Source organism: Schistocerca americana, chromosome 4, assembly GCF_021461395.2.
Source record: "Schistocerca americana isolate TAMUIC-IGC-003095 chromosome 4, iqSchAmer2.1, whole genome shotgun sequence".
In the NCBI taxonomy this organism is placed as follows: domain Eukaryota; kingdom Metazoa; phylum Arthropoda; class Insecta; order Orthoptera; family Acrididae; genus Schistocerca; species Schistocerca americana.
In genome coordinates this window covers 426,059,579-426,203,757 of record NC_060122.1, presented here as the reverse complement: position 1 = coordinate 426,203,757, position 144,179 = coordinate 426,059,579, and the positions used below count along the sequence as shown (strand labels likewise).

The 144,179-nt window shown below is 42.1% G+C and overlaps 1 long non-coding RNA gene across 1 annotated transcript; it reads right to left on the bottom strand.

Annotated features, from left to right (window-relative positions):
• Positions 1-24,809: 24,809 nt before the first annotated feature.
• LOC124613978 lies at positions 24,810-135,492 on the bottom strand. The gene is made up of 3 exons (XR_006979669.1): positions 135,439-135,492; positions 27,192-27,425; positions 24,810-25,502 (listed from the first exon to the last, which is right to left on the bottom strand). It is a non-coding gene; the product is annotated as an uncharacterized LOC124613978 (long non-coding RNA).
• Positions 135,493-144,179: the final 8,687 nt, after the last annotated feature.

Below are 144,179 nucleotides of genomic sequence, written 5' to 3'. Positions count from 1 at the left end.
TTTCTAACGGTCTCACTATACTTTGTGATGATGCACTTCTGATCATTACTCGACCTTATGTGCTCTACATAATCCTGTCTTCATCGCAACCTCCCTCTACATAGCACTCTTTTTGTTTCCTATGTGACTATTTTCTCTTGTTGTTTTTATAAAAGCGTCTACAGGAATATTAAATGTGAAAGTAGTCAGAACAGGAATTAGGTAGTGAATAACTCATTTGAACAGCAATAAGATTTGCTTCTTGGAATGGTGTGTTCCAATGGTTAACTACACTTCTTTTTTACACTGCATAATCCTTCCTCCCACACCCCTAGTAACCCATGTAGCCATGTATATTCCGGTCTTACACCCCCTTCCTACCCTCCCCTCCCCCTCAAACTCCATCTTTCCTAATACTCCTTTCACTGTGGACAGCTTTCTAGATTCATATTCCATTATGTTGCTTCTATCTTAAATAAATCACTTGCACTGGTTAACGAGGTAGAGGCCTGGATAGGTCTTTGGGTACAGATTCACCTAAGCCATTAAACATAAAAATTGCCAATTTGATTTATATACCCATTTTATGTTGTTTAAGTAACAAGTACAGAAAGAAAATAAATTAACCCATTAGCGCCATGCGTTGCATATGGCAACGTTTGTAAGACTTTCTTAAAATCGTTGATTCTACGAGATAAACGAAGCAAGAGTGTTGGCAGCACTGGATTCCATTCCGCGAGATTGTAAAGATCACTACAATGCAACAGTTTTAACAATACATTTAAATTCTGCGGCGTAAGCAGTGTTGGAAATCGTTGTTTCCTGAATGATGAAGAAAAATGGAGTATAAGTTCGAGTAAGTATGTTTTACACAGTAACTTACCATATATAATTTGGTTTTGTAGTATGGTTGTGCTTTAAATACTCAAATATATATTCTTTGGAGGTTACTGCTTGCTGTGAAATGAATTACGTTCATTTAGACCGTTTGAACGTCGGTGTTGCCATATGGCAACGCTAGGCGCTTGTACTCAGTAAAAGGACGAATTTTCTCTTTTTTGTTTTAGAAGAGGTTTCTCGCTTGCTGAGGCGCTGGAGATTCTTTATAATGACGAATATTGAAGGTGATGTGTTTGTTGAGCCCCCAGATCCAAATAGAGAAGAATGATGGATTATTGTATGTGCGGTGGCTGGACAACTCAGTTGTCACAGTGATCTCTTCTTCATGTGGTGCACAAGAAGTTGGCCAAGTCAAGAGATTCTCACAAATAAAAAAGCGAAATATAATGATTCCCAGACCAAAACTGGTAGCCAAATATAATACATATATGGGAGGTACTGATCAGATGGATCAGAATCTAGCATGCTATCACATTGCAATAAGAAGCAAGAAATGGTACTGGTATCTATTTACTTGGATGTTAGATGTCGCCATACAAAAAAGTTGGATTTTGTATAATATAGTAAGAAACCAAACTATTTCTCAGCTTGATTTCAAGAGAGAAGTAGCAACAGTGTACTTGCAAAGACAGCAAGCTTTACCAAAAGGCACTGGGAGACCATCTGCATCAAGGGCATGTTCTGACAGCTGCGTGTCAGATTCAGTTAGGTTTGATAAGACTGACCACCTCGTCCAGCAGACAAAAGGAAAGAAGAAGAAAAGGTGTGCACACAAGGAATGTAAATCTATTGTGAGAACAATGCATTCAAAGTGTAATGTGGGATTGTGTATTGACTGTTTTATTCCATTTCATGTAAAATAATGCTGAGTTCAAGGCTTGATTTTTGATTATTAATTGTACTGTGTTATAAAGTATCAATTGTATGATGAAGACTGAATAATAAATTTGAACAAAACTTGTATATGTAATAAGAAATTTCAATAACCTACTTATTTTAGTTGAAGTTGTAATCCACATAAATTTAGGTAGTGAAAGTGCCTAGCATTGCCATATGGCAACATCAAATATCTCGCTAATAGCGGTAATGACTTTCGTTGAAACAACTCTGTTGTGTAATTTATGCCTTTTACAGACATAATAACGCAAATATTTTTAAAAAATCATTAAATAATAAATTCCAGCGCTAATGGGTTAATATAATTATATGGAAACTTTCTACATATATTGCTTACATGGTCCAACATAGGAGATCAATAACTTTGATTTTGTCTGATACTGAGAAACCATTATTTACAAGAATTAGATTAATCGTTTCGATGTATCTATTTTTATATTGTGCATATAAGGTTGCTTCATGTAGTACTGATATATTCTCTTTCCCCTTTCTCCCTCTGCCCCTGATTCCCCACCCATTTGTACCCTTTCCCCCGTTCCTCTCGCCTCCCTCTATCCCTTCAGCTGCCCTCATTTCCATTCCCCCCACCCCCTTCCCTAGAATGAAGTTCTAATTTTTGCATGTGACAGTTTTGGAATGACTTTGGAAGATGACAAGTTGCATGATCCCTTTGATCGTTAACAATGGCCATCAGTATCTTACCAGTGAGAGGTTTGTGTTCATTGTGAATAGACTCTACAGGCAATCTTAGTATGTATTTAATTCATGGTCTGCTCTATTCAGTTTTTGACAGTTGTTTTAAGATTATTAGTAGTCGTACCACTAGCGATACATTACTCATCAGTATGAATGGAATTTAAAGCATGACGTTATACATTTTATTGCCGTAGTGCAATGCATGATGGAATATGATGTTCTATTATGTGCTATATTTGGCTCACTGAGTGATTATATATTGCAATATGTTTTATTGACACTAAAAATGTATTGGAGGTATGTTGTGCCCTTGCTTAAGTGGTCTTAGACATTTTAGTGTATGTGTTTAAATAACTTGGATTGTGTACCAATCTGTAAGGTACATTCATTTGCTGTTATACTGACTGATCACTAGTGATACTACAAGCTGTGACACATATGCATTTGCAAAATCCGTTCGGTACACACTACCTTTTGTATTGTGACTTGGGAATTTGTAGTTTTTATGTACAAAATTTTGACTTGTGTACCATTATGTATGGTACAGTAATTTTATTGTTATATTGACCAGCCACTGATGGCAATAGGAGGTGTGACATGCATGCATTCTTGAGATCTCCTTTATACATGCATCTTACATATTTGACTGTGTTTTAACATGAAGCTTGTTTGAGGTCATATGTAACCACTGTGTTGCAGTTTTGTAAAATAAAATAACCGAACTCCAGTGGCGCACTCCCTTCAGTGCCTCCCTACTTCAGTTTACTTTACGATGTTCAATGATCATGTAACACTGTTTTGCTGCATGCATCACTGGATGGTCATATGCAAGTACTATTTTGAATTCAGCCACTTATACAAGCAATGTGGTCAGTGTGCACATATTACAGTGTTATGGTAGGATCTAAAGTGATATGTGATCATCATGTCAAATTTATTTGTACTTTGGTAGACCTAATGTGTTGTAAATGTTATTTGTAACATGGTGCACTCTGTTCTACAGGATGGTTTGATAGTGCACAGTGACCGAAGCTAGTCACCATTTACATAAAAACGAAATTATGTTCAACTTTGACAGTTTTGTAATTTTTTTGAAACAGAAATACATTTTGCAGCAATGTCACAGGTTGGGGATGAAACTAGCTAGAATCACCCACAGTCACGCAGCTTGAAGAAATACATTGAATTAAACACTGAAATGACAGTACTGTGAAGTGTGATTTCAAAAATGATTTTTATAAATTAATGAACGACCAGTTTTCAGGAAACCAATGGAAAATGAAGGGACTATGGTGAAAGTCATTTAGTTAACCATTTGGATAGGCGTTATGGCGCAAAAGATTACATTTTCAGACCAAATTTCAACTGGGCCACTATCATCAATCAATCTGTAAACATAAAAATGATCAGAAACAAATAAATAAAATGTAAACAATGCGTATAGAAACAGAAAAAACTGTAAAAATTTATTGTTAACAAATTGTATGATAAAATTACTAATTAATCATAAGTTAATTTGCTATAAATTTGTTATTATTTTCTGACCATTTCTATTCAGAGAGAAAATTATTGTTTATAACAAACCTGATTCCCTACAGTGTCCAACACTAGAATGATGTCACCCTCACACGAACGTCATTGATATAAAACTAGGAGATGAGAGGAAGGGGGAGTTCGAATCCGATTGGTCCAGATGGTGGCCATTTTCCCACAGAGACACCATGTGGCTGGTTCCCAGAAGTCCTTATCAATGGATCGCACAGGCTCAAGGCAGTTTGTCAGGTAAGTTAGTGGTGACTTAGAATGTACCACATTCATATGCCTTCCCAGAATTCGTTATCAGGATCATGTGATACCTTTCAAGGTCATTTGCATCCAGGCTTATGACCAGACCTGTGGGGAATGGCAGTTACCCTGAATGTAAGTCATGCAACGGCCTCAGCTTTAACATGATACATACTCCCAATGCCAAGTGTAATGTGAGACCACAAGTCTTTGCCAAGTCCATGGACAGGTCTTGGGGGAAGTTGAAGGTGACAGCATCGTTTGTTTCTGAATTCGTGCAACTGTGTAACATGTCACTGTCAGTCCTTATCAGGTCTTTGGATACGATGGGGTTTCCCCTGGATAACCCTAAATATAACTCGTCGAATAGTGGAACCTGACACCTGAAATGATGTCGTCAGTGACCTTGAATTTGTGCTGGTACTTGAGCTGCTACCCCACTCTTCCTATAAGTCACGTTAGCTGTCCCATTATCTTAAGCCAATTACGTCCTTAAATCTAGAACTGGTGCTGAAAAACAACTTATGAACACATTTTACAGCATCGTGTGCTGCACACAGTAGATGTACAGTTCATAGACGATAATCGTTCGTATCAGCATGACAACGCACTGTGTCATAATGCAGCATCTCTGAGACAGCTGTTCGTTGGCAAAAACATTCCTAAAGTGGAGCCACCTGGTCAGAACACCGACCCCAAACCAATGTAACGCGTTTTGGATGAGAGAGCGTCGACGTCGGTCCAGAGCCCTGTGTCCATCATCACTAAGTTCTGTAGCTGTAGATCTTGAGGACGAACAAACTGCTATTCATCTCCAGACATTCAGACACCTCACTGAAATTAACCACAGTAGAATTCAAGCTGTCATGAAGGTGAAGGGTGGACACACCCCATATTAACGTCCATTAATGGAAGTATGGATAATTTTGATCAGATTGTATTCAGGCATGACTCACGATGCGCACTGACTTCTTTATTTCCGCCAGTCACTCTCCACAACCATCTAAAATTCGCAGAACCTCAGTACGTATTAGCACTTACGAAAATATTGCGGAGAAGTGGCTTATCCACTGCGTAGGGGAATGTTATCAGAACGAATCTCTCACTCTGCAGCGGAGTGCGCTTTGCTCTGAAACTTCTGAATAAGATGTAAGGTGAAAGAGACAGACTGTTGGAAGTACAACTTGTGAGATTTACATGGATAACTGGCACTTGTTCCTTGCTTGAGGTTCTTGTGGTAAGACACATTGTTAAAAATGAAAGCTACTTGAAAGGTTTTCTGTAAGACTTATTATAAAACATCTGCAGCAGTCTTTATCGGCTGTCAAGACCAGTACAGTAATGATAGTGGTGACTCAGCGAAGAGGGGAGCTAAATAATGTGGTGGTGGTGGTCTTGGAGGCGCCTTTGGGGAAGATGGAGAAGTTTTGGAAAGAGGGACGCAGCAAATGAAGAAGAATATTTCTATAGGAAGCGAAAAAAAACCAACATTCAAAACTAAAGTTAGATCTTGATGATAACATTCCATGATGAACAAACAAAACGCCACCAGGGAGCAATTAGACATAAAAAGAGGAGATTTGAGGACGGCAGTTAGCTATCTTCATGCAAATGCCTGCCTACCTGGAATGGATGTTTTAAATTTTTTGCTCACTTGCGAGCCTCACGTAAAACTACAGATTTTTATGTACTTACCAGTTTTACTCTGTTGTACAATTGTGCCAAAGCCCAATATGGTGTGCAATTACCATTTTCGACTTACAATGGTGTACACTTGATTGCTGACTGATGGTAATAACTAATTAAATTTTGAATGGTGTATGAAACAAGTGTTGGTTGGATCATTGTCAGTGAAAGACAAGGATTCTGGTTCAAGTCCCTGTCGCACAACAGCTTTTTCTGCCACGATGTTTCAAAACACCTGTTCGTGTTATTACCTCTGTTCTTTTCCATCTCATACAAGTAGAACCTTCAAGGAAACAGGGCACAAGAGTTACCTTTTAAGTTCTGACAAACAACCACCATATGGTGCTACTGCGATGTGACATTAATACGTTTAAAATTTACCAGCTAAGAAACTGTGCTTGTTTACAGTGAGCATTTAAAGAAACAGTGTCCTGGAAAATAAAATGAAATCTTCATGCAAGCACTTTCGTTGGACGATTGTTCAAGTTTCTCACCAGGCCTAACACATCAACGATACTTTAGTAGTATACATATGAGACTATCAGACCAAATGCGGCATTGTTTTCTGTAAGTAAACAAAGCAGCGGTTTTCGCTAGCCTAATTTAATGGTTCGTTTGGATTACTTAAGTCATAGTTAATGGGCAGTTACTATCATGAAAGTACCATAATCTATATGCAAGAAAACTATTTTTACTCAGGTTTTCATTTAGCTTAAAGTGATACTGTCATTTCTAATTGTGCTAGTTTACAGCTCAAAGAAATTATGTTTTCTCACTCCCACTGCCTCCACTCCCACTGTGCTGCTATTGGCCTTACGACCAACCACAGCCACTCTCCTCCTTAAAGTCTTTCCAGCATCCCAAGACTATTATTTTTAATCTGGACCTCACTGGAGTAGCAGCACAGCAACATAAGTGAAACAGACGATGTTGCAACTCTCCAACATAGTACAGCACCCAGCGGTATTGGCTACTGTTTCCCAAATGTTGGGTACTCAATGCTACTTTCTGCAACATACAATGCTATTTACGATTTTGTGGCAAATTTTTAAGAACACTCATATTTTATTGCTATTTTACTGATTTCCCAACTTTTTAAGAAAATGCAGATAAATCTAGATTTCGTTGCTATTTTCCCACACTTTTTAAGAAGATACACTTCAATATCGGTCGCATGACTAATTTTACCGATTTTTAAGACGAGGCATACGATTTTAGTTTCGTTGCTGTACGTGGTTTTAAATGTTTACATAATTTTTTCCTAGTATTCAACAAATACTTACTTTTTTTCAGAAAGACGGATGTAAAAATATCGTTCAAACAATCATCAGACCATGGAAATTAACAAATTACGTGGACATTCAGCGTTAAACAATTTCTATTTAATAACAAAATACACACCAAGCATACGAGTCACTAAAGACAAAGTTATCACACTGAGTGCACCTGCTTGGACGTAAACTACGTCATGTGTGTCTCCTCTAAACTGATGCAGATTAGGCAATGCAGTTTCCTGCACTAACCTCTCTGTGACCACCTACCGCATCTAAGCGTCACTCCCAGTTCGCAATTTAGTACTGCCGCGAGATAACCGCCGGCATAGTATACAAATAATTACACTGTCATCCGCCCCTGGTAGCTGAGTGGCCAGCGCGACGGAATGTCATACCTGACGGCCCGGGTTCGCTTCCCGGCTGAGTCGGAGATTTTCTCCGCTCAGGAACTGGGTGTTGTGTTGTCCTTATCATCATCATTTCATCCCCATCGCCACGCAAGTCGCCGAAGTGGTGTCCACTCGAAAGACTTGCACCAGGCGAACGGTCTACCTGACGAGAGGCCCTAGCCACACGGCATTTCCATTACGATGTCTACATGTAAACAAACACTGAGGAGCCAAGGGGAAGGCCTTGCGTGTAATGAGACGATGGCACTTGCAGCAGCCTCACCATTCCCCAACCCCTGCATGCATCAGGCGTAGAGACACAGGCGCTTTGTGCGACCAGCGGGGACTGGCCGCACCGCCCCCAGAAGCTGGCTGAGCTGCCCCCGGCCCCATTTCCACGAGACAGCACGCACCTATGTCCAGATCTGTGGTCGGGACTCCATCAGCGACGTCCGTCCATACGTATCTCAATTAAAGATTAAGTAATGCACCTCCTTTCCACTAGCCCTAGTTACTCGGGCAGACATACGCGGATCTACATCTCTGCTAGTCGTTTGTAGATCCCCCATGCAATTGCCAGCCCATCATGTGCCTGAGCGCCTGTGGGTTGCTGCAGCACGCCATGGTCAGTCAGCCAACGACAGCCGCACTATTTGATTATGCACAAACACTCTAATAATTGTTAATGTAAAATACCTCGTAGTTACCTACCTCATCGCAGTGACACATTTTTCCTCTGTAACAAGACACGTACCATAGGCTTTGTTAAGTCATCTGTAATGGTTACGTCATTGTAGTAGTGCACAGCTTACACCTTATCACTGCACTGGTACATCATATAAGTCGAATACAAGATAGTTTACGTGACATAAAGCTTGTATGCGTTTCCAGAGGTTTGTGGTTCAAATGGCTCTGTGCACTATGGGACTTAACATCTGTGGTCATCAGTCCCCTAGAACTTAGAACTACTTAAACCTAACTAACCTAAGGACATCACACACATCCATGCCCGAGGCAGGATTCGAACCTGCGGCCGTAGCAGTCGCGCGGTTCCGTACTGAGCGCCTGAACCGCTAGACCACCGAGGCCGGCCAGAGGTTTGTGACTCCATATGTTTTAGGAATTGCGGTTTGATAATTCCAATATTTATTTCCCTCATTCCTGCATAATGTGTTTCAATTACGCTCAAATTACTGCGTATAGCTCTCCGTTCGCCTCAGTTCCACTGTCGAAGCGATCAAATATACACTGCTTCACTTCGAGGAGTCATCACACATATTTACTCTCCTTTGTAGTTAGAACCATTCAAGATTTGCGCATGGAAAGAATGTCTGTCTGCCGATCAAGTGTTTTGAGATGCAGGGCAAAGCTATAACTTCATTCACAGAACTGTGTTTATAGATTTCCGGAAAGCGTTTATGCCCAAAAGCAGGCAACTAACGAAGGTAAGAGTGTGCAGAATAGGTCTCCAGAATGCGAGTTGCTCGAAGACTTCTTTAGTAACGGCACGCAGTACGTTGTTCTCAATGGCGAATGTTCATCAGAGGGACGGATAACGTCGGTAGTGCCCCAGGGAAGTGTGACCATAGGCGGATAAAAGAAGAAATTGAAATGGCTCTGAGCACTATGGGACTTAACTGCTGAGGTCATCAGTCCCCTAGAACTTAGAACTACTTAAACCTAACTAACCTAAGGACGTCACACACATCCATGCCCGAGGCAGGATTCGAACCTGCGACCGTAGCGGTTCAAAAAAATGGCTCTGAGCACTATGGGACTCAACTGCTGAGGTCATTAGTCCCCTAGAACTTAGAACTAGTTAAACCTAACTAACCTAAAGACATCACAAACATCCATGCCCGAGGCAGGATTCGAACCTGCGACCGTAGCGGTCTTGCGGTTCCAGACTGCAGCGCCTTTAACCGCACGGCCACTTTGGCCGGCGACCGTAGCGGTCGCGCGGTTCCAGACTGTAGCGCCTAGAACCGCTCGGCCACCCCGGCCGGCGATAAAAGAAGACTTAGGCAAAAATTTTAATTGGTAGCTACGTCTAAATGTAGAAAATATGTAAGATATGCGAAAGAGTAGGACAAACAAATCTGTAATACTCGGATACGGTATTATTAGTGTCCTCCTTGAGACAGCCACCTCATTTAAATATTTGGGCGTAATGTTGCAAAGCGATGTGGAGTGTGAAAGGGTAGGCGAGTGGACGACTTCAGTTTCTTCGATGAATCTTGGGAGAGTGTGGTTGATCTATAAAGGAAATGGGACGCCGCTCAGACCCATGAGTACTGCTTGAGTGTATGAGGCCTGTACCAAGTCGTATTAAATGAAAACATCGAAGCAGTTTAGAGGTTAGCTGCTAGATTTGTTACTGGTATATTCGAACAAAATTCAAGTATTTTTAGCATATTACAGCCGCGTCAGAAACTTTGATAGACTAATATATTGAAAAATCCGCCTCAGCTGCAAAAATTTACTGGTCTTTACCCAGGTTTCGTCTAGAATAATCTAGTCTTCTTCAGAAGCATAAAATTACTATAACATGCCAGAGTAAGGCACAGTCAACATTAAAAATTAAAACCTGTAGTACCGTGGTACCCTGTCCAATTAAAACTACTTAACTGAAGGTCAGCCCCGGCATCACTTCACCACGCGGTCGGTTGGCACCGGCAACTACGTTGGCAGCATTCTTTATTCCACCCCCCACCACGCAATTTTCCATAGTGGACTTTATAACCACATAGATAATATGCATATGGGTTGATTATTCATTCAGAAGCAAACCCAGCACTTACATGCTTACCCGACTATCGAACATCGAAAGCCAATCAACCAACAAGTACAACCCAGACCAAATCAATGTTTTTGATATTTCCAACAACAGTAGTCATCTTTGCACCTCTTACACTTCGATTCTAACCGTAGTGCCACAATCTCTAGGTGACAAACCGACAGGATTTGCGACATCTTGCATCCTACTCTGCCACATCTTAAAAATCCATGCAAATGAATTTGAGCCTGACCTATTCATGAATACGAGCCCAATATATGAATTCTCCTTCAGCTCGCTCCAGATGCTTACTGCTACTCACTTTACTGCAGTGAATGCTCCCGATGGCAGTGTACGGCATTTCTAGTCCTATTAATGTGCAATAGTTTTAGTTACGTTCAGGTCAAGTACCAGACCCACCACAGGTCTTCCCGATTTCTTTATAGACAACTCATCACCATTGAACATCCTGCATCTACAACAAATATGCCCCGAGCCGGTGCACTGTGTACGAGGAGAGTACATCGCACAGGTACAATCGATTACCCTTCCATCGCAAACTCAATAGCTGGACGTGTAAAAACAGATTGTCTATATACCTGCGTACGTATCCTAATCGGTCCTTACACTTACAGAAGCAATACTTCGCCTCTCCCAGAGATTTTTTCTTTTCGTAACATATTCTAGTGCAGTATGCCAACCTATATCATACTAGCTGCATCCAGATGATACATTTACTCCATGTTGTGTAACATTAACAGATGTTGACGCACATGGTTGGTAGACAGTGAGCCGCGCGGGATTCGCCGAGCGGCACTGCAGTCATGGGCTGTGCGGCTGGTCCCGGTGGAGGTTCGAGTCCTCCCTCGGGCATGGGTGTGTGTGTGTTTGTCCGTAGGATAATTTAGGTTAAGTAGTGTGTAAGCTTAGTGACTGATGAAATTAGCAGTTAAGTCTCGTAAGATTTCACACACATTTGAACATTTTATTTTATTTATTTATTTTTTTTTTGTGGTAGACAGTGACTACGAAGTAGTGCACTGTAAAATCGATGTTACTGTTCACCAGTACGCATTATTTAACCATAAACGGGTCTATGCATGTCAATGTCGGATAGCAGCTGACAAGTGGAAATTGATGGTGGGGCTCGTTCAGATAGAGTGGGAAAAGCTGTGCGGCAGACTGGCATATATCGATACGCAGTTGAGGGCTAAGCACGACACATTCTGTAACGGCATTCCCTTCTTCGACAGCAGCAGCATCACTACACATTGTGCTTGGTACTGCTAAGTTAATGTTACTAGCTCAAGAGTGATCGCAGAGCGTACTTCTAAAGCGACAACGTGTCATAAACATACTTGGTCTGCAGGAAGCGGTATGTGCTGCAGTGGAGCGAGAGTAGATTTGTGGTATTCTCTTGTTTAAGGGGCTCCGGAAAGGCTCAAAATCATGAAAAGTTCAATTTTTACTTTTTTGCGTTTTCTGAATCTCCAGACTATTACCTTTTAATAAATATATAATTTATTCAATTCCGAAGACTACAACTATTTTTAAATTTTTTTTGAAATGTGTTCTACATGGGCGTGACCCACTGTGGCGCTGTTAAACTGCTGTCAGATGGTGTTATTATTAACGTCCGTGTTCATCAGGTACATTTTAGTGATGTGAGATAAAGAATGTGTTGTGGCTAACCTGTGATGGTTCAATATACATCGCTGGTGTGATTGTCGATTGTTTCATGTTTATTTACTCTGTCGTTGTCTCGAAAATATTCGTAATTAATTCTGTTTCTTGAGTCTCTGTTTTGTTGAAGTATAATAATGAGGAAAAGTAAAGTTATTAGAAATCCTCTGAAGGCTTTTAATAAAAGGAGAAATGTTGTTATTACTGTAAACAATAAAGACGATAACCAAGTGAGTGAACCTAACCTCTCAAGTACACCTGCCCATAGCAGTCAAAGTGGGAAAGAAAATACTTCACAGAAGAAGCTTGGTTCAATGGGTGAAAACTATGAATGTTTTATGGGCGAATCGGATGTGAATGAAATATTTGATATGTCGGTTCTCAAAGGAATTTTTTCAAACTGTGTAAGATGTATTCATTGTAGTGAAGTTGGTCTGGATCTCTCCATAATAAAGCACGTAGGACTTGCTAGTGAAATACAACTGAAATGTGATAAGTGTTCATACATGACCACCTTTTGGAACAGTGTCGCAGTAACTGCAACTGAAGAAAATAGTAGCAAAATCTACGAACACAACAACGAGCGATGCTTGCTTTAGACAAGGAACGCCTTCGGGCTGCAGACAGGGCTGTAAAGAGTCTAGAAATACAAGCAGAAGTAAACAGGAGGTTGAACAAGAGGAAGCTGGAGGAGGAGTTTGCAGAGGATGAAGATAATCCATCCTATGGACCTGGAATGCACTAAAAAGTTAATCCAACCTTTGTCGCTCTATTCCCAAAACTTTTATTTTCTCATACTAATTACGTGTTTTCTAAGGATCTTCCAAACATATTTGTTTCAAACTTTCAGTAAATGTTACACAGTACCTTCTGCATAATTTAACACAGCCTTTTTCCAAAAAACTGTATATTTTTGAATATATAAATAAAAAATTGCAGAAAAATGTTGTGAATTTTCATTACAATTGAAAAAATAACTGAACTAAAATTTTGTAAAATCCCTGTGTTAAGTTGTAGCCCATATTCCAATAAATAATCTGTAAAAAGTTCAACTTCCTACCTCAAATACTTTGTGAGGAAAGATGTAATTTATAAGCGTTATTTTAACATTGCAAGTATAGGGCGTTCCGGAGCCCCTTAAGATAGTGAGAGCATTGAGATGAAGATATGCTTTTTTTGATTTCTGTCACTGAACGGTATACTTGCTCCAACAGGTTTTGTATGCAATAAATGTGGAATTCAAAGCATACAAAAAACAATTATTTGCAAAATACTGACGCATATGTTCCAGACGTCTGTCAAGCTCTACTATGTGATCAAAAGTATCCGGACACTTGGCTGAAAATGACTAACGATTTCGTGGCACCCTCCATCGGTAATGCTGGAATTCAATATGGTGTTGGCCCACCCTTAGCCTTGATGACAGCTTCCACTCTCTCAGGCATAGTTCAGTCAGGTACTGGAAGGTTTCTTGGGGAATAGCCAGCCACCCATTCTTCACGGACTGGCGCACTGAGGAGAGGTATCGATATAGGTCGGTGAGGCCTGGCACATAGTCGGCGCTCCAAAAAATCCCAAAGATGTCCTATAGGATTCAGGTCAGGACTCTGTGCAGGCCAGTCCATTACAGGGATGTTATTGTCATCTAACCACTCCGCCACAGACCGTGCATTATAAACAGATGCTCGATCGTGTTGAAAGATGCAGTCGCCATCCCCGAATTGCTCTTCAACAGTGGGAAGCAAGAAGGTGCTTAAAACATCAATGTAGACCTGTGCTGTGATAGTGCCACGCAAAACAACAAGAAGTTCAAGCCCCTTCCATGAAAAACACGAGCACATCATAATACCACCGCCTCTGAATATTACTGTTGCCACTGTACACACTGGCAGATGGCGTTAACCGGGCGTTCACCATACCCACACCCTGCCACTGGATCGCCACATTGTGTACCGTGATTCGTCACTCCACACAACGTTTTTCCACTGTTCAATCGTCCAATGTTTACGATCCTTACACCAAGCGAGGCGTCATTTAGCATTTACCGGCGTGATGTGTGGCTTATGAGCAGCCGCTCGACCATGAATTACAAGTTTTCTCACCTCCCGCCTAACTGTAATAGTACTTGTGAATCCTGATGCAGTTTGGCATTCCTGTGCGATGGTCTGGATAGATGTCTGCCTATTACATATTATGACCCTCTTCAACTGTCGGCGGTCTCTGTCAGTCAACAGACCAGGTCGGCTTTTGTGCTGTACGTGTCCCTTCACGTTTCCACTTCACCATCACATCGGAAACAGTGGACCTAAGGATGTTTAGGAGTGTGTAAATCTCGCGTACAGACTTATGACACAAGTGACACCCAATCACTCGATCAAGTTGGAAGTCCGTGAGTTCCGCGGAGCGCCCCATTCTGCTCTCTCACGATGTCCAGTGACTACTGAGGTCGCTGATATGGAGTATCTGGCATTTCCATTGAAACTACAGTCTTCCGTACCATATACGCGCGTGTAGACACCCTCCTAATTTCGAAATGCAATTTGCTTACGAGGAAAAAACTCATTCATCCAGTGGAGCAATAGAGTCAGATGTGTGTACAGTTTCCAAATTTCTTTCAGGAAGAATTTAAGGACAATGATGCTGTCTTGGGTACTCCTTGCCATCATTAAGAAATGTTCCATTAAAACTACAGTCTTCCGGACAATATACGACCCACATTGATTTTTGAAGTGTGCTTCCGTCTTGCTAGCATCTAGACAGAAACAAACTCGAACAGTCTACTTCAGTAGTTATTCATCAGAGCTTAAAAAACCTGGTTCTTTTTAGGAGAAGAAGATGTACACATTTATGACAGACGTTAGGTCTGAAAAAAAGTTGTGTTTAATCCGAATCCATATGCTCGTAGCGCTGCATCCATACCAATTTCGCCTAATATGCCTCCTGACTAGGAAATTGTACAACGCCTCTAGAATGCATTGACTACCCAAATTAAATTACAATTTATGATATCGTCCTAACGTCCTCCATATAGTGTATGCATTAAGAAACTAAGTGCCTTCTACCGCCAATTCCGATTACGTCGGCTGCGTAGTGCTCTTTACTGAAGTAATATGACACATGGCTGTAGGCAGCAGTCAGAGTTTCTTTTCCTACCTGTAATACACTCCAATATAGAATCTAGTTGCAACTAACTCAGTGGGGTGTAGACGTCGCAAAGCAAGTGTAACCGGATCATGTGGAGCTGTGTAGCACATGTCTTAACAATAGTAACATGCTGGGGAATCAGCATGGGATGTATACTATACTTAAACAGGCACTGAAAGACGATTCGGAACTGTGTACATGGATCTGATTCCATTGCTCCATCGTATGAATGGGTCTTTTGATCAAAGGCAAATTACATTTCGAAATCAGGAAGTAGTCTATATGCACATATGCAGGGTGGTCCATTGATCGTGACCGGGCGAAATATCTCACGAAATAAGCATCAAACGAAAAAACTACAAGGAACGAAACTTGTCTAGCTTGAAGGGGGAAACCAGATGGCGCTATGATTGGCCCGCTAGATGGCGCTGCCATAGGTCAAACGGATATCAACTGCGTTTTTTTTTAAATAGGAACCCTCTTTTTTATCACATATTCGTGTAGTACGTAAAGAAATATGAATGTTTTAGTTGGACCACTTTTTTCGCTTTGTGATAGATGGCGCTGTAATAGCCACAAACGTATAAGTACGTGGTATCACGTAACATTCCGCCAGTGCGGACGGTATAATCTATCTGAAACCGTTCGGTATCTCCAGGCCTCTGCCAAGTATACAACCTTCTTTCACGATTCTTGAACAAAGTGTTAGCTATGATTAAGTTAAGCTCTGTGCAAAATTCTTCTAGGCGGCTTCCTCTTTCATTCCTTACCCTCATTCCATATTCACCTACTGCGTTTCCTTCTCTTCCTTTTCCTACTATCGAATTCCAGTACCGCATGAAAATTAAATTTTCGTCTCCCTTAACTATCTGAATAATTTCTTTTATCCCATCATACGTTTCATCAATCTCTTCGTTATCTGCGGAGCTAGTTGGCATATAAACTTGTACTACTGTGGTAGGCGTGAGCTTCTTGTTGTGGCGTAGCAATACAGTCACGCCACGGAAGTAGCCGAAAGGCACGCGTTTAGTTCACGCAGGCAAGAGATAGGTCTGTAACAGGATACGTAATGAATGCTATAAAGAAAAGTACGTGGCTTCTGGAATACTTAACTTTAATCCATCCTTGGTACATCGCTATTGACGATATAAGTGAGACTCCATAGATACATCCAATGTTACTAATGGCGCCTTGCTAGGTCGTAGCCATGGACTTAGCTGAAGGCTATTCTAACTATCTGCTCGGCAAAGGAGCGAGGCTTCGTCAGTGTAGTCGCTAGCTACGTCGTCCGTACAACTGGGGCGAGTGCTAGTCCGTATCTCGAGACCTGCCTTGTGGTGGCACTCGGTCTGCGATCACACAGTGGCGACACGCGGGTCCGACATGTACTAATGGACCGCGGCCGATTTAAAGGCTACCACCTAGCAAGTGTGGTGTCTGGCGGTGACACCACACTTCTTATCTGCCTTGGCTACAATAATGCGTTTACTATGCTGTTTGTAGTCGCTTACCCGCATTTCTACTTGTTTATTCATTAGGAAACCTACTCCTGCATTACCCCTGTTTGCAAGGGGAACGTTCACAATTAGCGCACATTAACATCACGTACAATCAGTGATGCGAAGAACCTTGCATTCTATTTGGTGATGTATGTGGCCCTATGAGTCTGTCAGCGATAATTCGTGCCCATAAATTGACACTGAAGGGTTCCTGAAGCCTTACCCCTATGACTGGTCGAGGATTTACATCTGCCCTCACGAGCATATTGTGGTAATCTGCTATGCAATCACCTGTAAATCCTGTCCTATCTGCAAATATTGTACACTTCTCGTCACAAGAAAAGTGTCTCATTTCTCAACAAGTGGGATAGGTGGGTGTAAAGCCCGAAATTACCAGTGTTTCTAATGGTGTGGTCAGTGAGGGGTAGGCTTTACAGCACTTTCAAATTGCAGTCATTGACTGAGTTGTTACCCATATCTCACCCAAATTCCAGCTCATTCTGGTAATTAATTACAGAGAAATTTGCAATTAGATAAGAAGTGCAAGGCTGTACCTCACTTTTACTACAGCGGAGTCATTGAATGGAAGAGAAATCCCATTCTTCCTTGAAGTCCTATGCTCTTGTTCTTATTCTTCTGACAGTTCTTTGGCATAGTAACTCTACCTGAGCTGATGTTATAATGTCGGAAATCTGAACCTGGCTCTGAAGAATAGTCAACTGGCTGTTTGACCTGTTTTCTTCCTTTTTGGGTACTCATGTAATGGGATCTAGCTTATATCGTTTTCTTTCTATAGTACGCACGCTCTTCTTTGCCACGTCTTTCCTCCTCGGCAGCAAGCTATCCTTCTAGCATGCATTCTTCTTGCATTCGCTTATTGGGTATCGACCTTAGAAGCACAGATTTCAGTGCTTTGCTACGACATTTTTCTTAAACCTATATTTTAGACAGTGGAATTATATCTTCAGGTGAGACAGTATCACGCAGTGTGGGTTGAATGTCATCTTCTGTGGCGGTTATCATTGAAGAATTATGATCAGATTATTGAAGCTGCGGGGATTTACCCCAAAACACCTGCGTGGATTTGCCTCATTTCCCCGTTTTCTGATAAACACGCCACTTTTTTATTTTGGTAATCGACGGGAACAATTGTGTTCTCGTGAAACTGAAGCTTAAATACGGTAGTATGAACGAGTAATTCGTTGATTCTTCTTCTCAAACCATACATTATAAAGCGTCCAAGTAAAGCATCAGAAAGTTACATGTAAGTAGTAAAAGATAGACTTACCTCATTTTCCCATCTCTGGAGCGACCTGCCGGGACGAACTTTCATGGAACAATGTGTTACAATAAGAGAAACCTGCCACCCGGTGGTCAACTCCTGAATCGATGGCGGTCAGTTCAGTCATGTGTTGTTTTACCTCCACCAACCCTATTGGTTTTCGAAACATTTAATTATCACAGCTTTTCTCCTAGACTTGACCAATATTATCTCCTGTAGCAATATGTGACACTTTTTTTTAAAAACACCCTGTATGGTATCTAATAACAGGTGGAGCATCTAGGAACAAGAAGAATGTGTTAGGAAGATGTAGAACATGAGACTATCAGTTGGGAAAACGAGCGTACTGTGGTCTGGTACCCGGATGAAATAATAATTTTAATTTAGATTTAGATTAATTTGAAACTTATAATCAGTTTCTATTGCTAGAACTTATTTCGTTATGTGACCAATATAATTTTTCCTTTCCTGATTTTCGTTTATATAACCGTATTTTTGTTGTAAAGTTTGTTGTGTCTAACTAGCAAACCAGAGATATGACAACAAATAAGAAGAATAATGTAACAAAAATATACGCATTCATGAGTGTGTGAAAAGATGCGTTTCTTTTTAATTTGTTTACAGCATGAGAAGTGAACAACGGAATCGTCCATGCTGGTCTTTACTTGGAGAATAGCTTCTGTCCGATTGCCAGTTTCAAGAAACGATCAAAAAACTTTTTTTGTTAATGTTACGTCTTGAAATCAACTGTTATGCCTGTACAGAATAGATACTGCAGCTTATCTGATACAAGCGCAGACGGAGATTTACCCAGATGCGGTCATGCACAGTAGTGACAGCTGGCTACGTTAAAAAAAGGGAAGTTGGCACGTCACGGTTTCTTTCGCCCCGGCTGTATCACTGACTCGACGCCGTCAAGAGGCAAAACGTTAACGTAAGAGGAGGGGGGGACTGCAGACGGCAGTGGTTAGCGTTACGTAAGCGGGAGGAGGCGCATGGCGGAGCTGCATTGAGCAGGGTCGGCGGCCGGCAGTGGGGCGCTCCAGTCACGCGGGGCCGCGCCGGTCACGACCACCGGCGCATTATCTCGGCCCGCTCCATTCACTGCGGCGCCGCAGTTAGCGCTGTAGATCCCGCTAACCGATTCCCCGCTGTCTCTCCACGTGCGTCCATAGTGCTGCGTTTTAAAAGACTGAAACCACCGCCTGATCAAAAGTATTAGGACACCTCTATACAATGCAGAATTCACCACTAGATAGCTCGGGAGTCCAGAGTATAAAGAGGCGAGGAGTACTGTGTTGTCAGTAGAGAGGCAGTAACAGCAGGATGGATCCGTCGTGAGAACTCAGTCACTGCAAACATGCAATGGTCACTGGATGTCAGTTGAGTAACATATTCAGCAGGAACTCTTCGATTCTTGTAAAGCTACCCAAGTCGACTGTTGGTCATGTAACTGTGAAACAGAAACGCGAAGAAATAATCGTAGCTAAACCAGGACTACGCAGACCTCATGTACTGACAACAGTGACAGTCGAGCATCGCAAAGAGTGGTTGTAAAAAATCACATTAAATCAGCTGAAGGCATCAATCGTGAGTTGCAAGTTGTTACCAGCAATCCGCCTAGTACAGTAGCTGTGGGTGGAGAGTTAAAGTGAATGAGGTGCAATGGTCGGGCAGTTCTCCATGAGCCCCATTTCTGTTCTCAGTACTAAGCGACGCCTCAGGAGGTGTAAGCAGCCTCACCACTGGACACTGCTCGACTGGAAAAAAAACATTTGCGATGGTGAATCACACTACTTCCTGCAGAAACCCGATGGAAGGTTTGAGTTTCGTCGAATATCTCGACAACGATATCTGCGATTACGTGTATTAGCAACAGTGAAGTGGGGAGGCAGCTGTTTTACAGTATGCAGGTGTTTTCCGGGGTAGGGTTGTGGTCCCCTTACCGTGCTTACGAAAATGCTAAATGCTGAAGAATATGAGCACATTTTACAGCGCTGTGTACTGCGTGCGGCAGAGGAACAGTTTGGAGTCGGTGACAGTATCAGCAAGATAATGTACTCCGTCATAAAGCAGCATGTGTGAGCCAATGGTTTGTGGACAGTAATATTCCTGCAGTGGATTTGTCTGCCGAGAGACCCGACATGAACCCAATGGAACGCCTCTGAGATGACTTAGATCGCCGACTTTGCTCCAGACCCCAGCAACCAACATCACTACCTTCTCTGATTTCGGCTCTTGATGAAGAATGGGCTACCATTCCTGCACCGACATTCAGACGCCTCACTGAAAATGTCCCAAACAGAACTCAAGTCGTCATAAACCTGAAGGGTGGAGACACATCATATTAATGTCAAAAATGTTCAAATGTATATGAAATCTTATAGGACTTAACTGCTAAGGTCATCAGTCCCTAAGCTTACACACTACTTAACCAAAATTACCCTAAGGACAAATACACACACCCATGCCCGAGGGAAGACTCGAACCTCCGCCGGGATCAGCCGCACAGTCCATGACTGCAGCGCCCTAGACCGCTCGGCTAATCCCGCGCGGCATATTAATGTACACCAACAGATGACCGAATACCTTGGAGCAGGAAGTGCTTGCCGTACACTGTATCACGATCCTCCTATCTCATACATCGCGACGATACTTCGTGCGTCCATCACATGAACGTCCTCAGGACTTGAAAAGCGTGATTTTCTATTACGTATTCATAGTTGCCGAACAGTAGGACGCATAGAGCAGGACCGTTAGAACCAGAGTGCTGACAGAGCGCGGCACTGTTTGTTACTGTGTCTCGTGCAATAGATACCGTGTTGCAGCATTCAACTGGCGCAGTCGAACTTCCCGCCCACCGATCCGAAGTCAAGCGTGGTTCTGCTGTTTCTGTGCCACAAAAATCAACAGCGAGGCGTGCCTTGCTCTGACAGAACTGTACAAAACAAATGAGGTGTTGTGAAACCCAAACAACAGAGACCATAAAGAAAGAAAAACATGTGAGGAGGCATGAAAGCACATAAGCAGCGAAATGACTAGGCCAGTTCAGGAGCTGAAAAACAAAATGATATCTTTATTGACTTTCTACGGAAGAGAGAAGTGCCGAATGAAGAAATATCATCCAACAGGATCCTGTGTGAACGTCCAGAAGACATGGTCAAATGCCAGGGTCGCACATATACGCATCATTGGCGGGTATATAAATGATTACACTCGCAATTCTCTGTGAAATGTAAAACGTCCACCAGATTGCATTTGTGTTGCTTGTCTTCACTGTTGCTAACAGGCCCTTGTAAGAGTATATAAGGGCCGTGAACAGCGTTCGCTTCTGAGAGATCGCTATGAAGAACACGGATATTCCATGCACTCGTCTGAGACAGCATTATCAGCATTTAACACAGTGCGAAAGTGGCGTCATTGTGGGCCTCCATTTGGCCCGCTCGTCAAATTGCGCAGTATGCAGATATCTCGATATCACGGTGGCCCGACATTGTATTGCGGGTGAACGTGATGGCAGCCAGACTCGGCGTCGGTGTTCCGATCGGTCACCTCTGACCTACTGGAAGGTAACTGTCCTATTTGCAATTTAGATCTTCGAGAAGTTTTGAACGTAAATGTAAAGGAAGATGTGAATCTGACGAATGTACTCAACCTCCATAGTATCGATATGCCCATTTATTCTTTATAAGTCCCTTCTTGAGACGTTGGTCAGAGAGGTTACTTCTTTTAAAGAGAGTAGCAGGCACTGTGTGCTCGTATGGAAATGTACTTAGTGCGAAAAGGATGGAAGCTGGCCTGCCGTGCAGTGGAGGCAACAGTATTTAGAAAGATTTTGCAATAATACATTTTCATGAAAAAAAAACCCTCAGTAAGTGGAATTGTACTAAACGAGAAATTATGTAAGCCAACGTATACGGTAACCTAGTTTTTTTTAATATTTGTTATTATGCAGTTTCTTATTGTTAGAACATTGCGTATTATTGAAGTTTACTGTAGAAATGTCATAATTCAATATACAGTTTTGTCTTATAATTCAAACAAGGGTCAAGGAAAGTAATTGTACACAAGAAAATTATTAAGAAATTGAAACCTGGTTTCGCAGGACAGACCGAATCAGGTTGTGGAAAGGGGACAAGATCAGTTACTGATAGTTATACAAGAAAACACACAACTTTGTTCCTCAAACCAATGCACAGTTTTCTCTTTAAAACAACAAAGATCAGTTCACGGCTGAGGGCCCAAATAACTTCTCCAGAATAAGTTTAAAACATTGCTTTTAAAACACCAGGATTTAGAGTAATGGCTGAAGGCCATTTACAATATCTTCTCGGCTAAAGACCGAAATAATATTTCAGATCAGCTAACGAAATTCTTTAAAGCCAAGCATTTACAAATTCCGGCTGAAGGCCATATTGAGGAAAATTTCAAGTTAATTCTTCACCTAAAAGCCCAATTAAAAAAAAATCACTTTACATAATACAAGAGAGACTTTAAAGATAAGCCTTTAAACAGTACAACAGAAAAACATCTTAAGAAAACTTGAAGTATCTTGTCGGCTAAAGGCCCAAACAATTACTCAAAAATAATTACAGACAACCTTAAGATAAACATTTACAGAATACGGTTGAAGGCCGTTTCAAGAATTCAAGATAATTAAAGATAAACCTTATGGACAAGGATTTACATATTAAAGCCACAGATTCTGAAACAAATGCGGCTGAAGGCCTAAATGCAGAGCAACAAGAATTTTAAATGAAACACGGTTGATGGCCTAATCTTAAAGTTGAAGTTCGGCTGAAGGCCATATATTAAACATAAAACAGACAATATTAATACACAGCTGAAGGCCTGGTTCTCAGAAGTGTTTTAAGGGTCGGCCTGGGGAGGAAACTCTAACCACAGTTTAGGTGAGACAGGCAGCCAAGCATAACACTAAATAATCGGTTTGCACCACGACCAACGGATGGCTGACGAACCAACCAACCGCCTAATCAGTTCCATTCCACCCGACCAACAGCACGACAACCAAAAGTACCAGCGAAGACGAGGATCGCAGCAGGATTAAGTCTCAATAATTGACGTATAAACACAGTCAAGGCACAATAGACACTCAAAGAGAAAATTGTAGAACAACACCAATCTGTCGAACTACACGCCGTGCCGGACAGCATCAACACGGCGAGGAAAACACACTGCCACAAAACTACGCTAACGACCAGGGCAGGTAACTGGAACGTTAACGGCCGCAAGGCAGAAGATACCGCTGGGGCACTTCACTAATAAATTATAATCAGGGTGCAACAACCAGCAATCAATGAAGAGATGTCACAACGGTTGACCTTTCATGACAGGTTCACTGATTACTCAACTCCAGTATGCAGGTGCGCTGGGCGAAGAACTTAGCAGTTCTTGCAGCTATTGCCATACAACTCCGGCCGTGCATGCACGCCGCCAGCTGTCCCGGCCTGATTACGTGCTGCAGAGACTTCTTGTTGTGTAGTTGATTGCGTTTACTTAAACTTACGGCTTGACTTTTTTCAGGTCCATAAACATTTTATTTTTATGTGTTATTACTGTTATGTTGTAATTTGATGCACTAACGCGTTCCATGACCTTAGAGATTTGCTCCTTAATGACGCCCTACGGAACTTGACGTATAAATAAAATAAAAATAAAATTCATAAAACTTAAGAACCATAACATACCAAGGAACATACAGAAAAGGTAAGACATAAATATACCACCAGCGGCAAACCTCATGTTCTTTGACATCACATCTATGTACACAAATGTGCCAATAGAAGAAAGGTTTTTGTGTTTTCAGAAACAACTACAGAAACAAGGAAACCCAACAGACGTGCATATAGAAGGAACTGAAGCCATTCTCAAACTTGTAACAGATCAGAACTGGTTCACTGTCAGCTGTGAGTTCTCAAGGTCCCTGCTAGGCTTGAAACATGGGTTACCTATGGAAGTGAGTCCGAAAATGCCCTGAATTAAGTAAAAAATACCCTCTCACATACACTGTTTGGACCCGATAAAAGAAACTGATAAAGCAATATGAATGCAAAAATGTTACAGAATCTTACCTAGGTAGAGAATACTTACTTTGCCCAACAATTTTGTAATGGTCATAGCTAAACAGATTGAATTTATGTTAATGTAATCACAATCAACACTTCACTAAGCACGAAAATGTGTAATGCAGCATGGCTTATAGACCTGTTCAGTGTTGTGTGCATGTGGATCCATCCTATTATGATAGAATACGAATATAAGACACTGAATAAACACATTGTCTGTAGAATAAATACGTATGGCCTGCTGCATAAACATTGACACTTACCTTTCATGCTGAAAAATCATGCACGGAATGTGAAGAATAAATCCACAGTAATTACTGGTAGTTTTGATGTAAATCATAATAAAAAAATCCCTTAAGGCAAGTATTGCATTTCACATCAATTGATCGTATGCTGACTGCTGACTGCAAAATGGTTGGTTCAAATGGCTCTGAGCACTATGGGACTTAACATCTGAGGTCATCAGTCCACTAGAACTTAGAAATACTTAAACCTAACTAACCTAAGGACATCACACACATCCATGCCCGAGGCAGGATTCGAACCTGCGACCGTAGCGGTCGCGTGCTGACTGCAAGATAGCACAAACTCATCTGGACAGGAAACTGGTTGACAAGGAGAAATTGATTTGGAAGAACGCTTGATCATTTTATTCATACAACGACTTCAAAAAGGTAATTAAATTGCAACAGCACATGTATTAATAATGCTCAGAAAACACATAACACAGAGTTTCATAACATCAGAAAGTCAAACAAAACAAAATCAGTACAAATAACGAATCAGTGATAGGAAAAGTGATGAAATTAACATTTCTACTGTTTGTCTGAATTAATAGCAAACAGATTCTCTACCAATCCCCAAAACATACTCTCCTCATGAAGATACAAAGACTGGATTTCCATATGTGAAACATGCATCCACATCATGAAAGTGTCAGTAATTTCGCTATGTAGATTGAGAAAATTACCATGTGTAATCCATACCTCACTGAAAATTATTAAAAATATCATATTGCAAATGGACTCTTTCCGCACACAATCAAAATACATCTTAAAAAGCCTTCTATGAAAATAGTTTTCTCTCCTCATCACTGGATCTCTTCGCATTGGTGTCATTCAGCACATCACATACCAGAACATCAGACTACATCACAGGCAACACTGCAGGAAGTGCACTTCAAAAATCTGCATATTACATACTCTGCAAACTGATATCAGTTTTCTGCATATGTTACTTCCAGTGTGTTAAATCATGTAAATTTTCAGTTAATGATTCGCAACAACAACAGATTACATGTGTACATATACATCCCACTGCACTCGCATCAGGATCGGAACAGTTTTTGCTGAAAGTGAAATTTTGTGAATATAGAACACTGAATAACATCGTAGTATCTGTCATGCCAAATATTCCTCCACCTCATCTGAAAAAAGAGAACAACATCGTTACATGTACAACTTCTCTAACCATCACTGCTTTTGCATTGCTTATACATTAGAAAGGGTCATTTCACATTTTTAAACACATTTAAATTCATACAAATTCAAACCAAGGAAACAAGAGGATTACATAAATACATGAATATAATGGCACATCTTAGTCATTCCAGTGGCATGTGCACAGACTCATTATCTATAATCAGCTTAACTTAATACAACATAATACCAGACAAAATGTGCTATCTGCATAATCTAATATAGTAATAAATTGTACTAGTATATCTCAGAATCCGTGACTAAAATAACACAATCATAAAGTGTCCATACGCATTGCCTCAGTAGATATAGTTATCATAATATATGGAGACATTCATTCTATCACTGTGAAACAAAACATCCATACAAAAACACTGATGTTGTTTCAACACATAATACTTATATCAAATCACACACTATTGCAAGGAAAAGAAAATTACTCAAAATACACTAAATCTTTCTGATCAGTCACTTCACTACACATGTTACTTTCAACACTGAAGATTACCAAAGATTCTCAATGTCGAAAATGTGATTTGAAGTGTTTCACCTTTTATTTTACACTTTTACCAGTTCCTATCTCATTTTCAAAACAATTAGCGTTACTTCACAATAATTCAGGAGGAGAAGTTTCTTCATATACATCTGCCCTGTTCCATTTCTTCAGTCAGTATTTGTCTCCCAGTTAATTGTCATATAAATATCCCTGTGGTTGCTACCCTTCAGTTTTCATCAGCACCTTTGTACACCAATATATTACATATATGTTGTGGTCTCTCATATTCTCTAAAATAAATTCTAATTAGAATCCTTTCAAATGTACAGTCATGTTCACAATTAATTAATGGAACAGGCACCATATCATCCACATCGTACAGTCAGATCATGCAGACTAAAGGACACCCAGCTGTGAGATCAAAATTCATTTGTTGACATGAAATGAATGAAACAGAACTTCATCCAGATGACTATTTTGAATAGTGGAAATACGAAATCAAATACTGAAAGTTGCCAATATGACAGCTTATTTTCAAGTTGTGTTTATAAAAAGATGACCTGCCAATGGATCCTTCCATCAGTAGTGTATCGCCAAAATATTTCTGAAACACATCTAAAACAACATATCCAGTGGAATTATATATCCAATACAGTACAAAGTACTGCAATGTGAACGATATTATTTGTTTAGTAAACAAAACCGGCACTGGATAAAACAAGTACACGGAGATATAAACACAGTTCACCCAAAACACACAATTGAGTCTGAAGTAGACAAAATTTCCTGGACATCACTGTATACAAAACCAACAAGTTTAAGAAGCAATAGATCCCTCCATGTCACAGATCAATTGAAATCAATGTTGCAATACAGGTTAGAGACGTTTTAACTAGTTTTGGTTTTCTTAACAAGTTTAGCATACTTATCAACAAAGAGATAGTTGCTGCAACTGAGAATTTAGTTGTCACACATAACAATCACTCTGATAGTTATTCAGGAAATATTACAATTCACTCCAAGAATTTTTATCATGAGTTTCAAAAATAGTACTTAGTCAGAAGATGTAGATGTAAAAACTTCTAAAATAAGTTTCCTTTCCTCATATCGAGAACGCTCTAAGAATATACCTGTCACTTACGATAACAGACAGCAGCGGAGAAAGGTCTTCTTCTCGTTGCATTACAGCCCAGCGTGTATCTTAGCCTGTTCAACAATTTTCCTCCATTCTGGCCTCTGCGAACCGATTTTCCGCTTCACTTAGACTCTAAGAGGTTTTGTATCTTCTTCCACATTGTCTACCCATCTTACTCTCTGTTTTCTTTCAGTTGTTCTAGATTCAGAAACCATTTTAGTCGTTATTCCAGTACCCATCCTAAAGACATGTTCAAGTATCAGAAGTGATTATTTTAAGGTAACTAAGTTATGAAGACGGTGTAAGTAGCTTCGTTAGTTTTCAGTGTAGACGCAAACCAATAAACCCAATAAGATTATTTGTAATTTCATTGTCAACGCTGATTCTTTCAGAATGAGGTGTAAATAAAATTTCTTTGCTTGTTCAGTACTTTTGTTATCTTTTATCTGCCTAACAAACATGTTATCTTATACCTACAGTATGTTATTTTTGCAAACTAAATAAGACTTTGGCACAGATATGAAGCTCAACTTTTTGTTCTTTGTTAATAAAAATATACTTGTGCATAACGATTTGATGAATGATGTTCAATACATTTATTATTTCAATTCTTTTCATTTATTATCTCATTAATTCATTAAATCATAAATTACATAGTAAAATTTTATGTAGTTAAATAATAAACCTTAAGTACGCTGTTAGAGGCTTAATCCGAAAATTGCTCTAAAATGATTTATTCGCAGCTTAGTTATCCCGACATTTTCGCGGGTTCAGCCCAGCTGTCTGTAGATTGCAAATACGGCGCTGATGGAGAGTGTCTTGTAAATGAAAATAGAACAAGCTTAAAAGAAAGTGCATAATTATGTCAAGAAGGGCTAGGGAGGTATATATATATATATATATATATATATATATATATATATATATATATATATATGTGTGTGTGTGTGTGTGTGTGTGTGTGTGTGTGTGTGTGTGTGTGTGTGTGTTTGAGTGTGTAATAGATCATGAAACGAGACGCTGAATGCTCTTTGCTTTGGTTAGAAGTAAAACACTCGAAAAACATAGACAGACTGTAGCGAGAAAAAAATTCCTGAATAAAAGAAACGGCTTAACATATAATATAAATTTAACTGGCTGAAAGCCTTTTTGAAAATATTTGTTTGGTATGCAGCCTGGTATGTAAATTAAGCATGGACGACAAGGCGAGAATAGGAGCTTTTGAAATGTGGTGCTACAGAAGAACTTAAGTTTGAATTGTTATGTTGTATAACTAATGGAGAGGTACTGAATCGTGTTGGGCGAACAGAGAATTACAGTAGTACTTCCCTAAAACAATCAGTAGGTTGACAGGACACGTCTTGAAGCATCAAGAAATCGTTAATTCGTTAAGCAATTGTAATATGTGTAGTTCTAATTTTCAGAGGGAGACCAAGCGTTAAATACTAAAGCCAGGATCAAATACTTGTAGAATGCGATAGTTACGATCACAACAACAATTGCTTCAGATTTGAACTTTGGGTATATTTTCTGTCTAATGTTCTCACATCGTAACAACGCAGTGTGCTCTGTAGGAATGAACAGATCGATGAACATCGCAAGAAATTATTCTCGCGGACCACGAAAGATCGTCATGGGTCATTCTACATCTGCTTCCAGGTAAGTACATCACTGCGCGCTGGCGTGGATTCATTTCGGCAGGAAGGCGCCGTAACACGTTCCGGCATCTCCTAGGGAAATTTTCTTGAACCCACTGCCACAAGTCGCCAGCGGAAATTTAAAAAGTACACATTTGTTAAATCACAAAGTAACTATAATTTGCCACTGCTCCAGCACCAGTAAAAGCGACGATGTTTGACACATTGCGACGTTCGCGTTCAATTGTGTTGCCTATTTGCAGTAATAAATATGACCTCAGATGAATTCAGTTGTAAGACTGTATGAGACAGCAAGAACTAGTAAAGATCCAGAACTAGTTTTATACTATAAAAGTTATTGTAACATACTGAGAAAAGTTGTGAGGAAATCAAGAAATATGTATGTTAGAGAAGAAATTAACAACTCTGGCCATAAAACAAAATCAGTATGGAATGTTATTAGAAGGAAGACAGGAAAAGTAACCACTGGGGTAGGTAGTATTACTGTTAATGAGAACGAGACCATCCTAACCAACAGTACACAAGTAGCTAATGTATTTAACAACCATTTCGTAAGTGTAGGAGAAAAAAATTTGTGAGAACAGTTCAAAAGAAAAAGCTAGGCAGTACATGGAAGAGCCTATTTTGAAAAAAATTAGTCAGATTAAGTTTCACCTAACAACCTCTTGTGAAATAAGTAAAATTATTAAGTCTCTGAAAAGTAAATGTTCTGTTGGAGTAGATGACATCTCTAATAACATATTAAAACAATGTGGAGAAATTACAGCTAATGTTCTGAGTCACATATGTAATGCATCACTAACTCAAGGTATTTTCCCAGACAGGTTAAAATATGCCATTGTCAGGCCTCCCTACAAAAAGGGGGACACCACAGATGTCAATAATTATCGGTCAGTATCCTTGATTACAGCATTCTCAAAAATCTTTGAGAAAGTAATGTACTCAAGAGTGGTTAGCCATCTCAACAGTAATGGGATACTTAGTAAATCACAGTTCGGATTTCAAAAATGCTGTTCCACTGATACAGTTTCACTGTCCACATAATAGAGTCTTTAAATAGTAAGATGTCACCAATAGGAATTTTCTGTGACTTCTCCAAAGCATTTGATTGTGTGAACCACGACATTATGTTACAGAAATTACAATTCTATGGTATAAATGGTATAGCTTATGAGTGGTTTAAGTAATACCTACAGAACAGGAAGCAAAACAATTCCTTATATAGGTCAAGTGATTTAAATAAGTTTGCCACTTCATCTAACCGGGGTGAAATTACATCAGCTGTTCCACATGGTTCAATCATGGGCCCCCTTCTGTTCTTGATGATGTGAATGACCTCCCTTCCTATCTGAAACAGGAAGCTGAACTGACATTGTTTGCTGATGACACAAGCATCATTATTAATCCAGTAAAAGAAAGTCAAATTGAAAATGATACAAATAAGATATTTGGAAAAGTCATTAATTGGTTTTCTGCAAATGGGCTTGCTCTAAACTTTGAAAAAACACAGTACATCCAATTTTCTACTGCAAGAAGTGCAGTTCCTTCAATAAATATAACACATCAACAGAAGTCAGTAGACAGGGTAGAGCATACTAAGTTTTTGGGTGTACATATAGATGAGAATCTTAATTGGAAAATTCATATTTTGGATCTCCTAATGCGACTAGGTTCAGCAACTTTTGCAATCAGAATAATTGCCAGTTTTGAGGATATAGAAATTAGGAAGCTAACATACTTTGCATACTTTCACTCTCTGATGTCATACGGAATAATATTTTGGGGTAACTCAACATTTAGACAAAATGTATTCACTGCTCAAAAGAAAGTGGCTAGAATAATGTGTGGGGTTCATAGTCGCACATCTTGTAGGCATCTTTTTAAAAGATTGGGAATTCTTACAACAACCTCACGCTACATCTACTCGCTAATGAAATTGGTTCTCAACAACATGGACCAGTTTAAAAACAACAGTGACATTTATGATTACAATACCAGAAAAAGAAAGACTTACACTATCCTTTGCTCAACCTATCTTTGGCACAGAAAGGGGCAAAATATGCTGCTATAAAAATTTTCGACAAAATACCAGATGAAATAACGTGTCTGACAGACAGCAGTAATAGCTTCAAAAATAAATTGAAATCATATCTCCTTCACAACTCCTTCTATTCCATAGATGAATTCTTGAATAGGAATAAATAAATCTATAAATATAGTAGATGCATTTTATGTCATTTGAGGGAATGGAGTAAATAATATAAATATTAATCTTTAACTCTGTATTGTAATATATATATATATATATATATATATATATATATATATATATATTAAAAAATTTGTTTCATATGTGCACTTCTTGTGCACTTGAGACGTTCCTCATCATAACGGCTTCCGTTCCGTGCTATTTATCAGTGGAACACGCAACCAACCAACTAACTAACTATACAACTCAACGAGTAGAAGGCATTTGACATTTAAAGCATTTGCTACCTGTCTAGCTCTGTGTCCCATGTCACACCTAGTTTCTTTTTTCCTAACTTTTCCGGAAGTCGGAATTGTACCTGAGTCCGATGTGCTACGAATATCTTCATCGTCATTCATTGCTAAATGCTTTGTTAATTAATATTGGACTATTGGCGTCCACTAAAATTTTTCCAGGGGGGGAGAGGCCGAGACCTTAAAACTCCCATTTTAGATATAAATTACTTGATCAGTTGACAGGTGACACAAAAAATTTATTACATTCCAGAGAATTGGTGGTTATCCACACGATATGTATATTTGTTATAACTCGATTATTAAAAGGTAAGCGCTACCTTGAAAGCAGACCTTTCTATGTTATTAAATTAATTATGGATGAGACTCATTTTTGAAGTTGACGATCTATTGGTACTGAATGCAAAAGTAGGGTATAATCAGAAGTGGGAATACTGTTGGTTATAAACAAAAATTACCAGTCGTAAAGAGCTTTTGACAACTCTTTCTCGGAAGTGAAAATACAAAAATAAATTTTAATCAATAGCGTAGTGTAACGGCACCGCACGTGGCATTCTGTGAAACCAAACAATGCTCCAGGAGGCGCTGCGTTTAACTATTGTTAATTACGTTAAGGAGACAGTGACAGGGCATCTGATTCGACAATAGTTAGGAAGCGCCTCGTAACTAACTAGACAACAATACTTCGAAGATAAAGAGAGTCGGCACGGCAAAGAAAGGCTGCTTTTAGCGACTTCTTTCGATCCGTGGAACAGCTGTGATCATTCGTGCTGTTATAGACTTGTTTGAAAATTCTGTGATGAATAAAAACTTTGTACTCTAGATTCTGGGGGGGGGGGGGCGGGGGGGGGGGGCAGGTGGAGGGGGTCAGAGACCCTTTTGCACACCCACTCACCCTCCACTCGGCGGACGCCTATGATTGTCGTAACTTCGAGTGAACATCTACATCTCCATCAATACTGACATTACAGTACAGAGGCTTTTAGCAATTACCATGGCCAGTAGGAAGTAGTGAATCCGCTGCTATCACCATGAGAACGTCGTCCTATGGCATAACGTTTTCTTAGTTGGTCGAATCATCCAGAGGCTCCATTGGATTACTATTGGAGAACTAATATTGGTAGTAGTAACGTCCCTGCTCTTCCTCGACGAAGTTTAGTGTCTCTAGAGATGTCTGAAGTTGTCAAAAGAGTGACAGATTTGTTGTCCATTTATTCTATAAGAGCTCCAATTTTGCACTGGAACTGAAATTCCCCTCCTTTCAGCGCATATATCTACTTCATCACTGATGGCAGTTTCTCCAGTTTGTCTCGTAGTGCTTATAGAATAGATACATCGCTGTTTAACAGTATTTGCATTAGATTCACAGTGGTGAAGAAGTTGTCAAATGCTGCCACAAAGTGTACAACAATACGAGAAACTTCGCTCATCACACAATAAAAAAATAAGTTGATGGAAGTCGCAGTAGCATATACCGTACTTTACGGAATATAAGACGCTACGGACTTTAAGACGCACCTTAATTTTTAAGGTTGCCAAGACAGACTAAAAAAAATTCTTAGTTTATAAAATCGAACTTACCTTCTAAATCCCTGAAAATCGACATCTGAGCTTTCTTCTTCTTCTTCTTCCCCTTCGTCGTCATCGTTGCTCTCTTTTTATATAAGTTGGTCTTCACTACCATCGAGAGAGTAACTTATACGGCACTTCTTGAAAGATTTAGCGGTAATGCTTCTCTCATTCTAGTCCATGATTGTTTTATCCACAGACACACTTGTCGCTTTAAAACTCCCTTCGGCGTTCATTCATGTTGGGTTTCATCCATTATACATTTGTTCTATTCCCCTCTCTTACATACTTTAAATGGTTTATCTATCTAGACATCAAGAGGTAGAAATTTTGAAGTAAGTCCTGCCGGAATAATAGAAAGCTGTGAATTTCCATGTCTCAGTTTCTTTTTTACAGAATTTTTGGAATGCCTGCTAAACTGATCTAGCACAAGAAGAGAACTCTTCTTTAGCAGAGCACCTTTCCTTTTCTCGCACTGTCTGTTAATCCATAATTTCATAACGGGCTCGTCCATTCAACCCTTGTAATGTCCGTGAATAACACCTGGCGGTATTTCAGAAGGTTTTGGCATTGTTTTTCGATTGAAAATGATCGTTGGATTAAGTTAAGAAGCGTGAGCACAAAACAAAAGCACAACAGTGTAGTGCATTTTTTCATGTCCACTTGTTTTTAAGGTTACAGTTTTAGCGCCTTTCATAGTAACAGTTCTGTTACTCGGAACGTCAAATGTCAGAGGAGCTCCGTTCACATCCTCTATTTGGGTTAGTTACACACTGGTTTTCTTCCAACTTTGAATAATATAGCGATGGAATGAACACTCTTGTGGCATTTTCGGAGATAGGCCTAATTTGGCTTTGGTTCGCATGACACTTCACAAACCTGCAGCACCAAACAACTCCACGCTTAAGCCTGTAGAGACGAGGACACATCCTGCGCCACTAAAGGTGCAATAAGATAGTACAACTTGGTGTTCCAAGCTATCTAGTAGCTGCGTTTATACTCACAATGGCTGGAGCTGGCGCAGCAGTATTTTAGAGAACAGCTAATGAACTGTGAGTGGCAGCTGCTGCTTGTACAGTATTTATTTCAATAATATCTCGGCGACGAAGAAATTTACGTTGGCATAATAGAAGATGGTGGAGTAGACCTTGGATTTTAAGACGTGACGACGGCGGTCGGGAATTGCACAGTCTATTACGCGATGAACTGAGGATGGAGGACAGGGAATCGTACAGCAATTTTCTGAGAATGGGAGGGATGGAATTCCTGACATTGCTTCGTTTAGTAGATCCAATAATAACGAAGCAAGACACAGTTATGTGAGAATGTATTTCAGCTTCAAATAGGTGAGTAAGTACCATGATATAAGACCAGTATTCTTAGACTGCTGCACATACAGTGCATGCTTGTAAGCTGTAACTAATTATATAATTTTCTTAATGTTAGTTCTAACACTGAAGTTTCTAGCTACTGGAGAAAGCTACAGAAGCCCAATGTTTTCATTCAGAATACCTGGAGGCACGATATCCTCAGTTATTTCTTACACGCGTTTACCAGTGCTTGAAAGATTCATATATGAAGGCAGGTTGATTTTGTTAAATTTCACGAGAACACGAGTAAAATAAGTTAATGTAATAACACATTCAAATAAACTAAAAAGTACAGTATGGGAACCATTTTTGTTCGGATGTGTTCATCTCAGCAAGAAACATATTTCGGGGTGGGGGTGTATTCTAGTGCCTCTGCCACAACTTTTTGGTTGACTGATTGACTGAGGGGATTTTATGGGACTAAATAGTGAGGTTAACAGTCCCGCGTTTCCAAAGTTACTTGTGGAAGAGAGGTGATTTCGTAGAATTGGAGGATCGATTCAGAGGGGTCAATCCATGAAACGAGAAAATTAACACAAATAGTAGAAGGTATAAAAGGGTACATCAAATGTAGAAACTGGGAAAACAGAACGATAAAAGAGTGGTGTTTGTGCGGGGGAGTAGTCAATGGCTCACAGACCGAAAAACATGAAGAGAGGCCACAAACACAATCGCTCTACCCCTGCTCCAGGAGTACAGCAAAACTTTATAGCTGAATATAAAAACCACTGTTACGTAGGAGTCGTCTGCTAATATTAAAGACAAAGAATCTGTAAGGCAGTACTTAATGCGAACGCCCAAAAGAAGGGGACATTCCACCAATACATGAGATCCTGTCAGTCTGGCTTCAAAGCCACATTGTGGGGGTGGATCGTTACGTCACAGAAAAGAATGGTTGGGCTTGGTATGACCAATGCGTGGACTCATTTCGATAGGAGCAGAAGGAAGAGTGTCAAACTGCAATAGTGTCTTTGATTGTACAGAGTTTATTACTGAGAGTAATAGAGAAACAGATGTCATTCCACTTTTGAGCAAAGGGAGAATTGATGTAATTCCACATATCTGCACCTGGAATCATGAAAGGGAAAGGCGGATAAGAATTGGCGTCGCTAGAAAAACGGTCAGCTAGTTCATTCCCTAGGATGCCCACATGACATGGGATCAACAGAAAGACAACTGAGAAGGCGACACGGCCAAGGGCAGAAAGAAGGTCATGGATAGCCGATACCAAAGGGTGACTACAGTAGCATCGGTCTACAGGGTGATGTTTTTCCCTGTGTGCAAACACTAGGGATTTATCGGTGAGGATACGGAACAAGAAAGGTCTAATGAACTTATGTCCGGAAATACATGGTTTCAGTGCTAGAGACTATTTATTCAATCATACATTGTTACAGAGACTGCGGTCTAATATACGCTGTATCATGCAGCCACAGTTCAGGGTGTGTTGTAAACGGTTTCCATGTGCCTCAACGCTTGCGTGTACGCGCCGTATCATGTTCTGTCTCTCACGTTCACATCGACCAGTGTGCATGCAAACAGAGTCAAAGGCAGTATGAATACGCTGCTCCAGTGTCTCCACATCTGGAGTGGACTCTACATGCACGATACTTTTGAGATGGCCCCACAACCAAAAATTGCACCGGTTTAGATCCAGTGAAGAGCAGGCCATGCAGTTGGACCCCTTCTTCCGATCCATCGACCAGGGAAGACATGACAGAATCATCCGAATGTTAATGGCGAAGTAGGCTGGAGCACTATCATGTAGCAGCCACATAACCCTCGAATCATCAATAACCCTTCTTCCAGCAGGGAAGGCAAAGTCACCCACAAGGAACGCCGATAGTTCCAGCCTGTTAGGCGGGGTGGAAAGAAGACTGGTCCCAAAATATATTAGTCAATTATCCTGGCCCACGCATTCCAGCTGCTCCGATGCTGATGATTCGCTGTCACTATTTCATAGGCTTTCTGCATACTGTCCCACAGATGGTTGTTATGAAAATTAAAGATACATTCCGCATAAAGGTGGCCTCATCTGTGTGTAGGATGGATGAACAAATCCCCAAATCGGGGTTGCCTAGTGAAGAAACCAGTGGCAAAATTGCTCCCAATGTGGAAATCCGTCGCTAGTAAGCCCTGCACACGCTTTAAGTGATAACGGAAGTAACAATTGTCACGGACAATGTTGCACACGGTCGTCTGGCTTACTCTATACTGGCGGGACAACTGCCTGGTGCTGACACGGCGGTCGCCTTCCACAGTGTTTATCACATTTCCGCCAAGTCTGGTGTGCGAACATTTCTGGTACGTCCTTCAAGACTTCCTGCTTGCTCAAACGACCATGTCTAAGAAAAAGGGTGAGGCAGTGTTGCAAACCTTGAATGCTGTGCTTGTTGTCATCGGGGATAGGTTTCTTGATACAACCTTGCTGCCCACTGCCCATTGTCATTAGCCTTTCTGTAAGAAAACACGGTGTCTGTAAGCTCTCGATTCGAATATAGAACCTTTGTTTACAACGCTGCATCACAATCACTAAAAGATGAGTCAGCAAGAGCAGTGAATTGGGCACAACATAGTCAATTACTATTGCAAGAGAGGGCTCTTGAGGAACAGTACCACCCTCTAAGAGGAAACCATGCATACTGCAGCTATGGCTGCATAGTACAGTGCATATTAGACTGCAGTCTCTGTAACAAAGTGTGATTGAATAAATGGTCTTTAGCATGGAAATCATGCATTTCCGGACATAAGGTCAATAGACCTTTTTTGTTTCGTATCCTTTCGTCAATCAATCCCTAGAGTTTGTTCATGACGGAAAAAACACCCCGTATAGCCTGCAGGCTGCTTATTGAGTCGGTACATATTAAAACACTGTAGAGGGAGGAGTAAACAATGAAGGGCCCTGTTAATGGCTAGGAGCTCTTCTGTGAATGCACTACATGAACCCCATAGTAAATGGTATTCCATGCCAGTAGGAGATGTGAAAGCGTATCCTGTCTCTTATATCGGAACTCTGCAAGGATGGAACATACAAGGTGCTGGAGTCCAAAGTGGCGACAGAGACCTTAGAATCCTGAATAGGTTGGTACTAATCTGCTGTCTAGGCACCATCCAATGGAACAGGGAAATGCGGGAGGAATTACACGGGATACATTCCAGTGAGTGGAGGTGGATATCCCGACAGAGGCAAGTGAGGCGTGTTCCAACTGGCAATTCCACCCAGGGGTGTGTATCAGGAAGGAGACATTCCTCATTTGCAAAGAAGATAGGGTACATGGGATGGTCAGAGAATCAGCGAATGGCGATTGCGTAAGAACCAAGAGTCGGCCCCATCGGATTTGTAGAGGGGGAAATCCCCACGCCTGCGAGGAGACTGTCAACGAGCACCAATAGCTAGATGCACGCCACAATGATGAACAGCGCTGAGTAATTTCAGAGTAGAAGGAGCTGCTGAGCCATAAACCTGACTACCATAATCTAGTCTGGACAAAACAAGAGCACATACAGATGGAGAAGGGTAGCATGGTCTGCACCCCAATATGTGCGGGCCAGGAGGCAGAGAGCATTAAGCTTTGGCATGCATGGGGTCTCAAGGTGGTGTATAAGCAGTAGCCACGTCAGCTTTTTATCAAAACGCCCAATAAACGGGACTGCTACATTATCTAGGCGCTGGTCGTCTAAAGCTGTGGATCGGTGTGTACTGTGGGTCGATGGCAAAAATGCACAACCGGCGTTGTGGAGGGAGAAAATTGGAAACCACAGGAGAGGACCCTCACAGAGGCCCACCCGATGGTGCCTTGGAGCTGGCATTCAGCAAATGCTGCTGGGTGGGACCTACACCAAATGCAAAGATCGTCGACATACAATGATTGGGTAGCAAGAGGCCCAGCAGAGGTTACAAGACTTGATGGTTATGAGGAAGAGTTTGACACTCAACACAGAACCCTGTCGACACTGTTCTGAGTCCGAGGGGTGCTGAGTGAAGTGTCATCTGGAACCTGAATGAGCCAATGGAATAAAAACTCGTGAATAAAAATCTGAAGGGGGCCACGAAAGCCCCAGTCATGGAGGGTAAGTAAAATGTGGTGGCTCCAAGCCACGTCATATGCCTTATGCACGACAAAGAAGGCAGCAACAAGATGCCAGCGGTTAGTAAAAGCCTGTCGGATTCCAATCTGAGTAAATGATCGTTGAAAATCGTTCTTCTTAGAAGCCACGCTGATATGGGGACTAAAGACCCCGAGATTCGAGTACTCAGAACAATAGAAAGCTAACCTTCCTTTAGAGCAGCTTACAAGTACGTCGGTCAGGCTAATCTGGCAGTAGATGTCGAGAGATATTGGGTTCTTGCTGGACTTAAGGACAGAGATAGCTAAGCTGTCTCGCCATTGCGAGGAAAGGCACCCATGAGCTGAGGAGATGTTGCCTCTGGGTAACTTCCAGTTGTTGGATCATCTAGTTGTGGATGGAATCTGGACCTGGGGCCATATCTTGTGAAAAGGTAAGATCCCAAGAGTTCCCATTCACGGTTCAACTTGGTGGAGGTTGAAAAAAAAGGGGGGGGGGGGGAGGGACTGTTCAAGTCAGCGTTTCTGCTGGATAAAGGTAGCTGGAAAGGAAGAGGATGTCGATGCTGTCGCAAAGTGTGTCACGAGGTGTTCTGCAAGGACCGATGGATCGGTACACAGGGCACCCTGGAGGATAAGCTGATTATTGTCGGCAGCCCAGAAGGAGCTTGGATGAAACCGCAGATGAAGAAGCCGATGTTCCCAGGAAATAAACATGGCACTCCGAATGTTCCTAATTACTCTGCTTAATCAGATAGCGAGCCGAAGCACTGATACGCTTAAAAGCGATAAGGTTGGTCTGTGAAGGGTGGCGTTTAAATCGCTGCAGTGTCCATCGATGGTCCTGATTAGCGACTGCTACGTGCTTGGTCCAGTATTGTACCAGTCGAAGATGATGGAGACCGGTGGATGGGGGGATAATAGTGCCAGCAGCACGGAGAATAGTGGCAGAGCAGGGGAGGAGATCGTGAGACTGATAGCAGTAAAGTGAACAGAAGAGCTGTCATTGAGGAGTTAAAGTCTGTAATGAGTTGGTCAATTAGAAGACTCCTGTCTGTCGAAGTGGCACTACCCCACAGGAAGTGGTGTGCATTGAAATCCCCAAGGAGGGGTGGGAGTTGCTGTATTAAGGTGGACGGTTCAACATGAAGTGGCCTACCTGGAAGGAGGTAGAAATTGCAAACGATGATTGCTGGGATCGTTATCACTCAACTACTATAGCTTCCAGGCTGGTACATAGGGGGAGCCAGTCACTAATGACATCAGTGCGAACCAAAGTGCAGACCCTCCAGATGCTATCCTGGAGCCGGCACACTTCCGACAGAACGTCTAATAACCATTAAACGTTGGAGAGTGGTCATCGCAGAAGTACGTTACTTGAAGAGCGAGACAGAATGTAGAATAAGGAAACAACGTGTTTTATTTCCAGTAGGTGATGATAATATCAGCTGCAATTCCACTGGATTAGTGTGTTGCGAGAGTCCGGATTAGACATAAAGAAACCAAGAAGAGTTCACATCACTGGGTCAGTGGACATCACAGACAAGAACAAGGTGACATCCATAAATAAGAAGTCAGACTCAGGTTGCAAGGTATGATATGGCACCTCCAGGGGATGTCAGGGTGGGGGGCCTTGTCCTGGGACTCACGTTTCTTCTTCTTCTCCTCTTTCAGAGGATGAGAAGGGCAGGACACAGAGGGAGAGTAGGCTTTCCAAGATTGGGACCAAAACAGAGGGAGCATCCTTTGGGAGCACAGACGATATGTGTCATGGCCGAGTTGTGATAGCAGGTTTACAGCCTGAGAGACACTAGTGGGAAGGGGTTCAGGGGGACTTGGGAGCTCCATCACCAGTGGGTGCCGAAGAAGGGGCACTTCTCGACTGGGGAGGGATAGCAGTACCCAGAGGGGAAAGGCGTGGGAATTGCAGGGGAGGAGGAGGAAAGACAGGGATGGGGCTGGGGTAAGGAAGAGTGAGGAAGGGAAAAGGATAGTGAGGAGGGGGAAAGTATGTAACAGAGGCAAAATTCGAAGAAAGTGACATCACATGGAGTCCATCGTTTTTAGTGGGCCTCAGCATAAGTGGTCCAGGGACTTCTGCTCTTTGATCTTCTTTTATCTCCTGTGAGCTGGGTTATCTGGCGAGCATGGAGTGTGGCGCGCATTGCACTTTACACACACACAGGTGGCGGAACACAGGGCTGCCCACGAGTGGGTGTCTCATGATGAAGGGGGTCCTCTGCACAGTGGGAAGACGCCACATCGCTCCAGAGTTCCTCATCAGTTTGTAGGATGAGGTCCAATGAATAATCACTCGCTAGACCATAGTCGGTGACGAGTGAGGGGTAGTAGACACCAGAACGTCGCCAAGACGATCACAAGCACAAACAGCTGCAGATTGGGTGCCAGAAGAAGACCAATAGGGAGCTCGGTCGCATCTAAATGAGAGACTCCACTTGGCCAAACCTATCCTCTATGTTCTCGACAAAAAACAACGGCTTTGTGGAAGTGAATGCGTTCCTGACCGTCCTAGTACAGACCAGGTAGCGGGGAAAGTATTTCATTCCAAGATGGCGAGCCTGACCCTCTTCCCAAGGGGTAGCCAGAGAAGGAAAGGCTGCAAGGTTATACGGAGCTGCATTCAATGAACATTTACCACTTAGAGAGACAGCCTTTTGAGAAGAGTCAGATTTTTGCATCTTGATACGCTTTATGTGCCAAGCATCCGACCTGATACCATCCACTCCGATCAAGAGTTCTCTGCTTGGGACCCAATGAGCCACAGCAATGGCTGTCTGGCACAGTGGTTGTTGCTAAGAGTTCTGATGCTACAGAAAGACAAGCTACCACTCATTGGCATACATGGGGAAGGAACAGCTGAGGTATCACAGTGTGATCCTTGTGTTGTCAAGGGGCTCAGCCAGATGCGTACTTAACAACCCCACCACACGGACTGGTTACACATGCTGGTAACCTAGCAGGGTGGAGGGGGGCTACAGTAGGGAAGGAAGAGCGGAAGGAAAGGGGAAGAGGAATCCAGGCTGTAAACGCTATGGAGGGAGTTCTTCCACAGATGGCTCACACTAAAAGCAGAAAATTGAGAAGTGGGGGTCAAACCCCAAATGGAGAGCAAAACACCAAACAGGAGAACCCTCTGCCAGGCACTTAATGTGATTTGCAGACTATCCATGTAGATGTAGACGTGTAGATGAACGATAACAGCCAGGAGGAACAAATCTGCAGGCAGAGAACTGGGTGAATAGTCAGGTCGATATAAATCAGAAGACCAAGAGAAGGGAAGCAGGGGGCACTGGGGAAGGAATAGAGAGGGAGGAGCACAGTGAATGAAATGCAGCCAGGGAAGGGAGAATGGGCTGCAATAGCTTGGAGCCCCATGTGCACCACATCTTTTGTTGCGTTTTATTTGTTACATTTTGTTAATTGGCAAAGCCAAGGAATTTCCTGTATTTTGCTAAATTCATTAGAAATAGCAAAAAATTCTTTAAAGTGGCATTCTTAGCAATTTTCGAAACATATTTTCAAGGAAGGATGTATCTCTGATCCACTCTTCAGCTATGGCTGTGTCCAGGCATTATCACATATTTTTATAGTTTGGTAATTATATTCGACATGTAGCCCTACATTGTAAAAGTTTGTGTTAAGAATTAAACCTTACAATTTATAGGCCAAAACTGTTTCAAACAAAATCAGTGCACTTCATAATTCATCATTTTCAGTTAGAGTAAAATGTATCTCATACATAGTGATTTTGGACTTTAAGATAAACTTACTTTTCAGTTCGCCTCTATGAATGTCACATTGACATATTCACATTAGATTGTCTTTCAGATACCATCAACAGAAAAAGAATGGTAACATATCTCAAAACAGTTTCAAGATATGTAGAATTTTCCAAACTGTCTTGGCGCTTTAGACAGGAAGCATACGGAATTATGAGCACCAAGATGTAAGGGATCATTCTACCACAGTTACAAAGGAGGTAATAGCATTGTGTTACTGGCACTTGTTGATGTACAGTATAAATTTACATGTGTGGATGTAGGTTATAATGTGAAGATTAGTGATGGAGGAATGTTCCAGAACATTCCGCCCTGCGAAATTCTTACTGGTGCTTAAAATTTAATGAACATTCCTACATCAGAGATATTATCAGGAGCTCAAACTGCAGTGTCTTCTATAGTTGTAGCTGATGATGCTTTTCCCTTAGCAGAGCATATAATGAAGCCATATAAGGGAAATCTAATGCAGCAACGAAAATATTTAATCACTGTTTGAGCAGGGCAAGAAGAATTTGCGAAAACGCTTTTGGAATACTAAGCAATACATTCAGAATTCTCCTTGAGAAAAGGAGCTATCTGATGAAACTGTGGAGAAAATTTCTACTTGTGTGCTACATAATTTTATTTCTGGGCCCATGTGGGAAGAGTTATGTCGAACAACTGTAAAGGAAAGGGACACAGATTACTGTGTTATCATTCCAGGAGAATGGCTGCAAAGTTATCTCTGAGACACCGGAAGATTAGGTAAACACAAATCAGTTAAAGAAGTTAGGAAAGTGATGGACACTCTTCAGTAACATTTTAACACCACTCTGTATGTACAGTGGTAGTGGGAATCTGCAAAAAAAATCAGCACTGATACAGAGCCAAATCTTGAAAATAAGTAACGTAAATTATGACTAAAAAGTTAATACAGTACGCAGGAGAGTGTACGGTATTCATAAATTAATTTAGTTGATGTTGTTGTTGTTGTGGTCTTCAGTCCTGAGACTGGTTTGATGCAGCTCTCCATGCTACTCTATCCTGCGCAAGCTTCTTCATCTCCCAGTACCTACCGCAACCTACATCCTTCTGAATCTGCTTAGTGTATTGATCTCTTGGTCTCCCTCTACGATTTTTACCCTCCACACTGCCCTCCAATGCTAAATTTGTGGTCCCTTGATGCCTCAAAACATGTCCTACCAACCGATCCCTTCTTCTAGTCAAGTTGTGCCACAAACTTCTCTTCTCCCCAATCCTATTCAATACCTCCTCATTAGTTACGTGATGTACCCACCTTATCTTCAGCATTCTTCTGTAGCACCACATTTCGAAAGCTTCTATTCTCTTCTTGTCCAAACTGGTTATCATCTATGTTTCACTTCCATACATGGCTACACTCCATACAAATACTTTCAGAAACGACTTCCTGACACTTAAATCTATACTCGATGTTAACAAATTTCTCTTTTTCAGAAACGATTTCCTTGCCATTGCCAGTCTACATATTATATCCTCTCTACTTCGACCATCATCAGTTATTTTACTCCCTAAATAGCAAAACTCCTTTACTAGTTTAAGTGTCTCATTTCCTAATCTAATCCCCTCAGCATCACCCGATTTAATTTGACTACATTCCATTATCCTCGTTTTGCTTTTGTTGATGTTCATCTTATATCCTCCTTTCAAGACACTGTCCATTCCGTTCAACTGCTCTTTCAAGTCATTTGCTGTCTCTGACAGAATTACAATGTCATCGGCGAACCTCAAAGTTTTTACTTCTTCTCCATGAATTTTAATACCTACTCCGAATTTTTCTTTTGTTTCCTTTATTGCTTGCTCAGTATACAGATTGAATAACATCGGGGAGAGGCTACAACCCTGTCTCACTCCTTTCCCAACCACTGCTTCCCTTTCATGCCCCTCGACTCTTATAACTGCCATCTGGTTTCTGTACAAATTGTAAATAGCCTTTCGCTCCTTGTATTTTACCCCTGCCACCTTCAGAATTTGAAAGAGAGTATTCCAGTTAACGTTGTCAAAAGCTTTCTCTAAGTCTACAAATGCTAGAAACGTAGGTTTGCCTTTTCTTAATCTTTCTTCTAAGATAAGTCGTAAGGTTAGTATTGCCTCACGTGTTCCAACATTTCTATGGAATCCAAACTGATCTTCCCCGAGGTCCGCTTCTACCAGTTTTTCCATTCGTCTGTAAAGAATTCGCGTTAGTATTTTGCAGCTGTGACTTATTAAACTGATAGTTCGGTAATTTTCACATCTGCCAACACCTGCTTTCTTTGGGATTGGAATTATTATATTCTTCTTGAAGTCTGTGGGTATTTCGCCTGTCTCATACATCTTGCTCACCAGATGGTAGAGTTTTGTCATGACTGGCTCTCCCAAGGCCATCAGTAGTTCTAATGGAATGTTGTCTACTCCCGGGGCCTTGTTTCGACTCAGGTCTTTCAGTGCTCTGTCAAACTCTTCACGCAGTATCTTATCTCCCATTTCATCTTCATCTACATATTAGCAATAAATTTTGTAATTTGAATTTGCTATAATTACAATCCACATTCAAGATAAAGCACTACATTCAACTTGCATTTTATAGATATCAAGCAATTAAATTTTAATGGAAATAAACAAATAAACAGACTTGTTACTCAAAATAAAGAAGTAAACAGTCCTTTTACTCAAAATAAAGAAATAAACAGTTTTGTTACTCAAAATAAAGAAATAAACAGTCTTGCTACTCAAAATAAACAACTAAACTGGCTTGTTACTCAAAATAAACACCTAAACAGTCTTGTTACTCTAAATAAGCAAATAGACAGTCTTGTCACTCACTATTGCCCAGGTCTTCCTCTTATTCAGTACAAAGTATGTTAAACAGCTCTCTCTTAGCTTTCATCACCAGAGCTTGACTTTTTATTTGCTGTAGAGAAGCAGTTACATTTGAACCAAATATTTAAGTATCAGTTTGAGCAGTTTTAGGTTTATTTATGCTGGTCAGTATATTGTCAGCTCTTTTCAAAATAGCATTTTTTTCTTCATTGTAAGCTCTCTTCCTTTTTGTCCCCTTGGCCATACCACTTCCACATGGATCGCTGTTTGTTGATGACAATGATACTGTTTGAAATGGCTGGCCGTCTTCTGCAACTTCATAATGCCTATAATTAAGAACTCCTCACTAACATCAACGAGAGACTCTGGGATCTCACTGACAAGACAGTCATCCTAAAAATTAATGATAACAATTGTGCACAACCTGCAGTATGTACCTTATACTTTCTGTGATTGGATATTTGTGGCCAATACAGGACACTGTACGAGATCATGAGTCACGAAATCAGCCTCACATCGTATTTAATTTTAAGTTACAAAGGGGAAAAAAAGGGTTCGATCCACAATCTTCGAATTATAAACTTAACGCAATAGACAACCGAGCTAATGGTCAGCATATCTGCCTAGTAAGCAAAAAGACCCGGCTTCGAGTTCCGGCCGCAGCACAACTTTTTATTCACTTCTTCAGCTTCCAACGTTATCGTAGATAAATTAGAGACTTAAATGTCTCAAGTGACAGTATGAGAGGGGATATAAATTGGAGTATTTTTTTTATGTTTATATAAATTTATTCACCAACGGGTATCACAAAACTTTTGGATTGTATTTAAATTAGATGTATACATGGCAAAACCCCCCGTGAACCATGGACCTTGCCGTTGGTGGGGAGGCTTGCGTGCCTCAGCGATACAGATGGCCGTACCGTAGGTACAACCACAACGGAGGGGTATCTGTTGAGAGGCCAGACAAACATGTGGTTCCTGAAGAGGGGCAGCAGCCTTTTCAGTAGTTGCAGGGGCAACAGTCTGGATGATTGACTGATCTGGCCTTGTAACATTAACCAAAACGGCCTTGCTGTGCTGGTACTGCGAACGGCTGAAAGCAAGGGGAAACTACAGCCGTAATTTTTCCCGAGGACATGCAGCTTTACTGTATGGTTAAATGATGATGGCGTCCTCTTGGATAAAATATTCCGGAGGTAAAATAGTCCCCCATTCGGATCTCCGGGCGGGGACTACTCAAGAGGGCGTCGTTATCAGTAGAAAGAAAACTGGCATTCTACGGATCGGAGCGTGGAATGTCAGATCCCTTAATCGGGCAGGTAGGTTAGAAAATTTAAAAAGGGAAATGGATAGATTACAGTTAGATATAGTGGGAATTAGTGAAGTTCGGTGGCAGGAGGAACAAGACTTTTGGTCAGGTGATTACAGGGTTATAAATACAAAATCAAATAGGGGTAATGCAGGAGTAGGTTTAATAATGAATAAAAAAATAGGAGTGCGGGTTAGCTACTACAAACAGTGAACGCATTATTGTGGCCAAGATAGACACAAAGCCCATGCCTACTACAGTAGTACAAGTTTATATGCCAACTAGCTCTGCAGATGATGAAGAAATTGATGAAATGTATGACGAGATAAAAGAAATTATTCAGGTAGTGAAGGGAGACGAAAATTTAATAGTCATGGGTGACTGGAATTCGTCAGTAGGAAAAGGGAGAGAAGGAAACATAGTAGGTGAATATGGATTGGGGGGAAGAAATGAAAGAGGAAGCCGCCTTGTAGAATTTTGCACAGAGCATAACTTAATCATAGCTAACACTTGGTTCAAGAATCATGAAAGAAGGTTGTATACCTGGAAGAATCCTGGAGATACTAAAAGGTATCAGATAGATTACATAATGGTAAGACAGAGATTTAGGAACCAGGTTTTAAATTGTAAGACATTTCCAGGGGCAGATGTGGATTCTGACCACAATCTATTGGTTATGAACTGCAGATTGAAACTGAAGAAACTGCAAGAAGGTGGGAATTTAAGGAGATGGGACCTGGATAAACTGAAAGAACCAGAGGTTGTACAGAGTTTCAGGGAAAGCATAAGGGAACAATTGACAGGAATGGGGCAAAGAAGAACAGTAGAAGAAGAATGGGTAGCTCTGAGGGATGAAGTAGTGAAGGCAGCAGAGGATCAAGTAGGTAAAAAGACGAGGGCTAATAGAAATCCTTGGGTAACAGAAGAAATATTGAATTTAATTGATGAAAGGAGAAAATATAAAAATGCAGTAAATGAAGCAGGCAAAAGGGAATACAAACGTCTCAAAAATGAGATCGACAGGAAGTGCAAAATGGCTAAGCAGCGATGGCTAGAGGACAAATGTAACGATGTAGAGGCTTATCTCACTAGGGGTAAGATAGATACTGCCTACAGGAAAATTAAAGAGACCTTTGGAGAGAAGAGAACCACTTGTATGAATATCAAGAGCTCAGATGGCAACCCAGTTCTAAGCAAAGAAGGGAAGGCAGAAAGGTGGAAGGAGTATATAGAGGGTTTACACACGGGCGATGTACTTGAGGACATTATGGAAATGGAAGAGGATGTAGATGAAGATGAAACGGGAGATAAGATACTACGTGAAGAGTTTGACAGAGCACTGAAAGACCTGAGTCGAAACAAGGCCCCGGGAGTAGACAACATTCCATTAGAACTACTGATGGTCTTGGGAGAGCCAGTCATGACAAAACTCTACCATCTGGTGAGCAAGATGTATGAGACAGGCGAAATACCCACAGACTTCAAGAAGAATATAATATTTCCAATCCCAAAGAAATCAGGTGTTGACAGATGTGAAAATTACCGAACTATCAGTTTAATAAGTCACAGCTGCAAAATACTAACGCGAATTCTTTACAGACGAATGGAAAAACTGGTAGAAGCGGACCTCGGGGAAGATCAGTTTGGATTCCGTAGAAATGTTGGAACACGTGAGGCAATACTAACCTTACGACTTATCTTAGAAGAAAGATTAAGAAAAGGCAAACCTACGTTTCTAGCATTTGTAGACTTAGAGAAAGCTTTTGACAACGTTAACTGGAATACTCTCTTTCAAATTCTGAAGGTGGCAGGGGTAAAATACAAGGAGCGAAAGGCTATTTACAATTTGTACAGAAACCAGATGGCAGTTATAAGAGTCGAGGGGCATGAAAGGGAAGCAGTGGTTGGGAAAGGAGTGAGACAGGGTTGTAGCCTCTCCCCGATGTTATTCAATCTGTATATTGAGCAAGCAGTAAAGGAAACAAAAGAAAAATTCGGAGTAGGTATTAAAATCCATGGAGAAGAAGTAAAAACTTTGAGGTTCGCCGATGACATTGTAATTCTGTCAGAGACAGCAAATGACTTGAAAGAGCAGTTGAACGGAATGGACAGTGTCTTGAAAGGGGGATATAAGATGAACATCAACAAAAGCAAAACGAGGATAATGGAATGTAGTCAAATTAAATCGGGTGATGCTGAGGGGATTAGATTAGGAAATGAGACACTTAAACTAGTAAAGGAGTTTTGCTATTTAGGGAGTAAAATAACTGATGATGGTCGAAGTAGAGAGGATATAAAATGTAGACTGGCAATGGCAAGGAAATCGTTTCTGAAGAAGAGAAATTTGTTAACATCGAGTATAGATTTAAGTGTCAGGAAGTCGTTTCTGAAAGTATTTGTATGGAGTGTAGCCATGTATGGAAGTGAAACATGGACGATAACCAGTTTGGACAGGAAGAGAATAGAAGCTTTCGAAATGTGGTGCTACAGAAGAATGCTGAAGATAAGGTGGGTACATCACGTAACTAATGAGGAGGTATTGAATAGGATTGGGGAGAAGAGAAGTTTGTGGCACAACTTGACTAGAAGAAGGGATCGGTTGGTAGGACATGTTTTGAGGCATCAAGGGATCACAAATTTAGCACTGGAGGGCAGAGTGGAGGGTAAAAATCGTAGAGGAAGACCAAGAGATCAATACACTAAGCAGTTTCAGAAGGATGTAGGTTGCAGTAGGTACTGGGAGATGAAGAAGCTTGCACAGGATAGAGTAGCATGGAGAGCTGCATCAAACCAGTCTCAGGACTGAAGACCACAACAAACAACAAACAAACAACATGGCAAAAACATTGTATATTTGTTAGTATAATGTATCTTGCGAAGCTCACCAAGACAACGAGTTATCAGCTTAGTTTTGTCACTTACTTTACTAACTGCAGAGGAAACTGAACGGAAAAGTATTACTTACTGTGACGTTAGTGTTTTTAGTGTAGTCCATGCTTTTTTGTGTGGACTCTGCGCTGCAAATTTCTTTCCTTGGCTGAACGTGGTCTCGCAAGACCATAAGTTTCTTAAAATACCACAACGTGGGCTCATACACGTCAGCATATCCCATACCCCTTTTTGTCGGAGTTTTTATTTTACTAAGTTCCAACACCAAAGTCTTGCGTATACTTCTCATCTTAGCTATAATTTCATCATGAGATGAAAATGAATCAACTATTTTGTCGAGTGAGTATTTCCTGGCGTGTTTGTCTGAAATGCGGGTAATTTTGTGTCATGAAAACATGTTTCCTTTCTGTAAGCCTCAATAAGAATTGATATAGCTTTCTTAAACCACTCCATTATCACACAGTGCACTACTCATAACAAAAGGTAAAAAAGAAACAGACGTGTGCACTCAAATGGCAGCCATATGGCGCGGAATATAGTTTCGTTCGATTGCGTGCCATTTACCAGCAAAGCGATGGCATGCAAGGTAACTGTTCACACGAAGCAATTTACTCGCTAGGCCAGTCATGACACAAGAAATATCTCCATCTGCACAGAGCTTTAAGGTCAATTAAGTTCCACTGAAGCGCTAGATCAGGAGCACCTATTTGAATCAATTTTCTATTAATTCCATTGCCATTTTGACGGTGTTCTTGAATCGATCTTGAATCAGTCCAAACAGTGCTCGTCACGTCTTTCATACGAGGCCCAGCATCGACGGGAAGCGTCTATTACTTGCCCATTACAAACAAAATGATTTTAAAATCGAAATTTTGCGTGCCGATTCGACAGAGTGGCCCCAAATTAGTCATGTGCGATATTCACTATATCGATATATACTCGTATTAACAGGGACAACAAAACACGAAGAATAACCAGTACCCCAGTAGCAACAGAGCAGAACCTCTGGACGGTGGCATCAACACGGGCCAAGGAGGTGCTGTCGCCGCTGGGTACTGGGTATTTTTCGTGTTTTGCTGTCCCTGTTGATACATATCGACAAAGCGAATATCGCACTAGACTGATACGTGGCCGGTCTATCGAATGGGCACACGTAAAATTCCGATTTAAAAATAATCTTGTTTGTAACGGGAAACGAACCGATGCTATCCGTCGACGCTGGGCGTCGCGTGAGACACCTAATCAACAGGATTTCTTCGGGCTGGCTCCTGACACACGTTGCGAAAACTAAGCTACAAATATCCGCTGAAGTATGAGAGAAATGCGCCTGACGACCCAGGAGAGAAACACCCGGTATTTACAAAGCGGGTCATGTGTGAAGAATTAGACAATTCGATTGCTAAATAAAAACTGTTTGGGCACACTGATGGCGGTTATCTTTTTGACATAAAGTACCTGAATTTCGTAAAATCTGAGACTCATTCTCATCAGAACACCGGGTAGGAAAGTGTGACATTTACTAAGGCATTTACGACTACCTTAATTGGCACCAGCGTATGCAGTAGAGGAAGTGAGGCTATTTGCAGAGAGTGTCATTGCATTTGGGTTTGTGACAGTAGGAGGAAATTCTATAGAAACGCACGAAGATAAGAACTGCGGTTGAGCGACACTTAGTGAAGGGTCTATGCGCCCAGAGCTAGTAGTGAAATGACCACATAAACCTAGTTGTAGAGATGTCAGTTGTCAGACCGGAATCCATAAGAAGAGTCCAAACAGAATGTAATTCATCCACGAGGGGCGGTACTAGTCTGAGAAATTCTTGGTTTGCTCGTACATTTTCCGTCTAGGATTAATAGCTGAGTTGGGGAAAGTACAAACAAGAGCAGCGCGATTCGTCTCACATTTGTTTAGTCTGGGGGAGAATGAAACGGAGATGCACATCCAGCTCCAATTGCAGAGGTTTGAAGAGAACGGGGCTAAGCCATGAAGACGTATACTATTGAAATTCCGAGAACACGCCATAAAGGGTGAAGCATGTGTTCTTTCTACCACAAACACCTCGTCGAATTACGATGGCAAAAAAATCATAGAAAGTAAAAAACTCACAAACCCTTACAGAGATTCGTTGTACACTGCGCACCCTTCGCTAGTAGAAATGGTTAGGGGGAGAATGTGTAACGTGGGGCATATCATTTTTATTTTTTTGTAAGATATCGATGTGCATGTCAGAGAGAGCAAGTTATGTTACTGTTAATCTTTGGCCTTGTTGTGGCACATCTTGGCCTTTGCGCAATCTGATACATTATTAGTTGAAGTGTCGTAGATGATACACCTATTCAGTAGTGCTATGTTGACTTGAGATTGTATCTGTTAGATGAAAAAAGATTTGTTGTAAAGGAAAGCGAGAATGAATATGATGTCGGTTCTGAAAAGCAAAAACAATATATATTTTTAAAATATTTTTTAAGAGATAAAGTTTGAGGAAGGACTGCAGCACTGCGCAACTGGTTTGTCAGAAGGATTACTGTAGCTGGTTAACTTTTTTCACTTGCTTAAGCCTCAGAGCTGAGGTAAAGGTTACCCCGCTGCCCTAAGCCATTCATTAACATATCAACTCATTAAGCTGTTTGGTTTGTTTAGAAATTCTCTGTTAAAACTGTACCCTATTTTATCATGGTTCACTTTATTAAGCGTAATATTGTTCAGACCAATCTTATGTGTGAAGATCACGCCAAGTTTTACTCTGTCTTTTTGAATTCTTTCTAAAATTCTTGCGTTGGAATATCATTTTATACGAATAGTTACTGTCCGCATCCCGTTGTTTAAAAAACGTTCACCGTTACGCATTACCTCGTTGCACCATGTGGTATGCCACAGTTTGAATATTGTTTGGAAATTTTATTTAAAAATAAAAATCTAGCTTAGCCGCTGCCTGCTTACTGTCAGCTGTTGTGCTTTCGAGAGATCTGCAACAATGTTGTCAAGGCGCTAGGTAAGTGATTATGGCTACATAATTGTTCTACTTCAGTTGTGCATCTAATGTAAAGACAAGTTGTATTCAGACCAGTTACAGTTCATTTCAAAAGAGGTTCTGTTTAGTCAAAGGTTAGCATTCGAGTTTAAGTTGGATAACTATTTGTGGGCACATAGTTTTGGTAATACGTAGACTTTTCATGTAGAGGGAGATAAATTTGGGCTAAATGTCATACAGAAACACATAGTGGGGAACATACACATGTCGACCTTTTCTGCCACGATTGGTTCTTTTGGTAATACGTAGTAAGATGGTGTCGGATTTTTCGAAAGAAAAAGTACAGTTGCGCTAATTTTACTGATATGTTGTACTTCTTGTTTAGGCAATTCATTAAAAATTTCATGTTTAACTTGCAAAATTTTGTGTTGTGTGACGATTATCGATTACTTTATTACGTAAACAGTTGGCATAGTAGTACAGGTTCTGTGAGGGTTTCATTCACTGCCAAGTATTTGCGCGCATGATAGTACAGCTTTGTTTGTTTGTTTTTTCGTTACTGCAATTTTATTTTTTCAGGAGATAGTGTTTCATCATGTCTGGCACAACCAAAAACAATATGAAAGTCTGTCGTAGCACAAGATAACAGAGTGTGTTACAAAATAACGAGTCGCTATAGAATGAAATAATCCACCTTGAGCAATTAGCAGCTATCAATCTTTTACATGAGACTGCAGGATATTGCGCTGATCCCTAATTATTAACCAGTTTAGTTGACAATAAGGAAACCGAACAAACGATGGGTAATGAACACGCAAATTCTGAAGTTGAGTCGGTCGGCGATAAGTTGGCACAGTCTAGTGAAAGCGTACAAAAGTTGCCACAGTCGTGGGAAATATTACAACAGCTGGTAACAGAGACACCAGAATCATGTTCTGCGGCAATGTCTTTTAAACGAACACAACTCACATCACCTTCACTGACCCCAGTTATATAGATCCGCACTCCGCGAATCTGACAAATTTTCTAGAATAAATTAGTCAGTTTCTTAAAGAAACAAAAGATGAAACGAGTGAGAAAATCGACAAGTCACAGGAAGTGAATAGAAAATCACAGGAAGAGAATAGAAAATCACGGAAAGAAATGAAACTAAACAACAGACTAAGCAAATGTGAGACGAATCGCGCTGCTCTTGCTTGTATTTTCCCCAACTCAGCTATTAATCCTAGGCGGAAAATGTACGAGCAAGCCAAGAATTTCAATACAAAATTTCTCAGTTGATATTAAGGAAGGTATTAAAAATGACATTCTGCCAACAATTATCAGTTTTGCAACTAGATTATTTAACCTTGAAACTGAACACGAAAATATAAAAACGAACCAGCGTAATGACAAGGACGAATTGTTAGCTAATATCAACATTATAGATACGAGTGCGATAGTTTCACTGATGAAAGAACAGAACGAACAGCTTAACAAAGCGGTGAAAGAAATTAGCGAATAAATGGAAACTTTGACATTAAATTCTGAAGAACAAAAAGAACAATTCAGCACAATTTAATAAAAAAAATCATTACCTGGCAATGACAATTGCAAATTTGTCAACCAGTATAGACAGAGATTCAAATGACACGATAACAGAATAATTTTCTGACACAACAGAATATTAGTAACTAATAAATTTTATAGACAAAATTAATGAGGAAAATAAGCGTTATAGGAACACTACGACTGAAAAAGTCGAGGATATTGAAAGAAAGCTTAACCACGAAGACGAATTTGACCGTTTACGTTCGTATTCAGAAAATTTTGGTGACCATACAAGTTTATGGCATTCCACGGGAACAGTACCACACACCCAGATACGACAATGAGTCGCTGACGTGGTGCAACAGAGGACAATCTGGTTCACACGAACACTTTTTGACACTACGTAGTTTTCAGGAATTACAGTAACGAAATTCGTCCCAAGTTTGGATTGATCAGCTCCTATATTCAGTACCACCAAACTGACCTCTTGAAAAATTATAATTTCTGTGCGTTTATTTAGAAAATGAACCTGCAGCAAGAATGCGCTCAATACTGCCAAAGCGTAAATGATTTCTACTAAGCATTTTTCTTAGCCTATTGGTTGGGGGCTAGACAATATCGGGTGAAACATAGCATTACAATGTTACGAAACTTTGAACAATCTGACCTCTCTAGTCCAGCAAAATACTTTGTAGACATAGTACGCAGAAATCTGTACTTATCAAACCTGTACAGCCCGTTAGCGCTAATTCTCATTTGTGTAACAAAGTTACGAGGGTCGATCAATAAGTAAAGCCCCGCATTTTTTTCTCAGAACATTTTTATTGTTAAGAGTCAGAGTTGGGTGACAATATACGTCATCATGTCTTATCCATGTCCTATTCTTCTACGTAGTCTCCATCACGTTCTATGGCCGTACGCCATCGTTGTGGAAGAGCGTGTATTCTCTGCTGGTAAAAGCTCTTGTGCCGTAGGTGTATACTTGTTTTCACTGCATGACTGGCACTCTCGTCATCTTCAAAGTGTGTTCCCTGTAGAGAATCTTTAAACGGCCAAAAGAGCTGGAAGTCCGAGCGTGACAGGTCTGGACTGTAAGGTGGATGAGGCAATGATTTCCAGCCCAATTTGGCAAATTGTTCCTGGGTTCTCAGACTTGCGTGTGGGCGTGCATTATCGTGTTGGAGCAAGATTTCTGGTGGATTCTTGTACGATCGAACACATCGGAAACGGTTCTTGAGTTTATTCAGAGTTCTCAAGTATGCCTCTGAATTGATGGTTGACCCTCTTGCCATCACATCCTAACTAAGGTACGAGCATATGGGATTGGTTCCCAAGTATGTGAGTGGCTATAAGACTTCTTAAGTAATAGAACCCAGTACAGTACGTTGTCCTCGATGGTGAGTGTTCATCGGAGGTGAGGGTAACATCTGGAGTGCTCCAGGGAAGTGTGGTAGGTTCGCTGTTGTTTTCTCTCTACATAAATGATCTTTTGGATAGGTTGAATAGCAATGTGCGACTGTTTGCTGATGATGCTGTGGTGTACGGGAAGGTGTCGTCGTTGAGTGACTGTAGGAGAACACAAGATGACTCGGACAGGATTTGTGATTGGTGTAAAGAATGGTAGCTAACTCTAAATATAGATAAATGGAAATTAATGCAGATGAATAGGAAAAATAATCCTGTAATGTTTGAATACTCCATTAGTAGTGTAGCGCTTGACACAGTCACGTCGATTAAATATTTGGGCGTAACATTGCAGAGCGAGATGAAGTGGGACAAGCATGTAAAGGCAGTTGTGGGGAAAGCGGATAGTCGTCTTCGGTTCACTGGCAGAATTTTGGGAAGATGTGGTTCATCTGTAAAGGAGACCGCTTATAAAACACTAATACGACCTATTCTTGAGTACTGCTCGAGCGTTTGGGATCGCTATCAGGTCGGATTGAGGGAGGACACAGAAGCTGCTAGGTTTGTTACTGGTAGGTTTGATCATCACGCGAGTGTTACGGAAATGCTTCAGGAACTCGGGTGGGAGTCCTTTCGTGAATCGCTACTGAGGAAATTTAGAGAACCAGCATTTGAGGCTGACTGCAGTACAATTTTACTGCCGCCAACTTATATTTCGCGGAAAGACCACAAAGATAAGATAAGAGAGATTAGGGCTCGTACAGAGGCATATAGGCAGTCATTTGTCCCTCTTTTGTTTGGGAGTGGAACAGGGAGAGAAGATGCTAGTTGTGGTACAAGGTACCCTCCGCCACGCACCGTATGGTGGATTGTGGAGTATGTACGTAGACGTAGATGTAGATGTAGAAAATGACACCATCACAATCCCAGAAGACTGTCACCATGACTTTTCCGGCAGAAGGGAGTTGTCTTGAGCTTCTTATTTTGTGGTGAATGAGGATGATGCCACTCCATGGACTGGCATTTTGTTTCCGGCGCAAAGTGGTGCACCCAGCTTTCGTCCCCCCGTAACGATCCCTGACAGAAAGGCCTCTCCGTCGGTCTCAAAACGCTCCAACAATTCAGATGAAATGGTCCCCTGCTAGCATTCGGGGAATGTATCGTGAGCGCCTCTTTGAATATCCGACAACTGTAGAGCCAACTGTCGTGTTGTGATGCGCCGGTCGGCACGAATAATGGCATCCGCACGATTCAGCGTGTCTGCAGCAGTGGCTGTGACAGGACGTCCCGAGCGTGGCTGATCATGGTGCTCTGTTTCTGAATTTCTTGAGGCTGTAGCTTTCTTTAATCATCGCCCAACTATACTCCCATCAACTGCAGCATCGCCATACACTGCACACAAACGTTTATGGATGTTCACTACGGTTTCTTTTTCTGCACACAAGAATTCAATAACAGCACGTTGCTTGTAACGTGGGTCACATGTAGACATCATTTTGACGCTGTACTACGATTCTGCTGTCTGCCAAAACGGTTCGAAACTTCACCGGCGCACAGAACAAACATCAAATGTGAAGCACCAACAAGGGCGTTTGCCTATGTATATTAACGGCTTTTTTAAAAAATGTGGGGCATTATTTATTGAACGACCCCTGTAACTACACATTTGAGACACGTAAATTTGGACGGCAGATGTAAAGATGATTTAGAAGTATTTCAAACATTACTTCAGGAACTGAAATGGACTGTGACAACAGCTTAACGAGAAAACTCGGTAACAATCGCAACAGAAACTATGATACAGAAGATGCTTTTGCACTGAGTGAAAACAAAAACTGTGGGAACTCGCATAACAAACACAACTACAGAAACAATTACAGACGGCTAAAACAACATTGTCTGTATGACATACAATTTCCGCAGTTGAATAATGATTATTGTGATAGAAGTTATTTCCGGAGCTCTGACCATAAACATAATAACAGACATCACAGTAATTACGGTTATGAGAACAGGTGTAACCATAATTATTATAACAATCAAAATAATCGCAGACAATATTCTAACTCAGATGGTCATCATGAAAATTCTCATGGGCGCAGTTGAGGTAGATTAAATCCGCAAAATACATGGCACAACAATAATTAAGCAAACAGCAACAAACACAGTCACAGTAATCATCATCATAACTTACAGTGGCAACATTCTGGAAGGGAAAGCCCAGGGCTACAGATAAAAATAATTGAAGTGAGATCATCATATCCACGAGATATACAGCGACAAGGAAACAATAATACATAGGATAATTCTATTTACTGAAGTTGTACCCAGATGATAGAATTACATGTCACCTAGTTTGAAAATATTTCTTGCGTTGCAGCGCACAGCAACAGTTAGCAATAAACAACGCCACTGCACCGCGTACCAGAGAGACTCCAGTCGCGTGGCAGACAACTTTTGACAAAAGTCGGATGAGTCTTGTCGCGCAACAAATCGAGCGATTTGCTGTCACAATGAGTACTCAACAACGTCATCTAAAATCCAAATAAGAACAAATAATTTATAATATAATGATTATTGACAGTATCTTTTAACCAGTTCTGAGGGGATAAACAGGTTATCAGCAATTTGTTCACTTGAGAAATATTTTTTGGCTTCATACACCGATGATAATACAGAAATGTATAACAATTTCTACCACTTTTGATGAGATATACAGGGTATTAGAATGGTAATCGTGTTATCTGGAAAGAAGAGTAATAGGTATATTCGCGTAAGAAGTTTTTCAGGCTATATTGTGAGGTAGTGAAGTTGTGTTTATTGAAGTGAAATATTTACAGTTATATCTATGCGATGTTGTTTGTGTGCAAATAAGAGGACGAAAAAAGAGCAGGGAATTGTTATTTGAAGTGTATATTGATGCGAAAACAGCGAATGTGATTAGTGTTGTAATAGGCTAATGAGCTTTACCTTTGTTAGGTACACAGAATGATACTTATGAGATTTATGATGAATACTGTAATAGAATGAGCCAATGATTCTGATGATTAATGTAGAGAAGAGTAAGTGAGTAATGGTTAGGGCATAGGGACCCTATTTCTGGTTATAGTCAATTTTTGTGTTATGTGGATGCGTTTCATATTTTGAAACGTAAAAGGTACGTTTTTGAAAAGACGTGGCTAGATGGCAATAGCGAACGAAGGTAACTTGAGACAACATAGTTATTTCTTTGATGTGGAGTTTATGATTATGTGATGCAAATTATTCAACCTTTCACTAAAAATAAGTGTAATATTTTTCATCGGAACAATATAACGTGAAACAGTTAAGCAAATCGTACAGTAATTCGAGAAGTGTACGTTTTTGTGTCCATTTGTCCACAGAAAATGTTTTGCAAAGATTTGGTTCGGCACTGATTGCTACTCTGTACTGTGACACAATGTTTTAGCGTATGGTACCTCTCCGAACTTTTTGTGCCTTGTCCTTGTGGTAGTGTCTATTTTCTTGTTTATACAGATGAATGACATTTTTTTTCTGGTTTGTGTACAGTTACATGCAACCAATATTTAACTTCTACTGAGTTCTGTAGATCTAATCTACATTTGCATTGTCTAACAGATAAAGTTTACATATGTGTGAAACGATATTGTGCATTGGTCTACGTGTTTGGGCAATTTTGGAAGTGAAGATGAAATTCATGATTCGCAGGGTAGGACTTGGATAGACAATATACTTAGAAGGAGAAAAAAGGCGATGAGCTGCAAAAAGAATGTGGGATGCTAATAATAATTTTTTTTAGCTTTCTTCTTTTTTCCATGGCATAGGATAAGATTCTTTTATACATATTTTTCTACTAACATGTGTGACATTGCATATTAACTGTCTTCTTGTATTTATACATGATATACTTTTGTGTATTCTATTGATGACCATGCATACATATTTATTTGAATAGATTTAGAATTTTTTTAGGTCATTCTGCACACATACAATAATTGTTTCTTATCATGCCTATTACTGTACACTGTTTCATATTATTAATTCGTTTGACGTTTCTATAATTCAGTATTATAAAAACATGTTGCCAATTTTTATTGCTTTTTTTCATAGACATAGAAATCTGTTGTTACCATTACACTACATGTCAGCCCATACGTACAGCTAATAAAATATTATTACTCCCGTCTTAATGTAGGTAATTGTATGTTGTAAATCTACATCTACATCTACATCTATACTCCGCGAGCCACCTTACGGTGTGTGGCGGAGGGTACTTATTGTACCACTATCTGATCCCCCCTTCCCTGTTCCATTCACGAATTGTGCGTGGGAAGAACGACTGCTTGTAAGTCTCCGTATTTGCTCTAATTTCTCGGATCTTTTCGTTGTGATCATTACGCGAGATATATGTGGGCGGTAGTAATATGTTGCCCATCTCTTCCCGGAATGTGCTCTCTCGTAATTTCGATAATAAACCTCTCCGTATTGCGTAACGCCTTTCTTGAAGTGTCCGCCACTGGAGCTTGTTCAGCATCTCCGTAACGCTCTCGCGCTGACTAAATGTCCCCATGACGAATCGCGCTGCTTTTCGCTGGATCATGTCTATCTCTTCTATTAATCCAACCTGGTAAAGGGTCCCATACTGATGAGCAATACTCAAGAATCGGACGAACAAGCGTTTTGTAAGCTACTTCTTTCGTCGATGAGTCACATTTTCTTAGAATTCTTCCTATGAATCTCAACCTGGCGCCTGCTTTTCCCACTATTTGTTTTATGTGATCATTCCACTTCAGATCGCTCCGGATAGTAACTCCTAAGTATTTTACGGTCGTTACCGCTTCCAATGATTTACCACCTATGGCATAATCGTACTGGAATGGATTTCTGCCCCTATGTATGCGCATTATATTACATTTATCTACGTTTAGGGAGAGCTGCCAGCTGTCGCACCATGCATTAATCCTCTGCAGGTCCTCCTGGAGTACGTACGAGTCTTCTGATGTTGCTACTTTCTTGTAGACAACCGTGTCATCTGCAAATAGCCTCACGGAGCTACCGATGTTGTCAACTAAGTCATTTATGTATATTGTAAACAATAAAGGTCCTATCACGCTTCCCTGCGGTACTCCCGAAATTACCTCTACATCTGCAGATTTTGAACCGTTAAGAATGACATGTTGTGTTCTTTCTTCTAGGAAATCCTGAATCCAATCACAAACCTGGTCCGATATTCCGTAAGCTCGTATTTTTTTCGCTAAACGTATGTGCGGAACCGTATCAAATGCCTTCCTGAAGTCCAGGAATACGGCATCAATCTGCTCGCCAGTGTCTACGGCACTGTGAATTTCTTGGGCAAATAGGGCGAGCTGAGTTTCACATGATCTCTGTTTGCGGAATCCATGTTGGTTATGATGAAGGAGATTTGTATTATCTAAGAACGTCATAATACGAGAACACAAAACATGTTCCATTATTCTACAACAGATTGACGTAAGCGAAATAGGCCTATAATTATTCGCATCTGATTTATGACCCTTCTTGAAAATGGGAACGACCTGCGCTTTCTTCCAGTCGCTAGGTACTTTACGTTCTTCCAGCGATCTACGATAAATTGCTGATAGAAAGGGGGCAAGTTCTTTAGCATAATCACTGTAGAATCTTAAGGGTATCTCGTCTGGTCCGGATGCTTTTCCGCTACTAAGTGATAGCAGTTGTTTTTCAATTCCGATATCGTTTATTTCAATATTTTCCATTTTGGCGTCCGTGCGACGGCTGAAGTCAGGGACCGTGTTACGATTTTCCGCAGTGAAACAGTTTCGGAACACTGAATTCAGTATTTCTGCCTTTCTTCGGTCGTCCTCTGTTTCGGTGCCATCGTGGTCAACGAGTGACTGAATAGGGGATTTAGATCCGCTTACCGATTTTACATATGACCAAAACTTTTTAAGGTTCTTGTTTAGATTGTTTGCCAATGTTTTACGTTCGAATTCGTTGAATGCTTCTCTCATTGCTCTCTTTACGCTCTTTTTCGCTTCGTTCAGCTTTTCCTTATCAGCTATGATTCGACTACTCTTAAACCTATGATGAAGCTTTCTTTGTTTCCGTAGTACCTTTCGTACATGATTGTTATATCACGGTGGATCTTTCCCCTCGCTTTGGACCTTAGTCGGTACGAACTTATCTAAGGCGTACTGGACGATGTTTCTGAATTTTTTCCATTTTTGTTCCACATCCTCTTCCTCAGAAATGAACGTTTGATGGTGGTCACTCAGATATTCTGCGATTTGTGCCCTATCACTCTTGTTAAGCAAATATATTTTCCTTCCTTTCTTGGCATTTCTTATTACACTTGTAGTCATTGATGCAACCACTGACTTATGATCACTGATACCCTCTTCTACATTCACGGAGTCGAAAAGTTCCGGTCTATTTGTTGCTATGAGGTCTAAAACGTTAGCTTCACGAGTTGGTTCTCTAACTATCTGCTCGAAGTAATTCTCGGACAAGGCAGTCAGGATAATGTCACAAGAGTCTCTGTCCCTGGCTCCAGTTCTGATTGTGTGACTATCCCATTCTATACCTGGTAGATTGAAGTCTCCCCCTATTACAATAGTATGATCACGAAACTTCTTCACGACGTTCTGCAGGTTCTCTCTGAGGCGCTCAACTACTATGGTTGCTGATGCAGGTGGTCTATAGAAGCATCCGACTATCATAGCTGACCCACCTTTGATACTTAACTTAACCCAGATTATTTCACATTCGCATTCGCTAATAACTTCACTGGGTATTATTGAATTCTTTACTGCTATAAATACTCCTCCACCATTGGCGTTTATCCTATCCTTGCGGTATATATTCCATTCTGTGTCTAGGATTCCGTTACTGTTCACTTCCGGTTTTAACCAACTTTCCGTTCCTAATACTATATGCGCACTATTTCCTTCAATAAGAGATACTAATTCAGGAACCTTGCCCTGGATACTCCTGCAGTTTACCAATATTACGTTAACTTTTCCTGTTTTTGGTCTCTGAGGACGGACGTTCTTTATCAACGATGATAATGTCCTCTCTGGCAAGCCGTCAGGTATTTTATCGTTTCGCCCAAGGGGGGGTCCCTCTAACCTAAAAAACCCCCGTGTGCACGCCACACGTACTCTGCTACCCTAGTAGCTGCTTCCGGTGTGTAGTGCACGCCTGACCTGTCTAGGGGGGCCCTACAGTTCTCCACCCAATAACGGAGGTCGATGAATTTGTAGCAAATGTAACAAATTGTAACTGATTGACTATTCAACACAAATGACTGAGACTTGCGAAGTCAGAAGAGATATATCTACTTAGTATGTACTGAAATATTCTCTGCCAAATGTTAGCACTTCTCACCGATACAAGCTGCAGCTGGTTTTTGTAAGGAACTCTTCGATACTACAAGATGGCTCTGGAGTTCTCAATGAATCTGCAGTCTGCCTCAAGGAGATACTACGGGTTGGTGCATGTGTAGGGTTGTCATCTGAGAACTACGCTTAGTCTCACTGAGTTTGCTTCCACATAATTTCCAAAACAGTGACATAATTACAACGAGCTAGAGAAAGTTGAATCGTTTGTGACAAGGACACTCTTCTCCCCACTTCTGTTGTGCAAGTCAATACTGCCATATGTGACTGTCCTACAGAAATGTAGGCCCTGTGTGATGTAGAAACTCTCTAATCTATTTCCTGTGCGCTACAAAAACAGGGTAGATCGCCAATACTACTTACTGCAATATAAAATGTGACATATAAACTTTCAAAAGAGCCCTGTGCAGAACGTTCCCAAAGATGTCATGAAACATGGTAAACTGGTTGACGTGAATTCTATTGCTTACTTCATTCACATGTTCTTGAACTATGTAAATATTTTTTACTTATAGTTCTTTAACTCATTTTCTTGTAAACCTATTTTTCTCTTTGAATTTGTAACATGTTTTGTGTATTCCTTCCCATGACGTTTAGAATTCTGTCGTCGTAACATTCCTGTCTGAAATTATCCTTATACAAAATTCTACTCGGAGAAGGTGGAGGATGTGTAAGGTGGGCATGTCATTTTGATTTTTTGGAAGTTATCGATGTACACATCGGAGAGAGAGCAAGCTACGTTACTGTTAAACAATCTTTCGCCTTGTTGCGGCACAGTCTTTGCCTCTCTGCAGTCTGATACATTATTAGTTGAAGTGTGGTAGGTGATGGACGTATTCTGTAGTATTGTGTTGTCTTGTGATAGTATCTGCTAGATAAAGAAAGGTTTATTGTAAAGGAAAGCAAGGATGAATACGATGTAGATATTGAAAGGTAAAAATAATATAAATTTTGAATACTGTTTTTTTTTAAGAGAAGAAGTTTGAGATAAGACTGCAACATTGCCCAACTAGATTTTTGGAAGGATTATTGTTGGCTGGTTAACTTCGCTCATTTGCTCAGGGCTGAGAGAAAGACCACCCCGCTTCCCTGAGTCAAGCATTAACATATCAACTGATTAAGCTGTTAGGTTTTTATAGAAATTCTCTGTTAACGCTGTACTTTCTTTAAATCATTGTCACTTTGTTAAGCATAGTATTGTTCAGACCAATGTTATGTGTGAAGAACACGCGAAGTTTTACTGTGTCTTTTTGATTTCATTCGAAAATCGTTGTCTTGGAATATCATTTCATCCCACTGTTTAAAGAAGGTTTACCGTTACGCATTACCACATTGCACCATGTTGTCCGAATACTGTTTGGAAATTTTATTTAAAAACAGACACCTAGCTTAGCCGCTGCTTGCTGTTTGCTGTTGTGCTTTCGAGACATCTGCGACTACGTTGTCAAGACACGTGGTAGGTGGAAATTTTCATGAGGGCCAGATAATTGTTTTACTTCAGTTGCGCATTTACTTTAAAGAGTTGTATTCAGACCAATTACAGTTCAATTCAAATTAGGTTCTGTCTAGTCAAAGATTAGCATACGAGTTTAAGTTGGATAACAGTTTGCGGTTATATAGTTTCGGTAACACGTAGACTTTTTACAGAGAGGGAGGTAAATTTGAGCTACATTTTATACAGAAATTACTTACAAATGATAGTGGCATCCAAAGTACATGAAGATTGCAGAGAATTCCATTCGCGTTTATGTGCTGCAATGCGTTGCAAAGCCAGTGATGATAAAACAAGTGGAATCAGCAAATGTATCTGCATACGCAAACATCGCTGCGTTTGCAAGCTCGACTCATCTTTCACCTTCCGCTGTCTGAGCGTCGTCTGCTGTCTTTGCTTATTGTTCTTAGTACTTTTTACGTGTCCGTTTGTTATGTATCAATGTAAATTTTAAATGCCATGTACTTACGTAATTTTTTTACTTTTAAAGCATTTTTATGTCACTATTATTATTTGTTTCCCTCTGTCCGCCTTGGCGGCTTTCTACAGGCTCCTGCAGTAACCTTCCCTTCACTTGTTTGAGCACTGCCCCTCCACATGTCTCAGAAGTCTATCTGTAAACTCTCACGAAGATAGACATATTCGAATAAGTTCATATTACAATGGCCTATGTTACTTTCTTAAATAGTGGACGAGTTCCAACACAATTTACTTTGCTACGTCTTTTTTGTAATGTTTGTAGACGAGCTACTATACAACATCACTTACATTACTTCGCTTATTTTGACGTTGTTTGCTGTTACATTCTTTTTCATATAATTATCGTACTGTGCTTTGTTTTTCAATTTTGTGCAGACAGAAACTGGAAAACGATATTGGTGCATGAATTCGGTCGTGGTAATCAAAAACAAAAATAAAAGTGCAGCTAGTGGTTGTTGTTATTTGATCTCAAATAATGTCGAATGGTTTCTGTCAGGTGTTGGGCACAGATCTATTAACAGCGAGAAACAGTGGAGGGGTGACAACTATATCACTGATGTGCAAACTGTGGCGTCCATTCTTACCGTAGGCAGTAAGACAAAGATTTTCTGCTTACGCCAGACGTTATGTTATGTAGTGTGTTCTTATGTTTTCTCGATTTTGTACGAGTATTAGTTCAGTCACTTATTTTTGATTGTTTTTAGCTCCTAAATTGACAAACATATCTGCATTTTTTTTTACTTTTATTCGTTATGGACACATAAATTAAACTACATTACCCGCGATGCAAATGGGGCGTATCTCAACATTCATAAGTCTGCCGTTTACTCATTAAACCTCTACTCAACATGTGACAGATACCATTCGGTATTACCTCTATAGTCACGTCTCTCCTGCCTCAAGTGTTAGATACATTGAACTTTTTTTCACTTTCTATTGTATTATGTCGTTATTATGTTCCTGTTTTTATGTCTTACGACTCTTTTTTATATTCACATTCGTCTGGTGATGGTCTATGGACTGAAAGCGCTTACAAAGGTAAATAAACGCGATTGAAGCTTTCTTTTTACAATCAGTAAAATCAGCAACGCCCCCAGAAATTATCTCTAAAATTATTATTTATTAGAAACTGGATTTATCTCTGGCAACGACACCTCAGTGTAAGAAAATGTCATTATCCACCCTGTTTTGGATTCTGTGTCAAACTATAGACCTTTGCGCAGCACATGAGGGGAGGGGGGGGGGGAGGGAGGGGAGGGGAAGGAAGCAAAGGGCATACTATCTTCCATGCAACCATATCCAGTAGAGAACTCTTCGCTTGTTAGACAGCTCCCCTTTCAAAAAATCACTTCTGTTAGCTACTCAGAGCAGAACGAGGACATGTGGCCCAATTCACCCATTTCCTGACAAGACGTCATGAATGGCATGGAGCAAGACAGTAAGGTGAACACGGTATTTGTTGACTTCTAGAAGGTGCTTGGCTCCGTACACCATCGTTTAGTAACGAAAGTATGATCGTTTGGAGCATCACTAAGGTACTGGAAATGTGCAGTCAACCTGCAAAGTGTCTGCTTACACTAAAAAAAGGCTTGTACGTGCCTTGTAATTGCATTGCTCAATCTGTGGGTCCTATACCGAATAGAACTAAAAAGAGATATTGAAGAAACGTAAATAACCGTAGCGTGAGTAGTTTCGGGTTTGTTTAAACTGATGTCAGAGCATTATGGAGACATTGAAAATCCTAACTTTCAGACCCATTACACCAAATACTGCTAGAAAATCGGCTAATAAAGTTCCAAACAGCCCCCTTGATATCGCTGCTGTACGGTTCGTGAATATAAGATTACACCAATTACAGCGCACACAGAGAGAAACAGTTGTAATTTTCGTGTTACACCCGTATGTGAAAAGGGGATAAGCCTTAAGAAGGGTGCAACGGGTGCGCCTCATTACATGCAGATCGTGTTTCAGGAGAGGAACGTTGGAAAGTTTGTAGCCTACGTCAGTTTCTGCCTCCCACGTCACGTGGAGGCGGCGCTACCATATACGGTGCCCCGCAGGGTAAAGTGAACCGCGTATCCCCGCCTGCAGGAAATTCGAGAGCTCACTGCGACGCAGAAACTGCGGCCAAATTGAGGGAGCAAAACGTCTCAGCTGGCTGGCAGCCCACATCTGGCTCCGCAACTCATTGCGAACGCAACGCGGTCGGCGCGGCGAGGCGTGGCGCGTCGCAGATCGGTAGCCGGCGGTTGGTTGGCAGCGGTGCAGGCTCCGCCCCCTGCCGCGGCAGCGCGCGTGCGCGGCCCCGCCCCGTGCCTCGACCCGGCCCCTTGGCAGCCGGTAGAGCACGCCGCGCCGCGCTTCGCCGTGCGCCCCGACGCCCGCGCGCCGCGCACGCCCACGCCCACGCCCACGCCGCTGTTGCGTAACCCGCGCCGCGGAGCCCCGCCGACCTGCTAACCAATAGCGACCGCCACGCCCGCCACCTCGCTCCCGGTTGGCCGCGGCCCAGTGACAGCTGTCACTAACAGCTGTTTGCAACGGGCACGGCGCTGCGCAGCGCAAACAGGTACGCAACTGTATCGCTCCCTACTCGCGTGTGTAGACTGACGTCTTTCAAGATCGTTTTTGAAGTGTGAACAGGTAACTGTCTGACAACTGACAGTCGTATTCATTCGAGTGAACATGTCGTCCTACTTACCTTCCAACAAAAAAAGTTTCGGATAGTGAAATAGTGGGATTACATATTTAAGTCATAGTGGCTTAGATCACGTGTCGACGTTAACGCATCTCTGGCCAGAGATTTAGGAGCTTTCCTCTGAGTGTACCGGAAGTGTTTCCAATAATTCCTATTTAGAAGAAGGATCCTCGTCTGGCAAGTTACAAACAACAAGAAATAAACAGCGACCCAACAGTATAAACTAGGAATAAAAGTGATTGTTCCAACATGTGCTCGTCTTCCCCCTCCAAAAAAAGTATGAAAAGAAAGGCCGCAACACATCTGACGCAGGACAAGAATGAATATGCACTGCTGAAAATGATTGTTGAGTCGTTGTAGTGGTTAAACTATTTCATATTACTATTTGACTGCAGTAAACGTCATTATTATTTAGGCATGTACACCCTCCTCTCATTGAGTAACAAACTAAAAATGAATAAATTTTCCTACTTCGTCACGTTGAACAAATTTTTCATGATCATTAACTTGCGCAATAAATTCGTTTTATAATTAGTAGCTAAGTTGCTAAATTCGTTCTGCAAAGTCTGTTTTAGGAATCGATAAGCAGAGGGTTCTGCGAATTATCACTCGTTATCTTCTTTTTTAAAATTTACATTACAGAACTCTCAAATTTATTTGGAGAAACTAGTTGTTGAGGCTGGCCGCCTCTCTATCGATACGGTTTCGTCCCATGTTCGGAAAACTCGACCGAAAACAACGAATGTGATTTTTGCTTCCTATACAAACGACAACATGCAGGAACTTTAAAACAAGATACTCAGACCACCTCAGAGCCCTAAAAAGTGACAGCAACCACTGCACACTTGCGGACCACCTAACAGCCCGTACCGACCACGCAGCAACAACAGCAACATATTTACTGAAATCCAACCACAGCCTGCGCCACAAACTGACAATAAAAGAGAACTTCCAAATAAAGAAGGAAACAGCAGAAGGCAAACAAATTTTAAATGAAAACCCTATACTCTGTAAAGGCACATTATTTAACACATTAAAGAAACTTTACGGAAAAGGTAACAAAAACAGCTAAAGGAGCTTACAGACACACACACACACACACACACACACACACACACACACACACGCACACGCACACACAGAGAGAAAGAGAAAAGAAAAAATTCCAATTCGTCGCCAAACTCTCTTGGGAGCAAATGAACGCCGGCGAGGTTAGAAAACACAACATAGCGCTCACCTCGTTTTGTGAAGTGAACAAGACGTTTGTAGAAACGAAATTGCAAAAAGTATATCAATATGTGTGTGCAGTGCCCTCAGAATGAAAAAGGAGGAGGATCAATCACAAAAAACTTAAGTAATAACAAATATATACGAAAAACATTTTGCCACACCAAAACCAGGTTTTTAGAAATCAAGAGATGTGTTAACTCGCGGATGAAATTCATATTTATGTAGTCTTGTTTGCAGATGCCAAGCTGTCAGTGAGTGCAGACACTATAGACACGGTCTTGCAAAACATGTAATGTAAAATCACGGTAAGAAGAAAAACGAACAAAAACTTTCTTTAGGCCTCACTCCGTTAAATCAGTTACAACCTAAAGTATGCTCACTTTTTTTAGTTATGAGTAAACAAAACCCACTGATGATAGCACAGAGGTGCCAAGACGTGTTTGGGTAACAATAAAAAACTGTTTTCGTATAAAAGGCGGAATCTATAGCCAATAATTTAACTGGAGACACGGAAAATAATTCAAGAGCTGCAGATCCAAAAGATGAATATTTGGTTTAAGAATCATGGAAGAAGCAAAAGTCGTGGAGACATTTAAAAATTTAAAATATTTATCTAATGTGATGACAGAGGATTCGAAACTAGATTTTAAACTGCGTAACATGCAAATGCATATGAATTGCTGATTGAAATTGAAGAGACCGTAGAAAGGTAGAAAATTAAGGAGACGGGGCCCATATAAGTTCAAGGAAACCAAGATTTTTTGAGAGTTTCGCAGGAAGTATTAGGTAACGATTGACTCACACAGCGCATAGAATACAACAGAAGATGAACAGCTAGCACTGCGAGTTGAAATAGCGCGGGCATTTGAGAAAAAAATTAGGCAAAACCTTCGCAGTATGTAACCTTGAATTAAACTGTTGAGAGGAGAAAACGCAAAAAATGAGTTAAATGAAGAAGGTGAAAGTAAGTACAGACGTCTAAAAAATAAAATTGGTAGAAACTAGAAAATGGTAAAGCAAGAATGTCTGGGGAAGAAATGCCAAGCTATGGAAGTTCACATGGCAAAGACAGATATCGTATGTAGAAAAATTAAAGAGAAATAGCTGTATGAACATCAAAAGCTCAGGCGACAAGACAGTACCAGTTATAGACGTAATGTGATGCAGACATTTTCAACTGCTTTTCTGTCCCACCCTCTCACTGACCTGCCGCTCTCTGTCTGGTCCACACCCTCCACTTCTCGTCCCCCCTGACTCGTCGCTCAATCACCAGTCCGCGCCCAGGGACACGTGTTGGTAGCGCTGCAAATGATTCCTCCTCTCAGTCCGCAGGAATAAATCGATTTTCATGTAGCTCCAGAGAAAAAAAGTCTAATTGGATGAGGTTCAAGGATCCTGCGAGCCAAAATAAAGGCCCTTCCTCCCTGATCCACCGTTTGCTCAAAGGGGTATTAATGCTTGCTGCAGATACCGGTCCTGGAAAGTGTGCCAGGTCGCACTATGCACAGATACTTCCTCGGATACGTAATGTTACCTCCTCCACTAACGTCAGCGAGTGCTCCTGCAAGAACAATGTGTATATTGGACACCTGAGTAGAGGAAGGTACAAATATTTGTAATTTTTCCTTTATGAATGGTCAGTTTCCTGAGCGATTAAAGTACTCTGTAGCAAAGAGGCTTTATAAAAAGGGAGAAAGGGATAATGTAGACAATTTTAAACCTATTTCATTGCCATCAGTGTTTGTTAAAGTTATCGAAAAGGCTGTGTATGTAAGGATAACTGATCATTTTATATCACGCGATTTGCTGTCAAATGTACAGTTTGGCTTCAAAAGGCGTTTAACAATTGAAAATGCTATATTCTCTTTTGACTGTGAGGTACTGGATGGGTTAAACAAAAGGTTTCGAACGCTAGGCATATTTTTTGATTTAACTAAAGCGTTTGTTTGTGTTGATCACAAAATATTGGTCCAGAAGTTGGACCATTACGGAATACGGGGAGTAGCTCACAATTGGTTCACCTCTTACTTTAGCAACAGACAGCAAAAGGCCATTATTCACAGTGTTGAGAATGGCTGTGATGTGGGGTCTGAGTGAGGTACAGTCAAGTGGGGGATGTCTCAGTGTTGGGGCCACTCCTATTCCTTATTTATAAAAATGATATGCGCTCTAGTATTACGGGTAACTCTAAAACATTTCTGTTTGCTGATGACACTAGCTTGGTAGTAAAGAATGTTGTGCACAACATTGGCTCGGTTTCAAATAGTGCAGTTCATGACATAAGTTCATGGCTTGTACAAACTGACGTTAAATCACAGTAAGAGTTTTTACAGTATCTAACACACAGTTCAACAAAACCTGACGTTTTAATTTCACAGAATGGGCGTGTGATTAGTGAAACTGAACAGTTCAAATTTCTAGGTGTTCAGATAGACAGTAAACTGTCATGGAAAGCCCACGTTCAGGATGTTGCTCAACGATTTAATGCCGCCATTTTTACTATTCGAACGGTATCTGAAGTAAGAGATAGATCGACACGAAAATTAGTCTACTTTGCTTATTTTCATTGGCTTATGTCGTATGGTATTATATTACGGGGTAACTCATCCCATTCTAATAGGATATTTTTGCTTCAGAAAAGGGCAGTTCCGCAATAAGTGGTATAAGTTCACGAACCTCTTTTCGACCCCTGCTCTCGAGTCTGGGTATTCTGACATTGGCCTCCCAATTATATATATAGCCTTACTGTTATTTCTTGTTAACAATATTAGCTTATTCCCAAGATTAAGCACCTTTCACTCAGTTAATACTCGGCAGAAATCAAACCTACATTTGGGTTGGACTTCCTTAACTCCTGTGCAGAAAAGTGTGCAGCATACTGCTGCATCCATGTCAATAAGCTACCACTTGAATTCAAAAATCTTAGCAGTAATCCATGTGCTTTTAAATCGAAACGGAAGAGTTTCCTCATGGATCACTCCTTCTATTCTGTCGAGGAGTTCCTTGAAAAATTAAACTCATTCTTGTTGTATTGTTGATTGCGCTCACTTAAGCTTATAGCTCGACTTTTTTTTGGGTTGATAAACATTTTATTTTTATCTGTTATACTTTTATGTTGTAATTTCATATACTGACACGTTCCATGACCTTGGAGATTTGTTCCTCAATTTGGCCCTACGGAACTTGACGCGTAAATAAAATAAAAAAAATAGAGCTCAAGCTAGTAGTAGCCCATGACATCGGCCCACATTGTTATTGAAAACTGTCTCATAATTTTGCACAGCAATTGTACATCGATCTACAATGCGGGGACAGAGCGGTTTGTAGCACAATGTTGTTCTCCTTACGCAAGCAAACCGGCCACTTGGCCTGTGACCTTTATGTAAACAAACTAGTCACTTGTGATCTTACGTTATACTTGTGTAAGTCTAATTTAAAACCCAGTTATCTTCATGTTGTTAATTTATGGCCCAAAAAATGGTCATCATACTCCTTCCCCCTACCGCATTCCTCTACACCAACTGGGTGAAGTAGGCCTATAAGTGGTTGGGTGTTATCCTGTTGGTTGAATTATCTTAAGTGCTATAATTTATAACCAAAAAATGACGTCTTAGCTGCCCATAACTTTTGATATTACGGAGGATCGGTGAAACACAAGTGATATAGCAGGCATCTACCACAAAACACACCAGCACTGTGCAACTGTACAACTATTTTATTTTACCTGATCTGATTAGGGACATCAGGACTTTTCTTACACTGAACCAGATTTTCACGTATACAGTACTTTTTTACATCATAGTCACCTAGAAAATAACGATTTTAATGCGACAAACATTATTAAAATGTCCATGGTGAAAATGTGAATAAATATGACTATGAACTAAGAAAGCTAATACTGGCAGTACTTCTACTACCTGCTGCCACTAATAATAATAATAATAATAACTACAATAATAGGCCCTAACCATATGGTGGTGGCAGATATATAAAGATTTTATAGCTGTGTAATATAGATGTTTTCTGCTATAGCGAGTTCTAGAGAAAGGAAATTTAAGGAGATTGCATCATCTAAGAATACCGGGAAATGAAAAAGATCTGGTTGGAAAGAAGGATGTACAGACAACGAGTGAGTACAAGGACAATGGTAATCATTGTTGTTGCTTTAGTGCAAGTTTAATCAAAAGAAAGGCGACTGAATGACGCAGTGGGATAGAAAGTGCTCTGATGGGAACCGTTGTTTCAGCCATCTTGTTCAGACACGAGTGTTAATATCGAGGAGACATATGAGCGACAGTGTAAGTAGATACGACAGCAGAGAAGACGGGGGTATGGAGATCTCTGAATTTGCCTGGACAGAGCCAGTATAGCTGTGCATATGACGGTGAAATATGATCAGAGTCGAACATCAGAGATATAACGAACACAGGCATTCGTAACAGTTCCAGGTGCCGTGAGCTTTCCAGAGAAAGATCTCGCAGGATAACATCGCTGTAATCAATAATTGGAAGTATAAGTCTTTGTACAAGCTTGATTTGCAGGTCAAGAGGTAAGAGTTTTTTATATTTTTGTATGGCATGGGGAGATGCTGATGCTTTTCTGCACATTGCAGTTATGTGTTCAGACCAATTTTGATTTTCATCTGTTATTACTCATAGACTCTTTGCTGAGGAAGAGAAGTTAGTATTTGTCCCATTTAGGGTAAAAGATGGTAGGGATTTCGAGCTAATGAACCTAGAATATCAACCAGTACCGCTTGGCTTTTGGATGGGTTGAACATTAACCCTGCATCCTGCATCAGGACAAAAGTGGTGACACATCTTTGATATACAATGAAAAGAGTATAGGGCCTAACGCCAAACCCTGGGGGACACCTGATACAACCGGCCTCCATCATCAATTTGTGGTGCTGGAAGTTCTGTACTGCTGGAGAGAGGTCATTGCACTGTACTTTGCGAAAAATTTGGACTAAAAAGGTTGGCAAATAAAATATCGAAGCTTACAAAGACTTTGCTGAAGTTTAAGAAGCAGATGATAGTCGACTATTGTGCATCCATGGCAAGCTTCAGGACATTTGTTACCTTTATTAAGGCAGATATTGCAATGCGATTCTTGTGGAAACCTGATTGGTAACCGTCTGGTTTGAGGTTAGGTAGTTTGTTAGGTGATTATTGACTATATATTCTAAGGCCTTTGGCAGTGCAGGAAGAATGCAAACCGTTGGCTTAACTACTTCCTTTTTCCAGGCATCTGGGAAAACAGTTTTGGATAAGGAGTGGTAGGGGGCAGTAGTAGCTCAATAATAAGTTTCATTACTTTGGCTGTGATGCCATCATGTCCAGTAGATGCCGATTTGATATGCATGATGGTATTTTTGACGGTATTGCAAGTGGCATGCTTTAGATACAATTTTTCATGTTTACAGCTGTTTACTCCCATAAGTGATCCATGATTCACTATTTCGTTTGCGGTTCCATTGTGGTTCCAAGCTATGAGAAGCGCCGGTCCAACTCTTCGGCTGGGACAATAATCAGCTGCAGCTTTCACTTCGTCTATACCAAGACTATGCAGCTGGACAGACCTGAGTTTGGCGTTTCTCGCAGCTTGACTAATCCTGTCCGCTTCTGCTTGTAAGCAATGTGATTTTCAGGCGTAGAGCGCAGCTTTTAAGCCCGATGTGCAGCATCTATGAGATTCGTGAGCTGTTTTAGTTCGTTGGTTAGGCAAAGTGCGGGTCTCCTTACTTTTCTGGTTTTTAGGTCAGCATAACTTTGTAAAAAGACGTAAAGAACTCGTTTTCTCATTACAGGTTTGTTAAAATACGATGCAGTGCAGTAATTGACATATTATAACTTTTTAAAAACATAAGGAACTCCTTCTCGTATTTTAGTTGTGTTAAACTACATTGCACTGCACTTTATAACTTTTTAAATAACTGAAGCCACTTCTTTTCACATTAGATGTGTGTTAAAATACGTCACGCTGCACTCACAGATGAGTTAAAAATTTTATAGACACAAATCCGCAGTCATCAAATACTTCACATGTCAGGTGATGGACGTTGTACAGTGGAGCGGCTTCTACTGGACTGGCGACTCATGTGGCCCACGCCCTGCAACTCCAGCTTCCACACATTTGCCCAGCACTGTACAGCAATCACTTGCAGGCTTCTGCGGGTTTATTCACAGTCCATTCATTCATTGTGTGGCAGATTGCTGCTTGTGTACGTGGCACGCACTCCGTGGAGGTGAAGGCGCTGCTGACTCAGCATCACCAAGTGTCTGCAGCAGCGAGTGTACAGAGGTCCCAGTGGTAGTTAGCACTGAGTCTCTGCCACTGCAGCTGCTGACTCACAAGCGGCGTTTTGCCAAAATGCATGTAGTCTGTGCGTTAAACGAAGCTTGGACGATTCTTGAACGGTTGGTCAAATGAGGAGGGATGAGCATATTATGGCTGAGTGCAGTCCACTAACTGTGTGCTCCCAAGACGTGGACACTACACGCAGGTAGCCGGCTCTGCATGCGGTTAGCTCCTGGGACATAGGCACTACACGCATCCCAGACAAGACTAGTGTGTTTATGTTTGTGTCCGTACTCTCGATTTTTTTATTATTATCTTGTTGAGCCTCTATGGACTGCGTGGTAACAACTAATTTCATTTTGGTGTCTAGGTCTTGTTCTTCTTCCAGCTTTGACTTCCTGCCAGTATCTTCTGAGCCCACCAACAAGTGCCTGTTTATGCTCTTCAGATAATGGTCCTCTCTGTCTGTTGGGCATTGATGCCATTTTAAAACCTTGATAGTTGTTCACCAATCTTCTAAATTTGTTCCTGTCAGGAATTTCTCTCTCTGAGATACCAATCTGCCTAAGATCTTTTTAACATTCTTCGAACCATCTTGGCCTTGTTTTCTTAGAATGGAAGAAACTCCATGTTCTTTTTGTTAGTCGGTCACCGTCATTCCTCATGAGATGACCGTAAAATAACAATCGTCTCTTCTTAATGGATGGTGTGACAGATTCTGTCTTGCTGTACAAGTCCTCATTTGCTCTCATTCCCCATTGTCCATCAATCCGTCTATTACCTACGATTTTTCTTAATATCCTATGCTCTCGCTTTTCCAGCCGCTCAGCTTGATCTTGTCTATTCGTGGTCAAAGTTTCGGATGCATATAAGCCTCAGGTCTTACAACTGTATTATAATGTCGGAACTTGGTCCCTATGCTCATAGACTTTTTGTTATAGGTACTCTTTGTCAGTTGGTATGCTTGGTCTAACTTCCTCATCCTGACGTTAATTGCTTCTTCTTTTAATCCCTTCTCCTGGATGACTTCACCGAGATACCTGAAATTCTTAACTTGTCCGATTTTTCCCAGATTGGTGATCATCCATTCAGGTCCATCACAGATGTTCGTCATATATTTTGTCTTTTGAATAGAGATCTGGAGTCCAACTTTTTCAGCAATTTCTGACAGGCTATTGATCTTGTTGGCTGCTGACTCTATGTTGTTAGCAGAAATGGCCAGGTCGTCCCCAAAAATTTACGTTTTTACGGGATTTTTGAATCAACTCAGTCCCACGGAAATACATACGACAGAGCCGCTGGTTGCATATGCATCTACCAGAGGGGGCCAGTCCACTAGCTGCTCATCACTATAAGTAATATGACTCTTTCTATCCATCTCTCTCTCTCTCTCTCTCTCTCTCTTTCTCTCTCATGTACGCCAGGTTCCTGAGGAGTATTTCCCGTCTCAAGCTATAACAGCATTTCCAGCCCTAAGTTCTCAGGACTGGGTTCTCATTGTTGATGAGCGGATATGTGAGAGTTTTCTAAAGTAATAATTTACGTTTGCACACATTAGCTGACAGATTTATTTATTTCGTTACCAGCGATTTAAGGGATAGATGCCACAGCCACTGGAGCTAGAGTATGATGAGATTATCGAAACTCAAGCCATGACGCCATTTTCGGCCCTAAGTTATCAGGTCTGATTGTGAATCATCGGGTACATTAGTAGTAATTCACATAACAATGTTTTAAAATAATAATTTATGCTTGTATTCATTGCCTGCAGGACTGTTTTTTCTCTAAGTAGCTTAGGTAACGATGTTACGAAGGCGAAATGTGTAGACACTACAGCCACTGAAACTGAGCACAAAGAGATCTTCCCATTCCAAGCAATGACGCCATTTTCAGTCCTAAGCCCTCAGAGCTGAGGTCTGATTGTTTATGAGTCGATACGTGAATAGTAATTCATATTTCTACAACAATAACAATAACTTATGCCGGTGCAGGATTTTCTGCAAGAACTGACTTCTCGATTATGTCTCATAAATGTTCGGTGGGATACACGCCGAGAGATACGGGTGGCCAGATCATTCGCTCGAATTGTCCAAATGTTCTTCAAACAGATTGCGAACAGTTGTGGCCCAGCGACATTCCATCGTTATTTGGCATTCCGACGTTATTTGAAAACTTGAAGTCCAGGAGTGGCTGCAAATGGTCAAAAAGTAGACGAACATAACCATTTCCAGTCCTCGACCGGTTCAGTTGCACCAAGTCAATTCCATGTAAACACAGCCTACACCATTATAAACCCCTACTAGCTCGCGCGCACAGTGCCTTGTCGACAACCTGGGCTTTGTGGGGCCTGCGCCACGTTTGGAACTTACCATCAGCTCTACCCAACTGAAATCGGGACTCATCTGACCACGCAACGGTTTTCCAGTCGGCTAGGGTCCAACCGATATGGTCAGGAGGCCAGGAGAGGCACTGCAGGCGATGTCTTGCTATTAGCAAAGACACTCGCGTCGGTCATCTGCTACCATAGCCCATGAACGCCCGATTTCACCGCACTGTCCTAACGGATACGTTCGTTGTACATTTCACATTGATTTCTGTGGTTATTTCGCGCAGTGTTGCTTATCTTTTAGTTCTGACAATACGCAAACACCGCTGCTCTTGGTCGTTAGGTGAAGGCCCTCGGCTACTGTGTTCTCTGTGGTGAGAGGTAATGCCTGAAATTTGGGATTCTCGTCACACTCTTGGCGATGTGGCTCTCGGAGTAATGAATTCTTTAACGGTTCCCGAAATGGAACGTCCCGCTTTCAGAGTCTGCTGATTCCCGTTGTGCGACCATAATCACGTTGAGCACCTTTTCACACTGAAAGGGTACAGTACCGGCCGACATTGAAAATAGGTACAACATTCTTCGTTATTCTTGTCAGAACAACATATTTTTTCTAATAATAACTCAATTTCAATTAATACAGTGAAGCCGGATACCAGTGTGGGAAAGAATGACAATTTATTTATTTAATTGATCACATGTGCACTCCCACAAAATGAATCCCTACATCCAGTTTGGTGAGATCTGTGAAATGAATGAATGTATGGTCGTCTGCTAACCGCAGATAGTGAATGTGAATATATGATCATCTTTGAGGCGATCCTTTGGCCACCTTTGGTGGAACCAAAGAGATGAAACTTACCGGAGCTTTGAGCACCTGAAATGTGGCTGACCAATACGGTAGCAAGATGCTCCCCGACTTCGGCAGAGGTGCGAGAGGACCTGAAGAACGGCCATGTTTCAGCACTCTGCCGCTGGATATAGTGTTGGTAAGACCTGTCTTAGGCATGCTCCGTAAGGACAAAAGAGTGGAGACATGGTATGCATGTGAAATATTTAAGAGTAGTTTGGAATAATAATTTCTCTATTTCAGGAACTTTTGTGGGGAGAATTAAATGTCAGGCAGGTAATATTAATGGGATCGTAGTAATCTTCGGCAGTGACCAACGGTCACAATGAAACCACGTGTAGCAATAAGTTGAAATACTTCCGAGTGCTTAAGTTAAGCTGAAGTACTAGCGTATGTACTATAAGTTGGAAATATTTAAGAAATGGCGTGTGCAGGACTTGAAATTAGAGACGAGTACTTCCACGTGGTGAGTACTGTGTGAGTCTCAATCTGTGTATGAGACAAAGGATAAAGAGAACTACTCGCCCATGGTATCAGTTGAGGACTCGCGTGTGTGATGAATATGTTCTTAATATTACTTTGCGTGTTATGTTTCCGTGTGACGCTTGATTCAAACTATAATACTCTGAGAGAGAAGCAAGGTGAGTCAGCCGTCTATCCAGCAACGCCACTTGGCTTGCATTGCACAGGAAGACGTGCATACATCGTCCAGAGTTCGTAGTAGGAAAGAAAAGTTACGAAGTGGGGCAGTGTCGTGTGAAACTGGGATGAATACTAATTGAAGTGGGAAAGCTGGAAGTGATGTGATTATAATGTTGTGACTATTCTTTATGTTGTATTCCATGTTGCAGTGTGGTGTATGTCATGTAATTTAAGTATGTGTGGTTTACATGGGAGAGTAGCAAGGTAGTTTCAGAGGTAGTGGGTTATGCATGTTCCTTTTGTACCGCTCGGTCTGGAGGAAAGTTTCGTGATGATGGTTGTGAGAGTCGAAGTGTGAGAAATAATAAAAGATCCACCATCCTATCCAGAAAGTGCACTGTAGCATTAAATAATTACGAGACCATAAGATAGAGAATCACCAATGTAAAGCCATGGCCACTGGGCGGAATTTCTATTGTGTTATTGTTGTAGGTTATGGAATTTGTGTGTTTAGGTTATAGAATTTATCGGAATAAATAAGATAGTGAAAAGAAAAAGATTGGTGGCCTTTTCCTTCGAATTGTATGTTGTCATGATATCCAGAATTTGTAATGTGTGCGCCATTCATATTCAGTGCGATGGCCACGTGTTGATCAAAGCCGTTAAATAAGAAAGAAAATGTGGTATTGCCAGTGCGTAGTGGACAGTCAGAGTTCTGTAAATTATAGATAGTCAGATGTGCGTTTCCGTTGCGTAATATTCATACAGAAGAATAATTTGTAACTTAATTGTGAGTACTAGAGTTCATGTTATTCGATAAATAAGAATGAATCCACTCGCTTGGCAGACCACTCATCTTGCGGGCCTGACTGCTTGATGCCACAGTATGAGCAAGGCATGTGGGTGCCTCTCAACATGAATCGGCAGAGTATAAAGGCGAAGAAGGGCAGTTTGCAGACGAATAGTGTAACCCAGTTTACAGTGATCGCTGCCTTTTTTAATTCAGTTATCGGGAAGAGCAGGAGGCAGAAATGTCTACACAAATATGTATGTGAGTCTTGGTAATGTTGAAAATAGTTGGTAAAGTAACAGTGCAGTGCTCTTGCGGGTATAAGTCTCCAAAAGAAACGCGAGTAGGACACGTTTTTTTGGGTTCATTCTTAACATACGCAACCCAGCGAGCTCCAGGACCTCTACCAACATCTAAGCTTACAATTCCACATTCTTTAGATATCCACATAGTCTTAGGCGTCAAGGTTCTCCATAAACACTCCACAAAATCTGGGAATGCGAAATTTTTTGAAGAATCAAAGAAGGTCGATGTTTGAAAGCGGCCTGACGGGGAGTATAGCAAGGAGATTTTTCTTATAAACAATTCAGGCCTTTTCCCGTGCGGTTTTAAATATAATCCTTTGCTATTGTCTCTTTTCGCCTCTCAAAATGTTCTTGACGCTCTGTGCATTTTTCACAGTTCGGATGATGCCTGATGCTCCTCCGGCTAACGATCCAACAGGCGAAAGTCTTGGAAGTACAGAAATTAGGAATGGATTAATTCCAACAAATTTCTTAGATATTGGTAGAAACCAAGGTGCTTTAACCCTCTTCTCTCTTCTTTTTCCATTCTACTTCAGGACACTTCTAGTTGATGACAGAGATGTTTGGAGGTAATTTAGTAAACATGCTACAGGTTTGTTCTTCCTCTTAAGAGAACGACTAGTGGCATTCATAACTTGTCAGAAATCTATCATAGCACCCAATTTAAATTTGGTATATTTTTTTATCAAATGCAAATTCTGCAATTTCTGTGTCCCATCCTACATGCATTTGCTTGGTTTTATCAGCTAAAATACTATCTGCCAAACCTTTATGTGCGACATAAGCGACATCATGCTCTTTCCAAGCCTCATCCCGCAGATTACTTCTCTTCTCACAGTGTACTAACTACTTCGCCAGCTTTGTTCCCTGCCCACAGTAGTTATACGAGTGAATGTGTAATTCCACTGGTACTTTGTTGAGGATACTACCATTACAAGGAACAATGCACATCCTACAAGACTTATTATGCTGTCTTCACTGATGGAGTGTTTGCACTCCCTATTATGTACCATGTATATTGCATCCACACATCTGTTAAGAGATAGAGGGAAGCCAAGGCATTAAACGAAGACCTTATTCGACCACCATCTTATGACACACTGTGAGAAAGAAGTCTGATTCACTCTTTCTCTGTAATTCTTCTATGTGAAAACAACTAGCTATTTCACTACCACCATCATTGCACTTTGGAAACTGTATATATCTCTGTTGACAAGTTGCGTAGGTATACTTTCTCAAATGCAGACTTGTATTTTGAAATACATAACAAATCACCTACATTAAATTTCTGCTTGTCTGGATCTACCATTTTAATGCAACTGTATACCATATTTAGAAGCTCATTATTGTTGTTGTTGCTGTGGTTTTCAGTCCAAAGAAGGGTTTGATGCAGTCGGGCAAGCTTCCTCATCTCCAAGTAACTACTGCAACCTACATCCTTCTGAATCTGCTAACTGTGTTCATCGCTTTGTCTCCTTCTCCAATTTTTACCCCCCATGCTACCCTCCAGCACTAAATTGGTGATCCTTTGATGTCTCAGAAAGTGTCTCACCAACCGATCCCTTCTTCTAATCGGGCTGTGCCACAAATTTCTTTTCTCCCCAGTTCTATTCAGTACCTCCTCATTAGTTATTTTATGTGATCTACCCATCTAACATTCAACATTCTCCTGTAGCACCACATTGCAAAAACTACTATTCTCTTTTTGTGTTAACCGTTTATCGTCCATGTGTCACTTACATGCGTGGCTACATTCCTTACAAATATTTTCAGAAAAGACTTCCTGACACTTAAATCTAAACTCGACATTAACAAATTTCTCTTCTTCAGAAACAACTTTTTTGTCATTGACAATCCACATTTTATGTCCTCTCTACTTCGACCATCATCAGTTATTTTACTGCCCTAGTAGCAAAACTCATCTACTACTTTAAGTGTCTCATATCCTAACCTAATTCGACCACATGCCATTATCCTTGTTTTACTTGTGTTGATTTTCTTCTTGTATCCTCCTTTTAAGACACTGTCCATTCCATTCAACTGCTCTTCCCTTTGGTGTCTCTGACAGAATTACAATGGCATGGGCAAATTTGAAACTTTTTATTCCTTCTTCTTGGGCTTAATCTCCTACTCCATATTTTTCTTTGGTTTCCTTAATGCTTATTCAGTATACAGACTGAATAACATCAGGGATAGGCTACATCACTGTCTCACTCCCTTCTCAACCACTGCTTTCCTTTCATGACCCTCGATTCTTCTAACTGCCATCTAGTTTCTGTACAAATTGTAAATAGCTTTTCTCTCCCTCTATTTTACCCCTGCGACCTTAAGAATTTGAAAGAAAGGGTTCCAGTTAGCATTGTCAAAAGCTTCCTCTAAGTCTACAACTGTTATAAATGTACGTTGCCTTTCCTTATCCATGTTCTACGAGAAGTCATAGGGTCAGTATTGCCTAGTGAGTTCGTACATTTCTCTCTGGAATCCAAACTGATCTTCCCTGAGGTCGGATTTTATCTGTCTTTCCATTCTTCTGTAAAGAATTCCTGTTAGTATTTTACAACCATAATGTATTAAACTGATAATTCGGTAATTTTCACACCTGTCAGTACATGCTTCTTTATAATTGCAATTATAATATTCTTATTGGAGTATGAGGGTATTTCATCTGTCTCATACATAGTACTCACCAAATGGAAGAGTTTTGTCGTGGCAGGTTCTCTCAGGGCTATCATAGTTCTAACGGAATGTTGTCTACTCCCAGGGCCTTGTTCCGTCTTAGGTCTTTCAGTGTTCTGTCAGATTCTTCATACAGTATGATATCTTCCATGTCATCTTCGTCTATGTCCTCTTACATTTCCATAATACTGCCCTTAAGCACATCTCCCTTGTACCCTCTGAATATTTCTACCACTTTCCTGCTTTCCCTTCTTTGCGTAGGACTGATTTTACATCTGAGCTCTTTATGCACGTAGTTCTCTTTTCTCCAGAGGTCTCTTTAATTTTCCTGTTGGCGCCATCTATACTTCCCCTAGTGATATATGTTTCTAAATCCTTACATTTGTCCTCTAGCCATTCCTGCTTAGCCATTCTGCAATTCTTGTCTATCTAATCTCTAGACGTTAATATTTCCGTTCACCTGCTTCATTTACTGGATTTTTATATTTTGTCCTTTCATCAATTAAATTTAACCAAGGATTTCAAGTAGCCATCGTGTTTTTTCATGCTTGATCCTCTGCTGCCTTCACTATTTCATCTCTCAAAGCTGCCCATTCTTTTTCTTCTGCATTCCTGGTCTCTGTTCTTGTCAATCATTAGCTAATGCTCGCTCTGAAACTCTCTACAGTCTCTGGTTGTTTCAGTTTGTCCACGTCCCATCTCCTTAAATTTCTACATTTTTGCAGTTTCTTAATATTCATAACCAATAAATTGTGATCATAGTTTTAATCTTCCCCTGAAAATGTCTTACAGTTTAAAATTTGGTTTCGAAATCTGTCTCACCATTATATAATAAATCTGCAACCTTGCAGTTGTCTCTGGGTCTCTTTCACATTTATCACCTTCTTTCATGATTAGCTATGATTAAATTATGCTCTGTGCAGAATTCTACCAGGTGGCTTCCTCTTTCACTCCTTTTCTCCAGTCCATATTCACATGCTGTTTTTCCTTCTCTTCCTTTTCCTACTATTGAATTCCATTCCCGTACGACTATTAAATTTTCGTCTCCCTTAAGTATCTGAATAATTTTTATATTTAATCATACATTTCTTCAAATCTTCGTCATCTGTGGAGGTAGTTGGAATATAAACTTGTACTACTGTGGTAGGCGTGGTCTTATGGGGTTTCAAATAGAAAATGAAATGATGCGGTGGTGGCCCTCAACTACGTACCCACAGACTCAGAGATGATATATTAAAAGTTTTGGCTGGTTTCGTTGTCTAGGGGTAGGGATGCGTAGTTGCCGCATTACATGCCAAATACTGCTAAGTCTACAGTATACAATATGAATATACACACGAATCGAATGATCGAACGTCCCTATCACTTTGCAATTGCGAATTTTGAACGTAATATAAACGTTTATAAATGAAAGACTCCAATTAAATAAATTCTGCAGGTACTATTTTAACGGCTTTAAATGATGAGTACAATAGCAGAAATACCTTTAAGAACGCTCTTTATTACTGTAAAAGACTTATTGGTGTCGATGGTCCAGCAATTAAATAAAATATAAGTTGAATAATAGGGAAACAACTGTTTCCTACTTCACGTAATTAGTTGTGGACAACAGCATAGCTCGCGAGATTCTCACTTCTAAACGCATACTACGTCTTCATTGCATAAGCCACGGAAATCTCACAGGTGCCCAAGTCTGTTCAGGTCTCTCACGTGTCTTCTCTCATACTGTCCAGAACTCCCCTGTCCTCTCTCGAAACGATGCTGTTCCCCCACTTCCATACAGTCTCTACACGTGTCCTTTTTGGAACGATCGCTGTGATTGGCTAGAGCGCTGCCGTACTGTCCCCAAGCCAACGCACACTCACAAACATATTAAAACACAAACAAAATACTGGATTTACATTTCAATAACTTGAAATTAAATAAATATTCCTACGGCTGGACCATAAACACGCTCTAAGACACATTATTAAATTCAGAAACAAATTAAACAAACATATATCAAAGGAATAGAACGGAAGTAAGCCAGTAGCCTAATGTCTCTGTCCTTTCTAAAACACAGTAAAAAATTGACTAATTTCTTCATGAATAATATATAATGGATATAAACAAAGACACAGATGAATAAATATATTTATAAGCATGCTGCTACCGTTTTTTCGTGTAAGTGTGGAGTACTTATGCCCTGACGCGATTAATTAGTAATCGGCCACATTGACCTCCAATAACTCACGTACTATTCAAGTTACATGCCTGTAATTCATTCCAATTTAGGTTTACACTAACAGCTTTCTAAAGACATGTCGATCGACAAAATTGGATGAACCATTTAGATTTTGGAAATTTTTTGCTGGGTGTTACTTGTATAATTTATCATCAGACACTAAACTTTAAACAAATAAAGATATTGAAAATCTGATTACACCATCAGAATCATCGTGCAAATAATGATAATTTACGTGTTTCTTTTTTAGATATCATGATTCATCTGGCTACTATTAATTTCTATACGAACTGTGAAATGTCTGCCACTAAGGTTTCACAAAGTCCGCCTTCTTTGGCACTCCTGGCATGTCTCCTTCATCGACTCAGCGTCACCATGGAATTCCCAGCCACGCGGTCGGCCTGGACACCAGCTAACGTTCGGTACCACGAGGCCGCCGAAGAATCGCGGCCCACCGAGAGGCCACAGTGCTGCTTTGCCAATTCCGAACTTAGAATACATTCAGGACGCCACAACTCTCCCGTTACCTCACAGGATTCATATCTATCTTGGCTACAATAATATTCTGATTCTTCTCGGGTTATCAGCCGAGTGGTGGCATCGTCTTGTCGCAACGTTTCGATGCGTTTCATACCCATCATCTTTGCCAGCGGCTGATAACCCAAGAAGAATTCATCAGTGGGAATACGCCAAGAAAGACTGCAGTCGCATATACAATAATACTTTCATTATGCTGTTCATAGTAGCGTATCCACATTACTATTTTCTTTAATTCATTATTAAACCTATTCCTGCATTACCACCATTCGGTTTTGTGTTAATAACATTGTATTTACCTCGCCAAAGTCCTCTTCCTCTTGCCAGCAAGTTTCACTAACCCCAACTGTATCTAACTTTAATCTATCCATTTCCCTTTTTAAATTTTCCTACCTACCTGCCTGTTTAAGGGGTCTGACATTCCTTGCTACTGCCCATAGAACGCCAGTTTTGTTTCTCCTCATAATGACATCCTCCTGAATGGTACCTGCCCGGAGATCCGAATGGGGTCTATTTTACCTCCAGAGTACTTTACCAAAGAGGATGCCATCATCATTTAATCATACAGTAACGCTGCATGCCCTTAGGAAAACTAGGGCTGTAGTCTCCTCTTACTTTCAGCCGTTCACAGTACCAGCACAGCAAGGCTGTTTTGGCTTATGTTACAAGACCAGATGAATCAGTCAACCAGACTGTTCCCCATACCACTACTAAAAAGGTTGCTGCACCTCTTCAGGAACCACACATTTGTCTAGCCTCTCAACAGATACCCCTCGATTGTAGCTGCATCTACGGTACAGCTCTCTGTACTGCTGAGGCACGCAAACCTCCACACCAATGGCAAGGTCCATGGGTTGTGGGTGGGAAATCATTATTATGAATATCAATTGGTTTAATTTTTGCATTATCTGGTTATATTGTCCAATTATTTGTTGGAGAACATCTGTCTATTTATTATGATTCACAAAGATAAAAATGTATCACATACAGAAATTTTTATTGCTCTCTGTTCAAATATTTCATCATATCTGCCTTCAACAGGTAGAATGTTGAGTAGTGGGTACTCCAACACCAATCCATTACATCTTGAAATATCTGTTGTAAAACTCTCTGCCATGATCATTTTGAAGGTTTACAGGACGTTGATTCATCTTTGTCTACAGCAGTTGTTTACAAACCTTTGCAACTTCCTCCCCAGGCTTTGTTTTCACAGGTAGTGCCCAGGCAAATTTTCAGTAGATATCAATAAGCATTATAGTATATTTGAAACCGTTATTTGCTCACTAATGGTGTCTTATATCTAAGGGAACCGCGTGTCATAAATCATCCAAAGTCGAAATATAATTCATCTGCACGGTAATGTTTTGTGTGCAAGTTCGAGGATTTCTTGAGCTATTGTCTCCATAATTATTCATTAATACATCTTTCTCTACTCCGAAATGACTGATGAGCTCTAGTACTCTCAGCAGTGGCTGATGTTGTGAGCAGTCGTAACCATTCTGCTATCTTATTGGAGTCTTCTTACTATGTATACTGCAAATATCGATTTTTCACTTTTTATGCTGAATCTTAAGACCTTAGCTGGCACTACGTGTAAGAGCTAACAATGGTTTAATAATATTTTCCTATCTCCTACTGCTAGGGCTTTTATTTATCTATCTGTGGTGCTGTAGTTCCTATGGGCGTTAGTCACATTAATCATATTTCAACGTATATTTGTATCTCTTTTGTAAAACACTTCCGAGGTTTCAAGGTTTAAACAAGGCAGTCGTTTCAAATTCTCTATCTGCAAACCTGCATTCCATTCTTAGTTAAAGTTACAGGGTGCTTACCCAGCCAGTATGGTTGACCCCTTATGACCCCCTATGTTCCATCTATCTCACTATCTATGTGATGGTTAATGACTAATATATAGTGTATCCTTCTTCTTCTTCTCTTTTTTCTTCTTCTTCTTATCTTCCTCCTCCACTTATGCCTCCATCATCTGATCGGCTGTGTATGGAATCCATTTAAGAGTTTAGTTATACGTCTGAACGCTTGATCTCACTGCAATTGTCCTTATTTTAGCAGCTTTAATTTATGCCAAACTACCTTCTGCACTTTGATAAAGTTGCGTTTTGTCGACTCGCTGTTGCAAACTGAGAAGGCTTTGAGACTGTAAACAGGGGGTCGTGAGAGACATTTTTCTCTGGTGGTTCAGCAGATATTTGCAATTACGTTCTTGCAAAGTGTAGCTGGAATCAGGTTAAATAAATATTACTCATTAAGTGTCTCATGCGACGCCTAGTTTCGATGGAAAGCAAGGCTTGTTTCCTGTTACAAACAAAATGATTTTTAATTCGGAATTTTATGTGCCTATCGACAGAGCTGTCCCAAATTAGTTTAATGCGATATTCGTTTTATTGATAAGTGTTAACAGGAACAGTCAAACATGAAGAATAACCTAAAATTCCAGCAGCAACGGAGCAATGCTCCTGCCTGGAAGTGGCAGTCGGTGTGGACCAGGGCGGTGGTGTCACTGCTAGAGTATTGGTTATTCTTTTTGTTTTACTCTTCCTGTTAAGACATGTCGATAAAACGAGTATCGCACTATATTAGTTTGGGACAGCTCTGTCAAATGGGCACGTAAAATTCCGACTTAAAAATACTTTTATTTGTAATTGGAAACAAACTGACGCTTTCCAACGAGTCTGGCCGACGCTTGAAGGGCGTGATGAACATTTGTTTGGGCTGACTCCCGCTACACTTTACAAAAACGAAAATGCAAATATCTGCTGAAATACCAGAGAAAATGGTCCTGATAACTCTTTGGTGGGTTCCCTGCATACTATGAGACTAGCTTTGTGGAAGGTCTTCCTTTATATTTTCCAGCATTTCTCGAATTTCACGAAACTTTGCAGTTCCCAAATTCAGTTAGCGATGATGCCCTGCAGTTATCGTTTTCTCGAACATTTATAATCTTCGGTGTTTCCATGATCAAATTAATCAACTTAGCATGTGTTTTACTTTTAGTGTTATGAGGCTGAACGTGTTTGTTAAATGTTTTGAAATTCTTGCAGACTAGGTATTCAGAAGTTCGTTGATCATTAACATTTCTGTAGAATGCTATTTAGGATTTTTGTTGATAGGTTCAATTTTTCCATCAACGTAATGGCCTACGCAACGTCCCCTTGGAATTAGCGCATGACATAAGTGTGGTGTACACTATGGTGACGCATTTACGTACTGGAACACTATCTCTTAAGAATAACCTCCAGAAAGTTTCGTCTACATTGCCTGCCATTCAATTTTTTGTCTTATCAATAACCGGAAATTTCAGTTTTTTGTCTTATCAATAACCAGAAACCTATACCTGATATGATCCCAGAAGTGTTCACATATGGTTAAAATTTCATTGAATGTATGTCAGTTCCTACATGCACCTGATAAATGTGTTTTAAATTCATATTACGTTGTTTGAAAGCTACAGTACAACAAGGTTTTCACTGTCCCTCACTAACTGCTTTGGTTAAAATAAGACATCGTCCCTCCCTATGACGACCGAAACACATTTCCGTATTTGATGCTGGTTTTCCACAGCAAATATAAACACGGTACTTGGCTCTTCTCTTTCAGGTGGCAGTATATCAATGCTTCCTTTGAATATCATATATGTTGCACCACCAATGCAATATCTTGTGTAACATCTGGAATTTGGACTGAAACAATGTTTCGAAAATAAATACACATCCTTGACACGAATGTTATCTGGATGTGTTAGCAATGACAAAATAACATTTTTCTTGGTACAGTCTGATTGATCAGCAATTGTCACTCACATATTATTGGGAATGTGCGATCCATTCTGCTTTTTCATCATCTTCTTGTTTTCAGTAGTACTGCAGGACCAGTCAGACGCTACTATATGTTTACATTAGCATACAGGGGATTTTAAAGAGAAAAAAAACATATATACGTGACTCTAATACTTTTTCATTTATAAACTTTTACATATAGTTGGAAAAGTGTACGTTACTTAAAAGAACATAGTTTAGTGCCTACATCCACCAGGGCTGGTTCATACATACTTCCACATATTTATGAACAGCATGTGTCATAGAGTTGAGCGATTATTCCTTCCAACAGATGCAGAGATTGACATGCTAACTCCTTCAGATTGATCCGTATACTCTCCTAGGTTATGTACGTATATGGCTGCCAGATTAGCCGCTTTTCTGTAGATTGCTGGATCACGCAACTGCCCATCATAAAATTTTTGAATATTTGCTTTTGTAGATGAGTGTTTAGCCATTCATAGGAAGTCTCCAGTGGAGAGCATATGATCACCTATTATCACTGAAAGAGCTTGAGCACTTCTGTGGAAAATGGCACCAAACACAGGCGAATCGACACAACCAGGGATAATTATGCAGCCACTCGCTCGACGAAAGATCTGTACCAAAATACTGGAAAGCTGAAAAGGTCACACGAATACTCAGGAAATGTAATAGGAGTAATATGATGACTTGCAATAAGAGTATGGATCATATTCCGTGTTGAAACAACGTTGTGAATTACATCGAAGAAAACAATCTCTATTGACACATGTTCAGCACATATTCAGGAAATATCGTTCGTGTGAAACACAACTAGCTCTTTATTCCCTCTAAGTGATGAGTGCAATCGACAGGGGATCTCAAATTGGATTCATATCTCTAGATTTGCAGAAGGCTTTTGACACCGCTCCTCACAAGAGACTTCTAATCAAACTGTGTGCTTATAGAGTATCACTTAAGCTGTGCAACTGGATTCGTGATTACCTGTCAGAAAGGTCACAGTATGTAGTAATCTACAGAAAATCATTGAGTAAGACAGAAGTGATATCCGGGTGTTCTCCAAGGAAATCTTATAGGGCCTCTGCTGCTCCTACCCTACATAAACGATTTACGACAACATCTGAGCAGCTCTCTTATATTGTTTGCAGATGATGCTGTCATGTACCATATAGTAAAGTCATCAGAAGATCAAAAACAATTGTAAAATGGTTTAGACAAGATATCTGTATGGTGTGAAGAGTGGCAGTTGACCCCAAACAAAGAAAAGTGAGAAGTCACGCACATGAGTACCGAAAGGTATCCGCTAAATTTCGGTTACACGATAAATCACACAAATCTAAAACCCATGAATTCCGCTACTTATTTAGGATTACATTTGCAAGTAACTTAAATTGGAACGATCACAAAGATAATGTTGTGAGAAAAGCAAAACAAAGACTGCGATTTATTTGCAGAAGACTTAGAAAGTGTAGTAAGTCTGCTAAAGAGACTGCTTGGACTACGCTTGTCTGCCCTCTTCTAGAGTACTGCAGTGCAGCGTGCGACTCGCGTCAGACAGGATTGATGGAAGTGTTCGAAAAGGTTCAGAGAAGAACAACTCATTTTGTATTATCGCGAAAAAGGGTAGAGAGACGCACAGATATGATTCATCAATTGTGGTGGCTATCATTGCAACAAAGGCGTTTTTCACTGCATCAAAATCTCCTCATGTAAATTCAGTCACCAACTTTCTCCTCTGAACATCAAAATGTTTTATTGGTACCATTCTACGTAGGGAGAAATGATCGTCATAATAAAAGAAGAGAAATAAGATCTCGTACAGAAATATAGGGTGTACCTAAAGTCCAGGAACACTTTCAATTAATTATTGCACGGGAAATAAACATTGTACAGATGTCATACATATTGTATTTTGAAAAGAAACTCTGAAAGTTTTTTTTTTAACAAACATTCGAAATCCGAACCAGGCTGACGCCAATAGCGTAATCGAATTTTTGCCGTACCCGTTCCAGCATGGCATCATCGACTGTGGTAGTCGCTTCGCGCATTCTCTCCCGGAGCTCTGCTACATCACCTGATAGAGGCGGTACATACACCAGATGTTTTATGTGCCTCCACAGAAAAAAGTCACACGGAGTGAGATCTGGTGTTCTGGGAGGCCATTTCATGAAACAGCTGTCCCTTTCTGTAGCACGGCCGATCCATCGATGAGGCAGCTCTGTGTTATGCACTAGCTCCATTCTGAAAGGTTTCATAGACAGCTTCTGTCGCAGGACTTTCTACACTGTCATTGGAGCCATTTCGAGTTCACGGGATGCACGACTCACCGATTTCTTTGGACTCCTTATGAATGTCTCTCGTACGCGCTCCACATTCAGTTCACTCACACTGAGACGTCCGCTTCCTATTGCCGGGCAAAAGGAACCCGTCGTAACGAATTTGTTGTGCCAGTGGTAAATGGCCTTCCTTGTTCGTGGTTTCTTACCGTACTTGGTTCTAAACATCTGATGAACAGCTGTAGCACACTTGTTTTTGCCGAACTCCAACACACAAAGAAATGGCTCTGAGCAGTATAGGAACTTAACTTCTGAGGTCATCAGTCCCCTAGAACTTAGAACTACTTAAACCTAGCTAACCTAAGTACATCACACACATCCATGCCCGAGGCAGGATTCGAACCTGCGACCGTAGCGGTCGCGCGGTTCCAGACTGTAGCGCCTAGAACCGCTCGGCCACTAAGGCCGGCTCCAACACACAGAAAGCTCGCTCCGCACCCGAACTTACCACATTTGCGACTAGCACCAATGTAAATAGTCGTTTTGTTGTCACTTCCCCCAATGATTTTAGAAATTCTGATGGAACGCCCCTCATAGAGGTCTTGAATGTACTGTTTTACGTCTATCCGTTCTCTCCTCTGCATTTAACAGTGGAATTCCCATTGTACTCTTAATGTTACCGCCATTGCTTTTAGTGTCACCGAAGGTTGTTTTGACTTTCCTGCATGCTGAGTCAGTCCTTCCAACAATAATGCCTTTTTCGATTTCTTCACATTTTTCATGCAGTCATTTCGTCTTAGCTTCCCTGCACTTGCTATTTATTTCATTCCTCAGTGACTTGTATTTGTGTATTCCTGAATTTCCCTGAACATTTTTGTACTTCCTTCTTTCATCGATCAAGTAACGTATTTCTTCTGTTACCTATGGTTTTTTAGCAGTTACCTTCTTTGTGCCTATGTTTTATCCGTGATTGCTCTTTTTAGAGATGTCCATTCAAAAAGATGTTCAAATGTGTGTGAAATCTTATGGGACTTAACTGCTAAGGTCATCAGTCCCTGAGCTTACACACTACTTAACCTTAATTATCCTAAGGACAAACACACACACCCATGCCCGAGGGAGGACTCGAACCTCCGCCGGGACCAGCCGCACAGTCCATGACTGCAGCGCCCTAGACCGATCGGCTAATCCCGCGCGGCAGAGATGTCCATTCCTCTTCAACTGTACTGCCTACTGAGCTATTCCTTATTCCTGTACCTATAGCCTTAGAGAACTTCAACCGTATCTCGTCAGTCCACTTCTTTGCGTGTTGATTCTTCCTGACTAACCTATTAATCTTCAGCCTAGTCTTCACTACTACTACATTGTGATCTGAGTCTATATCTGCTCCTGGTTACGCCTTACGATCCAGAATCTGATTTCAGAATTCCTGTCTGACCATGATGTAATCTAACTGAAATCTTCCCGTATCACACGGCTTTTCCAAGTCCTCCTCTTGTGATTCTTGGAGAGAGTATTCGCTGTTACTAATTGATATTTGTTACAGAACTCAATTAGTCCCTACCTCTCTCTTTCTTTGACCCAAGTCCATATTCTCCTGTAACCATTTCGTTCCTCCTCTTGTGATTCTTGAAGAGAGTATTCCCTGTTACTAATTGATATTTGTTACAGAACTCAATTAGTCCCTGTCCTCTCTCATTCTTTGACCCAAGTCCATATTCTCCTGTAACCATTTCGTTGCTCCTTCCCCTACAACTGTATTCCAGTTCCCCAAGAGTATTAGAGTTTCATCTCCCTTTACGTTTTATATTTTCCTTTCAATATCCTCATATACTTTCTCTATCTCTTCATCTTGGTCACGTAAGCACCTGTAAATCTCAGTAGTCTATAACTTTGCCCACCACGTTGAGCTTGTTCAGATCGAAACATGGCTGCTCCCCGTGCGACATTGTCTTATATTACGCACACCCATGCGACAAATGAGGGTTACTTTTTTCCTTAGATAATCAGTTGCTGACCAATTCGTCTGCCAAAGAGATGTATCTTTCCACCTTCTTCGTCAAGTGAGTTTAAAGTAAAATCTTGTATTGTGTGTTTCGGGATGGGCGCATTCAACACGTTATTTCAAAGTATTAAATGGAATAGCTGCTTCTTTCGTGCATTCGAGTTGCATTTATGTTAGTGGAATTTTGCATATGGCTCAAGCTATGCTAAACCACACTATTTCTCAGGCTGGGTCATTCGATTTCCGAAGGAACTAAGCATTCTTTTGTGGTTCACTTACGTACGTGCAAGTCATTATCCTGTTTGAATACATCCACACGTAGATGCAGGTGACTTACTGTATCTCTCTCAATATTTCTATCTCTCTCTCGTAAAATCGTGGTATCCACTTTTTAATACTATTTTGAAGGTCTCTTGTGTGACGATATACATCTGCGATGTTAAATTCCAAGGATCGCATGTCTTGTACACCCACGACGGGTAATTCATTCTCTGTAATTATTTGGATCGTTATAATTCTTATTCAGCACTCTTGGCGTTCGTGAATCCATTACTTTTTCGTACATTCGTATGAATATGCTTCCGACCACATGCCGCTCACCTGATCAAATTTATACCGGAGATGATTCATGGCAATGAGTATCATTTATCTACGTACATTGTGTTATTTTCAAGGACAACGGCATTTAATAGTACAGCACTTTTGATACTGCCTTCCTTAGAATTTTCACAGGATGACACTTAAGGCTACGTGATACAGTTCTCCGAGGCATTTAATTGCAGAGACAGTATCACCAGTATTCTGTCATTCCACCAAGCCTCCTCACAGATTATCAGATTTTTTATGCGTTGAAGGTTACAGATGGCAAACACATTTGCCCTGCAAGATCTGAGTCTACAGAGTGATTTTTTCCACCGTATACATACTCTATGGATTGATCGATGAGAGGATACGGAACAAAAAGATCTAATGAACTTATATCAGGTAATGCATGGTTTCCATGCTACAGACCATTTATTCAATCATACATTGTTACAGAGACTGCAGTGTAATACGCGCCATACTACGCAGCTACGGTTACAGTACGTGTTGAAAATGGTTTCCATGTGTCTCAACGCATGCGTGTACGCGGCGTAGTATGTTCTGTCTCACACGTTCACATCGGCCAGGCTCCATCTGAACAGTGTCAAAGACAGCATGAATACGCTGCTCCATTGTCTCCACATCTGGAATGGACTCTGCGTACACGATACTTTTGAGATGACCCAATAACCAGAAATCTCACGGGTTGGGATCCGGTGAACGAGAAGGCCATGCAACTGGATCTCCTCGTCCGTTCCATCGACCAGGGAAGACACGATTGAGATGCGTCCGGACGTGAACACCCAAGTGGGCTGCTGCAGCATCGTATAGTAGCCACATAACCCTTCGAATCATCAATGGCTCTTCCGCAGAAAACGCCGATAAGTCTGGCCTGCTAGGCGATGTGGATGGAAGACTGGTCGCAAAATACGGTCGCCAATTACTCCCGGCCCACACATTCCGGCTTCACCGATGCTGATGATTCGCTGTTACCATACCATGGAGTTTAGGCATACTATCCCACAGATGACGCTGTTCCATACGGACGTCTGGCTTACAAGGGGAGGCCGCCAATTGTGAAATTCAGATTCGATTCATACTGCGCATAATAAAAGCTCATGGCCAGAGGTGTAATGTGGCAAAGCACCAAGATGCACTTCTCAGCCGTTGTCGAGAAAATCGACAGTTAAAAGAAACCGTTGCGCTGAAATATTCTCTACTATGTCTTATTTCCCACAGCATCATGGCGCAGCGGTAAGCGCTCGGCTTAGTAATCTGAAGGTCGCCGGATCGAATCTCGCCCCATGCAACCCTTTTTTTTTTTTTTTTTTTTTTTTTTAGTATTTGTTTTTTGTAATTCAAATATATATATATAGCGTGGGGTCTCTACTCTAATTCGAACGCTTGACTTACACTATACGTATTCGTTTCGGAATATTGTTTCTACGTCTTCCGTTAACTACACGTGTAAACATTATGAAGACAATTAATAACATTTGTGAAATACAACTTTGTTTGCAGAAAACATAATCATGTTCGAAGTCGCCTGTTTTTCCACGACAAACGACTTTCAACAACTTATTATATGCATAATTGTTGCAACTGATTGCCGGGAATTTTATATATATATATATATATATATATATATATATATATATATATATATATATATATTTGAATTACAAAAAACAAACACTAAAAAAAAATTTGGCCGGTGCGAGATTCGATCCGGCGACCTTCGGATTACAAACCCGAGCGCTTACCGCTGCGCCACGACGCTGTAGGAAACCGTAAATAGTTGAGAATATTTCACCGCGACGGTTTCTTTTAACTGTCGATTTTCTCGACAACGGCTGAGAAGTGCATCTTGGTGCTTTGCCACATTACACCTCTGGCCATGAGCTTTTATTATGCGCAGTATGAATCGAATCTGAATTTCACAATTGGCAGCCTCCCCTTGTTAGTCTCTAGTGGCAGGACAACTGTCTGCTACTGACATGGCGGTCGCCTTCCGCAGTGTCAATCACATTTTTCTCTAAGTCTGGTAACCGAACGTTTCGGATGCGTCCTTTACGACTTCCTGCTTCCAGAAACGACCCTGTCCAAGACAAACGGCGAAACACTGTTGTAAATATTGAATGACATGGTTGTTGGCAGGGATAGGGCCTCTGATGCAACCTTGCTGCCCGCCGCCCGTTGGCATTCGCCTTTCCGGAAGGAAACACCATGTTGGCAAGCTCTCGATTCGAATACGGAACCTTTGTGTACAACGCCTATCACATTCACTATAGTGTGAGTCAGCATGAGAAGTGAATCGGACACAAAATTACTAATTACTATGGCAGGAGAGGGCGCTAGGAGGAACGGTACCACCCTCTAGGAGGAAACCATGCATACTGTAACTGTGGCTGCGTGGTACAGCGCGTATTAGAGCGCAGTCTCTGTAACAATGTATGATTGAATAAATGGTCTCTAGTATGGAAACCACGCATTTCCGGACATAGTTCATCAGACTTTTTTTGGTGCGTATTCTTTCATCGATCTATCCCTAGAGTTTGTACACGGTGGAAAAAAATCACCCTACACGACGACATTTAATCATACAGTTTTTTTAGGCAATGTTCAGACCTAAATCTCCATGTTCAAACCTAAATCTCCCAGAATCATTTCAGAACAGCCCTTTGTAACACTTTCTGCCGAATCTAAAATATTATTATTTGGATTAAATTGCATTTCCCGAAGACCTTGCGCAATAATTTTAGGGTAAATTTCGGAGTAAGCTATGTTCAGAATTTTTCATGAACACCCAGCCTTAAATTTTATGTTGTGCTAGGAATTAAATTGACCCCCTGCGCAAGGATACGTTTTTGGAAACTTTTTATCACTAATAGCTACATTAACCAGCTTCACTGGAGAGTTTGATTGTTATCTGTGTAATGCTGATAATGTAAGCTTTCAAGGTCTAGTTAGTCTTGCCCCACGCATCCACAAACTAGCAGCGCAGACTGCAGTGGAGGGAAGTTAGCATCGCGACGCAGTCCCATGGTGTCTAGTGGTTGACCGAATTTACTTTGGACAGTCGTTGCAGATTCCTTCATGAGACTAACAGCTCCATGGCAGACACTTTCAATATGTGCATGGAAATTTTGCTTTTTGTTTATGTGAAGCCCCAAGTGCCTGGTTACCCCACATCCCTTAATCGAATTATTATTTATTCTCAGTGCCTGTTTTCTTATTCGTGACAAATTCCCTTGGAGCAATATGTAGACTATTTTGTAGCTGTTTTCGGACTCGTACATAGTCTTGCTGACAGGCGTTCTTCCGCTACACAGTTTCCGAATAGAGCAGTAAATATTGTCCCCTTTACACTGTAAGACTTCTTGTGGAGTCTAAAACTTACACTGCAGTATTGCCGAAATGGAAAGTGCGGTTTTCGCAGAATGGATTGGTAGTCAGGGGCTCATATTGTTAGCCAACAAACGGATTGTAATAATGCTTAGAAAACGTATTTTTCGTGCAAAAACACACTTTTTAAACGAAACAATGATTATTGACATTAACGAACTAAAAGTAGGGCAAATTAGAATGTCAGTGGTGTTTATTGCAGGATTTTAGTGCGAGTGGTTTACGAGACACTTCTTTGTGCCGTTCAACCTGCGTAGTTGCTAGGTACGATGTGGTTATGTTTACCGACAGTGCTCGTGTCTATTCCTGGGCTACACTTGCTAGTCAGTTAGTGTGTGGCAGGCCAAGCAATAGGTCGCGAGTGGACGATGCGATTTGCCAATGCAGAAAAAGCCGACATACTCAAGGTGTGTGGAGAGTGTAGGAGGAATACAGTTCACTTGTGTGCGGTACATGCGGCAACATATCCCAATACACGTCAACCATCTCAGCAATTATTTATCAACCTCTTCAGTCAGTTACGTCAAAGTGGTAGTTTAACACTTGGACAACGTAACGGAAGGAAACAAGTGACGACAGACGAGGGGGAAATTCATGTTCTTGCTGCTATTGCAGTTGATTTGCCCGTTAGCTCCCTCGCATTCGTACGAGGAAATGGAATGACTCAGGCAAGTGTCCTATGCATTCTCCGTCGACATAGTTCCGTCCCTATCACATCTCTCTCTATCAAGAGCTGCACGGAAACGACTATGAAAATCGTAGTAACTTCTGTACATGGGTATCAATACAGGATACTCCAGACGTATCATGTATCTTGTTTAGAGCAGAAGTCATCTTTACCAATAAAGGCCAGGTAAAACGCTGTAACATGCACTATTTCTCTGTTGACAATCCTCGATAACTTCGTCAGGTGGAACGTCACCGTCCAGGGAGTGTAAACGTATTACGTGGGATAGTGAACCATCAGCTCATAGGCCCACGCTTCACAGACTATACGCTGAACGCACACAGCTACCATAACCAACTTCCAGCTTCCACGGATGCTAGAAGACGTTCCTCTGCACGTGAGGAAGAACCTGTGCTACCAACACGATTGCTGTCCGACCCATAGTGCACAAGTACTACGGTATGTCTTCACAAACTCCAGAATGAGATTTTAACTCTGCAGCGGAGTGTGCGCTGATATGAAACTTCCTGGCATATTAAAACTGTGTGCCGGGCCGAGACTAGAATTCGGGATCTTTGCCTTTCGTGGGCAAGTGCTCTACCAACTGAGCTACCCAAGTACGACTCACGCCCCGTCGTCACAGCTTTACTTCAGCCAGTACCTTGCCTTCTACCTTCCAAACTTTACAGAAGCTCTCCTGCGAACCTCGCAGGACTAGCACTCCTGAAAGAAAGGATATTGCGGAGACATGGCCTAGCCACAGCCTGAGGGATGTTTCGAGAATGAGATTTTCACTCTGCAGAGGAGTGTGCGCAGATATGAAACTTCCTGACAGATTAAAACTGTGTGCCGGACCGAATCGATAGATTGGACGAAGAGGACCTCTACCTTGGCCAGCCCGTTCCCCGGATTTGACGCCTATAGACTTTTTGCTGTGGGGAAAGCTGGAGGACGCTGTCTACAAGGATATAGGTTGGGGTTGGGTTGTTTGGGGAAGGAGACCAGACAGCGAGGTCATCGGTCTCATCGGATTAGGGAAGGATGGGAAAGGACGTCGGCCGTGCCCTTTCAAAGGAACCATCCCGGCATTTGCCTGGAGCGATTTAGGGAAATCACGGAAAACCTAAATCAGGATGGCCGGACGCGGGATTGAACCGTCGTACTCCCGAATGCGAGTCCAGTGTCTAACCACTGCGCCACCTCGCTCGGGACAAGGATATACCATATTTTGTTGTTGTTGTGGTCTTCAGTCCTGAGACTGGTTTGATGCAGCTCTCCATGCTACTCTATCCTGTGCAAGCTTCTTCATCTCCCAGTACCTACTGCAACCTACATCCTTCTGAAACTGCTTAGTGTATTCATCTCTTGGTCTCCCTCTACGATTTTTACCCTCCACTCTGCCCTCCAGTACTAAATTGGTGATCCCTTGATGCCTCAGAACATGTCCTACCAACCGATCCCTTCTTCTAGTCAAGGTGTGCCACAAACTCCTCTTCTCCCCAATTCTATTCAATACCTCCTCATTAGTTATGTGATCTACCCATCTAATCTTCAGCATTCTTCTGTAGCACCACATTTCGAAAGCTTGTATTCTCTTCTTGTCTAAACTATTTATCATCGACGTTTCACTTCCATACATGGCTACACTCCATACAAATACTTTCAGAAACGACTTCCTGACACTTAAATCAATACTCGATGTTAACAAATTTCTCTTCTTCAGGAACGCTTTCCTTGCCATTGCCAGTCTACATTTTATATCCTCTCTACTTCGACCATCATCAGTTATTTTGCTCCCCAAATAGCAAAACTCCTTTACTACTTTAAGTGTCTCATTTCCTAATCTAATTCCCTCAGCATCTCCCTACTTAATTCGACTACATTCCATTATCCTCGTTTTCTTTTGTTGATGTTCATCTTATACCCTCCTTTCAAGACACTGTCCATTCCGTTCTACTGCTCTTCCAAGTCCTTTGCTGTCTCTGATAGAATTAAAATGTCATCGGCGAACCTCTACTCCATGGATTTTAATACCTACTCCGAACTTTTCTTTTGTTTCCTTTACTGCTTGCTCAATATACACTCCTGGAAATTGAAATAAGAACACCGTGAATTCATTGTCCCAGGAAGGGGAAACTTTATTGACACATTCCTGGGGTCAGATACATCACATGATCACACTGACAGAACCACAGGACATTGACACAGGCAACAGAGCATGCACAATGTCGGCACTAGTACAGTGTATATCCACCTTTCGCAGCAATGCAGCCTGCTATTCTCCCATGGAGACGATCGTAGAGATGCTGGATGTAGTCCTGTGGAACGGCTTGCCATGCCATTTCCACCTGGCGCCTCAGTTGGACCAGCGTTCGTGCTGGACGTGCAGACTGCGTGAGACGACGCTTCATCCAGTCCCAAACATGCTCAATGGGGGACAGATCCGGAGATCTTGCTGGCCAGGGTAGTTGACTTACACCTTCTAGAGCACGTTGGGTGGCACGGGATACATGCGGACGTGCATTGTCCTGTTGGAACAGCAAGTTCCCTTGCCGGTCTAGGAATGGTAGAACGATGGGTTCGATGACGGTTTGGATGTACCGTGCACTATTCAGTGTCCCCTCGACGATCACCAGTGGTGTACGGCCAGTGTAGGAGATCGCTCCCCACACCATGATGCCGGGTGTTGGCCCTGTGTGCCTCGGTCGTATGCAGTCCTGATTGTGGCGCTCACCTGCACGGCGCCAAACACGCATACGACCATCATTGGCACCAAGGCAGAAGCGACTCTCATCGCTGAAGACGACACGTCTCCATTCGTCCCTCCATTCACGCCTGTCGCGACACCACTGGAGGCGGGCTGCACGATGTTGGGGCGTGAGCGGAAGACGGCCTAACGGTGTGCGGGACCGTAGCCCAGCTTCATGGAGACGGTTGCGAATGGTCCTCGCCGATACCCCAGGAGCAATAGTGTCCCTAATTTGCTGGGAAGTGGCGGTGCGGTCCCCTACGGCACTGCGTAGGATCCTACGGTCTTGGCGTGCATCCGTGCGTCGCTGCGGTCCGGTCCCAGGTCGACGGGCACGTGCACCTTCCGCCGACCACTGGCGACAACATCGATGTACTGTGGAGACCTCACGCCCCACGTGTTGAGCAATTCGGCGGTACGTCCACCCGGCCTCCCGCATGCCCACTATACGCCCTCGCTCAAAGTCCGTCAACTGCACATACGGTTCACGTCCACGCTGTCGCGGCATGCTACCAGTGTTAAAGACTGCGATGGAGCTCCGTATGCCACGGCAAACTGGCTGACACTGACGGCGGCGGTGCACAAATGCTGCGCAGCTAGCGCCATTCGACGGCCAACACCGCGGTTCCTGGTGTGTCCGCTGTGCCGTGCGTGTGATCATTGCTTGTACAGCCCTCTCGCAGTGTCCGGAGCAAGTATGGTGGGTCTGACACACCGGTGTCAATGTGTTCTTTTTTCCATTTCCAGGAGTGTACATATTGAATAGCATCGGGGAGAGGCTACAACCCTGTCTCATTCCCTTCCCAACCACTGCTTCCCTTTCATGTCCCTCGACTCTTATAACTGCCATCTGCTTTCTGTACAAATTGTAAATAGCATTTCGCTCCCTTTATTATTTCCCCTGCCACCTTCAGAATTTGAAAGAGAGTATTCCAGTCAACATTGTCAAAAGCTTTCTCTAAGTCTACAAATGCTAGAAATGTAGTTTTACTTTTCCTTAATCTAAGATAAGTCGTAGGGTCAGTATTGCCTCACGTGTTCCAACATTTCTACGGAATGCAAACTGATCTTCCCCGAGGTCGGCTTCAAATGGTTCAAATGGCTCTGAGCACTATGGGACTCAACTGCTGTGGTCATTAGTCCCCTAGAACTTAGAACTACTTAAACCTAACTGACCTAAGGACATCACACACATCCATGCCCGAGGCAGGATTCGAACCTGCGACCGTAGCAGTCGCACGGTTCCGGACTGCGCGCCTAGAACCGCGAGACCACCGCGGCCGGCGAGGTCGGCTTCTACCAGTTTTTCCATTCGTCTGTACAGAATTCGCGTTAGTATTTTGCAGCTGTGACTTATTAAACTGATAGTTCGGTAATTTTCACATCTGTCAACACCCGCTTTCCTTGGGATTGGAATATACCGTATACACCCGATGATATGCGACGACGTATTACAGCAGTCTATTCGGACATCTCAGATGAAATGGTAGCCCGTGTGCAGCAGTCGTTCCATACCAGGCTGGGAGCGTGTGCTGCCGCTGCCGGTGGTCATTTTGAGCACAGCCTGTGATGGTCAGTTGTCTCGCCACTGGGCAGAATCCACATAACCAGTGCATGCACTGGTGTTGTTCTTTAGTGTGTGCTACCACCGATATTGTACAAGTGCCTGTGCGGGAACTTTTCAAAATACAATACCTCGTAAACGACTCGCACTTGCGACAATCACCACTGTCATTCTAACTCACCCTACTTTTTGTTTGTTAATGTCAATTGGTATTGTTCCACTTAAACAAGTGTACGTCTGCACTTCTAAGTATAATTAGAGTCTGTTTATTGGCTAACGATACGAACCCCTGACTACCAGTCCATTCTGTGAAAACTGCACTTTCCATTTCCGCAATATTTGCGGTGCCATTTTTAGGTGATTCATCCTTTACATGTGGTTGTAGGACCGCGGTTTAAGCCTGAAACCTACCCTGGACTCCTGCCTTGCGTTTCTAGGTGGACGAGAAGCAGTTGTATTCTGAGTGACCAGCTGGGGCCCGTATAGGTAGAGGAAAAAACTGATATTTCCGTGGGAGTCGGCGGACATTTGTCAGCGCGTGCTGGGGCTGTGCCAGGGCGAATTGTGTGGCGACACAAGAGGCAGCTGTCGCGACAGGGACGCGGACAGCTATATCTGTTCCCCGCACTCATTGTTCAGCGTGGACCCAGCTGGACTGTTCTCCAGTGTCGCCTGCGTTGATGTGCGGTGTTTCAGTTTTGTTGCCAACGCCACCTCTATGTAAGGGTTATCTTGCCGGTAGAAAAAGTTATTTTAGTGTTTTCAAGTGATGCAGTATCCTTCAACTTAGACTATCTTTGTTCTAGTGCATAACTTCCACTGTTATGCGTCTGACTTCCAGCTAGGTTCATAAGATACTGGTGCTATTTTTAAACTATGCGATGAGCATGGATGGGTATGGTCGTGTGAGGGATAAATAGAGGGTAGAGGGTAGAGCAAGAATTAACAGTTTCCAGATTGGACACACTGAGAATTAATTGACGCAAAGATATTGCAAATATATATATATATATATATATATATATATATATATATATATATATATTTCTTCTTGGTGGAAGGACTGGAAAGGAGTGCACTGCGGAGCTGCTTGCATGGGAAGTAGCAGCTCTTAGGTGTAGAGCCGACAACAATGACGCGGCGGCCAGTGGTCATCGCGTGGTCTTAAGGCTCTGGCTGCGGAACTATTTTTGCTGTTCATATAAAATAAAATATTTTTAAATGAAAGATGTAATTCAAGCAGTTATATACAATCCATATTCGTGTGCTGGTTTGCTTCCGTAGACGAGTTGCCAGCTTAGATGGCCTACACGCGGAAGACCCGGGTTCGATTACCGGTACTGCCAAGGATTTTTCTTGGTGCTAGGACTGATAAAGGGTGCAATCGACCGTGTAATACCATTTGATGTGCTACATGAATAGGAAGTAGCGGTTCCAATGCCTGGAAAGTCGACAAAACGGCCGGAAGAGCGGTGTGCTGACCTCATGCCCCTCCATCATTCCGCATCCGTGTGACGCCGAAAGGGAGAGGATGACACGGTGGTCGGTCAACATCCCTTGGGCGTTTAAAGCCTGAACGAAGTGCTCGTTTATTTTATTTTATTATTATTATTTTTTTTAAGATTCGTCTGTTGCTGGTTACAATTTGATCTGTAGCGTGCTCACGTCAGCTAGAATAAGTACATCAGTCATACGCAAAACAGTTGAATTATTTTCTGTCTAAATTTTGTTTTTCTACGAAAAACATATTTCAAACATTTCTAAACAAAAGAAAACAAACTGTTATACTTTTTAAAATAAAAAAGGCAAAATAAAAGCGTTACTAACACCAGATAACGTAATCCACAAAATTATGTTGTCTATACGACAAAGGATTTATATCTCATGAAATGTTTTTAAACTGACACGTCCTCTTATTGACGTTGGCCAGACATCACTTTCGCCCAGTCACGCGTTGACTTTGCGCGGGAGCCACTGGTCATAAGCACTGCTACAGGAAACCGACAACGAACGATCTGATGGGAAAGTTACGATCCGGCGACTGCCACTAGGTCTCTACGATGCTTTTCTTTTTACTTGCTGCTTTAGTTTTAATGACCCACCACTGATCTGTTAGGGTGGGTCTTGACTTGGCCACTTGTTCGCTATGTCAGGTTGAGAGTGTAAGGGGGGCGATTACAGCTGCCTCCAGCACCAACCTCCGCACATACTGTTGCGCAAGCCCCACTAAGCGGAGGCGAGGCTCTTATTGTTTTTGCAACAGAAATACTAAGTACTATGCTGCTTGGACTTCTTTGGCAAGAGGCAAGATATAGATTTTTTAAGCTGTAGTGCGGGGTCGATCCTTCGAATACTACCATTAAATTGCACTATATAACTGTTCAGTATTCATGCCAGAGGGTACTTCGTACCAAAATTGCCGATTTTCTATCCTAGCCGGAGCCAACATGGCTGACTTACAAGTTTGTCATTTTCCATGATGGCCAGTGTTTTCTCAAACGTACGCGGAGAATGTTATACTAGCTACACCAGGAAACAGTGCCACTCAGAAGCACTGTAAGAGGAAGCAGGAAATAGGCAACGAGAACGTCTACATTCTGCTCTTATTTTGATTGTCTGAAAGGCCTAAATGACTAATGATTTTGTGCAGCGGGTTGGAGTTCGCGAAATCGAGGGGTCGGCCGGTCGCCGTCGTGTTGTGTTGAAGACGAGTGCCCTCTGTGGCAGAGGTGGTGTCTTCGTAGTGTCGAGAGACACTTTTCAGGGGTTATTTCTTGCAGAGATTTTTAAAGTGTTTGTCCGTGTGCGTACGTGGATTCTGGATTGAACTTCGGACTGTGGAATGAACTTCCTTGTGTTCTAGACGGACGTTGCTTTTCTTCGTGTGTGCATGTGTCCGGTAGTTTTGAGGTAGCGTTTTAGTGAACGAGACGGGCTTGACGAGGTTTTAGAAGCCAATAATTTGCATTTTTTCTGTGGAAATTTGAGAGTGATGTTCCTGTGGGACTTTTTGGCTAACCACTGTGAATTGGATTCGCGTATTTTTGTGGTCAATAATGGCATTAGCCAGCTCAATGTGGTATAGTGAATGTTAGTGGTGAACATTTTCCAGTCCATTTGTCGGATTTAAGTATCTTTCCTGAAACTAGTAAACAGCAGATGCAGGTCAGGGCTTATAATTATTTTCTTTGGAACTCCGTGTCGCAGGGCAAAGTGAGACTGGCGAACCGTATTTGACGTAACTGACTAGTGTACTAGTACAGGTAAACATTCCGAATCCGCCGTTAAACGTTTTGATTAGATCTACGGAGCAGTGCGTAGCGTAATTTGTCCTTCCCGCAGTTCATCGGACCCGGACGAAAGGAGCGTTTCAGCGCGTAGGAAAAGAAAGAGAAAAAAGAACACCTATCTTCCACGATGCTTAACGACATTCCCCGACAAAAATCAAGAGTAGGACAGTTTCCAAAATGTGTTCACCCCATAGCCTTTTATCCCATGAACGCTATGTTTACCACCTTGTTGATTTTTGCGTCAGTAATGGAAATTTTTATTGGCGCTGCAGCCTCACCTTCTAATAGCGAGCCCACATCTCGTGGTCGTGCGGTAGCGTTCTCGCTTCCCACGCCCGGGTTCCCGGGTTCGATTCCCGGCGGGGTCAGGGATTTTCTCTGCCTCGTGATGGCTGGGTGTTATGTGCTGTCCTTAGGTTAGTTAGGTTTAAGTAGTTCTGAGTTCTAGGGGACTGATGACCGTAGCAGTTAAGTCCCATAGTGCTCAGAGCCATTTCTAATAGCGTTTCTGTACACTTTTCTGCTCTCAATTACATCATAACTCTGAAAACTACCACTTTCGGTATGGGAAACTCACCAGCCCTTTTCCCAATCTAGAAATCCGAGCTCTAAACTATTTCGAGTGGGAAAAGCTTAATCATTCCGTAAGTGATGAACTCACTAGTGAAGATGTTCGCCACTGAGAGCCTCCAGCGTCCCCTCTCACTAGACGGAAGTCCACGGAACGTCTGAAGTACTCTCAGTGGACATACATTTCTTCCAGACCAGTAGTATCTTGCGTCAAGTGACATAAGTCCCGAAAGTAAAGTCCACACCAGGTATTACACCGCTATAGCAATCTGCCTCTGCAAGCTCGGACATGTTTTGTTACTCACTATTCTCTAGGACGACAAACTTAATAATAATATTTCAACATGAAGACAGCACACTTTCATAAAAGCTTAACGATACTTCCAACGGCAGTTCCAGCCTACAGCTGATAGTCTCATAAAATCAAGTATGTTCAGTAGAAATATTGTTGTTCTTATATCATGTCTGACAGAGTGCTTGCTCTAGCACTTCTCACCAATCCCCAAATCTGAAACTATGCTCTCCACAAGACAGTTTGGACAATGACCTCTCACGGCAGTTGTCCGATACTCTCCACGAAACGCATAAAGCGACGCACAGTTCCGTCTGGAATTTACTCCCACTTCAAAAACCAAATGCTGAATCGCAGTTCAAATTCCATCTGTCATCGAGATCTCTCGGATGTCCTCCCTCTCTGGAGACTCTGTCCCAGACCTCAGTCTCGCTACATTTTATAATCAATTAGTATCGGTGTTATTGATTGATCCCGTGCTCTTTTCCTTTCGTATCAGTTTCACTGTTATTGCATTCGAAGAGGAATCATAGTTACGGTGCTCATAGTCCTAAGGAGCTGCGAATTTGGATGACATCGTGGACAAGCCTTCAGTATCCATGTGGCTGTAGCATTCCCAGCGTACTCGAGACGTTTTGTGCATTTCCTAGCCGCACCGAAGACGGTCAAAGGTTTTTCCATGGCATTATACGAACGATAGTCACCAAAGATAAAAATGTCATCAAGGATGCTAGGAGGGTATTTGAGTAAGGTCACACTGATCAATCACTAAAGATCTCCTTAACATACGAACCAAAAGCATTTAGTTTAGATCCGGTAAAAGCAGGATAGTTGTGACTAAAGATGAAAGATGTTACCAACAGCGGACTAGAAAAATGCATACCTAATGCGGTAATAAAAGACAACAAAGACCCATCTTACTATAATATAGTCATTTGGAGAAATGATAACAGAGACCAAAACCCTCTCGCTACAACACAGATTGCTGGAATACTAACTGAAAAATCTTAACATCAGCTGGTATATCCTTAAGACGAGCTGCTGCTAAAGCCTACAGTAATTTCCATATCTTGGTGAAATTTCTAGTCATACGTAAACTCAATGAAACTATTCAAACCTTCCATCTCATCTCTCGTGGATCATTCTTACGTTGAAACTGAATACGTCAGCATTGAACATAAATATTAAATTCCGCATTTAAAAACGTATTTATGCATGAGGATTCCACCGTACCAGTGTGCAGCCGCCGCAGACTCACAAATGAGAGAGAAGTATATAAGCAACTCCGTATTAGAAAACATTTAACACTACTCAAAGTGCATGAATCATAAGGCCCTGACAAATGTCCAGTTGGATTTTACATTGAATACACCATGGAATTAGCTCCTGTTGTAGCTAATATTAATCGAGAATCCGCTGTGCAGAGGAAAGTCCCGTTCGACTGGAAAATGGTGGAGGTCACTCCTTCTTTCAAAATATGTAAAAGAAACGATGCTCATAATCGTACACCAATATCGGTGCTACATCGCTGACGTCCATCTGATGCAGGATCCTATTCTAAACTAAAAAATTATGACGTTTCTTGAGGAAAACAATCTGCTCTCAAAGAATCAAAACGAATTCGGGAAAATACATATTACTATATTTGTAAGACGCGACCAAAAAGTTTTCCTTTAAGGACGTTGCTGCAACGTAAATGCAACGTAGCACGACTGGGATGCTAGTATGTAAGCACAGACGCGTAGACAAGGGATTAGTGTGGTATTCGTGTCTTTCAAATGTGTGTGCAGTAAATGTGGAAACGAGAATTTTGGCAGCGTTATTACTATAAGCGTCCAAACAGGACCAGTGCACTGTTTTTCTTTTCTTGGCTGCACAATCACCGGTAGGCATCCATCGCAGAATAAAGAATGTGTATGTGGAAGCTTGTCTGTCGAAAACCACCGTCGTGGAATGGTGCGCCAAGTTCCGTGCTGGTCGCGATTCGACACAAGACGCCGGTCGATCTGGGAGGCCAGCCTCATCAACGCCATCTCAAGTGTGAGGCATTCGAGCAGCCGCCCTATAGTTCTGATTTCTCCCCGGCGATTGTCACGCCTACATCCCCTTAAAGGAAATGAAGGGTCGACGATTCCTGTGCGACGGGAATGTGCAACAGGCAGTTGCGGGCTTCTTCACACAGCAGGACTCGGTGTTTTACCAAACAGGTATCATCATCCTGGTACGTTGGTGGGATTATTGTCTCAATGCTGTTGATTGTTTTGCCTGACTGGCATACCAACTGGACTTTGATGCCCCTTAAAAGTACGATATCTTGTAAATAGAATACAGCAGGTCAATAGGTGGATTCTATATTCACAGAAGAAGCGTTCGACACAAAACTACATCGCCGTGATTGGCTCCCTTACTCTTGGGTTCTGCACAAATGTAGGAACACCAGAGGCAGTACCGACCCTTGGGCTTACCCTAGAACGTAGTTTGAAGGAAGGAAATCCTAACTTACTGGCCGGCCGCGGTGGTCTAGCGGTTCTAGGCGCGCAGTCCGGAACCGCGCGACTGCTACGGTCGCAGGTTCGAATCCTGCCTCGGGCATGGATGTGTGTGATGTCCTTAGGTTAGTTAGGTTTAAGTAGTTCTAAGTTCTAGGGGACTGATGACCACAGATCGTAAGTCCCATAGTGCTGAGAGCCATTTTGAACCTAACTTACTAGTATTTGTAGATTCATGGAGTGTTTTTGTCAGTGTTTGTTGGACTACTCTCTAAAGGTAGCAGGGATAAAATATAGGGAGCGAAAGGCTATTTACAACTTGTACAGGAATCAGACGGCAGTTGTAATAATCGAGGAGCATAAATGGTAAGCTGTAATTGAGAAGAGAGAGACAGGATTGCACACCATCACAGATTTACTCAGCCTGTATACTGAGCAAGCAGTGCAGGAAACCAAGAAAGATTTGAAAAGGGAATTGAAGTTCATTGAGAAAAAATGAAAATTGTCAGGTTTGTCCATGAGAGTGTAATTCTGTTAGAGACAGTAAAGGATTTGAACGGAGTGCATGGCGTTGAACGGAGTGAATGGTGTCTTGAAAGGGCGACATAAGATTATAATTAAGAAAACTAAAAAAGGGGTAAAGGAATGTAATCGAATTAAAGATACTTTGAGGGAAACGGATTAGAAAATGAGACTCTAAAAGAAGTAGATAAGATTTACTATTTGGGCAGTAAAATAACTGATTACAATGACGGGTTCCCGGGTTCGATTCCCGGCGGGGTCAGGGATTTTCTCTGCCTCGTGATGACTGGGTGTTGTGTGCTGTCCTTAGGTTAGTTAGGTTTAAGTAGTTCTAAGTTCTAGGGGACTGATGACCATAGATGTTAAGTCCCATAGTGCTCAGAGCCATTTGAACCATTTGATTACGACGAAAATAGAGAGGATATAAAATGCAGACTGGCAATAGCAAGAAAAATATTTCTGAAAATGGGGAATTTGTTAACATCAAATATAAATTTTAAGTATTAAGAAGTGTATTCTGAAAGTATTTGTATGGGATATACCTTTGAACAGAAGTGACACTTGGACGATAAGCAGTTCAGGCAACAAGGGAACAGAAACTTTTGAAATGTGGCGCTATACAAGAATATGGTTGGATCGAATAACAAATAAGGAGATACTCAGCTGACCTGGGGAGAAATTATGGCACAACTTAACTAAAAGGAGAAATCAGTTGATAAAACATCGTGAGACATCAAGGAATTGTGAAATTGTTAATGGATGGAAGTTTTGGTGGTAAAAATATAAAGGGTGGCCAAGGTTAGAATAAAATAAGCAGGTTCAGAGGGATGTAGGTTTGCAGTAGTTGTGCAAAAATGAACAGGCTTGCACAGGATAGGCTAGCATGTAGAGCAGCGTCAAACCAGTCTTCAGACTGATGGCGATAACACCTCTTGAATTATTATCAAACGTGTTTTATTTTCTGAGATTGGGAGAATGTTGCATGCATGCAATTGGGGTTTGTGAGCATTTAATGCCGCATTGTATGATTTCCATCCCAGGCGGTTGACCTTGGAGTTTAGGCACCATTAGATAATTGTAAGGTCCATTTGAATGATTTGGATTTAAGAATATCGTCTCACAAGTCAAATCGAGGCTGGCGACCCTTACCTAAACAGTTTAACGCAGACTCACAGGTAGTCGCCTCCCATCGGTAGCAACATGTGTGCACTGCACTGTTGAGACTTTCCTTCCTACACGCACAAAGAAATACAGCTTCACATACATCGAACTTTAAACTTTTTTGCTTGAGACAAAGAATTTAATCAAAAATAGTTCCCAACGCCTGGTTCTAACCAAAGGGTTTCGGAAGGTTTCCCTTGGTTGTAGGGCAAGCGTCGGAACTGTCTCGGCCCAAATATTATCAGTTGTGGCTCTCTCTGCCCCAATACCAGTTTACATGGTGTTTGCCTGAGGTGTCCCTACTCTATCAAGGACCATTACTAAAAAAGCCCGGTCTTCAAAAAACCACACATTTGTGAGGGTGAAAGGCTTCTGGTATTCGCATCTACTCTTTTAATAAGTTCGCATCTTGTTACTCTATTATTTTCCAAGTAGGGGGATACTTGTAGACGCGCTGTCATGTGCTGGCTGCTCGTGGTATCCCTGAACGTGTGTGGCGTATTTTGGCTAGCAGGAGCTAACGAGGCGTGTGGTCGCGGGGTTACGTAGTGAGGAGGCACGGTCAGGCGGAAGCTTCACACTGGCGCTGAATTTTGTTACGTTCGCACCTATCTTGGGGCCGAATTCGGAGCTGTTTTCACCATCCTGCATCATACTTGCTGAACGAGATCGCAAGGCGCTCTTAGATAACGCAACGATTTTCGTGTGTCTCTCACTACGTTCATGTCGATCGCATTTGCTTATAGAGTATGGCTAGCCGAAATAAATTTTCGTGTTGGCGTGCTCGCTCAAACTGAAATGGAAACTTATGTGTCCTTTGTGATGAATTCAGAAACCCGTGTCCACGTGGTTAGTTAACCACTCGTACTTCATTCACCTATAAACATTCGTGGCATTCACTCCATCTCTCATACCGCTGTAAGTGACCAAACTGCCGTAATGAGATTATTTTATAAATACTCTAAAAACTTGCTATACTACACCCCATCGTGTAATATCTGAGACTGATTGTAGTCGCCTGTATAAAGCTGCTTGTTATGTATTAGTGGACGTTAGATTAATTTTGCAACAGTATCTGCAATCGAGTTGTATGTCCCTTTGTGTGTTCTTGTTCACGACCAGTCCTGTTTAAACAAGCAACACACTCACTTCTTAGAGTCACATATTGTTCACTTGTTCCACGTAATGTTTCATTTATGGGAGACATGTTTGTTGTTTGCTGGAAAATGCAGTTCCACGGGCAGCTCTGTTTTTTCAGATCAAATATCTCAATAGATTCGTTTAACATCGCCAGAACTCAAAGATGAAAATTTTGAAGATATAAGCTCAGATTTCGTTGCTGTTTTAGATCTCACAGATGGCATATGCATATGCGTTCTACGATTGTTTGTCTCTAAGACGAAACTCTATAGTCTGGGAATGTATTACCTTTGCAGATCTCCTGTGCTAATAAATTGGTTCAAATGGCTCTGAGCACTATGAGACTTAACATCTGAGGTCATCAGTCCCCTAGTACTTAGAACTACTTTAACCTAACGACATCACACACATCCATGCACGAGGCAGGATTCGAACCTACGACAGTAGCAGTCACGCGGTTCCGGACTGAAGCGCCTAGAACCGCTCGGCCACCAAGGCCGGCCTACAGAATGCTGAAGTGTACTAGTGTATCAGTATGACACTGATGTACTGAGCTAATTTGATCAGGATTTTTTTCAATATTATGTTAAACACTTTTCTATACCAGCAGCCTTATTTGTGTGACTTACGATTTTGTATCGTAGTTATGCTCCCGCGAGACACTGCTGACAAGAGCTCAGTATATGGCGATTCTTGATGGTTAATGGAAAGTTGGAGGTTGAAAATCGTGTGATAAAATTCGATCTAGTGTTCGTATTTACTGGAAGTAAATAGATAAGCTCAGGCTTCCAGAAACGTGTGTAGGAACAGATTTTTATACCTCTCTCATGGGTCATAGTGAGTCTCGTAGTCCTAATTGTAAACTAAGTAGGGAAGGCAGGTGTAGTGAAGCTTATTTGTACTGGCTAACTATTTTTCTTTCATTGTAGTGTAGCAAAGAGACACATCATAACAGAGCATGTTGTGGTATAGCCAAACCGCATGCGAGATTACAGTGGCAAAGCAGTTTTGGATGGTCATAAAAAGAAGGAACACTTTAGCTGCTGCCTAGTGTTTCCGCTGTTGGTGCTACTTCCGCTCCTTGGTGTTAGCCAGTGATAGTCAGCTGAAGAAATTGCTAGTTAGTGTAATATCCGCGATTCTGGATAAATAGCACAGTCTTATCAAATGTGCTAATGCCAGTTGTGGGGAGTTTGGTTTCTTAATTCCAATGACTGGAAGAACTGCTTCGTCAATGAGCAGTGCCAGAATTATCTTGCAAATAACCGCACTTGCACTCTGGTCTTCATGATTTTCAAACCCCACGCGACTCGTAAAATGTACAATTTCTGTACTCGTCACGGATACCACTGGACCCATTACAGTGGCTCGGGGAAACCAAACACGGCCCCTCTATGTCAAACCCTTGATGACCCACTGCAGGCAACAGTCCCTTCCAGGGCACTGCACCCACATGTCGAAGCCCACGCAGACACACAGAGTTGTGTTCTGAGAGGGATCATAGTGTATTACTTTCTCCCGCTCCTCGTAGCCTCCCACCTCCCTCCTCCTCCTCTAATATACACTGAGGTGACAAAAAGTCATGGGATAGCGATATGCACATATAAAGATGGCGATAGTACCGCGGACACAAGGCATAAAGGGCAATGCATTGGCGGACTTATCATTTGTACTCAGATGATTCGTGTGAAAATGTTTCCCACTTGAATATGGCCGCACAACGGGAAATAACAACTGTGAACGCGGAATGGTAGTAGGGACATTCCATTTCGGAAATCGATACGGAATTCAATATTCCGAGATCCACAGTATTAAGAGTGTGCCGAGAATACAAAATTTCAGGCATTACTTCTCATCATGGAGAATGCAGTGGCGGACGACCTTCACTTACCAACCGAGAGCAGCAACGTTTGCTTCGCGGTGTCAGTGCTGACAGAGAAGCAACACTGTGTGGAATAACCACACAAATCAGTGTGGGACGTACGATGAACGTATCCGTTAGGACAGTGCGGCGAAATTTAACGTTAATGGACTATGGCAGCAGACGATCGACGCGAATGCGTTTGCTAATAGCACGTGAAACGTCCCCTTTGAACAATTATACATGACTGTGCTTAAACTGACATACAATATTTTTAGCGCAACGCAATCTGACTTTCAAAAATCCCTACAAAAGAATGGCCCTGACTAACATTAACCTATACGTTTCACAAATCACTCACCTCACAAAAATCTTGGTTACTCGAACTACTGCAATACAGCGAGCACCACTACTGTCAGCTAAATAAAAGATTCGAACTACGGAAGGCACTAACTACTGATAGGGATAGTTAGCAAATGAAAGATATTAATAGAGAACAAACAATGTATTTACCTTAATATCATCAAAAGTCATAATATATATAGGAGTTCATAACATCCATTCTTACAAATATCAAAACTCCGCCATTTCTCTCTCCACATCCACCACTGCTGGCGGCTCACCTCCAACTGCGCAACGCTACGCGCTGTTAACATCCAGCTGCCGCTGCCCAACACTACAATGGCAGACAACAATGCAAACTAGACACAGGCTGCACACAGCACAGCCAGTGATTTTCATACAGAGCGCTACGTAACGTTGCCAACAAGAAAATATAAACAGCCTACTTACACACGACATTGCATGCATCGCCTCTTGTGCGCTCGTGACCACATTGGTTGGAGCCCAGACTACTGGAAAACAGTGGGCTGGTCAGATGAGTCCCGATATCAGTTGGTAAGAGCTGATGGTAGGGCTCGAGAGTGGCGCAGACCCTACGAAGCCATGAACCAAATTTGTCAACAAGACACTGTGCAAGCTGGTGGTAACTCTATAATGGTGTGGGCTGTGTTTACATGCAGTGGACTGGGTCCTCTGGATATTCGGCTACGTAGAGATCATTTGCAGCCATTCATGGACGTCATGTTCCCAAACAAGGTTGGAATTTGTATAGATAACAGAGCGCCATGTCACCGGGTCATCATTGTTCGCAACTGACTTGAAGAACATTCTGCACAATTCTAGCGAATGATTTGCCCACCGAGATCGCCCGACATGAATGCCCGAACTTTTGTAGGACGTAATCAAGAGGCCAATTCGTGCACAAAATCCTGCACCGGCAACAATTTCGCAATTATTGGCGGCTATAGAGGCAGCATGGGCCAGTATTTCTTCAGGGGACTTCCAACGACTTTTTGGGTCCATACCACGTCGATTTGCTGCTCTACGTAGGGCAAAAGGAGTTCGAACATAATTTTAGGAGGTATTCCACGACTTCCGTAATCTCGGTGCAATTTACTGTCACTCCCCCTTTCAATGAATTAGAGTTGGCTAGGGTTCGATAATACGATACATCAAATAAAGTTGTCATCAATCCGGAGACAGTTTTGAATACGCCAGTGCTTTATTAGGCATGGTCCTGTTGTAGATGGTATGTCGTTTCCTTCCTCCTACGTTTGTACTGACTTCATAGACAGATTTAGGGGTGTCTATTGCTTAAAGTTGATTCCGAACCACGGCGCAACTCGGTATTTTACACTGTCAGAGGTGAAAGAACGATAAGTGATAGATAAAAAAGACTGAAAGGGGATCGAACGCGAGACCTCTCGATTTGCCGCCTAGGACTTCAACAGTGAGACACCGAGTCAAATGTTCTAAGGTAATAAGAGTAACTTGCTTGCAGTGATGCTTAGTATATCACTTTAGCGTATATCACTTTTTATCAGCCTTCTTATTAGTTTGACGCGGCCCGTCACGAATTCCACTTCATCTCAGAGTATCACTTGCACCCATCGCCCCCAGTTATTTGTTGGATCCACTCCAATCTCTGCTTTCCTTGCATTTTTTACCCTCTACAACTCCTTCAAGTACCATGAGTTCCTCCTTCTCACTGATTCTGTCGAAAATCTCCTCATTTCTTTTACAGCAACATGTCTCAATCGCTTCGATTCTCATCTTTCCCACTTTGCGATAATAATAATTTAGACCATATAAACTGGAAATGCGCACTCGCCATTAATTGAAATTTCGTTATCTTACGTCTTCCAAATCTGTGGCATTGACATTATTCAACCATCCACTGCTTCCCTTGGAATCACAGCACTCTATGTCGCGCGCAGTCTGATGTTCTTAACGTAGTAGGTAACTGTCTTGCACATCCTGTAAATTGTATCGAGCATCCTTGAAACGCGCAAGCATGTTTTTGTAACAAGTGCACCTTAGCTTCCCTCGAATATCCGTACTATTTCTTATACACTACACGGTCATATAGCTGTGGGTTTATTCGAAATCTTTTCATATTTTTTCTTTTTTTACTGCGCTGCGGATGATCGTCCAAGTACGTCCAAGTACGTAATTATCTTTAGTATCCACTCCTCGGACCACGGTTCTCCGTTACCTTATTTCACTGGAGACGAAATTTGTACCTCCCTCTCCGACAAGGATGACGACTTTTGTGGCTCGACACCAGTTTCAGTTCGCTTTCACTTGTTAAGCACGTATCGTCATCACTGGACTCCTTATATACATTGTCCGCACAGTCGAACGTATACGACACCACACATTCCACTGATGTAGCACTGTTGTGAGTCACTTGTCGATTAAGCAGTTCAACTATGCTTCGTAGCCTCTAGCTGTGTTCACCATAGTCCTACCCGCTGTTGTCATTAGCACCCAATATTGTGGTTGCATGGTAGACAGTATGTGGGGCATCGAATGCCGTAAACATCATCGACCTTTTGCGACCTCACACTCAAGAGATTCCTTGTAATACGTGAGCTACACATGTGTCCTAATTAGACAATGTTGTCTGATCAGAGGTCACGAACTGGAGCTGAGCTTTCCTTTGCCCGGCTGTAGATCGGCATCCGTGCGGTGGCACTGCGGCCTGGGAGCAAGTGCGTGGCTTCACCAACGCCTCGTATTCGTCGTTGCGGAATGCAGCGAGGCATTTTTAACTTCTGTGGACTCGATGCGAGGTGCCGACTTCGTTACGGCACAGCGACCTTTGGACAATAACACACTTTATTCTCGAATGTAGGCGGACGCGATTGAATGAAACAGCGGTCCTCCCATTTGCACATTCACGTAACCTTAGTCTGCAGGTCTGTAGTCGTAGTGCTAAGTGAAATCTTGATAATGGTGAGTGCGTATTTCCATTTTATATGGTCTAAATTATTATTATGTTAAAGTGGAAAAGATGAGAATCGAAGCGATTGAGTATCGTTCAAATGGCTCTGAGCACTATGGGACTTAACATCCGAGGTCATCAGTCCCCTAGAAAGAACTACTTGAACCTAACTAAACTAAGGACATCACACATATCCATGCCCGAGGCAGGATTCGAACCTGCGATCGTAGCGCCCGCATCTCGTGGTCGTGCGGTAGCGTTCTCGCTTCCCACGCCCGGGTTCCCGGGTTCGATTCCCGGCGGGGTCAGGGATTTTCTCTGCCTCGTGATGGCTGGGTGTTGTGTGCTGTCCTTAGGTTAGTTAGGTTTAAGTAGTTCTAAGTTCCAGGGGACTGATGACCATAGATGTTAAGTCCCATAGTGCTCAGAGCCATTTGAACCGTTTGAACCATTTGCGATCGTAGCAGCAGCGCGGTTCCGGACTGAAGCGCTTAGAACCGCTCGGCGACAGATTCCGGCGAAGCGATTGTGACGTGTTGCTGTAAAAGAGTGTTGAAAGTTAGGAGGACTCGTAATGTAAGAAGTGAGGATATTCTCGACAGAATCAGTGAGAAGGGGGACTCATAGTACTTGAAGGAGCTGTAGAGGGTAAAAAGAAAAGCAGAGATTGGAGTGGATCCAACAAATAACCGGGGGCGATGGGTGCAAGTGATACTCTGAGATGAAGAGGAATTCGTGGCGGGCCACGTCAAACTAATAAGAAGGCTGACAAAAAGTTACGCTAAAGTGATATACTAAGCATTACTGTAAGCAAGCTACTCTTATACACAGGGAACTTCGGAATCGACCCGAAAATTTGTAGATGAGATAAACAAACTTATCCCATCATTCAGTAAGGAATTTGTTCATCTCCGACCTATCGGGAGTTGAAGAGAAAGTGCATGTGAAAGGAACTCTGGAAATTAGAGGTACCAAGAGAGTTGTTCAAGATCAACTAACATCAATGCCTTAACACATTCGTATTCATTTATGTCGAATATTAATCTGGATGGTAAATTGGCTGAAAAGTTATTTATTGTGCAGCGAGAAGTTGGGGATGCTCCACATGCTACGAGTCTTTCTTGTGTGCGTGATCTTGCAAGAGCAGTAGGGAATATTTACGTCACAATAAGTAAGAGTGGGAAAATGGGCGTAAGAGAACTACAACCAGGACATGAGCACTGCTTTTGGCCAATATCTGGTCAAAATAATTGCTTTTGCTTGATTTCTGGTCCTTTATAGCAAACTTTTCCTCCTAAAACGTGTGTGACATTGCAGTTCGTACAGCCTGGAACCACTAGACAAATTCAGCCTCCAGATGTTTGTTTTTTTTCCTTATCTATAAAACATAATATCGCACTATCTGCAGCTACGCCTTCAACGATAGTCAGTTCCACGGTAAGCTCCACGACAGACTGTTTCGCATTCGGTTGCGTGCTATCACATTCCATCGGTTATCACCACCCTGTTACACCAATATGATTATATATGCATCCTTTAAGAGTGGATACCTAGCTGAAAGTCTTGCACGTTTTGTAACTCCCGAAGGGTTCTAGGCGCTTCAGTCTGGAACCGCGCAACCGCTACGGTCGCAGGTTCGAATCCTGCCTTGGGCATGGATGTGCGTGATGTCCTTAGTTAGGTTTAAGTAGTTCTAAGTTCTAGGGGACTGATGACCTCAGATGTTAAGTCCCATAATGCTCAGAGCCATTTGAACCATTTTTGTAACTCCCAAGGGGCTCGCGTTCGATTTTTAAAATGCGAATCTTTGTGATCACTGTGCCCAGCGTTCGAGTTAAAGGTTTGTTTCGAACTTTTCTTGAATGTCGACGATGCCCATTTTATGAAGTGTAGACATGCATCCCATAGAAGGTTTATCTCTGCATCTCCCTTACTTTCATTTTCTGTCGCCCTCCTGATGCACATGGTGAGTCGTTAGCAGCAAATATTTTTCCTGTCGTAATTGTTGACACAACACTTTGAAACGAACCTTACTAAAGACTGAACTTGCGACCACTCACTCAACGTGTTCCTAGTTAGACTGAACTGTCATTCTGAAATTTGTACTTCAAGAGAAAAGTTTGATAAATGTGTGCGACAAGTGATGCTTTAATATTCAAAGAGAGGTGTAAATATTTGGCACATTCTTGTGGCAATGGATTGTATGAAGATAAGTATACCTTTTTATCATTCTTGTAACAAGTGACTTATTCCATGTGTTACAGTTCCACTCCATATTCCAGAGAAGTCAAAGAGCTCACAGTTATACTGGACGACTGTAGTTTCGTCAGGTCATTACACGTAGTGCTTCTGTTCTTTCTTTTCTTAACCGGAGGACCTGCCCCTTTCCTTCTCGCTCTACTCAACCTCCTCTCGTTTATTGATTCTATCTGTGCACTCGAGGACTTTGCCGGGTTTGTTGTTGGCAGCACCTACGGCCAGGCTATGGATGGGCGCTTTTATCAGACTAGAATGGTCTTTGCTGCGTGCCATCCCGCTGGCGAATCCATGTGGGCAGGCCCTCAGGTGTCCTGTGCGTTTATTTTAACTTATTCAGAGATAAATCATTTATATTTATCTTCTCTTACTTACAAGGAAACAACCCAACTCTAGCTCATATTTTAAGAAGAATAAAGCGCACTTCCAAGACGTCAGACCCAGAAATCGAAGCCGTCGATAATTTGGATCATGTTTCTGATAGAAGTCATTTAACCTTCCGAATTTACTGGTTTTAAACATGCATGCGCACTACATATCTCTCGGCCCGCCCCACTGCAGCCGCCTAATGCTCGTACGGGAACTACTGTACAACGGAGTGAATAAGATGTTTAAGAAGTACTGTTTTGGCGTGGGTGACATTCTTTGTTCACCGAGTCAAAGTGCGCGGTTTCTAGCCTCCAGCTGGTGCCAGAGGTACACTACTGGCCATTAAAATTGCTACACCACGAAGATGACGTACTACAGACGCGAAATTTAACCGACAGGAAGGAGATGCTGTGATATGCAAATGATTAGCTTTTCAGAGCATTCACATAAGGTTGGCGCCGGTGGCGACACCTACAACGTGCTGACATGAGGAAAGTTTCCAACCGATTTCTCATACACAAACTGCAGTTGACCGGCGTTGCCTGGTGAAACGTTGTTGTGATGCCTCGTGTATGGAGAAGTGCGTACCATCACGTTTCCGACTTTGATAAAGGTCGGATTGTAGCCTATCGCGATTACGGTTTATCGTATCGCGACATTGCTGCTCGCGTTGGTCGAGATCCAATGACTGTTAGCAAAATATGGAATCGGTGGGTTCAGGAGGGTAATACGGAAGGTCGTGCTGGATCCCAACGGCCTCGCATCACTAGCAGTCGAGATGACAGGTATCTTATCCGCATGGCTGTAACGGATCGTGCAGCCACGTCTCTATCCCTGAGTCAACAGATGGGGACGTTTGCAAGACAACAACCATGTGAACGAACAGTTCGACGATGTCTGCAGCAGCATGGACCATCAGCTCGGAGACCATGGCTGCGGTTACCCTTGATACAGACAGGAGCGCCTGCGAGGGTGTACTCGACGACGAACCTGGGTGCACGGATGGCAAAACGTCATTTTTTCGGATGAATCCAGGTTCTCTTTACAGCATCATGATGGTCGCATCCGTGTTTGACGACATCGCGGTGAACGCATATTGGAAGCGTGTATTCGTCATCGCCATGCTGGCGTATCACCCGGAGTGATGGTATGGGTTGCCATTGGTTACCCGTTTCGGTCACCTCTTGATCACATTGACGGCACCTTGAACAGTGGACGTTATATTTGAGATGTGTTACGACCCGTGGCTCTACGCTTCATCGATCCCTACGAAACCCTAATTTCAGAAGGATAATGCACGACAGCATGTTGCAGGTCCTGTACGGGCCTTTCTGGACACAGAAAATGTTCGACTGCCGCCCTAGCCAGCTCATTCTCCAGATCTCTCACCAATTGATAACGTCTCATCAATGGTGGCCGAGCAACTGGCTCGTCACAATACGCCAGTCACTACTCTTGATGAACTGTGGTATCGTGTTGAAGCTTCACGGGCAGCTGTACCTGTACACTTCATCCAAGCTCTGTTTGACTCAATGCCCAGGCGTATCAAGGCCGTTATTACGGCCGGAGGTGGTTGTTCTGGGTACTGATTTCTCAGGATCTATGCACCCAAATTGCGTGAAAATATAATCAGATGTCAGTTCTAGTATAATATATTTGTCCAATGAATACCCGTTTATCATCCGCATTTCTTCTTGGTGTAGCAATTTTAATGGCCAGTAGTGTATTTTTGTTTGAAACACTTTCATGTTGCGATGTAGTGTAAATGAATAAAAAGAACGAATCTGTCATTAAAGAAGTAGCGTAGAAGTATTCAGCTTTTAACAGCGATGTTGTGCACTATTTTCTTTGGATTTTAAAGCTGATACTGTTAATGTGAAGCAAACTTGCAGGACATTTGCTACTCTTTAACGTGATTGGCGTGATTAAATTGTTAATAAAAACTCATTACCTACACGTCATGACAGTTCTGCGTTTGGCTAGGTCAGGAGTGGGCAAGTAGCGGCCCATAGGCCACATGCCGCCTACCCACGGTTTCTGTGTGGCCTGCCAGGACCGCCAGAAAAATCCATCTTGAATCAAGATTTCATTCCCGTGCGCGACTGAAAATTTCTACTAGGTCGTCCACGTCAATACGTATGTGTAGTGTAGAGGTTTCCCGGTTGACCCGATTTATTGTCCGTGCAACAATAAATATGTAAATTTCCAACTTCAGCGAAACCATGAACCCTCCGAAAAAACAAAAAATCAGTGATGGATGACGTCTGTTTAGTGAAGATATGCACGTACACATCATGCTGAAAAAGTGTTTGAGACCAAACAGCTAAGGTATCAGTTTTCTGCTTACCCCTGACGACAGAAGCAGTGTACCCAGTCTGTCTGCATACAGAGTAAATTCGGCGTGTAACTATGATAAAATGTCCTAAATGTTAGCAGAGTGTGTATCTGAGGCGGAACAGGGGAACCAGCCCGGCATTCACCTATTGGGATGTAGAAAACCGCCTAAAAATGGCATCTAGGTTGGTCGGCACAGCGATCCTTCGTCGGTGATCCGCCAGGCGGATTTGATCGGAGCTTAGCATGCCACTCCAGCTCGAAAGCGGTCGCGTTAACACAAACGGCTACCCAGACGAATAACGAACACGTTTTATTTGTTAATATAGGCAATAAAGCGATGTGTTTATTTTATTATGAAACGATAGCCCTACTTAAGGAGTGCAACCTGAAACGACATAGTAATGCAAAATATAGTGAATTTCGCTACAAATTACGCAAAATAAAAGCTACGGAGTATGTGAAAATCCGGAAGAAGCGACAATCTTTATTTACAAAGCAATCAACACTTCAAAATAGCACTACAGAAGCAAGTTTTATGGTAGCCTGTAATCTTGATAAACAAAAGGCATTTGATGAGAGCACAGGTAACGAAGACGTTGCACAATTACTCATCTTTATCCATGCAATTAATGAAAATTTCGTCATCACACAGAAATTACTTGGTGTAGAATCGGTGAAAAATAAAACCAGTAGTCAGGACCTGTTTGAGTATACTGTCAATTGTATGTAAAAAGGTGGTCTGTCCTGAAACAAAATAGCCAGTACTATTACAGATAGGGACAGAGCTTTCAGTGGGAAAAATATAGCTATGTTTCAACTTTTTTTAAAAAAAAGAAAGAAAAGAAAAAAAACAAGTTTCAAGCACAAGGCACAGATAATGATGTCTTGTCTTTTCACTGCATTTTGCATCATGAGAGCGTTTGTAAACCTGTACTGGACGAAAAGCAAGTGGCAGATTGTATTGTTGATGTCGTGAACACAACCAGAACAATGGCACTCCACCACTGACATTTCGAAACTTTTCTTGAGGGTGTGCAGACAGAGTGTTAAGACGTAATTTACAACAACAGTGTTGGTGTTCTGAAGAGTCTGGGTATTTCAGAATGATATTCTCTTGTTTCTCAAAGCGAAGGAGACATCTAATGATTTGCTTAGAAATATGGGATATGAGGAATGGAGATATGAGAGATGATGTTTGCAGTTGATATATTTGAGAAATTGAATGAACTGGATGTAAAATTTCATGGAAAGTAATTGTTTGCACATGAAATGGGGAAGCATGTAAAATCCTTCAAAGCAAAAGTAGGTCTATTTGCAAGGCAAATATATTTTTGTCATTTCAGTTTCTTAGTGTAATAGAAAGGGCTTTTGCTGATATTAGAGATCGTTGCAGAGTTTGAAGGAAGAGGTAGCAAGAAGATTTCAAGGCTTAAGAAAAATTACGCCTCAATTCAATTTTCTCTCTATCCGATCACTGCTGATATTTCCAAGTGCCGCCTGAACTTACTGACATGCAGTCCGACTGCATTGTGAAATAAAAATTAAATCTGTGACATAAGCTCACTTTTACAAATCTTTACCTGCTGAAAAATTTTCGTGTACGAAGAAATTTGCTGTAAAAATATTCTCTATATTTGGGTCATTAAATTAAATGTATTTGAAGCTGTAAATAGTAAGAAATTAACACGATATATAAACCGAATAAAATTTCCAATATTTATTTTATTTATATTTATTGATTTTTATGGTAGAATTTACACCTTTTCTAATACGCAAAGTTAACTAATGAACGCAACCATTTTAAAAGGGCGGCCCACATCTAACCTCCGCTTCTTCCACAAAATGGCCCTCAAGCCAAAAGAAGCAAAAGCTTTACCTCAGATTGATACATTTACCCTTCTCCCTCATCCCTGAAAGTTTATAACATCATCACGGAACCACCCTATATATGTGCGTGAGGTTGGCATATTACGTGCTCACGTTAGTTACCAATTTTTCGCATAAAATAACATGTGTTGTCAACAAGATTTCAGATCTGTTTGGGTAGGTGTATCCACCTTCCCCCAGTTTTTACGTATATTATTTTCCAAGTTTCTTAGATACCGTTTGGAAAGTAAGGTAGCGTGAAAATGGTCTAAAAATGCCAAGGAATTCTAGAAAAGTACACGCTAACTGGGTCTCAAAGGCACGTCACTCAAAAGTCAATTAAGTAACATGCTAGTTCTGTTATGTGTTGCTCTGTAAAGTTTCATCATAGAAAACAGCCTCCAAGCGACATATACAATAAGAAAAACGATATGTGCACTGGGCGATACATCTGTCTGAAAGCTGGCTCGAGGACATCGTGATTTATGACTGGTCCCATGTGGTCTCTGCTTGGCAGTGTCACTGGCAGTATACCCGAGTTAAGTAACTTGAAAAATATTTCTCGGGACTGCTATCGTAAAAATAAATACTCACTGATGACTACTACTTGCAGACGGGGACATTCCAATACTGGGTTCGATACGATGCTTGATTTCGATACTAATGCTTAAAATCCCATCAAAACCTTTCTGATATCGGTACCGAAGCCATCGCTAGTTATTAATTGTTTATGTGTCTTTAAACCTGTCTACAATACAACAGCAAGTATTTGGAATAAAAGGCAAAGTATGAAAACTATACTACGTTTCCATAAACCAACAAGCAAATAAAAGCCTTGATAAAATTTATGCTAATTTTACTGCAGTGTATGAGGAAATGTTAATTTTTAAGACAAAAGCACTCATTTCAGAAATATTTTTAAAACAAAGCATTCATTTTCAATATGAGGAAAAATATGGGAATTAAGCTACATTTACATGAATGAAATGAAATATAAAATCAATACTCGAATCACATTTCCATGGTAGTTGAATACGTTGGTGAAATTTGGTATGTTCAAAATGGCTCTGAGCACTATGGGACTTAACATCTGAGGTCATCAGTCCCCTAGAACTTAGAACTACTTAAACCGAACTAACCTAATGACATCACACACATCCATGCCCGAGGCAGGATTCGAACCTGCGACCGTAGTGGTCGCGCGGTTCCAGACTGAAGCGCCTAGAACCTCTCGGTCACACCGGCCGGCATTTGGTATGTTATAGACTGTATGTTATAGACTGTAAGCGGTATGTAAATTTTACGACTGCATTTGTTTCCTGTGTGGCACAAGTATACGGCACAGATTTTAATTATCTTTAAATTAGCGATAAAAGGTTATTATTTGCTCTAACGCCATGCAGTTCTTCTGACACCGATACATGATTTTTCCTATGATCTATGTAATGACCGAATACTTCGAACTGGTACTGTTATCATAGATATCGATACAAAAGTAATGGTACTTACTCATATCGGTAATATCGGAATGTCTGTAGATGCAGGCGTAAATCGGCCAGTGTCGGAAATTTGTCGAATGGAGAAAACGTTTTCGGTTAACTTGCCGCATCAAATTCGATTAAAATCCCAAGCTTTCGATGACTGCTTCCATCATTATCATCAGGGACTAAGTCTGTCATGAAAATGGCGAAGCTTCCACTTTTATGTCCGATTGGTTAGGTGGCGTCCTCTCCAGCCCCAGATTATGTTTGCACTCGCTGTCCTCCCTGACTTGCACCGCCAACACTTACATCAGGCGACGAACTATGAGAAATCTTGTTCTGAGATTTTTTTTTATAAAAAGTGCACTTTCACATTTTGTCAACTACAGATACCGTCCTCGGGGTAAAAAAGTACGAACCTCGCCAATTTCACGATACACTTACGAGGACAACACGGCAAGTGCCAAACCTGATTTCCCTGATTCGGTAAAAGAGGGGTCAAAATACGCGAACATGTGTCTCAGCTTATCCATAGATACTCGATCTTATCCGAGAAAATGAAGGTCAAAGTTTATGACATAATTTAGATGCCTTTTAGCGAGCACGTATTTAACTGAAGCGATAGTACGGTGGCTAGTGTTGCGCTTTACACTTTGGCGGCCCATGTTCGAAACTCGATTATTATTTTTCTTTTCGTTTTTCTTTTATCTACCCATCTCCGTAGAAGATTACTACACTAACGTTTTCCAACGTATATTGAAATAACATTGTCCTTATACGCCTACAAATTGTGTGTCTAATGATTAAGCAAAAAACAATAAGTGAATGAAAATATTATTTGAAATAGTTTTCCGCGAAATTCTTGTATTGTATCTTGATTCATAACCAGCTGCAAGCACAAGTTTTCGGAAAAGTGATCTGTAAAGCGTTAGTTGCCCCGAAATTATTGCCAACGCTTGAAGTGTTCAGCAATGTTAAAATTTATTTCCCGAGTGTGATTCATACGAAGAAATGTTACTGCGGAAAACCTGCCTCTGCTCGTGGTGTTCGAAACTTCTATGTTTCGAATGTTTCTTCGATCGGTATACTCCAAAGGAATGTACCTGATATTCCTGAACAATAAACATAAGAATGAATTATAAGAATTAATATAAGAATTGATTTAAGAATGAAGTGTAAGAATACGATAATTGAAAAAGATTGTATTCCTTGATAATACCGTACTCGTACACACACATATTTTATAATAAATGTAATTTTGCAGCTAATACAATGCCGTTGTATCCCATAACGTGATGAGAAATATTCGTGCAGTAACCGCCTACGAGCATGGGTAGAAAATGGGAAAGAAATAAAGTGAAACCTTTCGAACGCTAGCCACTGCGCCGCCATTTCCGCTCAGAGTATCGCGGGCTAAAAGGCTGCTAAATTACGTTGAAAACATTGACTGCCTTTTTCTCAAAAATGTTGGAGTATCTACGTGTAAGCCGAGACACGTGTTCGCTTTTTTTGAAACTTCTTCGACTGAGTGAATTCTCTGAGAAATCGGGTTATGACCCTTGCCGTGTTCTCCTCGTTAAGCCCTAACGACGATGATGGTGACAACATCGAAAGCTTGCGCTTTATTTCGAATACGACGCGGAAAGTTAACGGAGAATTTTTTACTCAAGACCTCCATCACGAAAGGCCTCATAATCATACGATCTTTCCCTACAGGCAGGACATAGCGTGCAGCGCCATTCGGCTGCAGAAGCTGCGTCTTAGTCACAGCTGCTCAGTAATCTGGCTTTAGTACAACGCTGTCGTGATGAGATTTTGCCAAGGTTCTCAGTGGTCAAATACCAAATAAGAACTGCTGCAGTGAATAGAATTTTACGGAAAGCGGTCATGATACCGTCAAGGAAAGGATGCATTACACGAGATATAAACTTAATGCAAACGCACACTTATTATTTGGTTGCCATCTGTTTCCGTCGGCAGCTCTCTCACCATGGGACTGGGAATGGGTAGAAACGACTCTGGCAGTACATCAACGAGCTAATTTAAACAAGACAACGGCGAAACAGGCTGTTATATTTGAGCGCCTTACCCATGAGCAAGGGAATGGTGGGTGCAGTGGCGTTGACAAAATTGTCATCTTCTTCTTCGAGAACCTTCTCGCAGCAACCGCCGCAATTCTGAGTAAAGGCCTGAACTTTGCTCGAGCTCCACGAATGCTGCAACTTGCCTAGATGATCAGTGTAGTGGCACAGGAAGCAAGAGCGGAGGTAAGGCTCGCTGCCATCCTTATTTTAGTGGTAATCAAGCCCCTCTAAGTTTTATATTGGTAGGGTGAAAAACAAGAACTGAAATTGTTGGAGGGGGATGAAGAGTCAGTAGTCTTACTGGCGGACAAAATAATGCTACAGTTATTCTCAAAGCTCCAGATTATCATAGGGCAGTGTGTCTATTATTGGAAGATAGCTCATATCAGATTCTTTAAACGGGAACACATGGGAGCTACTAAAGAACGCTGTGTCTAAATTGAAATTTTCACTCTGCAGTGGAGTGTGCGCTGATATGAAACTTCCTGGCAGGTTAAAACGACGTGTTGTGAGTCGTGCTTGGGTAGCTCAGTTGGTAGAGCACTTGCCCGCAAAAGACAAAGGTCCTGATTTAGAGTCTCGGTCCGGCACACAGTTTTAATCTGCCAGGAAGTTTCAACGCTGTGTCTCTCTGACAAACCTGTGGTTCACTTAACGCCAAGAGCACCTGCCCACCCACGATGTACAGTCTGACGAAAAGATACAAAGATGCATACCACTGAGACCAATTATCTGTGCCACTGGCTCTCCTACACACCGTCTGGAATGGTATTTAACTAAGTTTTTGACACCTGTAGTTGGCCACTGGAGACATTGTATCAAGAACTCACAAATGTTTATAGATATCATGAAGCAGGCGATTATAACCCAAGAGAATTTATAATCAGCCTTGACATGATCTCCCTTTTCATGAAGATATCAGTGAAAGATACATTTAAACTACTGGTGCTAATTTCTCCCCTGAGATTTTAAAATTGTTTGAACACACCTTGATAACCACATTTTTTCGACAGTGGAAAGTATTATAAAATGATTGATGGAACAGGCGTGGATTCGGCACTGTCAGAAGCCATTTCTAATTTTTTCATGGCGTTTTCGAAGAACAAGCGTTGAACATTGTCCCCCTATGTCCTGCTGCTTCTTCAGATATGTTGACGATACTTTTTTAATCTCGTCATGTGGTAGTGACGCGCTGCAGCAGTTCGGCGACCAGATGAACAGCATACATCCAAACGTAAGACTCACGGGCGAGATGGTGGAGGAAGCCAAGCTGCCTTCCTTAGATGTATTGCTCGAACGGAAAGCAGATAAACTTTGCCATTCTGTGTATCGAAATCGAAGTATATAGATCTATATATCTGCAGACGTAGCTAACGAGAGAGATATGCTAAACATCCTAATATCCATGGCTAGGATTACTTCACACAAGGGCCACCTCGGCTCCGAATTAATCATATCCATGATATTAGATCAACACTCTTGAAGAATCCATGGTGTGATGCCATTCATCAAAGCCAGGAGGACCAACACATGATGCACTTTCCATTCTATGGTGAGCAACTAGTAAAACACGCAAGCAATCTGCCCAGTCTTCCACCCACCAACGAAAAATTAAAGAAACGTAGCGACCTGTTATCGCTAATCTCAGCTTGGGAGTACCAGAGATTTATAACATCCCTTGCGAGTACCAATATGACAGTAGTTACATGGTGCATGACATATCGAATACTGCCGATCGCTGCGTTGAACATCAACGTCACCTTAAATACAGGAATTTAGAGACATCAAAGGTGGCTGAGGATAGCCTGTTAAATAAACACAGCCGGCCGAAGTGGCCGTGCGGTTAAAGGCGCTGCAGTCTGGAACCGCAAGACCGCTACGGTCGCAGGTTCGAATCCTGCCTCGGGCATGGATGTTTGTGATGTCCTTAGGTTAGTTAGGTTTAACTAGTTCTAAGTTCTAGGGGACTAATGACCTCAGCAGTTGAGTCCCATAGTGCTCAGAGCCATTTGAACCAGCCAAATAAACACAGGGTTATGTTTGAACACACGAGAATTCCAGCTCACACTTAGAACTATTGGCTCTTTTTGATGAGGCATGTAATGTGAATTACACTATGTGATAAATCCATACGTGTTATAAAAATGGCTGTATGTTCCACAGATCTTACTAAATCACTGGCCAATTTCAACCGCACGTGGTACACATGTCACTCACTTATGCGACTGTAGGCTTTCCCGGCGTAAACTATTGATGAAGGTTTCTCGGGTCTCCAGCCGGGTGGTCGCGTTGGTTCAAATGGCTCTGAGCACTATGGGACTCAACTGCTGAGGTCATTAGTCCCCTAGAACTTAGAACTAGTTAAACCTAACTAACCTAAGGACATCACACACATCCATGCCCGAGGCAGGATTCGAACCTGCGACCGTAGCGGTCTCGCGGTTCCAGACTGAAGCGCCAGAACCGCGCGGCCACTTCGGCCGGGTGGTAGCGTTGATATCTCGCGACGTTTCGGGAAGTGTCATACTAGCCATCTTCGGAGACCCGAGAAACCTTCATCAATGTCACTCACTGTCTGCAAAGACAGGGAGGGAGGGGATGTAGTGTAGCACAAGATCCGCGAATAACCAAAATTTATTCATACAGCGCTTAAGAATGAGAGCACTTAATGACTTATAACAAGCTTTACATGTAATTTCACACCTTTACGAAACTTTTTCTTGCTGACAACCCACACTAAATAGTGAAACGATAAAAGTTTATCGCTTACTGCATTTTCACTGTTCATGCAGTACAGCCTGAAGCACGACGTTTTAATTTCTTACTTCTTTTCTACTAACGCTATTCGCAACAGATTATGCAGACCGTATTCAAATGGTTCAAATGGCTCTGAGCACTATGCGACTTAACTTCTGAGGTGGCTCTGAGCACTATGGGACTTAACATCTATGGTCATCAGTCCACTTCTGAGGTCATCAGTCGCCTAGAACTTAGAACTAATTAAACCTAACTAACCTAAGGACATCACACACATCCATGCTCGAGGCAGAATTCGAACCTGCGACCGTAGCGGACGCTCGGTTCCAGACTGTAGGGCCCAGAACCGCACGGCCATTCTGGCCGGCCGCAGACCGTATTCTCATATACCACTGGATGTACCAGAAAAATTACATTATTGTACGACACATAGATCATATGTATTCATAAACACAGAGGTGCATGAAAAAACTGCCCCATCATGCATGACATTTAAATTTATTACTTCTTTGCTACTAACTCTATCCGCAACGCATTTCACAGGCAGTATACACATATGCCCTTGTATGTACCTACAAAAATACATAGTTTTACGGCATACAGTTCAGGGGATATGACATCAAATTCTGAGATGCGTGGAAAACTGCTGCATCGTGCATAACGTTTTAATTTGTTACTTCCTTAGTACACGTTTCGTATGCGGTATACACAGAAGCCGCCGAAAATAACACCATTTTACAGCACATAGTTCAGGAGATATGAAGTCATAAAAACTAAACTGCACGAAATCGAAACCACAAGGCAAAATTCGCTAGAGATACAGTAGAAACATGTGTGCATGTATGTGTGAAATATGTGTGACATGTAAGCGGACATTGGCGCAGGTAAAAATCTCCTCTTGACGATCTGGACAGAGAGAGGGGCAGGTGGTGATAGAGAGAGGAGGGGTGAGGCGGAGGAAGTGGACAAGTATGGAAATGGAGATGGACAGAGAGAAGGGGAAGCACAGGACTGACCAATATAATTTGAATAAATACATACGGGGGCAATGCCAGGTGCTCAGCTAGAACACTGGTTATGCCCTAAACAACGCATCGAAACGTGCACTTGATAAAGAAAGAGCACAGAGGAAGACTGCCGGATTTTATAGCCGAATATAAATGGTGGCCCTATAAGCGAGAAAGGACAGCGAGTGCATATGCAATCTATGGACGTAGAGGGAGGGAGCCACCTCGGCATGCGCTATTCCCCATGACGTAATGTTGCCTGCCAGACGCCTTCCCCTGGATATAAAAATTAGAGCCTTGCAAGTTTTGTGATAGCCAGACTTACTGCCTGATGACGGAAGGGACGGCTATCATCTACCGCTGACGCGACAAGTTATCCAATGATTCTGCCGCAAAAGGCGCAGCAGATTTGTCAATTGTAATATTAGCTAACATATCTAAAACGCATGTTTGTAAGTCGGCCGTAGTTGCTAATTCGATTTCCATTCCTTTACATCCACTCGCGAGACACGCCTAACTAAGCTTTTTAACTGTCACCTCACGAAAATAAAGTTACATACCTAATTTTTTGTTTGTTTGCAGGTGACAAAAATCATGGAATACCGATATGCACATATACAGAAGGCGGTAGTACCGCAACACAAGGTATGAAAAGGCAGTGCATTGCTGGAGCTGTCATTTGTACTCAGGTGATTCACGTGAACAGGTTTCCGACATGATTATGGCCGCACGACTGGAATTAACAGACTTAGTACGTGGAATGGTAGTTAGACGCATGAGACATTGTTAGGAAATTCAATATTCCGAGATCTACAGTGTCAAGAGTGTGACGAGAGTACCAAATTTCAAGTATTATCTCGCACGGACAACGCAGTGGCCGACAGCCTTAACTCAACGTGCGAGAGCAGTGGCGTTTGCGAAGAGGCGTCAGCGCTAACACACAAGCAACCGCAGAAATCGATGTCCACCGTACGACGAACGTATCCGTTAGGACAGTGTAGTGTATGGCAGTAGACGACCGGCGCGAGTGCCTTTGCTAACAGCACGACATCATCTGCAGTGCCACTTCTGGGCTCGTGATATCAGTAGGACCCTAGACGACTGGAAAACCGTAGCCTCGTCAGATGAGTCCCGATTTCAGTTGGTGAGAGCTGGTGGTAGCATTTGAGTGTGGCGCAGGCTCCACCAAGCCATGGACCCAAGTTGTCAAATGTGTGTTCAAATGTGTGTGAAATCGTATGGGACCTAACTGCGAAGGTCATCAGTCCCAAAGCTTACATACTACTTAACCTAAATTGTCCTAAGAACAAACACACACACCCATGCCCGAGGGAGGGCTCGAACCTCCGCCGGGACCAGCCGCACAGCCATGACTGAAGCGCCTCAGACCGCTCGCCTAATCCCGCGCGGCCCCAGTTTGTCAACAAGGCACTGCACAAGCTAGTGGTGGCTCCACAAAAGTGTGGACTGTGGAATGGACTGGGTCCTGTGGTGCAAATGAAACGATCATTGGCCGGAAATGGTTATGTTAGAATACTTAGAGACCACTTACAGTCATTCATGGACTTCGTATTCCCAAGCAACGATGGAATTTTTATGGATGACAGTGCGCCGTGTCCAAGGACCGAAGTTGTCACGACTGGTTTGAAGAACATTCTGGACAATTCGAGCGAATAATCTGGTCACCCAAGTCGCCCGATATGAATCCCACCGTGCAACTGTGGGACATATTCGAGAGGTTAGTTCGTGCACAAAATCCTGCTTCGGCAACGCTTTCGCAATTATGGACAAATATAAGATACTAGAGATATCCCAAGAATTTGGTCCCCTCAGTTTATCAGCAGTCCGGATACACACTGGTGTACCCCTGCCAAAGTTTCGTAACAGGCCTCTAGAGCAGCCAAAGTAAAACGGAGCTGAACACAGACATTCGAAGGGTAATACCGTTTTAATAACTAAATATACTGAAATCGTATGGCATGAACAGCTGGGAGACCCCGAAGGCGCCATGTCACGGATTGCGTGGTCGCTTCCGCCGGAGGTTCGAGTCCTCCCTCGGGCATGAGTGTGTGTGTCGCTCTTAGCATAAGTTAGTTTACGTTAGTCTGAGTAGTGTGTAAGTCTAGGGACCGATGACCTGAGTAATTTGGTCCCTTAGGAATTCACATACATTTGAACATTTGAGACCCCGGAGGGCGGGTTCGGTTCAAATGGCTCTGAGCACTATGGGACTTAACATCTGAAGTCATCAGTCCTCTAGAACTTAGAACTACTTAAACCTAACCAACCTAAGGACATCACACACATCCATGCCCGAGGCAGGATTCGAACCTGCGGCCGTAGCAGTCGCACGGTTCCAGACTGAAACGCCTAGAATCGCTCGGCCACCGACGCCGTCGGCGAGTTCGGTAATCCACGCTGAGGTTCAGATAAATCTGAGTAACCTGAATGTGGAAGAACGAAGTGGACGACCGTCTCTCCGTGAAGAATTGGGATTCGTAAGGCAAGTGGAGGCCTTGCTGCCGGAATACAGGGTTACCTCAGTCGAGGCGACAGTGGAAAAAGTAACTTTAGTACAATTAAACATTACGTAGGTCGCCACCTGCTGGGCTTTGCGACTGCTCACACATATTGAAAAAGCCGGCCGAAATAAGGCAGCATCGGAAATGTTGTATCAAGCTAATCAAGACGAGTCTTTCATCCACCTAATCACCTTGAGCGAATGCTGGGTGAGTCAAAGAAGCAAAGGAAGCAGTATTCGTTTCACCATCGGCGGAAGAAGTAGAGACCCAACCATCATCGGACAAGGTGATGCTGAGCATTTTTGTAACTGCCATGCTTTGGTGCTAATAGATTTTGCTCACAAGGGGCAAACTGTCACAGGAGTAAATTGCCGAAATTCCCTGAACAAGTTACACTGAGGTGACAAAAGTCACTGAATACCTCCTAATATTGTGTCGGACCTCCTTTTGCCCGGAGTAGTGCAGCTACTCGATGTGGCATGGACTCCACAAGTCGTTGTAAGCCCCTGCAGAAATACTGAACCATACTGTCTGCAGCCGTCCATAATTGCGGAAGTGTGGCCAGCGCAGGTTTATGTGCACTAGCTGACTTCTAAATTACTGTATATCGCATAAATGTTCGGCGGGACTCATGTCGGGTGGCCTGGGAGGCCAAATCACTCACTCGAATTGTCGAGAACGTTCCTCAAACCAATCGCGAACAATTGTGGCCTGGTGACATGGCGCATTGCCATCCAAAAAATTCCATCGTTGTTTGGGAACAAATGGTCTCCTAGTAGCCAAATACAACCATTATCGTCAACGATCGGTTCAGTTGGAGCAGAGGACCTAGACCGTTCCATGTAATCACAGCGCACACCACTAAGAAGTCACCACCAGCTTGCACAGTGCGTTATTGAACCCATACCTTTGTGGGGTCGGCGCCACACTCGAACCCTACTACCACTTTTTACCAACTGAAATCGGGAAGAACAGGCCACGGTTTTCTAAGGTCCAACCAATATGGCCAAGAGTCTAGGAGAGGCGCTGAAGGCGATGTCGTGCTGTTAGCATAGGCACTAGCGTCAATCGTCTGCTACCATAGCCCATTAACGTCAAATTTCGGCTCACCACCCAAGCGGATACGTTCGTCGTACGTCCAACATTGATTTCCGCAGTTATTTCACGCACTGTTGCCTGTCTGTTAGCACTAACAATTCTACGCCAACGCCACTGCTCTCGGTCGTTAAGTGAGGGCCGTCGTCCACTGCGCTGTCCATGGTGAGAGGTAATGCCTGAAATTTGGTATCCTCGGCACACCCTTGACACTGTGGATCTCGGAATGTTGAATTCCCGGACGACCTCCGAAATGGAATGTCGCATACGTTTAGCTCCACCTACCATTGTCTGTTAATCGCCGCCGTGCTGCGGGAATCACGTCGGAACACTTTTCCCATGGATCACCCGAGTACAAATGGTTTCAAATGGCTCTGAGCACTATGGGACTTAACGACCCGAGTACAAATGACAGGTCCGTCAATACCTTGTGTTCGTGATACTACCGCCGTACCGCATAGCATATCACAATCCCATTACTTTTCTCACCTCAGTCAACATGAAGGGACGCTGGAAACGGTCCAAGGTAGTGTTTATGCATCACGACGACTCCCCAACTCATTCTGGATAGGGCATAGTCAGACATGCTGCTTCTTTGCCTCACCAACCGTATTTACCTGACATGGAAAGGCAGAGATGTCATCACTCGGGTGAAGACACCATTGCGTGGCAGACATTTCCAGAATGACGACGAGCTGATGTACTTCGTGAATCGCATCCTGAACAGCCGAAATGCAGACTTGTGCAAGCGAGGTCTGCAACAAATTATCCAACGCTGGAAAATGCGTCTCACTGAACGCTGAGTGTGTAGAGAAGGGCTAACATCAACATCGAATTTCATGTAAGCAGGATGATGTTCTGCAGGAGAGTACTCTCTGCCCCCACCGCCCGGTACTTTCCTCCGCGACGTCGGCAGCCGAGCATCCAGCGCAACAGGTAGAGCAGTGCGTCAGAGTACGTGACTCACCTTACACGGCCTGGCAGCGCTCGCGGCTGCCACCGCCCGCCGCGCCGGCAGCGGACACGGCAACTGGTCGCCTGCGTCCGCCTGTCGTGTGCGTGGCAGCCCCGCCGCGTGGGTGGCCACCTGGCGGCTGCGAGCCATTGTGCGGCGTGGCGCGGCGCGGCGCAGCTGGCGGCCATCTTTTAGGCGGCGTCGCGGCACGCGCCAAGTATTTTGAAGCGGCGTCTGCGCCAGCTGCTGCTGCCGCTACGACGCCCACCGCCCGGGGTGCCCGCTGGAAGAACGAGTCCGTCTCAGTAAACGACTCATCCCGGCAGGTGCGCCGTACAAAGAGCCCACTCATCACAAATACCAGCGACACCCAGGCGGGGCGGGTACAGCTCGGTTACTCACACGTATAGTAAACACACTGTCGGAAAAAATATAACATGCTCAAGGACAAGGTACACTACTGGCCATTAAAATTGCTACACCAAGAAGAAATGCAGATGATAAAAGGGTATTCATTGCACCAATATATTATACTAGAACTGACATGTGATTATATTTTCATGCAATTTGGGTGGATAGATCCTGAGAAATCAGTACCCACAACAACCACCTCTGGCCGTAATAACGGTCTTGATACGCCTGAGCATTGAGTCAAACAGAGCTTGGATGCCGTGTACAGGTACAGCTGCCCGTGCAGCTTCAACACCATACCACAGTTCATCAAGAGTAGTGACTGGCGTATTGTGACGAGCCAGTTGCTCGGCCACCATTGACCAGACGTTTCCAATTGGTGAGAGATCTGGAGAATGAGCTGGCTAGGGCGGCAGTCGAACATTTTCTGTATCCAGAAAGGCCCGTACAGGACCTGCAACATGCGTTCGTGCATTATCATGCTGAAGTGTAGGGTTTCGCAGGGATCGAATGAAGGGTAGAGCCACGAGTCGTAACACATCTGAAATGTAACGTCCACTGCTCAACTTGCCGTCAGTGCGAACAAGAGGTGACCGAGACGTGTAACCAATGGCACCCCATACCATCACGCCGCGTGATACCCTCTATGGCGATGACGAATATACGCTTCCAATGTGCGTTCACCGCGATGTCGCCAAACACGGATGCGACCATTTTGATGCTGTAAACAGGACCTGGATTCATCCGAAAAAATGACGTTTTGCCATTCGTGCACCATTGCAGCCGCCCCTGTCTATGATGCAGCGTCAAGGGTAACCGCAGCCACGGTCTCCGAGCTGATAGTCCATGCTGCTGCAAACGTTCGTGGAACTGTTCGTTCAGATGGTTGGTGTCTTGCAAACGTCCCCATCTGTTGACTCAGGGATCGATACGTGGCTGCACGATCCGTTACAGCCATGCGGATAAGATGTCTGTCATCTCGACTGCTAGTGATACGAGGCCGTTGGGATCCAGCACGACCTTCCGTATTACCCTCCTGAACCCACTGATTCCATATTCTGCTAACAGTCATTGGACCTCGATCAACGCGAGCAGCAATGTCGCGATACGATAAACCACAATCGCGAGCGGCTACAATCCGACTTTTATCAAAGTCGGAAACGTGATGGTACGCATTTTCCCTCCTTACACGAGGTATCACAACAACGTTTCACCAGGCAACGCCGGTCAACTGCAGTTTGTGTATGAGAAATCGGTTGGAAACTTTCCTCATGTCAGCACGTTGTAGGTGTCGCCACCGGCGCCAACCTTGTGTGAATGCTCTGAAAAATTAATCATTTGCATATCAGAGCATCTTCTTCCTGTCGGTTTGATTTCGCGTCTGTAGCACGTCATCTTCGTGGTGTAGCAATTTTAATGGCCAGCAGTGTAATTTTACCAATAAGTCTGGTGACAAATTGTTCATTATAGTAGGAGAATGATAAATTCAGACCAAATGAAGCAGATATGTGACAGTAAGGCCGCGCGGGATACCTGCGCAGTCTCAGGCGTCTTGTCACGGTCCGCGCGGCTCCCCCAGTAGGAGGTTCGAGTCCTCCCTCGGGCATGGGTGTGTGTGTCGTCCTTAGCTTAAGTTAGTTTAAGTAGTGTGTAATCTTAGGGACCGATGATCTCAGCAATTTGGTCCCATAAGACCTTACCACAAACTTCCAATTTTTCACCGTAACGGGTGCCCAAACTGCCACATCGACTAACAGCTGTCGTCCCCCCACACCCACCTGGCAGCAATGCTGGTTTCCACGACCACAAAAGGTGCCGAATGGCATCCTGCGATAGACTGCCCAAACACCATCCTCCTTTTGTTGCAATTCGTCAATAGTTCTTGCAGGCCCTAGAGAACGAGTGAGTTTCCGCTCATCACGTCCCATGCGTGTTCAGTTGTTGTGAGGTCGAGTGGTCTTCCTGGCTGCAGAAACATCAAATGTGACTGCGAGTTGTAACTGTCGTCCCCCCGCACCATGAAGCCTGTGATGGGACCTGTGTGTCGTGAGCGAATGCACTCTGCTACAGGCAGTTCACCAGGCACGTCATACACGTGTGCGTCTATCACTTGCATACAGACAGAACATACTCTCATCACTGAAGACAGCACAGCGCCGTTCAACTCTCTCTTCGATCCTTTACATCAGCGTACCCACGCTTGGAAGTGTACTGATGTCAGTGGTAACATGTTCAAAGGTGCATTTGATCTTAATGCTGCTGCAGGCAGACGGTTTACAGTTGTTCTTAGTGACCCAGCAGGCACCTTATGCGTCGGAATTTCGTCGCTGGATGGCGCTCGGTTGGCCACATCTGCTTGCACAGTGCGGCGATTTTGACGTGCGTCTTCTCTTCGCGGACGCTCAGAACCTAGCCTACATGTGAGAGAATGTTCCACGGACCACTATTGACAACAACTACACGTGACCGATGTATTGTGCGAAAATGTACAGCAGTCCTTCCCTACACCCATCCAGCTTGGCACGGGTCCACAATACGACCCCGTTCAAGTGGCTGAAGCTGTTCACCGGTACTACGTACTAGTCAGTGGAGCGTGGTTGTGACCTACAATGCTGCGACCACTGTTGACCTCTGAACTCAGCACAGTTACTGTATCGAGAGTGAAAACAGAGGGAGCTTAGCCAAGCCTCCTCAACGCTGTCAGGTCGACGGATGAATCACCAACACTACAAACCCATAGTATGCACACATTACACTGAGGTGACAAAACTCACTGGATACCTCGTAATATCGTGCTGACCTGCTCTTGCTCGGCTTAGTGAAGCTTCTCAACGTGGCATGGTCTCAACAAGTCGTTGGAAGTTCCCTGCAGCAATACTAAACCTTATTGCCTCTATAGCTTACCATAGTTGCGAAAGTGCTGCCAGTGAAAGATTTTGTGCACGAAGTGAACCCTCGATTGCGTCCCATAAATGTTCGATTGGATTCAGGTAGGGCGATCTGGGTAGTCAACTCATTCGCTCTAACTGTCCAGAATCTTCTTAAAACCAATCCCGAAGAACTATGGTCCAGCGACATGCCGCATAGTCATCCATAAAAATCCTATCTTGTTTGGAAATATGAAGTGCATGAATGGTTGAAAATGAGCGTCGTACAGCCGAACATAACCACTTCTAGCCAATGATGGGTTCAGCTGGACCAGGGGATCCAGTCCATTCCATGTGAACACAGCCCGCACTACTGTGGAGCCATCACCAGCTTTGACTGTGCCTTGTTGACAGGTGTCCGTCACACTCGAACCCTGCCATCAGCTCTTACCAACTGAAATCGAGACTCATCTGACCAGGACACGGTTTTCCAGTCGTCTAGGGCCCAATCGATTGGCCCACGAGGCCAGGAGAGGCGTTGAAGGCGCTGTCGTGCTGTTAACAAAGGCACTAGCGCCGATCGTCTGCTGACATATGCAATTAACGCCAAATGTCACCGCGCTGACCTAACGGATTCGTTCGTCCTACGTTCTAAATTGATTTCTGTTGTTTTCTCACGAAATGTTGCTTGTCTGTTAGCACTGACAACTCTACACAAACGCCGCTAATCTCGATTGTTAAGTGAAGGCCAGCGACCACTGCGTTGTCCGTGGTGAGAGATCATGCCTGAAATTTGGTGTCCTCCGCACACTCTTGATACTGTGGTCCTCGGAATATTGGATTCCCTAACGATTTCCGAAATGGAAAGTCCCATGCTTCTAACTACCATTCCGCGTTCAAAGTCTGTTAATTTCCGTTGTGCAGCCATAAGCAAGTTGGAAACCTTTTCACACGAATAACCTGAGTACAAATGACAGCTCCGCCAATGCGCTCTGACCTTTTATACGTTATGTAAGCAACACTACCGTCATCTGTATATGTGCATATCACTATCTCATGACTTTTGTCATCTGAGTGTACACCCTATGCTACTAAACACAGTCGTTGAGGGTGTTCCACTTGTTTTCCTTGCAGTGTATGAGCGTCAGTGAACATAGCTCAGTGGAATGTTCCATACTATATTATCAAATAATGGAGTGTTTACAAACTGTACCTGAGTTTACGATTATTTCTACACACTCACATGGAGATCCATACCCCTTCTTAAAGAATAAATAAAGAAAAATAATAAATAAAAACCACTTGAGCTTCCACCTCGCCTACTCCGACGACATTGTTGGACGGTAGAACTGAAAGTTAAACATGACATCAAATTAATAAATGGTTCAAATGGCTCTGAGTACTATGGGACTTAACTTCTAAGGTTATCAGTCTCCTAGAACTTAGAACTACTTAAACCTAACTAACCTAAGGACATCACACACATCCATGCCTGAGGCAGGATTCGAACCTGCGACCGTAGCGGTTGCGTGGTTCCAGACTGAAGCGCCTAGAACCGCTCGGCCACGCCGGCCGGCTCTAAAATCTAAGAATTCAGATAAAAACGAAGTAATTAGCCTTTCCAGTGTTCTCCAAAATATTAGACTACTGATTTTTATTTTAACCTGAATAAGCGGTTGGAGAAAGCACGCGACTGTAAAAACAATGAGGGCAAACAACTTACAGGAATGCGGTCAGATGACGTCTTCGACATCCACCGATGTTTCGACACGCGCACACTCCGCCTCTTTAAAAGTACAGATACTACGGGAGAGGGCTGTGCTAGGAAATTAAAACCTCTGTATGCCGGGCAAGTGCAGAAAGACAACACATACTGTTAACAACATATTCTGTTAACACTAGCGTCACCGAAGATGATCAACGTCTGCAGTTATCGATAGTGAACATTAACTATCAACCAGTGTGCGATTTGCAGGGGGGGATGGGGGGATTTCACCCCCTCTGCATCAGACCATCCCCTCCTCTGGTTTTAGTTTATGCATCCCAACCTGGGATGTTTATTTCCCACGCACTGGAGTAAAACTTTACATATAATTTAAATTTGTGGAGCCGAACACTGAAAGTTCACTATTAATATGTTTGCTTATTAATTTTGAAGAAGTGTTATGTAGTAGTTAAGCATTTCAAAACCTTTAGAACTAAATGACAAGACGACGCACGGCACATTTCCGTAGCATGCCACAATGTTGCAAGACGTCGCCCCAGCGTAAACGAGGCTTTAGAGCCAGGTCTGTATTGTATGGTGGATGTGATGTGTTGCGTACGAAACTAAAACCTGCAATCAGATCCAAACGTCGTGGAAAACTGTGAAGAGGTGTCATCCTGCAGCAAGATAACGCTCGCCCACATTCTGCCAAACGGACAGCCGACGCAATAAAGGAGTTCAGGTTCGGGGTGCTGGAACATCCACCATACAGTCCAGACCTGGCTCCAAGCGATTTTCCCGTGTTCCGATCGTTAACGGAAGCACTACAAGGAAGAAGATTTGAAAGTGATGAAGACGTCATTGCTGCGGTGCAAAATTGGTTACAGATGCAACCGATAAACGTATTATCTGATGAAATAAAAAAACTCGTAAAACGTTGGGAAAACTGCATTGAAGTCCAGGGAGGTCACGTAGAAAAATAACGCATGTTTCAGTTTTCTATCATCATAATAAATACAGCTTTTCACAAATGTGCCTTTACTTTTCTAATTCCCCTCGTATACCTGTATGTAGATGATTTTGTAAATAAGCTTTACCTATAACGTACTTTTAAAGATACAACAAGGGATGGCTTTTCTGATAGTGCATACGCGTGAATAGTGAGTTTCGGCGTTAAAATCTATTTATAAATAACTATTTAACCATGGGTAACGCCACGGTCCACGCTAGTAACATATATAGTTATACTAACCCCCTAAGACATCCCCCCCACTGGTAAAACCACAAATCGCACACTGCTATCAACGGCGAGTTAGCACTTCGTCTGGTTCTCTGTGGTTTGACCAGGGAGAGAATAGGATTCCAAGTGGAATTTAAGCAAAAACCTCAATCTCTATCTGTAAGATTACTTGCTAATTATTTATTCTCAACTGCTTCCTCAGAAACACGTTCCCAACAGTTCGGGGTACATTCCAGAATCTTCGCGTTGTTATATTGCTTAGCAAACCGGTGCCTAGGCAAAGACCTGCAATAGCAGATTTCCCCTGTTGTTAGAAGTGTATGTGACGCTTGTGTTAAATACACCAGACCTACACGGTCCTGATGATCTGTCAAATATATGACACGACTCAACTGGAAAGGTTACGATAAACACTCGCCTTATGCAAAGCAAGAGCGTCCTTCACAGACTCTAAATGGGCCCTAATCTTAGATAGTGGTCGAAACACACATTTCACACAATTTTCTCACGGAATATGACTAATACTGATGGTAATACAAACCATAGGCTCTTTGTGCTGCTGGCCAGCCATGCATAGGGTGGGCGATGAAAATAACGAGGTGGCGCGCAGGTAGCATTTTCAAAAGGAAATGCCCTGCATACCGAGGTTTTTTGAATTTCCGTGTACACTGCTCTCTCGTTGCATATTTTCATTGAAAATAACGGAGTGAGCACCTGCCGAAATATTGATGGTTGTGGAAGGCGTCACTTAGCTGCCTCCATGTAAGTTATTTGAATATTTTTTCGCGTCGGAAGAAACTTACGTTCAACAATATGTTTGTTTATACATTAACTTTATTTGCTCCCAGTCACGATTTGCTTTTTATTTATACTTTGCGCGATGCAGTTCACTTTTAAGTGCGTTCCTAGTGTGTTATGTCATTTATGCGCGATGTTTACAATGTGTGACGTGCTGCATTGTTGTGTTCCCTTCATGTTTTCTTGGAGTCCATTTACGCAGAAATACCAAGACCTTTGGTTTTTGCAACGTGTGCTGTGCACTTTAAACTTGTGAGCGATGTGTAATATGTTAAACTTCCTTCATAAATGGGCTACAAAAAGGCAATAGAACAGTACAGCACGTCACACATCGAAAACATCTCTCAGTTATGTCTACGAGTATACCGATAATGAAACGGTAAAACCATCGCGTCCGTCTGTTTTGTTTGAACACCCTAATTTCCAAACCCAGGTTTTCTTGAGGTTTTCGCAGATAACCTCAGCGTATCTGGGGACAACGCATTTGCTTAATTTATTCAAAATCGGATCACGAAAAAAGAAGATATCGTGATTTAAAATTCTGTCTAAAACCGTTGTGTCTGTCTGTCTTGTTAGAACACATTGATCTGCAAAACTACCAGACGAATTTTGCTTTGGATTTTCACAGGTAGGCCTAACTTGAACTTAACGCGGGGCAACATCTGGGCTGTATCTCATCGGAAAACGAAAAAATGAAATCGTAATTTAAAGTTTTATCTAAAATCGTCTGCTCAGCTTAGCAGTCCCGACGTTTACCCCAGCGACGCGATCATAACGGGGTAGTGCATAGAAGAACAAATAGATGGCGCTGTTAGCTTTTTAACCCAGTGGCGGATGTATTAAATATAGTGCGAATTATGGAAACATACTTACTCTTTGAAGAAGATGTTTGCTCTTTGAGTTTTGAACTTTATCATATTTGCGAAAAAGCTGCTATTGGTTGACATGTTCTACGCAATACGATTCAACACAATGAACACATATATGAGGCAAAGTACCACCCAGCTGTATCTTGAGAATGTCGTTATCATCTCACACAACTCGTTTCCGAGGCACATTACCGCCATCCTCCGGCCCCACCACTGCCAAAGGGATATTAAATTTCCTTGGCGCATTTATTGTGAAGTCCTTGTTACTAGCACACGTGTGTTAGCTTTCCTCAGGAGTCTCTTCTCGACACCATGTTGTCTCCAAGGCAATCACATGTACCGATCATGCTCTTTGTGGGCACGTTAGGTCATCGTACACTCCGCTCGGCTACGCTACTGCACATATTGCTGCGTCGTGCGTTTGGAAGTTGGAGGGGAGCGTAGTCCACGAGCTACATTTGCCAGAACTTGCAGGCCCGTGATGACAGCTGACGTTAGTTAATGTACAGTAACTTACTTACGTCATTCTACTGATATGCGAGAGCAGCCGCAGGTAACAGCTAGCAAATGACGTAATACATAGGGTACGAAAAGTGCCACCCACAGGCCATAGCATTACACACGTCACCAGTCACAGTATGCAGCAACACAGAAACTTTACGTCGAGATCAATATCACCACCTCAACAAGGAATTTCTATATTAGTACTACCAGGTCACCAGGTAACTTTATTTAATTCTTGATAAAAATATACTTCGTCTTTTTTTTATCAGTATTTTCCCTCTTACTAATTATTTTCAAAATAGTCCTATATAATCACATCCTCGCTTCCATGGTTCCTCAATAGCGAGTTAAATGAAAAA